We start from the raw sequence: 123,956 nt of genomic DNA, 5'->3' as shown, positions 1-123,956 counted from the left end.
CTCATGATCTGACTAGGAGCAGAAAAGGAGGGGCCAGGCAGTCCAGAGGCTAAGGGCAGGAAGTCTCCGTGAGGTGCAGGCCCAGGGGAGGAGGAGGCAGCAGTGCAGTGGGCTGCAGCCTTAACAAACCGCCAGGGAGAGACTGGTGTCCCCCTGTCCCCTGCTCCCAGGAGACCCCTCCCCTTAGCTTTCTACCAGGGCCCTGCTCTGTGGGTACCACAACTAAGCAAACCCCCTCCCTGCTGTGCGATAGGCCCTGGAAAGAACAGCTCATAGGGTCTAACCCAGCAGCTCAGTGGGACCCCAGCGCAGCCCTCTCCCATCTCGTCCCCCTCCTACGCTGCCCACCTCAGCAAGTGAAAAGGGAGGTGCTGCACCCAAGAAACGGAAGCCCAGATGCTCACTGCCACAGCACCTCCACCACAGTGGACCGGGGACAGAGGAGATAAGGTTCTGACCGGGACAATGAGGACCACCGGTAGGTCGTGAAGGGGGGAGGGGGAGCAAAAATTCAACCAGCAACAGCCAAGCGGATCCTGGGCCACAGCCAGGGAACGACAGGCCCTTCCCATCAACTTCCGCCATCCAGCTCTCTTTGTTCCCACGCCTCCGAGAAGCCCTGACTCTTGGAGGCCACCGGGGGCTGATCTTTACAAGCCCATGTATCCAACTCACAAGGCAAGTCTGGTAGAAACCATGTCCAGTTCTGTGTCTTAACTGCATGTACTATCAGTTCCTCAGCTGGACTGTAAGCCTCTCCAAGCCAGGGGCTACCTCCCCGGGGCCGGGAGTGTCACCGACCCAAAGGAGGTATTCCATGAATGTGGCTGATGATATTTCTAGTACAGGAAGCATCTCTCCGGAAGGCCAAAGGTGAGGGTAAAGAAAAATTCTCTAGGAAAAATGGCCCTTGAGACTGAACCATCTTGGGTTCTCAAGCGTTCTTACTCAGGCTGGAGAGAGAAGCCAGCCCGCAGGCTGGGTCACAGAACTGCGTTTCCCCAACTCACTACAAACCTGGTGTTTCAGCAACAGGCTGGAACCAGAGGACAACACCGTCCTCTGCCTCAGCCTCACTCAGGCAAGCCACCACATCCACAGTAACAAAGCTTCTAGGGGGTGCTTCCCTGGAATTGAGCGGTACACAGCTCTTGCAACTGTACACAGCAGCCTTCCACCTAGGCTAGGAGAGAAGCAAATGTACCTTTCCCTCTGTGCCAATCCTACTAGGATAGACCCCTGTAGAATAGCCAGAGGCATCTGTGAACAGGACGCTGAACATACGGGCTTCAAGTTCAGGCCCACAAGCCTGTTCCACAGCTGGCCCAGAGGCATGTGAAGCCTGGATGAGTCAGCAGTCAGCCAGGCTCCACCGGGGACCCACCGTGTGGACCCACAGCTCCCTTTCTAGACCTTCCAAGATCTCTCTGGCAGGAAAATCACTATCCATAAGTTCAAGTTGATAAACATTTCCTAAGCCCTGGCTGCATGCCAGGATCTGTGCTAGGAGCCAGGGACACCGCAGTCAAGAGGGACAGACAGATCGTTTCAATGCCACATGACAGGCAGTGGCAGAGGGACTGTGACCGCTGGAAAGAGGGTCTTCTGGAGGGGAGGGAGGACTTAGCAGGAGAAGGTGATGGCTCTTGAAGAAAGAAGGGCACGAGTTTGTCAGGAAAAAAGTAGAAGCCTAAATGTGGACGGTGTGCCCAAGCATTACTAGTGCTAAAGGCCAAGGCGGGGGAGTCTGGGGACACCAGGCCAGCAGGCAGCAGTGGATTACGGACGGCTGTGCCCACCACACTGAAGGATTCAGCAGGGGGCGTGGAGTCACTGGTGACTTTTAAGCAGAAGGGACAAAAGGCCATCTCTGTGTTTGGATACCTTTCTCTGACGGCAAGTGGAGGAAGGCGATCAGGGACAGAGGGACCCGTGGGAAGCTGACGCAGAAGTCCAGGCGAGAGACGGAAGGACCTCTGCTGGGGCGGTCCTCGTCACGGGAGAGGGATATCTGACTGATGGCAAACCGATGCCGGGAGAAGGCAGTGTACCTGGAGGCTGGGGGGTGTACCTGCATCAGGCTAGGAGGAGGAACGGGGGCCGACCCCGCGGATGCCTGGGCCTCCTGGCTGCTCACCTCCAGCTGGTTACGCAGCTGTGTTTGGAGTCTGAGTGGGGAGCTCTTCCCTGACCACAGACAGGGTGCCTGACAGTACTCGACATGGCTCAGCAGGTTGGGGCAGAGCCCCGGCAAAGAGCAAACAAACGAAATTACACACCCCTGGGCAAGAAGTGGAAGGCTGGCTTGGAGCCAACCCAAATCAGAAACCTGCTCCCATGACGCTGCGCTAACCGGTCTACACCTTGTCCTCTGCTCCCAGCTCCTAGCTCCCGGAGCTCTCCCCAGCCCAGGAACAGCACCCTCTCAGAGTGGGGGTGGGGGGTCATCAGCCCATACCCCAATCCTCAGAGCCACACACACCTCTCACTTTTGGTTTAAAGCCCCCCAGTGAGGATCCCCCCAGGCAAACACAGGTAGGGAGAGTCCAATGGAGACACAGACAATACCCATACGAGGATCGAGCATGGCCTACCGCATGCTTCTCCTTCAGATCCATGGGCCCAGGCTACTGCAGGCATGCCCAGATGAGTGTGGTCACCCCCAAAAGGAAGGCTCCTCCCCAGCATGTACAAGGTCTAGTGACTCTGTCACGGTCACGGCATCTGGGGAGAAAGACAGAAGAGATCCCATGAATCCAGGTTATTGAACGATGGTGTCGTTTATACAACAGAGCGCCACGTGGGAAAGACTTGACCCCTGGGCATCAGAGTTCGGCCAGTCCTGCCCGGGGCACTCTGCAGGGCTGAAATTTCCTCTCCCTGTGCCCTCATTTTCAAAGGCATATTATGTTTTGCTCCGCATGTACTCTTACTCGCAGATTTCCGGCAAACAGGAAAAACCTTGGTTTCTCAGCTTTTTAAAAAGTGAAGATTAGGGGCGCCCAGCTGGCTCAGTTGTGAGTTCGAGCCGCACGCCTGGTATAGAGATTACTTAAATAAATAAAAACTTAAAAAAAAAAAGATTAGGGAAATTCATTCATTCATTCATTTTAAGAATAAATAGGGGCGCCTGGGTGGCTCAGTCGGTTAAGTGTCCGACTTCAGCTCAGGTCATGATCTCATGGTTCGTGGGTTTGAGCCCCGCCCGCGTCAGGCTCTGTGCGGACAGCTAGCTTGGAGCCTGGAACCTATCTTCGGATTCTGTGTCTCCCTCTCTCTCTGATTCTCCCCTGCTCACGCTGTCTCTCTCTCTCTCTCAGAAATAAATAGGGGCGCCTGGGTGGCTTAGTCGGTTGAGCGTCCGACTTTCGCTTAGGTCATGATCTCGCGGTTTGTGGATTCGAGCCCCACGTCGGGCTCTGTGCTGACTGCCAGCTCAGAGCCTGGAGCCTGTTTCAGTCTGTGACTCCCTCTCTCTCTGACCCTCCCCTGCTCACGCTGTCTCTCTCTCTCTCTCTCTCCTAGAAATAAATAAAAATATTTAAAAAAAAAATTTTTTTTACAAAGTTCTGGTCCCATCACATTAGGACTCCATCCTTATAACCTCATTGTATCTTAATTACCTCCTAAAAACCTTATCTCCAATTACAGTCACATGGGGGTTTGAGGCTTCTACATATGAATTGGGGAGGGGAATGGCCCATTGCAATCCATAGCAGTCAGTCATTCCCCGGATTGGGCAGCTTGCTTTTAACTGCTCATGGTTTCCTTTGAGAAATAGGAAATGACCTCTGCCCACACCCTGCCACCTCCGGTCCCCAGGGACCAGAGAGGAGAGAATGTGAGCGCACGAGGGAGGCTGAAGCTTCTGGCTTGTCTGCCCTGGCTTCTGATTCAGATCCCTCCACCACGAAGCACAGCTCTCAGCTTCTCAGCNATAAATAAAACACTGGGGCACCTGGGTGGCTCAGTCAGTTAAGCATCCGACTTTGGCTCAGGTCATGATCTCACAGTTCGTGGGTTTGAGCCCCGCGTCAGGCTCTGTGCTGACAGCTAGCTCAGAGCTTAGACAGAAGCCTGTTTTAGTTCAGATTCTGTGTCTTCCTCTCTCTCTGACCCTCCCCTGCTCACGCTGTCTCTCTCATCTCAGAAATAAATAAAACATTAATAAATAAATAAATAAAACATTTTTTTTAAAAAAGAATAAATAAAAGTTAGAGGGTGCCTGGCTGGTTCAGTCAGTAGAACATGCAACTCTTGAGATCAGGGTCGTGAGTTCAAGCCCCACATTGGGCATGGAGCCTACTTAAANTCTCCTAGAAATAAATAAAACATTTAAAAAAAAAAAAAAAAATTTTTTTAAACAAATAAATAAATAAAAGTGAGCATTAAGGTAAACCAGAACCCCCCCCACATGCACACAAACATGCCCACACACATACACACATGCCCACACATACATGCCCACACACGTGTCTACACACATATGCCCACGTGTCATGTAGCCCAACCTCTCGTGTGCTTTGCTGACAGAGCAGCGTTCAACAGGCACTTGGGCACACACCCACCAGGATGGGTGATCCAGTCTCGACGACAATCTGGGAAATGAAGACTGGCCCTACCTCCCCACACAACCCCTGACTGTCACCCATCCGTGCTGGCAGCCGGCAGCCTGCAATGGTTTCAGACCAGGGAGTGTTTGGGTAGCGTGCCACTGAGTAATCTGGTTTGGTGCCCAGCGACTACTTGTGGAGAAAGCACCAACCTGCTGACTAGGGTGGTTCTTTCTGGGGCCTGTAGCCAAGCTTTGTCAGAGCCCAGGAGAAATGATCCATAAAAGAGCTGTCTAGAAACAATAAAAAAGCTGTGTCCAGAGGACCCCGGCAGGGAGGCCTAGGCTCTGCAGCCACCATCTCCACCCCAAGATCCCGTATGATTCCTTGCAACGTGGCACCAGGGCTGATCTCACGTGCCTGTGCGTGCGCCCCTCTCCCTACACCTGCCTTTGCACCTGGGGGCTGTCAGAGCTGAGTGAGCCAGCCCCAGAGGGTCAGAGACAGACAGTGGAAGCGGCCTCGCAGTGCAGTGACATTTGGTCCTTAGCAGCCAACTGAAATGGGATCCTGAGAGGCTGATTCCACGTCTCCCCAAGGTCGCTCTGACTCACGGAGCACAGGCCCTGTTTACCAGTGCGGCGCAAGCTCCCCATGCGCCCCGTCCCAGCAGGGGCTGGATGAGGTAGTCGCCACACAGAGCAAGGCACCAGAAGCCAGATGGGGATTGTGCTTAACTCCTTCTGCCAACACGATGAGAGTGAAATGACTCTGCGGCCAGCTGGAACCACAGTTCGGAGAGGGCAGCCAGGAGCAGGACATTTTTCTAAGAGTCTCTGTTTTCCCATCACTCCATATGTGGGATTCTGGGAAAGAGAGGTCCTCAACTGCCTGATCTGAAACCAGAGCTAGATCCTTAAAGGGCCAGTTCTACCCCCTCGTCCAATGTGAGAGAAAGCACGGACTTCAAAGCCAAATACCCCTGTTCAAATCCTGGCTCCAACATATATCAAATGCCAAATGACCGTGGCAAATTACTAGTCTCTCTGAGCCCCAGGGTCCTTGTTCATAGAATGATGGCTATTTCACAAAGAAGCAACAAAAATTACATAAAATATTATATGCAAAGGGTTTAGTACAGTATTTAGCATATGGTAGGTCTTAATAAATACTTCCACTGCTATCACCAGGAAACAAGAAATATGAACAAGATGCTACCTAGATGAAGAATAAAGACTCAAAAGTAAGGAGAAGAGGTGTACCTGGCTGGCTCAGTCAGCAGAGCAACAACTCTTGATTTCTGAGTCATGAGTTCAAGCCCCACACTGGGCCTAGAGCTTACTTTTTTTTAAAAAGCAGGAAAAAAAAATAAATGAAAGGCATAAAGATTGTAAAGAAATATGTAAAACTGTCTTTATTTGCAGAAGACTAGATCATATATGAAAAAATTCTAAGGAATAGAACATATAAGCATGCAAGGTTACAAGATACAGGTCAAAATACAAAATACAAATATAAATTAAATTTCCATATCCTATAAATAAATATAGGAAAATGGAACATTTTAAATATCACTTACAACAGCACCAAAAAAAAAAAAAAAGAAAGAAAACCCATAAAATACATTTTATGTTTAAATTTAAAAGGTTATCCCTTTTAAAATATATATGTAAGGGGCCCCTGGTTGGCTCAGTCAGTTAAGCATCTGACTTCACTTCAGGTCATGATCTAAGAGTCTGTGGGTTCGAGCCCCACATTGGGCTCTGTGCAGACAGCTTGGAGCCTGAAGCCTCCTTCAGATTCTGTGTCTCCCACTCCCTCTGCCCCTCCCTTGCTTGTTCTCTCTTTCTCTCTCAAAAATAAATAAATAAACATTTAAAATTATTATATATATGTATACACACACACACACATACACACACAAAGTTCTGTTCTGTTGAGAGAAATTCAAGACCTAAATAAATGGAGAGATATACCATGTTCATGGATTGGAAGACTCAATACTAACATTTAATGTTTAAATAATTAAAATTAAAATGTATATTAATATATTCGTGTTTATCAATATTAATATCCATACACATCTTATTGGAATACCTAAAATGAAAAAGACTGACAACATTTAGTGTTGGTGAGGATATGAACCCATAAATTGCTGATGGGAATGTAACATGGTACAGTCACTTTGGAAAACATTTTGGCAGTTTCTAATAAAGTATACACTCACTATATATCCCAGTAATGAAAACATAGTTCCTCAAAAAGAACTGTATACAAATGTTCATAGCATCTTTATTCAAAAGAGCCAAAAACTGGAAACAACTCAAATGTCTGTTCACCCACGAATGAACTGTGGTATATCCATACAATGGAATCCTGCCCAGCAATGAAACAGAAGGAGGGACTGATACATACTACAATGTGGCTGAGTCTCAAAAACATTTGCCGAGTGAAAGGAGCACAAAAGAGCACATAGCATATGATCCTATTAATATAAAATTTAGAACAGGTGAAAAAAATCTATAGTGACAATAAGCAGGGGAGGAGGTACATAGAGTCATGGGGAGGGAAAGACTGCAAAGGCACAGGGGTCTTTTGTTCAATATCTTGACTGTGGGTGGCAGTTACAAGGGTGTATATTTTTGTCAAAACTCTTTGAACTACATACTTAAATAGGTGCACCCTATCTTGTAGAAATATTGCACCAGTAGAGGTGAATTCTAAAAAGTAAGATGGGATCTGAGATCCAACTAAACCAGCTCTACCAACCTGTAAGATGCCTTGTACACGCAAGATTTGGTGGATGTAAGAGGGAAAAACATTTATCAAGTGCCTACTGTATGTAATAACTGTATACATTTACTAAGTGTAAGGAATGGTCCTGCTTTGACAAAAGTATAAGATATGGTCGCTTCCCTAGAGGGATTTATACTATAGCCAGGTTTCAAATATTATGAGAAAATATAACTAAATATTCACATTGGCATTGAAATACTAAATGAGAATTGCAAATGGGGGCTGGGGAGGCCAGGGATCCCTTCCTGTGAGAAGCCAAAGGCCTAAACAACGCACTAAGGAAAGCTTAAGGGAGAGAAGAGGGAGAACAACAAGAAATCTCAACAAAGGTACCAAGGAAGAAATGCACAGAGCCTTTTTGGAAGATGGCAATCTGAGCTGTTCAATTAGAGCAGAAGACCTGAGTAAGAGAGAAGAAATGAAGGGCCACATAGAGAGGGGAATCAGGGGCCGAAATGCACAGGTGCTTCAAGGCCAAAACAAAGTGACCCTGGGAAGTTACTGAAGGTTTCTGAGCAGGTCCCAGTATTTTAAGAGGGTAGAGAACGGATCAGAGGGGGAAGGGAAAGAAATTACAGGCAGAAGAGGTAGAAGAAAATTACAGTAATTTTGGTTTGTTATGACAAATATCTAGACAAAGGCAGCATGGTAGCCATGGAAACAAAGGGATAGTTGCTTCCCGCTGCCAAGTTCAGATCCAGCACCAAAAAGAGCTAAGTGTGTGCCCAAGGTTCAGGTTGAGGGCGAGCTGAGGAGTTGGCTGTCCTTCTAATCCCTTCCAGTACTATCTTCATTATACTCTAGCCATACCCAACACCCAGAAAACACAATGTGGGAGACTTGTATTCAGCTGAATAGCTGCGCCCGAAGGCACTAACTGATGATGTTCAGCTGGAAGGAGGTTTTTAATAACAAGCCTCAGAGTTCTATCCTTGGTGGCGTCCTAATCAATATTTTTATCAATGACTTGGGTGAGGAAATGGATGGTGCACTAATCAAATTCTCAGATGGCATAAACCTAGAAAGGAGATCAAAGTCAAGATTCAAGAAGCCCTGAACAGGCTGCTCCTAACAGATTCAATTTAACTGTAATAGATTCAGTATTATGTCCTATGCTTAGGTTCAAAACCTATTGTATAGGGGCGCACGGGTGGCTCAGTCGATTAAGCGGCTGACTATTCATTTCGGCTCAGGTCATGATCTCACCATGCATGAGTTCGAGCCCTGCGTCAGGTTCTGTGCTCATAGCCATGGAGCCTGCTTCGAATCCTCTGTCTCCCCTCCCTCCCCGCCCCCTCTCTCTCAAAAATAAATAAAGGTCAAAACCTAGTGTGTAAAACTACTCTAAATGGCTTAAGTGCAATTTCAATACAGGTGACATGGCCACCCCAAGTTCATTCACAGTTAGGTTGCATTAACAGACATGCCACATCCCCCGAAACAGAGAGGTGAATCTGATTTTTATACCTATCAGAGCACACTTGAAATATTTTGTTCATTTGTGCTACACACACACTGACAAAAGTGGGGAGCTTTCTGACAGAGCAGACAGGTTGAGGGAATTCTGATATGAGAATACTGTAAAGAACCAAAGACAGTTAGCTGCTTGGCCAGAAGCACACCTGGTAAGAATCGGTCTAGAAGGGCATGATGGCTGCCATATGAAAGAAGGGCCAGGGTTCCTTACTCCATGGGGGGACAGACTGGGACTCAACATGGGTGATATCTTTTACATAATTAGAACTGTATAAAAAATGGAACAGGGTGCCCTGAAAGGCAATGAGCTCCCCAGCACTAGAAGGCTCCAAGCAGAGGCTGGGAAATTATAGAGATAATAAATACATCAGGGAGCAAATAAGAAAGGGATAACCTTTTATAATGTCTTCTAACCCTGAGAGATCAAGAAATCCAGCAGCTTCTGCATATGAAATGATGCCCAGTTCCACTTGTAATAAGAGACATATAAATTAGACTACCCCAAGAGAACAAAGTTTGGAAGGCTTTCACCACTCAACTTCAAGGTGTATAAAGCCACAGCAATCAAGGCAGTGTGGTATTGGCCTGGTAACAGAGAATCCAGAAATAGATCCAGATATATTCGGTCAATTGATTTTTGAGAAGGCTGCAAAGGCAATTCAGTGGAGAAAAGACAGTCTTTTCAACAGACTGTACTAGAAAAATTGAACATTGAGATGAAAAAAAAAAGGACTTGGAAATACAGCTTGCACTATATACAAAAATTAACTAAAAATGGGTCTTACACCTAAGTGTAAAATTATAAAATTTCTAGAAGAAAACAGAGGAGAAACTCTTTGTGACTTTAGATTTCTTCCCTCTTTTTTAAAATTATTAATGCTTATTTATTTTTGAGACAGAGACAGAGCATGAGCAGGGGAGGGGCAGAGAGGGAGACACAGACTTCGAAGCAGGCTCCAGGCTCTGAGCTGTCAGCACAGAGCCCAACACAGGGCTGGAACCCACAAACCATGAGATGAAGTCAGACCCTTAACTGACTGAGCCACCCAGGTGTCCCTGGTTTAGATTTCTTAGGCTCAATACCAAAAGCAGAACCCCCAAAAGAAAAAACTGGAAATGAGTGACCGAGGAGAAGAGTGGGAGGGGAGAAATTTTACTATATACATTTTTGCACCTTTTGATTTTCAAACCATGTGAATGTATCAAATGCATCTTTAGAAAACTGGCAACCTCCCCCTTTTGGATATATGCCCAAAAGAAGTAAAAACAGGGGCTCAAAAAGCTATTTGTACACTCATGTTCACAGCAGCAGTATTCACAATAGCCAAAAAGTAAAGCAACCCCAGTGTCCATCAACAGATGAATGGATACATAAAATGTGGTCTATACATGTAATGGAATATTATCAGCCTTTAAAAGAAAATCCTAGGGGCGCCTGGGTGGCGCAGTCGGTTAAGCGTCCAACTTTGGCTCGGGTCATGATCTCACAGTCCATGGGTTCGAGCCCCGCATCGGGCTCTGTGCTGACAGCCTGGAGCCTACTTCAGATTCTGTGTCTGCCCCTCCCCCCGCTCGCTCTCTGTCTCTCAAAATAAAATAAAGACATTTTAAAAGGTTTTTTTTAAAGAAAATCCTGGGGGCATCTGGGTAGCTCAGTTAACTAAGCATCCAACTCTGTTTTTTTTTTTTTTTTTTTTTGGTGAGCNTGAGACGGAGATAGAGTGCAAGTAGGGAAGGGGCAGAGAGAGGGAGATGCAGAATCTGAAGCAGGCTCCAGGCCCCAGTCTCCAAGCTGTCAGCGCAGAGCCCAGTGTGGGGCTTGAATTCACAAACCGTGAGATCACGACCTGAGCTGAAGTCAGACGCCTAACCAACTGAGCCACCCAGGCACCCCAAGCATCCAATTGTTGATTTCAGCTCAGGTTCAAGATCCATATCAGCACAGAGCCTGCTTGGGATTCTCTCTCTCCTTGTCTGCCTCTCCCCTGATCACGTGTGTGTGCGCGCGTCTGTGCATGCACTCTCTCAAAAATAGACATTTTTAGGGGCACCTGGGTGGCTCAGTCAGCTGAAGTTCCGACTTTGGCCCAGGTCATGATTTAGCCGTTCGTGGGTTTGAGCCCTGTTTTGGGCTTTGCACTGACAGCACAGAGCCTGTTTGGGATTCTGTTTCCCTCTCTCTCTGCTCCTCCTCCTCCTCTCTCCCTCTCCCTCCCTCTCTCCCTCTCTCTCCCTCCCTACCTCTCTCTCTCTCTCTCAAAAATAAGCAACAACAACAACAACAACAAAAACCCAGACATTTAAAAAAATCACAAAAACAAGGGCGCCTGGATGGCTCAGTCGGTTGAGCATCCGACTTTGGCTCAGGTCATGATCTCATAGTTCATGGGTTCCAGCCCCTCCTGGGGCTCTGTGTTGACAGCTCGGAGCCTGGAGCCGGCTTCAGGGAGTCTGTGTCTCCCTCTCTGCCCCTCCCCTGCCCATGCTCATGCTCTGTCTCTGCCTCTCTCTCAAAATTAAATAAACATTAAAAATTTTTTCAAAAAGAAGAAAGAAATCTAAACCAAAGTCTCAAAGAGTTTCTCCTATGTTTTCTTCCAGAAATTGTATAATTCTACATTTAGGTGTAGAATCCATTTTTGTTAATTTTTGAATATAGTGCAAGCTGTATTTCCAAGTCCTTTTTTTTTTATCTCAATGTTCAATTTTTCCAGTATAGTCTGTTGAAAAGACTGTCTTTTCTCCACCGAATTGCCTTTGCAGTCTTCAAAAATCAATTGACCAAATATATCTGGATCTATTTCTGGATTCTCTGTTACCAGGCCAATACCACACTGCCTTGATTGCTGTGGCTTTATAAACCTTGAGGCTGGGTTCATGGGTTCAAGCCCCGTGTAGGGCTCTGTGCTCACAGCTCGGAGCCTGGAGCCTGCTTCGGATTCTGTGTCTCCCTCTCTCTCTACCCCTCCCCGCTCACACACTGTCTCTCTCTCTCTCAAAAATAAAAACATTAAAAAACTTTTCTAATTTAAAAAATATAATAAAATGATTGATTTTATCACAATGATAAAAAAAACACCAACCTCTGATTCTGATTTTGCAATTAGATCCGGCTTATGTTACTAAGCAATATTCCCCCATTTGAGTTCCATGTCACCTTCAGGCATATTTACACTCTTTTAAACACACCTTTGATTTTCTCTCCAGTATATATCTTTTCCAAGTACTTCCCAATATTTTTCTGTTCACCTCCCTACTAAGGAATATTGTTATCATGAATTTCTTTTTCAAAAGGATCCTGAAATTAAGAAAACTGGGTTCAGAGGCACCTGGGTGGCTCAGTTGGTTAAGCGTCAGCCTTCAGCTCAAATCGCAATCACACAATTCATGAGTTCAAGCCCCACATCAGGCTCTCTGGCTCTCTGTCAGCTCAGAGCCCACTTTGGATCCTCTGTCTCCCTCTTTCTCTGCTCCTCCCCCACTCTCTTGCTCACTCTCTCTTAAAAATAAACATTAAAGGGGCGCCTGGGTGACTCAGTCAGTTGAGCTGCAACTTCAGCTCAGGTCATGATCTCAGAGCTAGTGGGTTCGAGCCCCACATAGGGCTCTGTGCTGATAGCTTGGAGTCTGGAACTTGCCACGGATTCTGTGTCTCCCTCTCTCTTTCTGTTCCTCACCCACTAATACTCTACCTCTCTCTCTCTCTCTCTCTCAAAAATAAATAAACATTAAAAAAATTTTTAAATAGGGGTGCCTAGGTGGCTTAGTCGGTTAAGCATCCTACTTTCACTTGGGTCATGATCTCGCGGTTCGTAGGTTCGAGCCCCTCATCGGGCTCTGTGCTGACTGCCAGCTCGGAGCCTGGAGCCTGTTTCAGAGTCTGTGTCTCCCTCTCTCTCTGACCCTCCCCTGCTCACGCTGTCTCTCTCTCTCCTAGAAATAAATAAAAAAAAATATTAAAAAAAATTTTTAAAATAAAATAAACATTAAAAACTGGGTTTATATAATTACACTGAGATTTCTGGCTTCCCAAAGGCTGGTGAAAGCCCTGGAAGGGTCTCCTTCCCTTGGGCACCCCTAAGTCCCCTACCACTTTGGCCTTCGGAGCTAGGGAAACCCAAAGCGATCAGTGTGAGATATGCCGAGCCTGAGGCAGGCATCGTGCAGGGTTTAAATCTGGCCCTTACCCTACTTGCCTCGCCACGTGACCAATACTGTTTACTACAGTCTCAGCAGCCACAGGCAAAGCTTATAATTATACAAACCCCTGATCACCAAACCACGCATTCTGGCTGGCGGGTCAGTTCCGGAAGAAAAACATTCCTGTTACGGCTTTGGCCTGCCCTTTGGTTCACCTGTGCTACTGGAAACAAAACCAGGCTTGGAAACCAGGGTTCAACCAATATTTCTAAAGGAGCCTAGCGTTCAGGTAAAGAAAGACACTCTCCAGGAAACAACACTGACCCGATGACAAGGTAAAAAATATTGACACACATTTACCAGTGGAGACGTGCCAACAGTGATCTGGAACTTTCTTACTTGGAACACCAGGGTAGGGCTTAGAGGCTTTGTATCTTTCTAACTCACTACTGTAAGAGCTCCTACTTAACTCACCAGATACGGTTCAATAAAGCCTTGGGTTTAGGTAGTATTTGCGTTAGTTTCTATAAGGAGGGGGAAGGGCGCTATTTCCCAAGCCCAACATTAGGCAAAGGGCAGTGGGACAGAACCAAAGCATTGTGACCTTCACTTCTCATTAGTTCGGCAGGAGTTAAGCTTTCCGAAACGCTGATTCTCAACACTTGGAGCTGGCACCCCTAGCAACTTCTCAAAATAGAAATGTGAAGGGCTTTCTGTTTTCTTCCATCTCCGCTGCCCAGCCCCGGCTCTCCCCCGGTCTAATCTTCTGATGTCGGGTCACCACAAACAAGGGGCAGGGTAGGGGTAGGGGGGTGGGCGAACTTCAAGGGCAGTTAACTCTCAATTATTTGGCAGCTGATTCACGAGAGGATGGTTTGAACTTCACCTCCCTGGTCAAGGAACTGGCTCCACGGTATCCACCAGTTTAGTTTCTCTATTTGAAGTGCTAACAAAAAGAACCAGTGAGCAAGGATGTTAAAGCTAACAGGGCAGCTAAAATAAGACTTGCAGAGAATCTGTGGATTTTATTTGAACACACCGCCCCTGTTCCAGGGTTAATAACAGGCTACATTCTGATGTGTTCTGATCTTTAGAGTGATTTTCAAACTTTTTTTTTTTATCCCGTGGACCATTTTTATTTGACTCTTTAGATGATGAACCTTATCTGTGCCATTGCTTAAAAAAAAAAAATTAAAACTACCTGTTGGAATTCTAAGATCAGCCTTTCTTTTACCAAGATTACCATAAAGACAGACCACTGGAGAATTTTTTTCTGCAGTGGTTCTCAACCTTTTCCTGCCTCTACACCATTCTTATACAAGAGTTATCCCTATCAGTAACACAATAGTTCCCCCCAAATGGAGGAAGAGGTTACCTTGCTCTGACTCTGTCCCTTCCTGCCCTCTCAACTGAGAATCATTGAAATCATTTGGCCCCATATAGAAAGACCACACAAATTTTAATCCAGGAAACCAGCCGGTGAACTACCTGCTGGTTACTTACAAATAGCGAAGGCCACAATGCATTAACCCAGTAACTGCTAGTACCTATGCTATATACACCTATAGCTAAAAGTCCTCCACAGGCTTTCTCCTTTAACGCACTCAGTCGCCATGCAAGAAGCTCAGAGAAGTCAAGGAGCTTGATTTCTCAATCACACCTAGGAAACAATTGGTCTAGTGGATAAACAACTTAAGAATCTGGACCTCAGGGTTCCAGTCCTGGCTCTAGCTGACCCCGGCCCCGCCCCTTTGCCTCTCCCAAAAGTTACTCTCCACGTTTGTAAAATGAAAACATTACAACTCCTCCCTCCCCACTTCCGCCGTCTAAGAGGGCCCGGGGAATAACTGAAGTATGTCACTAAAGCTGAGTGTGTGAACAAAGCAGGAGAAAACTATCATCTCCAAATGCAAAAATTACATGCCCAAAGGAAAACAGATTGGGTGCAAAGCTCCCTCCTCTTTTTTTTTTTTTTTTTTTTTCCTAGAGCCACACAAAACCTCGGAAGAGAGGGTGGGATGTAGCAGCACGTGACCAAATCAACGAACACGCCAAAGTGCAGCCTGTGGTTCCACACCAATGAAAGAAGGGCAAGGTTTCCCTGGCATCTGGCACCGGGCACCCGGGAGGGGCTCACGCCGCGGCACGCGATGGGCTGCGAGATTGGACTTCAAGAGTGTGCGGCCGGGGAAGGAGGGCACAGCACAGCGGTCGGTTTGCAGGATGGCAAGTACTGTGTTCCTATAGTTGCTTCTAAGGAGTCTTTAAATGTTTCTGGAAAGACGGAAAGAAAAAAAGAAAAAAGGCAGGGCACGCTCCCACTGCACAGTAGCCGCTCAGGGTTAAGCCTCTCGGTTCCGTCCACCTGGACCCGGGACGCGGTCAGCACGAGGGGCCGGGCAGCAGCAGAGCGCGCGCAGCGGGGACAACGGTTTGAACTGGGGCGGGGGGTGCTGACCCCCAGAGGCCTATAAATACACTGGGCGTCGGCGCTGGAAGCCGCCCCCCTGCGCCAGGGCCCAGCCACCCCACAAACCTGGGGCAGGGATTCTTTGTTGGCAGGAGGCTTCGATCTGACGCGGGACCCCCAAGGGGCCAGGCCAGGACTAAGGACAAGTGTGAGCACCTGGGGAAAGGAAACGGCCAGGAGCTGGAGGCAAGAGCCCGTCCCTTGACTCCCCTTCGAAGAGATCCCCTGAGGCCATTTCCTGGGTGCAGACCCCAGACTCCTCTCTCCTTGGCCAAGAATCCAGAGGACGTGGAAGGCCGAGCCCCACGCCCCCTTGCTTCCCCGCTCCCCTTGCTTCGGGCCACTGGCCTTCTCGTACTTACCGGGGCCCAGGGGCCTGTCTTCCTTGCTAGCGTCCTCTTCCCTCCCAGCCCCCTCCTCACTTCACGTCCCCTCCTCCAGGGGCCGCGGCCATGTCCGTTGCTGGCAACTCTAAGGGGGCTTGCCTCCTTTCTCGGACAACAGAGACGCCGCTAGCAAGCCAACGTTCTGGGCGCTGATTGGTTGAAATCTGAGACGGGTGGAGATTTCTGGCTTCTTATTGGCTGCGATGCGTGCTAGACTGTAGCTGAAACTGTCCCTCTGGGAGCCTGGCGGAATTAAACGCCGAGGGATGCGAGAGGGAGAGTAAGGAACCGCTGTCCATCCTTGGACATGTTGCTCTGGCGCTTTCAGGTCCAGAGGTCCTGACTAGAGGCGAGGGCACGGCTTCCACCTCAATTACTTTTCCTACAAAATTATCCAAAAAAGATGGACAGAGTCCCGTCCCCGACGCCTTCTTTCTTTTAAAAATCAGCCCTTTTGCAGAGCGCCCGCATCTACTTCTTCTAAGTTCCCTTCTTGTTGCTGTGAACAAATGCCTGGAGACATCTAGCTCGGAGTCTCTGGAGGGACCCCCTCAGAGACTAATACCGCAACCAAACCAAAGCTGGAGAATCTAAGGCAATACTTGAGTTTTCCCTTCAACTCAGCTGTACTCTAAAGGGAAAAACAAGTTAAAAAAATTTTTTCCCTAGATAGAGAAATCGTCTAGGAGAGCTCCCTTGGGAAAACAAAGCAAGCCTGTGTCAGTATTTACGTCTGCTTTCCCAGAGATGGAAGTCTGGAGGCTTGGTTTTTGTGTTTTGTTTTTCAATCTGTTTATAAAATCAGAAGAGGGTCATAGCTGGCCCTGGGAAGTAAGAGCCCCTTTCCCCTGTTAATGAATTTAATTATGTAATTAAAATCTCTCTTCTGAAGAAGGTATCCTTTTGGTGCCTAATCATGTGTGTTTCAACGGTTTTAGCCGTTGCTTAAAACAGTGATAGAATCATGTTACCTTTCTGCACCCAAAAATCTTCTGCAATTTATCCTTGCATATAAAGTCTGTATCTCTCTGCTGGACATACAAAGCCCATCATAAATCAATTCAGACATAGGTTTCCAGGCTAATTCCCCACAGGCCAAACTAATCCTGCAGCCACATAGATTCACCATCCCTTTTTAGGATTCCCAGTGTGAGGCTTGATGCATGACTCTGGGATGAAGACCTCAGCTGATATCAAGAGTTGGAGGCTCGGGGCACTGGGTGGCTCAGTTGATTGAGTGTCTGACTCTCGATTTCCACTCAGGTCATGATCCCAGGGTTGTGGGATCGAGCCCTGGGTTGGGCTCCATGCTGAGCGTGGGGACTGCTTGAGGTTCTCTCTCCCTCTGCCCCTCTCCTCAACTCTGTCTCCAAAATTAAAAAATAAAAATAAAAAGAGTTGGATGTTTAACTGTCTGAGCCACTCAGGCACCCCAGATTCTCCATCCTTAATATGCATCCAGGACCATCCTCCCTCTCTGCTCTTTAACCCAAGAGCTTCCCTACCTTTGAAGATTCATTTTTACCAATAAAGCCAACCTTCAAATACACGCACATCCAGAAAGTTCACCTCCGATGCTCTCTGCCTCAAAGCCTTCCCTGACTTTTAGTCATTGAAATTCTCTGTCTAGTGCTATGCCTCTCTGTGTCTCCATTGACACCTTTACAAAAACAATGCTTTGTACAGCATTATTTTTGTAAGGCCTGAAGCTCCCTGAAGACACTGGCTTACCCTGGCAGTCTCCACAGCGCCTTACTCAGAGCCTTGTACCCAGTAAATGTTTCCTGAATTGAACTAGCCAGTTGCCTATACCTTATGTCTTTCCACCTCATCCCAGAAGGTTTATGTGGCTACATTTGGAAGGTTAACAAATGTAACATAGTCATCCTGCCTTGCTCCACCTTGTACCCCGTCTCCTCTAGTCACACTTGTTTCTCTGCTCCACTGTGTCTTATGAATATCATTCAGCAAACTTGAACTGTGCACTTCCCAGTTTCAGGGATTATGCTACACTCCTTTACTCCCTGACCATTCCCTCCCTCAGTACCCCTAGCCATAAAACTTTCGTGAATAAGTAAATCGAATCACTCAAGCCAAAGGGTCCCAGGGAACCCAATCTAAGTTCACCTTTGCAAGACTTTCTACAGCTCTGAGGTCCCTGTGGTCATGTCTTGATGACTGTCTAGCAATACCAGGCACTGTTGCAGTCCTTCATTGTTCTGGAGGCTTCTCTGTCTCCCTTCCAAAATAACCTAGATAGGGGCGCCTAGGTGGCTCAGTTGGTTAAGTGTCCAATTTCAGCTCAGGTCCTGATCTCACGATCTGTGGATTCGAGCCCACATCAGGCTCTGTGCTGACAGCTCTGAGCCTGGAGCCTGCTTCAGAGTCTGTGTCTCCCTCTCTCTCTGCCCCTCCCCTGCTCATGCCTCTCTCTGTCTCTCTCTGTCTCTGTCTCTGTCTCTCTCAAAAGTAAATAAACATTAAAATAATTTTTTTTTTACAAATAGTTTATTGTCAGGTTGGTTTCCATATAACACCCAGTGCTCATCCCCACAAGTGCCCTCCTCCATGCCCATCTCCCCCCTCCCCCCACACCCATCAGTAAAATAATTTTTTAAAAAGATTTCTTGTAAATCATTTGTGTAATTCCCCCTTTGGCATTTTTCTCAAGAGAATGCAATAATATCTGATGTTGCTTTGTGATTATTTTTGGATGCCAACTAACATTTCTTTGTCTATAATTCTGTATAAAGAATGGATATAGCCATTGCTAGGCTTCCTATAGTTAATAGCATTACCTATGTGTCATTTCTCTTCCTGTGATCCCCTTGATTCCAAGGACTCTGTCTTATTCATCTTTGTGTCCCTACTTATTAACAAAGTGCCTGGCATACCACAAACATCTGATGCTTGTTGAATAAATGAACTGGTGCCCAATTACCCTCTTCTCTAGCATTTTTAGTTGCTTCCTTTCTATCAGTTCTTTTCCCCTAGCTGTATAAACACGCATAGGCCTCTCCTTAAAACAAAAGGGGAGGGGCGGTAGAGGGAAAAAAGAAGAAGAGGAGAGGGCCTTCCACACTCAAAGGTCTGGCCTGTGTAACACTCCTCTGCCATACAGCTAATAGATCTGCCAGCAAGAAGTTCCCTCTCCTTTGTTAAAAAAAGTTTAAATCTTTTATTTTATTTTTGAGACACAGAGCGCAAGTGGGGAAAGAGCAGAGATAGAGGGAGACACAGAATCTGAGGCAGGCTCCAGGCTCTGAGCTGTCAGCACAGAGACCCGAGGCAGGGCTCGAACCCACAAACCATGAGATCACGACCTGAGCTGAAGTCGAATGCTTAAAGACTGAATCATCCAGGTGCTCCTCTCCTTTTTTTTTTTTTTTAATGTTTATTTACTTATTGGGAGGGGGGTGGAGAGAGAGAGGGAGGGAGAGAGAGAATCCCAAGCAAGCTCTGCACCTTCAGCACAGAGCCTGACACAGAGCTCAGTCTCACAAACCGTGAGATCATGACCTGAGCCAAAATCAAGAGTTGGTTGCTTCACCAACGGAGCCACCCAGGTGCCCCAGCTCCTTCTCCTTCTGCAATGTAATGTCTCTGGTGTAGTAGCTAGTAGTAGCACCTAGTGACTTCACCTTAGGTATTACAGCTAACAGAGAATCATTGCTTCATTCATTTTGTGACCCTGTGGGATATTTGAGAGATCTAGATGAACATTTCAGTGTAATTTGACTTTAAGAAACATGTTTTGGGGTGCATGGGTGGCTCAGTCGGTTAAGCATCCGACTTCGGCTCAGATCATGATCTCGCGGTTTGTGACTTCAAGCCCCGCATTGGGCTCTGTGCTGACAGCTCAGAGCCTGGAACCTGCTTCAGATTCTGTGTCTCCCTCCATTCTCATGCTCTGTCTCTCTCTGTCTCTCAATAATAAATTTTTTGATGTTGTTTTAAAAAAATTTTAAAAAGAAACATGTCTCAAATGTTATTAAATCAGCCTGAAATAAACCCCTTTGAAACTGACCAACAACATCAAACTATGTTGACCTACCAGTCAATTGGTCAACATATGTTTACTGAATTCCTTGTATGTACCAGCTCAGAACTGGACGCTGGGCATATGGTGGTGAAGAAAACTGACAGGATGCCTGCCCTTGAGCCACTAATATTCTAGTGGAGGAGCTAAGGTGTTAAACAAATAATTACTTCATCACAAGTTTGCAAAGTGCTGCAAACAAGCATCTCTACTGGGATCTTAGCATCTTGGTTGCCTCTGGCAGGCCTTCCTGAAGAAGTAAGCTTTACCCTGAAATCTGAAGGATGACCAGTTAGCCAGACAAGGGGAATGAAAACAAGCATTGCAGAGGGACAGGTGGCATGTGCAAAGGCCTTGAGGAAGGAAGATATGAGACCAAGGAACCGAAGGGGATTCCTGCATGTCTGGATCAGAGAAGAGGGAGAGCAGAATGGTGGAGACAAAGCCAGAGGTGTCAGGGGGCAGCTCATTCAGGGTCTTCTGCACCACATTGCAGGTTTTGAACTTTATTCTGGGGGCTTTGGAAAACTCTTGGAAGGGGTTGGTAAGTAATCTCTACAGTTGGTGTGGGGCTCGAACTCAGATCCTGGGATCAAGAATTGCCTCTGCTACTGACTGAGCCAGGCAGGCACCCGGAGGGTTTTCAACAAGAGAGTTGAACAACAAGTTGTACCGTGGTTCGATTGACATTTACAAAAATACTCATTTTGGGGGCACCTGGGTGGCTCGGTTGGTTAAGTGTCAGACTTCAGCTCAGGTCATGATCTCACAGTTCGTGAGTTCAAGCCCCCACGTCAGGCTGCACGCTGACAGTTTGGACCCTACTTGGTATTCTCTCCCTCTCCCTCTTTCTCTGCCCCTTTCCTCCGATCCCGGCTCATGTGCACACATCTCTCTCTCTCTAAAAATAATAAATAAACATTAAAAACTAACACACAAGTGCCATTTCTCACCTATTCTATTAGATAAAATAATAAAATTTAATAATGCCAGGAGTATAGTGAAACTTGTATGTTTATGCATTATTATTTTTTTTTTTGTATTGCAACATACATGGTTATGATAGCTTTGCTGGCCAATCTGACTATGAAATAATCAACTCTTTTTTTTAATATTTATTTTGGGGGGAGCCTGGGTGGCTCAGTCGGCTAAGCGTCTGACTTCTGCTCAGGTCATGATCTCACGGTTCATGAGTTCGAGCCCTGCTTTGGGCTTTGTGCTGACTGCCAGCTCAGAGCCTGGATCCTGTTTCAGTCTGTGACTCCCTCTTTCTCTGACCCTCCCCTGCTCATGCTGTCTATCCCTCTCCTAGAAATAAATAAAACATTAAAAAAAAAAAGAAAATAACTAAACAGCAGCCCACTGACATCCAGGTCTTCTGCATGCTCCAAAACAGCCATTTTTAATCTTCCAGAAGAGAAGCCATATTTCACTGTTCATCGATAGGAATTGCACCTAGCCTAGCTTGCCGTTGTGGTCAGAGAGCTTGGGGCATTTCGTGGGGGAACTGTGTCAGAAAGTCCTGCCAGAGGAGTTCAGAGCCATTTTCTGAAGAGCCAGCATTAATTATCTGAAGATAAAGGAGAATGCCCCTTCCCCTGTCACTTTTATATTTTTTAAAGTACACTTTTTTAAAATATTTATTTTTAGAGAGAGAGAGAGAGTGCATGCATCACGGAGTGAAGAGGGAAAGAGAGAACCCCAGGCAGGCTCCACGCTGTCAGTAAAAAGCCCAACGTGGGGCTTGATCTCAAGAACTGTGAGATCATGACCTGAGCTGAAATCAAGAGACAGAGACAACTGACTGATCCACCTAGGCACTCCTCCCCAACACTTTTGGAAAAAGAAGTTGATGCAGAAAAAGCATTTGACAAAATACAGCATTCTTTCTCAATAAAAACCCTCAAGAAAGTCGGGATAGTAGGAACATACCTCAACATCATAAAAACCATATACAAAAGGCCCATAACTAATATCATCCTCATTGGGAAGCTCATTGAGAGCTTTCCCCCTGAGATCAGGAACACGACAGGGATGTCCACTCTCACCACCGTTGTTTAACATAGTGTTGGAAGTCCCAGCATCAGCCATCAGGCAACAAAATGAAATAAAAGGCATCCATACCGGGAAAAAAGAAGTCAAACTTTCACCTTTCACAGATGACATGATACTTTACATGGAAAACCCAAAAGACTATACCAAAACACTGCTAGAACTGATACATGAATTCAGCAAAGTCTCAGGATATAAAATCAATGTACAGAAATCAGTTGCATTTCTATACACCAATAATGAACCAACTGAGATATCAAAGAACCTATCCATATACAATTGCACCAAGAACCATAAAATACCTAGGAATAAACCTAACCAAAGAGGGAAAAGATCTGTATGCTGAAAACTATATAAAGCTTATGAAAGAAATTGAAGAAGACACAAAGAAATGGAAAAACATTCTATGCTCATGGATACTACCCAAAGCAATCTACACATTCAATGCAATCCCAATCAAAGTAGCACCAGCATTCTTCTCAGAGCTACAATCCTAAAATTTGTATGGAACCACAAAAGACCCTGAGTAGCCAAAGTAATGTTGAAAAAGAAAACCAAAGCTGGAGGCATCCCAATCTGGACTTTAGCCTCAGCTACAAAGCTGTAATCATTAAGACGGTATGGCACTGGCACAAAAACAGACACATAGACCAATGGAATAGAATAGAGAGCCCAGAGTTGGACCACAAATGTGTGGCCAACTGATCTTCGACAAAGCAGGAAAGAGTATCCAATGGAAAAAAGATCGTCTCTTCAGCAAATGGTGCTGGGAGAGCTGGACAGCAACATGCAGAAGAATGAAACTGGACCACTTTCTGACACCAGACACAAAAATAAATTCAAAGTGGATGAAAGATCTAAATGTGAGACAAGAAACCATCAAAATCCTAGAGGAGAGAACAGGCAATGACCTCTTTGACCTCACCTACAGCAACTTCTTACTTGACATGTCTCCAAAGAAAAGGGAAATAAAAGCAAACATGAACTACTGGGACCTCATCAAGATAAAAACCTTCTGCACAGCAAAGGAAACAATAAAATAAAAAACTAAAGGTAACTGACAGAATGGGAGAAGATATTTGCAAATGACATATCACATAAAGGGTTAGTATCAAAAAACCTGTAAAGAACTTACCAAACTCAACACCCAAAAAACAAATAATCCAGTGAAGAAACAGGCAGAATACAAAATAGACACTTTTCCAAAGAAGACATCCAGATGGCTAACAGACATACGAAAAGATGCTGAACATTGCTCGTCATCAGGGAAATACAAATCAAAACCACATTGAGATACCACCTCACACAGGTCAGAGTGGCTAAAATTAACAACTCAGGAAACAACATGCTGGTGAGGAGGTGGAGAAAGGGGAATCCTCTTGCACTGTTGGTGGGAATGCAAACTGGTTCAGCCACTCTGGAAAACAGTGTGGAGTTCCTCAAAAAAAAAGTAGAATAGAATTACCCTATGACCCAGCAATAGCACTACTAGGAATTTATCCAAAGGATACAGGAGTGGTGATTCATGGGGACACATGTACCCCAATGTTTATAGTAGTGCTATCAAAAATAGCCAAATTATGGAAAGAGCCCAAATGCCAATCAACTGATGAATGGATAAAGAAGATATGGTATATACACACAAAGGAATACTACTCAGCAATGAAAAAGAATGAAATCTTGCCATTTGCAACAACATGGATGGAACTGGAGGGTATTATGCTAAGTGAAATAAGTTAGAGAAAGACAGATATCATATGATTTCACTCATATGTGGAACCTGGAAGGTTAGGGTTAGGGTTAGGTGAAGTTGGCTTTTCTGCCCTGAGTGCGTAGCGTTGATGAATTCGGTCACTTAGGAGTTTAATTGGTGGGGTGCCTGGGTGGCTTAGTCGGTTGAGCGTCCGACTTTCGCTTAGGTCATGATCTCGCGGTTCGTGGGTTTGAGCCCCGCGTCAGGCTCTGTGCTGACTGCCAGCTCAGAGCCTGGAGCCTGTTTCAGTCTGTGACTCCCTCTCTCTCTGACCCTCCCCTGCTCACGCTGTCTCTCTCTCTCTCTCCTAGAAATAAATAAAAACATTTTTTTAAAAAAAAAAAGGAGTTTAATTGGGTCAGAAAAAGCCAGGTGTTACATGTCTTCACTCATCTGTGGAATTTGAGAAACTTAACAGAAGACCATAGGGGAAGGGAAGGGAAAATAAGTTACAAACAGAGAGGGAGACAAATCATAAGAGACTCTTAAATACAGAGAACAAACTGAGGGTTGATGGGGATGGGGTTTGGGGGGGCAGTGAAAATGGGAGATGGACATTGAGGAGGGCAGTTGTTGGGATGAGCACTGGGAGTTGTATGTAAATGATGTATCACAGGAATCTACTCCCGAAGCTAACTATATGTTAGCTAACTTGACAATAAATTATTAAAAATAAAATAAATAGAAGTAGAATCAACAGTCAGGTTTGAGGGGCACCTTCCTGGCTTAGTCGTTAGAGCATGTGACTCTTGAACTCAGGGTCAAGAGTTCAAGCTCCATGTTGGATGTAGAGATTACTTAAATAAAACTTAAAAGAAAAAAAAAGATAGGTTTGGGAAGAAGAAAGATATATTAGTGGAAAGGGATGGTGCACCTGGATGGCTCAGTCGGTTGAACGTCCAGCTCTTGATTTTGGTCCAGGTCGTGATCCCAGGGTTGTGAGATCGAGCCCCTCGTCACGTTCCACAATGAGCCATGGATCCTGCCCCTTCTCTCTCTCTCTCCCTCTGCCCCTTCCCTGCTCACACTCATGCACACTCTCTATCTCTCAGAGAAAAAAAAAAATACTAGGAGGAGCCCGTGGAGACAGGAAGCCAGCTGACCAGAGAGCCAGCCATCCTCACCTCCCTCCCCAACTTCAGGAACCTTCTTCGGCACTTTATTTCCCAAACACCAACTCCAGATTCCTCTGCCCGGCATTCAGGACTCATTTTTGCATTGCTTCTTAGCACTTTGGGGCATAAATACCATTTCATTAACTACATTTACGCCCTCCGTGAGCACAGACAGTGCCCTTCTGCTTTTAGTTCCTCGCAGATTATCAGAGTGGTTGTTTATATTATCATTTGTGTCCTAACAGTGACACAAAAACATGATAGTGAGGACATTGTCTTTGCTTAGGAAAAGACTTGATATACGTTTTAAGGAAAGATGAGGCCCCAGATGCCTAGGTCTGCAAGCGCCAAAGCGGTAAGAGAACGCACCGAAATGCTCTACACTGAAGATTGAACCAAAAATTTGGAGTTGGACAAGAAAGAGAGGAAAGAGCAGAGAGGAAGGCTGAGCAATGCGGAATGGAGGGGTTGGAGCCTGAACTGTGGAAACGGCAGGGGACTTTCAGGAAAAAAAATGTNCGTGAGACCATGACCTGAGCCGAAGTCGGATGCTTAACCGACTGAGCCACCCAGGCGCCCCTCCCTCTCTCAAATTAAAAAAATAAAGAAATACAGGGGCGCCTGGGTGGCTCAGTGGGCTGAACATCTGACTTTGGCTCAGGTCATGGTCTCACGGTTCGTGGGTTTGAGCCCCGCGTCGGCCTCTGTGCTGACAGCTCGGAGCCTGGAGCCTGCTTCAGATTTTGTGTCTCCCTCGCTCTCTGACCCTCCCCTGCACACACTCTGTCTCTCTCTCTCTCAAAAATAAACATTAAAAATAATTCTTTTTACTGAATAAAGTGTATCGTTCAACGGCTTCTAGTATATTCACGGATATGTGCAGCCATCACAACAAGCGACTATAGAACATTTTTGGAACTCATAAAAGAAACCCTATCCTCCCAAGCAGTCTTGTCCATTTCCCCCCACCTCCTCCTCCAGCCTCAGGCAACCACTAATCTACTATCTTTATGGACGATCTATTCTGGACATTCATATAAATGGAATCGTACAATACTTGATCCTTAGTGACTGGCTTATTTCAGTAAGCACAGTGTTTCCAAGATTGATGCACGTTGTAACATGTATCAGTACTTCATTCCTTTTATTTATTTATTTATTTATTTTAAAATGTGTATTTATTTTTGAGAGAGAGATAGTGGGGGGGGGCAGGGAAGGGCACAGAGAGAGGAAGAGATTGAGAATCCCAAGCAGGTTCTGCACCCCCAGTGCGGGACTCCAACCCATGAACCATGAGATCCTGACCTGAACCAAAACCAAGAGTCAGAAGCTTAACCGACTAAGCCACTCAGATGCCCCAGTACTTCATTCCTTTTCATTACCAGTAATACTCTGGGGCGCCTGGGTGGCTCTGTCGGTTAAGCATCTGACTTCCGCTCAGGTCATGATCTCATGGTTCATTAGTTTGAACCCCGCACCAGGCTCTGGGCTGACAGCTCAGAGCCTGGAGCCTGCTTCAGATTCTGTGTCTCCCTCTCTCTCTGCCTCATGAGTGCTTTTCCCAGCCCTTCCGCTCATGCTGGCACCCCCTTTCCAGCACCTAGACCCACTCAGAAAGATGGGTTTTTCTCCCCCAGGGAACTTGTCTCGGCTTCCAGGATCAGGGCATGCAGACAAATGGAAATTACCTGGGGAATCCGGATGGCCAACAAGCCCCAAACAAAGAGCATGAAGGATTGAGGGGGGATTGCTTCTCGGGACCTTCCCGAAGGCAGCACCTGAGACTTCAAGTTTCTCTGCGGAAGTCCCTTGCCAGCCTGGTGCTATCCAATGACTCATCTGTCCCCTCTCCTTGACACTGCTGTCTTCCCCGCCTCAGGGGAACAGCCTTGGGGACTGTGGGTGCAGTAACGGCTGTGTGATCAAGGTCAGCTAATAAACCCAGGAGGCCTCGCTGGGGAAACACTGCAGGTGCTCAGAACACAGCGCTGCTGAGTGGTTCATCTTGAGTGTAAAGGCCAACCAGCCCCCATTGTTACCTTGGTTGTGTTTAGATTTTATCCTGGGTGTGGTTAGTGTGCTGCTCGGCGCCAAACGAACTTGAGTGTTCCCTGACCCCCTCCTGACCGTCTTTATTGGACTGACGTTCAGAGGTGTTTGTCGNCTGGGTGTGGTTAGTGTGCTGCTCGGCGCCAAACGAACTTGAGTGTTCCCTGACCGTCTTTATTGGACTGACGTTCGGAGCTGTTTGTCATTCTCGTACTAAAGCCTTGAATTCACTCACTGCCTTTCTTTTGGGCCCTCTCAGAGCTTTGTCCCGATGACCCACCTCCCTTCTGCCTAGAATATCCCCTTGAGAGGGGCCGCAGTCTGTAAAATCGTATCCATATTCTCCAAGGCAAAAAAGTAGGACAACCACACTAAGTGATTTTGCTCAGGATCGTTCAATAAATGGGCTGTGGGCTGAAGCTGAAAATAAGCCCTAAGCTTGTCATTCATCACACTCTTCCCTCAGCAGGAGAGCTTAAACCGCCTCTCCACTGGCTGAGTTTTCCAGGGGAGAGGGCATGTTCTGCAGGGAGCAGATGCCTGTGGCACCCGGCTGGGGTCCCAGCCGCTTGGAACGTGCCCTTCCAGCCTCTGGACTAGAAGGGAAAGTGCAAGCTTAACTTGAAGGTACAGTCTGTCGTCTTTAACCTTGATAAACGGCCAGGCTATACGCCAGGGTTGCAGAGTTACAATTTGGCCAAAGCTGCTGATATGTAAGCCATAGATTTGGAAACTGAAAAACTGACTGAAGACCAAATTTACCTGATGGGGTGGGGGGAGGCGGGGAAAGAAGAAAAGAAAAATTCTAACCAGAAAAAATGTACAACAAACTTCTTTTCCATTCGGCATTATGATACTAGTTGCTTGGTAGAGCCCATAATTTTCTAGATAAGAATAATGCATTGTGGGGCACCTGAGTGACTCAGTTAAGCACCCAACGTCGGCTCTGGTCATGATCTCACGGTCCGTGAGTTCGAGCCCTGTCTCGGGCTCTGTGCTGTCAGCTCAGAGCCTGGAGCCTGCTTCAGATTCTATGTCTCCCTCTCTCCCTACCCTTCCCCTGCTCACACTCTGTGTCTGTCTCTCAAAAAAAAATTTTTTTTAATTAAAAAAAATAATGCATTGTGATGAGCACTGGGTGTTCTGTGTAAGTGATGAATCACTGAACTCTACTCCTGAAACGAATACTGCACTGCATGTTAACTAAAATTAAAATTAAGGGGCGCCTCAGTGGCTCAGTCTGTTAAATGTCCAGCTTTGGCTCAGGTTATGATATCGTGGTTCGTGTCGAGCCCCACGTCAGGCTCTGTGCTGACAGCCAGCTCAGAGCCTGGAGCCTGTTTCAGATTCTGTGTCTCCCTCTCTCTCTGACCCTCCCCTGCTCACGTTGTCTCTCTCTCTCTCAGAAATGAATAAAAACATTTAAAAATTGTTTTAAATAAAATTAAATTAAAGTTAATAAAAACAACAAAAAAAGAAGAATGAGGACATGGCCATCCAGGAAAAAAATATGTTCCTAAAATATAAACATTTGAATTTCCTCTGTGAAATGCATTCTCCCCACCAGAGTAATATTGCTCCTAAAGGGGAATAAAGAAAATTGGTTTTTGGAAGATGAAAAAAACTGTAGATGTTCTGATTGTTGGTGAGCCTCCAAAGTTCATTTCTGCCCAACAAAATCTTATTTCTTGGTATTTAATTTCCCTCATTAAGGATTATTTGAATTCAATTTACTTTCTCTCTTTGGAGGGAAATAATGAAATCCTAAAAAGTTTTAAAACACCACTTTATGGAAAGGTTTGCTCTCTCTTACAAAGTCTCTGTTGGTCATAGCCTACTTCAGTTCTTACCTTTTCTATAAGTCTTAACTATCTTTTTTTTAAGTCTAGTACATTTTCTCTTTTTTCTTTCTTTCTTTCTTTCTTTCTTTCTTTCTTTCTTTTTCTTTCTTTCTTTCCTTCCTTCTTTCTTTCTTTCTTTCCTTCTTTCTTCTTTCTTTCTTTTTTAGAGAGAGAGAGCGAGAGAGAGACTCCTAAGCCAACTCCAAGCTCAGCATAGAGCCCAACTTGGGGCTCAATCCCACGACCCTGGGATCATGACCCGAGCCAAAATCAAGAGTCAGACCTTCAACTGATTGACCAGTCAGGTGCCCCAAGAAATCTTAACTATTCATTGGGAGTCAGACTCCCAGGGTCAGGTCATTGGAATTATGACAGTCAGCCCTGCATCATCTGGAGGTCGGCATCCTGTTGGGACTTGTTGGGCAGAGATGCGTGAGCACTGGAAAAGGACATATCTCGTGGCTCAGCCTTGCCTCTGTCCCCTGTGCTTCTCAGCCGCATGGCTCACCTGGGTGGTTGCTTATACTTGGAAGTGATTAATTACAAGAACGTCATCAATGCAAACTTTGAAAAGGAAGATGGGAGAAACCTCTCTTAAATTTTGCTCCAGTGCCAATGTGGAGTCACCTCAAGCCACATTGTTTAAGCTCAAGTATACGGCCCCGAGGGGCGCCTGGGTGGCTCAGTCAGTTAAGCATCTGACTCCCGATCTCAGCTCAGGTCTTGATCTCAAGGTCATGAGTTCATGCCCAGCATAGAGCATGCTTGAGATTCTCCCTCTCCCTCTCTCGTGTGCTCTTTGTCTTTAAAAAAAAAAAAAAAGTTAAAGTCAAGGATAAGGCCCCAAATACTCTACCTTATAATCTACACACCAGGAGCCTTGGCTGCTGCTGCTTCCCAGGGTCTGCTCTTCAAACGCAGTATGCCTAACGTGGTTGCTTGTTGGGGGCAGGTGTGGAGATAGAGGCTAGTAGACCCCAGGACCCTTGCTTGATCACATGAGACACTGTACTGCAAAGTACAAAGTATATCATAAATCCTCCTTCTAACTCTGTGAATAAGCTGCTTGAAGGAAGGCAGGTTTATTTCAGGACGATGACCAGATCCTTGCCTTGATTTTTACCACATCAACTTGGGCTGTTTATAAAACCCCTTTTCTATCTTTGGGCGATGGGGCTTTCATGAGAGTGTGTGATATCTTATCAGCTGTCTTCCCACCTGGCCTTCTGCAGCCATGTCTGGAATTGCTGGCTGTGTACTTATTTTTCATCGCAATCCTGTCCTTTCTTCTGTGTGCCTAGAAACTGCCAGTAATGCAGAGGCTTGTCCTTTCAAGGGGCCTCTGAGATTCTCACAGCTTTGCTCTGAACCCCAGAGCTTTCCCCGCCTCAACCAGAAATAGAGCCGGCATATCTAGTGGTAGTGTCTCTTAATTCAGGCCCAAAGTGTCCCCTTTCCCATCTGAACGCTGCTTACGATGTGTCCTGCTGAGAGGGCCCTTGCTCAGGGTTTAGCTGTGGGCAATCAGACGCCTCCTACTTCAATAATCGGGCTTGTCAGTTATCGTGCAGGATGATCTATGGCCCCAACATGAAAAGGCACAGGTACTGAAAAGCCCAGCTTTGTTATCGGGCAAAAATGTGCATTAAATGTTTTTCATCACGTTTGTGCCTTTTAAGGGTTTGGCTGATGAAGGGATTTGTGAGAAAGTTCATAATATTTTTGTAATGTTTATTTATTTATTTTGAGTGAGAGAGAGAGAGCACGTGTATGCGTGCGTGAGTAGCGGACAGGGCGAGAGAGAGGGGGAGAGAGAATCACGAGCAGGCTCTGCGCTGTCAGCACAGAGCCTGTTGCCGGGCTCGATCCTAAGAACCGTGGACGCTTAACCAACTGAGCCACCCAGGGGGCCCCCTAATATATTTGATGCACTTAATGTTTCACTGTTCTAATTGCTACTGAGGCAGAATGTTTGGGGGTTACATTGAGCCTACAGATAAGCCCAGATCTGATATTTACGGGTACGAGACCTCTCTAAGCCCTAGTTTCTTCACCTATAGAAGCTGGAAAACCAGGGAACGTTCTCATTAGCTTGCTAAGTGAGATCACGACGCAAAAACAGGAGACGCTGAGCACCGCACCTAGTACGTAGTAAGCGGTCAGTACACGGGGGATGTGGCTGTGGTGACTGTCAGTGAAATGGGGAGCCAAATAAGAAAGGGGAAAAAGAAAAAACCTGCTTTGTTTTTTTTTAATATATTTTTATTTATTTCTAGGAGAGAGAGAGAGACAGTGTGAGCAGGGGAGGGTCAGAGAGAGAGGGAGTCACAGACTGAAACAGGCTCCAGGCTCTGAGCTGGCAGTCAGCACAGAGCCCGACGCGGGGCTCGAACCCACGAACCGCGAGATCATGACCTAAGCGAAAGTCAGACGCTTAACCGACTAAGCCACCCAGGTGCCCCGAAAAAACCTGCTTTGGAAGAGAAAGAGCCACATTAAATTCCACACAAAATTTTACAAACTTTGTGTTTAAAAAAAGTATCGTCTTCATAAGTGATTCAAAGGAAACAAAGAGGTAGACAAAGAGAAATAGGTCCTTCCTAGGCCTGTTCCCTACCTTCCACGTCCCTTCTCTAGAGGCAGCTCATATACAAGTTTCCTGAGTATCCTCCCAGAAATTGTCATTATTGAAAAAATTTCTCGTGAGGGACATTATTTTTTTATTTTTTTAAGCTTTATTATTTTTATTTGAGAGACAGATAGGGAGCAAGCAGGGCAGGCACAGAGAGAGGAAAATAGGCCCAAGAGGCTCCTGCATGACCAGGATGGAGCCTGATGTGGGACTCGAACCCACAAACCACGAGATCATGACCTGAAGTGAAGTCAAGAATGGGATGCTTAACAGACTGAGCCACCCAGGCGCCCCTAGATTTTATCTTTTAAGATGTTTATTTTTAAAAAATTTTTAATGTTTATTTATTTTTGAGAGACAGAGAAAGGCAGAAGATGAGCAAAGGAGGAACAGACAGAGGGAGACACAGAATCCATAGCAGGTTCCAGGTTTTGAGCTGTCAGCACAGAGCCTGATGCGGGGTTCGAATTCATGAACCCTGAGATCATGACCTGAGCTGAAGTTGGTCACCCAACTGACTGAGCCACCCAGGCACCCCTTGCCTTTATTTTTTTAAGCTTATTTCTTTTGAGAGAGAGAGAGAGAGAGAGTCCCCAGCAAGCTCTGTGCTGTTAGCAAAGAGCCCATTGTGGGGTTCAATCCCACAAACTGAGATCATCACCTGAGCCAAAACCAAGAGTCGGATGCTTAACTGACTGAGCCACCCAAGGGCCCTGGATTTTTTTCTTAAGATTTTAATTTTTTTAAAGTAACCTCTACACTCAATGTGGGGCTTGAAGTCACAAACCCGAGATCAAAAGTGTTGCTGGCTCCACCAACTGAATCGGCCATGCAGCCCATGTGAGCAAAATTCGTTTTGATGAGCCCTGCAATGGGATGACTTGCTAAACATCAGGCAGAAAAGTGTGATAATAAAGACAGCTGCCTGTGTGGTCTCGTTGTATCCCAAGCTTAGGGAGTATTTTGACAGTATAGCTAGTTCTTTGCAGCCTTAGCCAGACAGGATAAAATTTTTCTAACTATAATAAGACACATGGGCTCAGAAAAGCAATATGATTCAGAAGCAGGATTCATAACTCCCAGAGCAGAGAGCCCCTCATCTGTGGTGGAAGATGTCAGGGCAGGGCAAAGCCACCCCGTACAACCTGAACTCTGCACAGTGGACTCATTCCCGACATTCCCCATTTGCCCAGCCCACATTCCCAACATTCCCCCAGGGCTTAGGTTCTCTGCCTTCCTCTTGGGCAGAGCAGAGGCCGGGGTGAAATGAGCAGGGATCCCTTCCTGCATTCTCTCCCTTGCCTGCGGGAGTCCAGTGTCTCTTTCGTAAAATCCAAAGATCTTATATTTATCCATGATCGACTTGGTGAATGTAAACCTGCTCTAGTCCTAAGTAAGATGCACCTGTTTACTGGATAAACAGGGCTATTTGTTGCCACACTGTTAGTAGGGTAAGTGTGTGTATATATATAGAGCTGAAAGGGCTCACTCACATGCCTTCAATCTTCTGCCAAACAAATGAGTATTTAATCACCCCAATTGAAAGAGATTCTGTGACCTCGGTAACACATTCCAGTACTTAGCTCTGTGTCAGGAAGTTCCCAATTGGATCTAACCCCAATTCACTAAAGCTGGAATTCATCTGGTATCCAGTATTTAAGGAAAATAGTGGTGATCATCTTGAAGACACTAGCTTCAGTCCCTTTAATTCAGTTTTTTAAATGTTTATTTATTATTTTTGAGAGAGAGAGAGAGAGAGAGAGAGAGAGAATGGGAGCAGGGGAGGCGCAGAGACAGAAGGAGACACAGAATCTGAAGCAGGCTCCGGGCTCTGAGCTGTCAGCACAGAGCCCGACGTGGGGCTCGAACCCACCAACCACAAGATCCTGAGCTGAGTCAAAGATGCTTACCCGACTGAGCCACCCAGGTGCCCCTGTCCCTTTAATTCCAAATGAAAGCCCATCCAAGTTCTTTCATTTTCCATTTCCATTCAGTTTCTAACCTCCCAGTTACTCTTCTGGTTCAGGTCTCCGTGTTCTCTTTTTCAGGGCCCCCGAAACAGGCCAGGGACTCCTGAAGACCATCAGAACTCCCTACACAGAACATCAGGAAGGACCCTTGACGTTGCATCTATTTCTCACTTCCTACAAGCATCCTTTTTCTCTGCATCCTACAAGCCTTTGGAGCCACTTGTCTGAATTCATCTTTGGCCTGGGTGTATATAAGCACAGCTTTATAAAGCAAAAGATTTTCTGACTTTCCTAAGTATCAGAGTGAGTGCACAAAGATGCTCCCCTTCTGGCCCCCAGGCAGTTCTGGTCTTAGCTCATGATGATGATTACAAGAGATTTCATGTTCCGAAAGCCCAAATATTCATGTTAACTTGGGAGAGGATGGAAATGTGTTTTCTCGAGCAGAGCCAAAGACTCAGGAACTCAGGAGCTGACTCCTAGCCCCAGAAAGGCTGCCAGTAAGATTTTGAAATGAGTTGCTTTATTTCTTTGGGGTTCAGAGCAGGAGAAAAGGGGCGGCATCAGTAAACTTCCCCGGGGTAAAGTCTCAGAAAACCCTCAGCTAGACAGAGTTGAAGGAGGAGGAAGAGAAAATGGAAAAAACAAAAAGCATTAGAATTAATGTTCAAGTAGGGGCGCCTGGGTGGCTCAGTTGGTTAAGCGTCCGACTTCGGCTCAGGGCATGATCCCACAGCTCATGAGTTCGAGCCCCGCATCAGGTTCTGTGCTGAGAGCTCAGAGCCTGGAGCCTGCTTCAGATTCCATGTCTCCCTTCTCTCTGCCCCTTCCCTGCGCTCTCTCTCTCTCTCAAAAATAAGTAAACATTAAAATTTTAAAAAAAGAATTAATGTACAAGCAATCCTCTTATTTCCCAAATGAAATGAGCCTAAAGAAAGCATGAAAATGCACTTTATCAACTAGTTCTCATAACCCCACCGTTATTAAGCCTAGCGGCTGTAAAGCCGTCATAGATGAAATATCTCTGCCATAGGAGATAGCTTATCTCATAGATAAAATGAGCCAAGCTCCAAGCACAGGGTCCTAAAACACAGTTGGCACTCCGTTCAAGTTGTGTCTCTTCCTGACTGTATTACTGATAACGAGAAAGGTTAAAGGAGCAATGGACTTGATATTATTCTAGTTGCAAATTCAAACCCTTAGCTGTGTCGCCATACAAAACACAGCCAGTAAACGACATCTGTGGTTGAACTGCTCAGGGAGAGTGGCTCCCGGTGACAGTCTGGGTTTGGCTGTCTGGCCATCTTTAAATTTTTATTTTTTTTAAATATTTTTATTTATTTCTAGGAGAGAGAGAGACAGCGTGAGCAGGGGAGAGTCAGAGAGAGAGGGAGACACAGACTCTGAAACAGGCTCCAGGCTCTGAGCTGGCAGTCAGCACAGAGCCCGACGCGGGGCTCGAACCCACGAACCGCGAGATCATGACCTAAGCGAAAGCCGGACGCTTAACCGACTAAGCCACCCAGGCGCCCCAACTGTCTGGCCATCTTGGGAGGGGCTTTGGGTGACAATGAATCCTTGCAACGGGTCGGTCTTGCTCCTCTCCGTCCTGACTGACAATTTTCTTAATGTCATGGTCCAGATGCCACGATAAGAGTAATAATAATAACAGTGAACATTTCTGAAGAGCTTACTGAGGGCCAGGCTCTCCCTTAAACACGCTACGTGCATTATTGCGTTTCGGCTCCCGAGACAAAATGTTCAGACACCGAGCATCCTTGCCAGAAGGGAGGACACCACAAACCTTGCAGCGGAACCATAGCAATCTGACAGTTTGAGAAGAGAGAATAAGTTCCATAACGTTCTGCCCTCAGGCCATAAAACCAAAAGAATCATCAAGCAGAGACAGAAGGCATGTTTTACATGAGAAGGGAGGGGAATGCAGCTTTGGGGTTTATTAAATAAATGGGAAAATCTTACTTCTATCTTTGGTAACCACAAGGGATTGAAACTTGTGGTTAAAGATTTGGGGGTTAGGAAGAGTGAGAGGGGGAGGGGAGTCTTGTTCATTCCTGATTTCTGTTTTGGCTCCAGGGAAATAGGGTTTCCATTGCATAGGGTGCAACTGGATATTTCCTCCACGCTCCATCGCTGGGACCTGGCAAGCGACATTTCCTGGCACTCAAGAGCAGCCAGTCCCAGCAGTGAGGTCAAATCCATTTTTGGAGCCAAACACCAACATTCCTTTACAGTTAGCGCGGCAACCTCTGAGGAAGCTCTCCCTGCCTAGATGGACCTCTACTGGCAACCAGAGGGAGCTGCCCAATTTTCCAGCCCATGCAAGACATCAGCCTAGAAATGCTGGACTCCTTGTCACAACAGAAGCCTCTTGTTTATTTCCCTTGCTAATTGCCCTGTGGTTGACGATGACAGGTAGGGTTGACAACATGAGCAAGTTGAAGTTATTCCACTTGCTAATTAGAGCTGTGAAGTATGCTTTCCTGTAAAACACGAAACCACTGAATGTTTGGATATGCCCAGCCCCCTGGCCTTGGCAGTGATTGTCCTGAATTGGAACGAGACATTTGGCTCTCAGGGGTATCACTTGCCCAGCTACAGGGTGGTCGTGAGATGTTTCCTCTCTAGAAAAGCCTTAAGGCTTTTGTAGGAGAGGGGCGCTTGGGTGGCTCAGTTGGTTAAGCGTCCAACTTCGGCTCAGGTCATGATCTCGCGGTTCGTGGGTTCGAGCCCCGCGTCGGGCTCTGTGCTGACTGCCAGCTCAGAGCCTGGAGCCTGTTTCAGTCTGTGACTCCCTCTCTCTCTGACCCTCCCCTGCTCACGCTCTCTCTCTCTCTCTCTCTCTCTCTCCCTCTCTCTCTCCTAGAAATAAATAAAACATTTTAAAAAATTAAAAAAAAATAAAAGGACATCCTGGGGGTGCCTGGGGAGCTCAGTCAGCTGAGCGTCCCACTCTTGGTTTCGGCTCAGGTCATGATCTCACAGTTCATGTGTTCTGGCCCTGCACTGGGCTCTCTACCATAAGTGCAGAGCCTGCTTTAGATCCTCTGTCCCCCTCTCTCTGCCCCTCCCCTGCTCTCTCTCAAAAAAAAAAATTAAAAAATTAAATAGAATAAAAGGTTATGATTAAGGAACATTTTGCAGCACGTTTACAACAAATTATCTGATTCTGCTTCATTTCCATGACAGCTCTGTTTTGGAGACCAAAAATGGTCATTACCCCCATTTTTCCAGATAAGACAATTAAGTCCCGAACAGCTCCTAACCCCCATCAGAGCTCACACAGTCACTTAGCAGAAAAGCGAGCACTAGGACCACTTCTCCTGCCCCAAATCCTGCTTGTACTTCACTGTGTCTCCTGGGTCAGTTCTCCTGTCCTCAAGCTGGAAGTCCCGAAGTCACGCTTCTTTCCCGCTGTCACTCACCTCTCCCTCCCAACGTGCCAACGTGCAAGCACACGTCTCCATGCTCCATCACTGCAAACTGTGGTTTCTCTCAGCAGTAAAGATCCCAAGCCTGCCCATCACACAGCCCCTCTGGCCATCTCTGACTCATCAATCAACCTAGTCCAAACTCACTTAAGCGGTTGCAACAAGCTTCTGAAATTGTGGTTTAAATATTTATTTGTTGACTGATGTGTCGTCCACCTTTCCTCACCGGATTCTAAGCTCCACAAGAAGAGGAACGCTGTCCTTTTAAATTCACCAGAGCCTAGGTTATAATATACCTTCAGTATGTGTTCGTGGGGTGAATGAGTGAAAACGTGCTAATCCAGGAATTCCATGATATAGTAAAATACTCATGTCTAGGCCCCACAACTCCCGGGATTCTACTTTACCTGGGACAGCACCAGGTGTCAATTTGTTTTTTAATATTCGATATATTTTAAAAACATCTTAATGGGGTAACATATAGATAATACCATTTTAACTATTAAATGTGTACAGTTCAGGGGGCGCCTGGGTGACTCGGTCAGTTAAGCATCTGACTTCGGCTCATGATCTCACAGTTCCTTGGCTTGAACCCAACGTCGGGCTCTGTGCTGACAGCTCAGAGCCTGGAGCCTGCTTCGCATTCTGTGTCTCCCTCTCTCTCTGCCCCTCTCCCACTTGCTCTCTCTTCTCTCTCTCAAAAATAATTAAACATTTAAAAACATTTTTTTTTAAAAAGCGTACAGTTCAGGGGCGCGTGGGTGGCTCAGTCGGTTACATGTCTGTCTCTTGATTTTGGCTCAGATCATGATCTCATGGGTTGGTGAGTCTGAGCCCTGGGTCTGGCTCTGTGCTGACAGCAGGGAGCCTATTTGGGGTTCTCTCTGTCCCTCTCTGTCTGCCTCTCTCCCACTCACGTGCACACATGTGCACTCTCTCTCAAAACAAACATTAAAAAAAAAAGTGTACAGTTCAGTGACACTAAGTACATTTATATTATTACGCAACCACCACTACCACCCACCTGCAGAACTTTCCATCTTTCCTACCAGAAACTCTGTGTCCATCACACACACACACACACACACACACACACCACAGCACCTTTCTCTTCTGCTTGGCTTAGATTTCATGCCCACTGGGACACCTGATGCCTCACATGCACCCTCCACGACCTGGCCCTTCGCCTTTGGTGGTATCAGCTTCACAAAATCCCAACCTGGCTAACCCAGGCCCTTTGCCTGCACTGCATCTACAATCAGGCAGCCAAGTTTAACGGGTTAAAAGCACGCAGCCAGGCTGAGTGGCCTCTTTTGAATTTAAAATCACAAATCCAAAAATCAATCAATCAATCAAATCAAATCACAAATCCAAGTGGAATCTCAGCACCACCTGTATTATTTCCTGAATTGGTTTCATGCCCCATAGTCCAAAAGTTCAGTGTCATGCCTTCTGACCAAAACAAACTTCCTGCACTCTTCCCCTGTCCCCCACTCAGGGGTTGACTCCACTCATTTACTTTTTATTATTATTTTTTTAGTGTTTATTTATTTTTGAGAGAGAGACAGAGACAGAGCATGAGCAGGGGAGGGGCAGAGAGAGAGGGAGACACAGAATCTGAAGCAGGCTCCAAGCTGTCAGCACAGAGCCCAACACTGGGCTCGAACCCACAGACTGTGAGTTCATGACCTGAGCCTAAAGTCAGATGCTTAGCTGACTGAGCCACCCAGATGCCTCAACCCTGGGGCTAGAAGTTTCCAGTGCAGAGAGACTGAATCTTCCTACGACCACTGCCACACAGCGACCTGCATCTGTTCTCACCTGTGCTGCTTATTGTCAGTGAAAATGAGTGAGCCACAGGGACTTTGCTCGCCAATCCCTTTTCTCTCCTGCACCCCAAAGTTTCCCTGTCTACTAGATAATTCCCTAGAGCATACAAAGCATGCCCTAACAGGTCCCGTATTTAAAATCCCTTCATTGGCTCTTCCCTGTTCTTTGATCCGCTTTGTAGAAAAACTCTTTTTTTAAGATCTTATTTTACTTTTTAATGTTTATTCATTTTTTGAGAGACAGAGAGAAACACAGTATGAGCAGGGGAGGGGCAGAGAGAGAGGGAGACACAGAATCTGGAGCAGGCTCCAGGCTCCAAGCCGTCAGCACAGAGCCTGATGTGGGGCTCGAACCCACAGGCTGCGAGATCATGACCTGAGCCGAAGTTAGATGCTTAACAGACTGAGCCACCCAGGCGCCCCTAATATTTTATTTTTTAAGTAATCTCTACAACCAACGAAGGGCTTGAAACCGCAATCCTGAGATCAAGAGCCCCAAGCTTCACCAACTGACTGAGCCAGGCTCCCCTATCCCCAAACTCTTATATAACAACTGCTTTCACTAGCTGCCTGCACTTCCCTACTTACATTGTCTCTTTCCCTCAGTCTTTATCCCCTCCAATTAGACTCCATTTCACAAACAATCTCCAAATTCAATGATTACCTGCCTTCCTCTTGCCCATCCTCTTTGGTAACTTTGGACATGGCTGACCACCCCCTCCATATGGAACCACTTAATTTCCCTATCAATAAAACGGGCATAGTCATACTGTCTACTGCATGTGGTTATTGTGGAGACCAATGAGATAATGTGCATAAAGCCCTCAGACGTTCCCTGGTTTCAAATTAGTGCTCAATACCTGTGGGCTAGTCTTTAATATTTTCATCTTTCATGAGATAAGGGGTTCATGTAATATCTGTCTAATTAATACTCAGTTTGTAAAAAAAAAATTAAGGGCATCTGGGTGGCTCAGTTGGTTATGCATCAACTTCAGCTCAGGTCATGATCTCATGGTTCCTGAGTTTGAACCCGACATCCGGCTCTGTGCTGCTGTGCTGAAAGCCCAGAGCCTGCTTTAGATCCTCTGTCTCCCTCTCTATTTTGCTTCTCCCTCCCTCACACTCTCCTTCTCTCTCTCAAAAATAGGTAAATATTAAAAAAAATAAAAAGCAAAAGGACATCAGAGGCTCTAATAAATTTTTAAAAATGAAAAACATTAAGGGAGAAGAAAAGGGAGGGTCTCATATATAGAATGTTTTATTATTTAAGAGGATATAATAAAACCAATATCAGAGAAACTTCCTAGTATTAAAATTGCTAATGCTTCTTTCTTGTAGGCGTAAGAACAGCGGGGAAATTTCCACCCTTTGGATACATCACTTGTATTTTAGCTCACAGCCAAAATGGAATTGACTTCATCTCCTGTGTTCTTTTTTTTTAAGTTTATTTATTTATTTTGAGAGAGAGGGAGAGAGAGGAAAGAGAAAGAGAAGAGAATGTGCACGATGTGGGAAAGGGGTAGGGAGAGAGAAAGAATCCTAAGCAGGCTCCATGCTGTCAGCACAGAGCCCAATGTGGGGCTCAATCTCATGAACCATGAGATCATGACCTGAGGCGAAATCAAGAGTGAGACACTTAACCAACTGAGCCACTCAGGTGCCCCTATCTTCTGTGTTCTAATGAGAGAGGGATGCGGAAACTAAAACAGAAAGAATAGAGGAGCTAGCCTGCTCTGAACTTGATTCTGCCATTGCTGCAGAGAGCAGTCAAGACAGAGTCCATTTGTTTATCTGTGCTTTTATTTTTTTATTTATTTACATTGTGGTGCCAAGTGCCACCCAACCAGATAATGGCCACACCAATGGCTGTTACTGGAATTTCTCAGCAGCGGGCAGCTTAAGATGCCAAGGGAGTGCACAGGGGAATGAGTTCCCAATTTCTCTTGGCCCATAGCAATTTGCATTTTCTGATTCCTGTAATCCAGGACACATTGGGAAGATCCCAGAATCCCCATGACTCAGTTATTCAGTAAGCATTGTCTCCTAAAGTCCCGCCCAAAGAACAGCCTAAGAATTACCCGCAGCAGGACACCTGGGTGGCTCAGCTGGTTAAGCATCTGACTCTCAGTTTCAGCTCAGGTCATGATCTCATAGTTTTGTGAGTTCCAGCCTCTCATTGGGCTCTGTGCTGACAGCACGGAGCCCACTTGGGATTCTCTCTCTCCTACTCTCTCTGCCCCTCCCCTGCTCATGGTATCTGTGTCTCTCTCAAAATAAATAAATACACTTAAAAAATTATTTAAAAAAAAGAATTGCCTGCAGCTGCTTATTTAAAATGTATATTTCTAGGGTGCCCAGTTAGCTCAGTTGGCAAAGCATGAGACTCCAAAATACATATTTCTGGGCCCTTCCCCGACCTAATGAGCAGACTATTTCTAGGATACATTTTTTTAAGTTTATTTATTTTGAGAGAGAATGGAGGAGGGGCAAAGAAAGGGGGAGAGGGAGAGATTCCCAAGCAGGCTCTGCACCAGCAGTGCGGAGCCCGGAGCCCGATGTGGGGCTCAAATTCTCCAAACATGAGATCATGACCTGAGCAGAATCCAAGAAGAAGCTTAACTGACTGAGCCACCCAGGCGCTCCTGGAGTTTGCATTTTAAACAGATCCCCAGGGATTCTCTTATGTATTAAAATGTAATAACATTAGAAAAGAATTGCTGGCCCTTTTTTCCACTTTAGAAACTTGCTCTTTTTTAAAAAAAAATGTTTATTTATTTTTGAGAGAGAGAGAGAGGGCGTGAGTAAGGGGTAAAGGGCAGAATGAGAGGGGACACAGAATCCAAAGCAGGCTCCAGGCTCTGAGCTGTCAGTACAGAGCCTGATGCAAGGCTTGCATCCATGAACCACGAGATCATGACCTGAGCCAAAGTCAGATGCTTAACTGACTGAGCCACCCAGATGCCCCATAAACTTGCTCTTTGGTCTAGAGGGGCCTTCACTGGTTCCACCTAATAGAAAACTAGCTATTCTTCAAGACAACTGTTATCACCTCCTCCATGAAGGCTTCTTGGACTCTATCCACAACTTCTCTCTCTCTCCTGGACTCCCTTACCACTGAGGCTGCTTGCTCCAAGAGCACTTGCATGCTGGATTACATTATTTATTTATTTAAAAAAATCTTTAAGTGTTTTATATATTTCTGAAAGAGAGAGACAGCGTGAGCAGGGGAAGGTCAGAGAGAGGGAGACACAGAATTTGAAACAGGCTCCACGCTCTGAGCTGGCTGTCAGCACAGAGCCCGACGCGGGGCTTGAACCCATGAACTGTGAGATCATGACCTGAGCCAAAGTTGGACGCTCAACCGACTGAGCCACCCAGGCACCCTTGGATCACATAATTTAGAATCAGGCTTTATGTGAGGAGCCAAGAAAAACAAGACATGTTACCTATTCTTGAGACTGATAGTCTAAAGGAGAGGACAAGTAAGTTGATGGCCAACATATGGTTTTAAGAAAATGGTGGCAATACAGTATGCTGAGTGCTATGAGAACGCACTGGTGGGACCGGAGCATCATGGGAGGCTTTCTGGTGGAGGTGGCCCCTAGGTAGAGTATTAAATGACAAATCAGATGATTCTAAGGAAGGCAGGGAGAGGAGGCACTCCGGTCCAAGAGAGCAGTATGGACAAAAACATGGAGGTAAGAGAATTATATAGAGTTATTAGGGAAACTGCAGACTTTGAACCTTATCTATGACCTCGATTCAATTTGTAGTTAGAGAGCCCACTGTGGCTGCAATGGAGGTAATGATTTTAAAGGAGGGCAGGATGATCAGTAAGCAACCTGGGGCAGCCGGGCAGAAACGACGATGATGTGGACCAGGATAGGGGATAGAAATGGAGTCAGGTGTAGAGGAAAGGAAGTCACAGGATCAAGTGTTGCACTGGCGGGCTCAGCATCAGAGGCCACGCTCAAAGCTTGAGAAGCTTACCAAGCCTTGGCTCACAACTTGACCAAAGGAATTTCTAAGATGAGAACTTCCAAGATCATTGAACAAGTGGGAGTAGTATTTCAATAACCAAGGTTAGGTTGTCATTGGTTGCCTGGCTTTTTCCCACTAAAGAGAAGCTCAGAAATGCGGGCTCAGAGGACCAGCCTGATGCAGGCTGGAGGCTGCTCCCTAGGAAGGGGGTCAACTGCCGGGCCAGTTTCTTTGGGGCTTTGAAAGCTCAGTAAATGTCAGGGTAATGTCCAATTCTTACCGGCAGGGGGCAGCATCACAATTCACAGAAAGCAAAGCGAGAAACCGGTTCCGACGACTAAAAATAATTGCAAACTCCAACCCAACCAAAACGAGAGATTTTTTGGTGATTAATGTATGCATTCTGAAGTGACTGATGTGGCCAGTTTGTAATCAGCAAGTTTTGCTACAGTCACAACAGGTTTTCATACCAGGATGTGACTTTGACCTCACAACTTGCCTCTTAACTCCAAGTACCTTTTTGCTATTTAACATTAGCCACATGCATTCAAAATGCTATTTGCCTCTAATGGGGTTTATTTTTTCTACATGGAATGATCTTGGGCAATGTTCTCTCAAGTTTCTGAGTCTGTGTCTGTCGAAAAGAATTTTTGTGACAAAGACCATGTAACAAATGTTGAAGGTTTTGGTGGGGGGTTCTTTGTGGGTTTGTGTGTGTGTGTGGTGTTTCTTAATAAGTCACCCGCCATTGCTTCATTTCAAGACAGTTGTTTTTACTTTTAAACGTTCCCTTCCAAATCTGATCTGTATGCATATTTTTGTATAGATATACTCAGAGTCTGTTTTAAAAGGAAGTGCATACTTTTTTTCCCTGTTCTCTTAGAAATTTATACTCCTCTGAGATCTCACCCACTTCCTTAGCTTCGAATATCACATTGCACAGAAAAGCAGCCACATCTTTATCTCTAGTCAACTTCTGTTAGTCTCCATCCATCCATTATTCCCTCTATACGCTGTGCTCGAGCTGGGAATACAGATGTGAAAAGGTTTGGTCCCGTTCCTCTGGAAGCTTGTAGAGTATTAGAAGGGAGGCGGAGGGGGGAAGGTTTTGAACAAATCATGCTGCAGTGAGATTGGAGGTACATTGGGAATTTTGAGGAAGAAACCCTAAAATTGACTTGGGGGCCTAAAAGGGTGGGGTGGCTCCAACTAAGCAGAGGAAACTGCATGTGCCGAGATAGGGACGCACAAAAGAGTAGGGCACCTTCCGGAGACCACCATGGTTTAGTTTGGGTGGAGTGTGTGCGTTGGCTGGAGACAGAGTGGGGGGCAGGCAGGAGCCAGATCCATAAAGGTCTTGCAAAGAACTTGAGATATTGTCTCGTGGATGATAAATATCTTAGTTCTCATTGATTTCCACTCTGCAGGCAGAGTGATAAAGTAGTTTGAAGATGAGAATCTGACCGTGGCCCCACCTTTGCTTCAGTATCCTACGGTGTCAAGTGGCTAGTTTTTAGCAGCACTGAAAAGACCCTCCATGAGCCTCTCCAAATGCTTTATCCACATCACAGATCCTTCTTCATCTCAGTTAAATGGCTTCCATGCCATCTTCTCTCCTAGAATGCTTTTTTCATCTCAGGCTAATCAGAGTCTCAAACCTTCCTCCTTAGCCTTCCCTGGACCAAGTCAGGTCCCCTGCTGTATGTTCCCAAAGGTGCTAAGGACTTTGGGCCAAAGAGTATTGGACTGCACGTGTCATACTCTCAATGGTATGCTCCCATTTAGGCTGCAAGCTCTGTGACAGGTCAGCCTACTCTCTAGAAAGTAGATGCTCAGTTAACGTTGCGGGGAGAACAAATGAATGCACTGAGTTTTTCAACGGCATACTGGACATTTCCACCTGCATGTCTCCTAGAATGATGAACTCTCCATTTCCAAAACTGGACATCCTCCTCCCCTTACCTGTCCCTTGCCTACATGATTGCACCCCTGCCCAGTTAGCTAGTCCCCCTGACTGGCAAAGTTCTCTGTTGTTCTCCCTACTCAAAACAAAGAAATGCACTTCCTTCTCGTCTCTGCTCAGCAGCTAAATCCTTCCCTTTCGTTCCCCCTCCTCCCCTTTTCCTGGCCACCATGCATATGGTATATGAATACCATAGTATTCATATAGGAATACTATGATTCCTACAAAGTATCGTACTAGGAAATATATGGATTTTTGACACAAGACAGGCCTAAGTTCAAGTCTTGGGCCTGCTAAAATTGAGTTTCCTTGGGTAAGTTAGTCAGTTCCCTAAGCCTCAGTTCCTGAGTCTGTCAGTGGGGATATTTTTATCCACCCTGTAGAGATGCTATGACTTTAGTGTGCTTCAGGTGGTAAATAAATAGTTCTCTTGTTATTTTCACTACATATCAGACATATCCAGCTCAAAAACCTTCAGAGGTTGCTAACGACTTGACAATGAACCCTAAGCCATACATCTTGGCCTTGCCTATTATTACTCCCCCCCGCCCCCACCTCAAATACTAAACTCTGGGCAATCTGAAATATTGGCTAATTCCGTCACTCTTTCCTCCCCGCTCCCAGGTTGCAGTTCAAACACCAAGCCCTCTCTGATTACCTGAGCGCCAAGGGACTGGCTCCCTCCTCTGAAGTCCTACACGCAGTTCAGTGGGAATTGAGCAAGGCCACCTGTTTTGCTTGCAGACTAGGCAACTCTCCTTTGGCTTGCAAACTGCTGAAAGCAGAGGCTTTGATGGGTTCATCTATTCCCTCCCATAGAGCCTTGCACGGAGTTGATGCTCAATAAACACTTGGTTTTGAAAGAATCATTCATTTTCCTTATTCCAATGGGTTGTTTCCTCTATAGAATCGCATGTTTAGTTATTCTCATCTCAGCACTATTTTGTTGGCTTCCAGGGAGAACATTGCCATTAGATACGTTCTGTTCTCTTAATTGGAAAGAGCTTTTGGAACTGAAAAATATGAGTTACTTCTTCAAGCCTCATCTACAGCTCCCCGTACTTACCCACCCCGTACAGGAATCAAATTACTTAGCATTGAACAGAACACGACTCTATCACGCTTCCGTTCCTTGTACATACGTCCCTGGAAGGCGCTTACCTTGACCTCTCTGTCTGGTGAGCTCGTGGTCCTCCAAGATTCAACTCAAACATCACCTCTTCAGGGAAGGCTAATCTGAGATGGAGTAGCGGTCCTTCCTCCCATCTTTTTAGCTTACTCAGCATTCCCCCCAATAATTCTGACATGACATATGACATTTTTTTGTTTACTTTTCTTCCCCTCCAGACCTTGAATTCCTTGAGGGCTAGGATTTCTGTTTATCGTTGTACCTTCTATATCTAGCACCTATGCCTATACCTACGCTTGGCATATATCAAACACTTGATTAGATCAACGAGCAAAGAATATATTCGTCTAACACTGCAGTTTGGGCCAGATTCTCAAATATTTCAAAACCTGGTCCTCTATTTGGAGTGCTTCATGCTAGAGGGAGATTTCCGCGTCCCACTTACCACCTCCCCCAACTGCCTCGGTTTGTGGCAAGAAAAGAGAAGTGATTAAGGTGTGGCGAAGAGTTATTCCTTCAGGGCTGAGCTGTAATTTACCCTCCCTCGGAACCGAAAGGGTTACAGCGACCCGGAGGCGGAGCCACGCCGGTGCCACCTGCTGCGGGGCGGTCCTGCGCACGCGCCTGGGCTGTTAGATGGTGGCTACCTGCGGAGCCCGGGCGGCGGAGGAGGAGCGCTTGCGCTCTGCGCCTTTTCCGCCGGGGGAAGTCTCGCGGGGGCGGGGCGGGGCGGGGCCGCGNCGAGGGCTGCCAGGGCTCGGGTTCCGGGCGGCGAGGCCTGGGGCGGGGGACGGAGTCCCCGGGGCTCCCGAGACCGCGTTTCCCCTTTTGGAGCACTTCCTTCCTGGGGACCGTCCTCCCCCGGCCCTTGGCTCGGGGCAGAGCACCGGACCCTGGGGTAGGAGCCCGGGGTCTTCTAATTAAATTCCATGCTTTCTTCGGGAGGGTTTGCGCAGAAGGGGCCGGGGAGCAGCCCCAGAGCCCTGGGTACTCATTCTGTGAGTCAGTCTGACTTGGCCCGGGAGGCGGGGGATTCGCAGCAGCTGCAAGTGTGGTGATTGATGCTCCTTCGACCTGCACGGCCACCACGTCACCATCTCCTGGTGTCTTTTGGCCGAACTTGGGGAGGGAACCCACCCACCCTCCGAAAACCGTGAGAACCTTTTGCTCCTGGAGCCTGTTGAGATGCGTTTACGTCTGTCGCTTTTCTATTTTTTTTTATCTGTCTTTTCTGTCCCTTTTTTTTTTTTTTGAAACTACTCCCTGAAAAATTCTTGTAAAGAACAACAAGCAGCAGTTGGTTCACATGCTCCGAGGAAAGATGTCAATGCGAGAGGCTAGAAAAGCGCTGGTACTTTCCATTTGCCACGCTCCTTTAAGCATAAACCGTAGGAGCTGTAGCTTGTTTAGGGAGTTATTCTAAAACTCCGATTTGCAGAGGAGCCCAAGTGCACGCGGGGTCTATCTCTTGGCTCTGTTGACTCAGAAACGAGTCTAAAAGACACATGAAAGAAATTAGCATAGTCTCTTTGGCTTTCCTGTCTCGCTCTTTCACTTCGCACTTGTCTAGTACTTGCCTTTCCCTTCTCTCTATTCCACTGCCTGCACTAACTAAATGCTTACTTGTGTAATGCAAGTCATTTGCTCCCTTCCTCCCCCCACCCCCGTCCCCGTTTTTTTTTCCCCTAATCTACTTCCCCTTCCTCCTTTTTGTCCCCCTCTTGGGCATAATTTTTTCGAGGTTTCTGACCTTTGGTGCAATTCGTATTCTCCCTCACTTAAGGAGTCCGTTTTCTCTCTGGGGAAGATACCCTCTTTCTTCCTTTATGGGTTCCTTCAGTCAGCCAGGAGAGTTGCCAGAGAACCTTGCTTAGACTTTTAAGTTCTCCCCCTGGGAACTGGGAGGCTCAGAGGATTGAATTCATCCGTAAGTAATCAATACCGCCTCTAGGTTGCAAGCGTAGCTTGCTTGTGTTATTTGCGTTTTAGTTGTTTTCTTCATTTTAACATTGGGCTGTTGTGACTGCTGGCTTTTTTCTTCTTAGGTCTCTTTTATGTTAGTAAAGAAGATTGGGTCAATTTGGGGCTCGTTTGACTTTAAAAAAATTTTTTTTTCTTTAATGTTTATTTTTGAGACAGAGCAGGAGCAGGGATGGGGCAGAGACAGACAGAGACACAGAATCCAAAGCAGAGTCCAGACTCTGAGCTGTCAGCACAGAGCCTGATTTGGGGCTCGAACTCATGAACCGAGAGATCATGCCCTGAGCTGAAGTCAGAGGCTTGACCCACTGAGCCACCCAGGTGCCCCTCATATGACTTCTTTTTGGCTCTTAGTGGCAAGTGGTTAATGTTAAAAAACAAAACCCCAATCATAGACCTATATATTACAATAGAATTGAGATAACGTGAAATATTTAAGGGAATGGAATTTATCTAGATCACTGATGAATTAAAACTTGCCCATCATGATAGTATGAATTCTTTACCAAGGTTCTTTTAATTAGCCATCTTTGTTATTGTTGTTGCTGGGCTTTTTCTGACAGAATGGGATAATTTGTGTTCCATTGCTCCTTCCCTTGTTCAAAATTTTCTGAATTCCCAAGATGAAAAACGAAGTTAATTCTTATAATCGGCTTTCTTTGATACTAAGAGCAAGCATTTAAATGCTTGAGGGAGTTCACTTCCTTAGCAAGTGTATTGAGATTTGAGGGATTGCTAAGTTTTATTTATTTTTTTTGAAATTTTTTTTAATGTTTTATTTATTTCTAGGAGAGAGAGAGAGAGAGACAGCGTGAGCAGGGGAGGGTCAGAGAGAGAGGGAGTCACAGACTGAAACAGGCTCCAGGCTCTGAGCTGGCAGTCAGCACAGAGCCCGACGCAGGGCTCGAACCCACGAACCACAAGATCATGACCTAAGCGAAAGTTGGACGCTTAACCGACTAAGCCACCCAGGCGCCCCAAGGGATTGCTAAGTTTTAAATACCACCAGTTGATGGGACTTAGCAATTTTTCTGAGAAAAATCTCTGTTGCCTGTTGGGCTGCAGCAGTTCTGGTTATTACCTAGAACAGAAGAGTAATAGATTTTGGAGAAATTAAATAATACAGAATAGAGACCCACCGTGCTCTGCTGAGAGAAATTGATAGTTACTTCAGAAGAACTTTCCGGCACTCCTGAATGGCTATTGGGAGTCTTTGGTTTTATTTGTCAAAGTTGGTGTTTTCCTAGTTGAGCCAAGTGAACACGCATTATTTTCATTTTATGCAAAGACCTTGTAGTGCATTATCTGGAATGCAAAGTGTAAAATCTGGTTAAGGCACCTTTCTAGTATAGCAGTGATTCTTAAAATTTAGCGTGCGTAAGAATTACCTGTGAGTCTTACTTTACTTTAAATCAGGCCCCGGGCCTAAGGCCCTTACATTTTGCAGAACTCCAGAAGGCACCCCACAGTCCATCAGTCTCTGAATAGGGCGGTTTTGAAGCTCCTGGTCCAAGGACCAAAACTGTTGCTACAGAACGCAGCTGGAAAATAATGAGGATGGAATGCGGCTTTCAATTAGTCCATTTAAATCACACATTCTGTATATACAAAGAGAACATTTAAAAGCCAAACAGAATAACTGATGATAGATTTGATTAGTCTTTATGCACATACGTATGCGAGCATTATTAGGACTGTGATGTGGAGCAATTTAATTTTAAAGTTTATACTTAATAGGGCCGTTAATTTGCCTACCAGAATGCTCTTCTAAGTGTACGTAGATGGAAGAAGATGGACGACCTAAGAATAAAATGGACTGGTATTTCAAAAGGTACTGGTGATACTAGCCAGTTAACACTTCCTAGCACTTGTGCCAGAGACTCTATGAAGTCCTTTACACATACGATCTTTTTTTTTAAGATTTAAAAATTTTTTTTAAGTTTCTTTTTTAAATGTTTTTTATTTCTGAGAGAGAGAGTGTGTGTGAGCAGGGGAGGGTCAGAGAGAGAGGGAGACACAGAATCTGAAACAGGCTCCAGGCTCTGAGCTGTCAGCACAGAGCTCGACGTGGGGCTCAAACCCACAAACCGCTAGATCATGACCAGAGCTGAAGTCGGTCGCTTAACCGACTGAGCCAACCAGGTGCCCCTTTAAGTGTTTTTTATACCCATCGTCAGGGTCAAACTCAACCCCGAGATCGAGAGTAGCACGCTCTACGCTCTACTGACTGAACCAGCCAGGCACCCCATGGGCTATTTCTTTTATTCATAAAAATGCCCTTATAAGGTAGATGCTGTTAGTCCCATTTTCCAGCTGAGGGAAACAAGGAATTAGAGAATATAAGTAATTTCTCTAGCGTTCCCCATCTACTCCAGTGGTAAAGCGACAGTTGAATCCAGGTCTGACTCCAGAGCACCAGTAAGATTTTGGTATTTTCTCTTTTTTCTTTTTTCTGTTTAGTTTATTTGGGGGGGGGGCGGAGTGTACGCGTGCTTGCGTGTGCACGCACACAAATGGGAGGGGCAGGAAGACAGAGGACAGTTGATCTGAAGTGGGCTCTATGCTGACAGCAGAGAGCTCAATGCAGGGCTCGAACTCATGAACCCAGGTGCCCCACTGTTTGTTTTTTCTAACTACGAAAGTAGTGATGAAAATACAATTGAGGCATATAGTGCAGAAAGTGAAAATATTTTGTGATCTTCCTCCTAGACATTATTATTCTTAACCCTTTGATTTTTTTCTTTAGCACATGCTGATAAGTAATGTTTTGCTTTACAAAAATGGGGTAAACAAATTTTTCTTCATTTTTGTTTTTAACTTGATAGTATCTTTTAGTATTTATATAGAAAGGTATTTCATAGATATTCTCATGGTTATTGATAGGTATATGTATTTTGCACATGGTATTTGTCACTATTTCAGGGAGATAAATCTAGGAAATGGAATTGCTTGTTCAAGGGTAATGTATTTTTAAATTGTCAGTAGATACTATAAAATTACTTTCCGAAAAGATTGAACTGATTAATTTCTTGCTACAGTGTGTGCTCTGTGATGGTTTTATTATTATAATCCAATACCAAGCACATTGTCAGGCATATAGTAGCCGCTCAAATTGTTAAATGGATGAACATTGGATAAAGAGTCTGAGAGTCTGTTCACCCAGAGTATTGCAGAGCCTAAATATTATAAACCTTTAAAAAATTGGCCAACTAGTGGGTGAAAGAAATCTCATTGTTGTAATTTGCAGTTTCTAATAGTGAAGTTGAACATCTTCTATGTTTTAGGTGGAATTACATTTTAACTTGTTTTGAGTGACTTAATGTCGGGCCCTGTCCAAAGCACTTCACGTATATTATCTATATTACCTAATTTAATGATGGATGAATCTTATAAAGTAGGTGATACTATCCCCATTTTACAAATGAGGATAGTATCATTAACAACTGAACCAAATGGGACTTGTTTAAAAGGCTGGCCCCTGCCCCCCCCCCCGCCAAAGGGCTTGACCGTAATTATAGCTGGTAAGTACCAAGGTCATTAGTTGAACCCAAGTCCGCCTGCTTTTAGAGACCATGCAGCCTTAACGCTAAGCGATACTGCCCACTGAGTGTTGTGTATTTTTATTTTTTGTAAATTTGGGGAAGAAAAGATTTAAATGGAAGGAAAACTAAAATCCTACAAATACCTTTAAGAGACTGCATTTTAGAATTCAGTGACATTGCTTGAAATGAATGATTCAAGCTGCACTTGTGTCCTTAGAATTTGCTGCGTGTGTGATGGACTGAAGGGTGTATGCTGGAACAGTTTTCTCATCAGGGTTCAGTGTACTCTCCACCCATCTTCTCTGTTGAAATCATTATACATTGTGTCCACTTTCAGCTTTCTTCCTTTCAGTCATTAGTGTTGTGTATGAGATAGTTTTCTTTGTCTTTAATGAAACACACCCCGTTGAATAGCCTGTGTGCCCTTTTCTGTGGCTAGCCTGATATGCTGACCCCTTCAGGTCTTCTCCGTGAGCTGCTAATTTTTATTTGGCACAGCCACAGAAGTCTTGATTGTGCCTGGTTTTCAGTTCTCTCAAACTGTATCTCACAAAGTAGTAGTTACTTGAAACATGATTTTCAAGAGTGTTAGTCTGTTTATGCTTTCTCTAGGAAACCTGTGGTAGATGAGTTGGGTAACAGGAAAACCAGTTTTGAAAGCTGTCTTGGTTTTGCTGCTGCTGTTCGGTTACACTGCAGTTGTCTGAAATCCCTAATGACATAGAAGTTTGCACCCTGTTACAGCATAGTACCTTGACATTGATAATGCTTTGAGTTTCTGATTTTCTGATTTCTCTTTTTCAAAAATGTAGCTCCTTATTGTTAGATCTGCTCAGTTACTCTTCAGCTTCCCATCATTGATACATGGTTCCAACAGACAGCCTTGGAGACCAATGAAAATAAATGATCAGGTCTGGTATAGAAAACTTTGGGGCACCTGGGTGGCTCAGTTGGTTAAGTGTCTGACTTCAGGTCAGGTCATGATCTCACGGTTCACAAGTTTGAGCCCCGCATGAGGCTCAGTGCTGACAGCTCAGAGGCTGGAGCCTGCATCGGAATCTGTGTCTCTCACTCTCTCTCTGCCCCTTCCCCTCTCATGCTCTCTCTCTTAAAAATAAATCAAAACATTAAAAAAAAAAAAACATTGACAGGCATGAGGCAGAGATTTTGAAGCCTTTGTAAAAAAATAAAAATAGGTACATACATTGGAAAGCAGTCAAAAAAGGAAAAGCAGTTGTTTTGCCTAGAAAAAGTAAAGGATTATACTAGAAAGGAAGTTTGGTTGTAATATATTTAAATCAGCAGTGAAGACTATTTTGTAATGTGAAACTCTGCTTAAACCGGAATATGTGGTATTACTGGGATGGGGCAAGGGGAAACTGTCAGGGTGAACGTCTTGCAAGCAATAGGTCATGGCTGGAATAAATTTAAAAACACAGTAGAAGCGCATTATTTAGAAATATTGTAAGTAAGTGCAAAAAGAAAGCTAAAAAAATTGAGAATGATTGCTTGTAGGTGTTGGGGTGGGGAACTCCCCTTTTTTTTATAAGCCTTTTAAAAGCTGTGACTTTCAAAATTATATACATGGATTAGTTTGATTTAAAAAAAAAAGTTAGAATACATAAAGGGTGTTAAAGGACACAAAAGTAAATACTCTGAGGGGCGCCTGGCTGGCTCAGTCAGTAGATCATGTGACTCTTCATCTTCGGGTCTTGAGTTCAAGCCCCATGTTGGATATAGAGATTACTTAAGAAAATGTTAAATATTGAGACCAATATTTGTATTTTTTTATATATGCTAGAACTCTCCCTTTACGTTCTTCTCTTAGAGCCATGGGATATCATGGCCTGATAGAATAAACATTGGTTTGGTTGATTAGTTTACCTGCAGTAGAATGTTTGTTTGGCTTTCAGAATTTGACTAAAGGACTTTTTATTCCCAGGTGATTTCTTTCTTCTTTGGTAATACTCATTTCCTTCTAATCTTAATATTCCCAGCTGGCTTACTGCTTAGTCCTTTTGCAGCTATGCCTGATTAATGCCCCAATTGTTAACTTTAGAACAAAAGAATGATAATCACCCGTGCCCCTCAGATGAGCTCTCTGCTAGGTGGTAATTATCCAAGAAGGGTGTCACTATAAATAATCTGTCCCCATTCTGCCAGTGTCCCTGTTGTTTTCTCCTTTTATTTAGCCTGTATGAAAACAGTAACTGAAAACAGGAATGGGGCTTTGTTTTCCTTTAGTTACGCAAAGGTCTAGATCGTGTCCCTATTCGTGACTGGGGATTTTCTTACAGCAGTGATTGTACTGCCCACAGTTCACCATCGCCTAGTACACTACCTGAGGGTTATTACAGAATCTTTACCTGCAGAAATGCAGTTTGGTTCATTTTAGTACTCCTCTGGCGCTGACAAAAGCAGCTGTTCTGTTAAATGGAGAGACTCCTGTTAGATTTCCTGGCACCATCTCCCTGCACTTTTCTTTCCCCAGATGAGACATCTGGCAGCTCAGATTCGGAAAAAGGGATTCCTTTCAAGTGTAGTTAGGACTTAAGCTTTGCTCCTTAGGGGACTTAGAAGTGATGTGGAAGCTACTTCTGGAAATGCTGAACTTTCGACCTCTGTTTCAGGGGCTCTTTGGACTCCAAGCCTTGGGGGTCTTCAGGGGAGAGCGAGCCTTAGGCAAGAGCAGGTCTTCAACAAAAGGCTCTGACGCTGGACTTCTGTGTCTGCTTACCCAAGCTTGCCGATCAGTTTGGAAGTGATGGGAGAGCTGGCTTGCTCAGAATAGCAAATTGAATGTTAAAAAGTAGTTCCTAGGTTCACTTTGACCTGCTTTCCTAGGAGCCGACCAAGGTTAGTTTCTGAGAACAGTTAAAACAGCTGAGAACCGAAGCCGGAATTGCTTGCTTTTGACTGGGTAGGGGACCGAACGTTTTCGGAAGACCAGAAAGGTCGGCAGAGAGAAAGGAAGGAGATAGGCCTGTGTACCCGGGAAAACCTGGGTGCCGTCCCCAGGGCGAGGCCTTTCTTTGGGTGGACTGCATTTCGGGCCGGAGGAGCAGAGAGTGCAAACTGCGAGGGAGGAAAGGCGGAGACCGAAAGGGTCCTCAGCCGGTTCCTGCACACCGCGCNTTCTCTCAACCATCCCTCTTGTGATTCAGGGCGGCATTGTGTGTCCCGGAGTGCACGAGCCAGTCCCGAGAGAGCGGCGAGGCCGAGCCCAGGGCGCTGGGTGGCTTCAGCAGGGAAGACTCCCTTCCCCCGGCTTCAGGCTGCTGAGCACTGAGCGGCGCTCAGAATGGAAGCCATCGCCAAATATGACTTCAAAGCTACTGCTGACGACGAGCTGAGCTTCAAAAGGGGGGACATCCTCAAGGTAAGTGTGATGCCACGCAGATGCTGAGATGGCCTCCCCTTGTACTCCCCTACCTCTGTTTACCCTGATAACACACAAAGAAGCCGAGCTCGTCCTTTCTGGTTGCCCACTTTTGACCATTTACCATCGGGGCGCGCTCTGGATAGCGGAGATGGATGCTGAGTGGAATATTAAATATGACTTAAGACGGTTGATGTGATGTATGGTGTTTAACTGCCTTTGTGTGAATGCCTCCAGTGTTTCTGTTTGTTGTTGTCTGCAAGTAAAATCAAAGCAGCATGATTGTAGCAAGGAAGTATAGGAGTAGACCGATTTATCTTGCACAGTTTTAGTATTAGGGGATTTTATTTTTTTTAAGACTCAAACTTGAAATATTTATGTAAAAGCACTCAATTAGTCTTACATAGTCAAGGTTTCTGCATTCTGGAGCATGATGCTAGTGGGTTAGAAATTAATTTCCTCTAGTTTTGAGAAGTGGTTAGAAGTATATGCCAGAACTCATTAAAGAACCTCAGTGTATTTTTATCTTTGTGAGATAACTAGTGGAGTTCTAAATCCTAAGGTTCGTTTCGTTGTTGTACGAGTCAGATGGAGATTTTCTGAAGAGAAACTTGAGCAATTACCCTGTATTAAACTCTAATTGCACAAAAGAAACCTGCTGACAGTTTAAAAATCAGCTTCTTTACAGTTTGCAGCTCATTCTGAGCCCAAACTATTTACACGAGGATTCACTTTCCACCTGGCACATGGTAATTATGTTGTTTACCCAATTGACGGCAGCAGCTTGCCCTTTTGGGTATGTAATTTATTTTTACAAGGGTGGGTGTTATCGAATAATGTGTCAGCTCTGCAGGAGGAGAACCTGAACTAGAGCGTTTGCATATTCACAGATGCATATTCGGTGCATATTCACTTTCCACATTTTTTCCTCTGAGCCTACTCTCATGGGGGGGGGGGGTTGCCACCTATTTGTTTACTACCCCTGAATGAAAATTACGAGAATTTCACAAAGAGGAAGACAGTGGAAATGTAGAAATATGATCCCCTATAAAAGGACTGTGTGGGGGGGAAACTAAAAACAAGGGGGAGGCTCCTGGGTGGCTCAGTCTGTTAAGTGTCCAACTTCAGCTCAAGTCATGATCTCACAGTTAGTGGGTTTGAGCCCCACATGGGGCTCTGTGCTGACAGCTAGCTCAGAGCCTGGAGCTTGTTTCAGATTCTGTCTCTCTCTCTCTCTCTCTCTCTCTCTCTCTCTCTCTCTCTCTCTCACCTTTCCCTGCTTGCGCTGTCTCTCTGAAATAAATAAAAACAAAACAAAACAAAAAGACTGGGGTTTTTTGTTTTGAGTCCTGCGGACCTGTGGGTAGTTCTGTTTTAGTCTCCTTGCCAGAGGCACAGAATTCACCTCTGAAGGTGAATTTAATGTTTTTATTTATTTTTTGAAAGATAGAGTGTGAGCAGCGAGGGGCAGAGAGAGAGAGTCTCTCTCTCTCCCCCTTTTCTCCCCCTGTCTCCAGACCCTCTCTCCCCCGAAGCAGGCTCCAGGCTCTGTCTGCGCTGTCAGCACAGAGCCTGACATAGGGCTCGAACTCACAAGCCGCAAGATCATGACCTGAGCCAAAGTTGGACACTTAACCAACTGAGTTAACCACACGCCCCAGTAGTTTCTTGATCTTAGGTTGTGCTTACTTCATAGAAGGTGATATTGAAGACCCCTTGAAAGAGAAGGAAAGTGTGTTCTTTTCAGAGCCGATTTTGTGATGCCAAGCTTTCTCAGGGTATTCTCCAAGTCAGCACTGAATTGTCAGCAGACAGATCCAGCTAGGTTTTAGGGTAACCTACATGTTCTGTTTCTGTTTTCTTGGCTAGAAGTCAGAGCAAAGGAGTAGACATAATTTGAGCTATTAACTTACTCTTTCATTGGTGTACAGAGGAGTAATTCGATGTTTTCATGGGTGATTACAGTTTTCTACAGATAACCAGCTTATGGTATCATCAGAAGATTGGCTACTCAAATATTGTACTCCCGAAACCAATGTAACAGTGAACGTTAGCTATAATGGAATTTTAAAAAAGATTAGTTGTTCAAGTACCCACATCTGTTGTCCGTATGAAACCCTGTGGGGCCATTCCCCCCGCCCCCCCCATGCAAACTTAGATTTCTCCATTAAGCTTACCCAAGAAGCTTGAACCTAGAAGCCTGGTAGTTCGTATTTTCCTCTGTGTTTACCCCATTACATATTTAGCACTGAAGCAACAAAAGTAAGGATTTGAGGTCTGTTTTTAAGAGTTTTTAGGCAAGAACTTTTCCCTGATTATTAACACTGAAGTTTATCCTAGACCTAGACTATGAGAATTATGTAAGTTCTCCAGCTTCAACTGGTAAGGTCATGAACAAGTGTGAAACCCTTCTCTCCCATCCTATAATTAGAGAAGAGGGTACTGTTTAACATTCCCCCAGAAATTGTTCTGTTGGAAGAGAAAGTGAGTCAGAGTGCTCACATTTACTTTCAGATTTTCTTTGGGAAGAGAAAAATACATATATTTGGTTCTTTCCAATTTGGTAGATAACTGGCATATGAAGTCATAATGTCATTATTACTTTTGAATGGTGACCGTTAGCTGTTTGTCTGTTTGTTAGTAATCTTGTGGCTTTACTCCAAAAAGAAAAAAAAAAAAAGAGTGCCCATACAGTAGTTGCCCTTTGTCTCATGATTCTGTGGAACAGCTGAGTGAAGAGGAGGGACATTGCTTTGTCTTAAGAGCTGTTATTTTAAAAAGCAGTGTTTTCATCATTTGATTATTCAGGGAGTAACTGGTTTCATTTGAGTGGCTTTGATTTGATTTGATGGCTCTTAAGGATGTTAGTTATGAGCCAAAGCATGTTTATAAGTTGGCTGGAATAGCATTGACCAATTGGACTTGATTGAAATAGGGCTATATTTATCCTCTTTTGCTAAGGAGTGTGTGTGTGTGTGTGTGTGTGTGTGTGTGTGTGTGTACACATGTGGGTATTGAATACATTTTATTTGAAGATGATGCAGTAGAAAGAGGCTTAGCCCTTTGCCCCTGACTAGAGTTCAGAAGGGTTACGCCCTCCCGCTGTCTTGGAATGCCTTGTTAACCTTGGTTCACGTGGACCCCGCCCTCCAGCAGACCACTTTACTTTATTTAGGTCTACACGTTGACTCCTGCTGCTCTGAGAAGAGAGAGAAAAATGAAAGCATTTCACCGGAAGCCTAAAATAGAACTGAATGCTTTAGTATATCTCCTTTGTTACTGTCCCTCTTCTGCTTTTTTTTTTGGAGGGGAGGAGAAGAAGGGCACTGGGGCATAGAAATGGAAGGGATTGCCCTTCTGTTGCAGGTTTCAGCCTTGTATGGCTGAAATGAACCTAAATTTCCCTACCGTTGTAGTGCAGGCTTCAGACAGTCCCAGGGGTTCTCCACCAGACAAGGGTGCCTGAATCCTCCCCGCTACGGCACATAACACATCCGAGCTTACCTCCGCTGTACATCTGCGGGCCTTACGTGTCTGTTCTTCAGGCAGTGCTGCGTACAGATTCAGACCATTTTGAGCTCTCAAACCTGTGCTCATTCCGTTCTAGAGTTGGTGGCTTTTCTTTGCTATAAAGGCAGACCTTTGATTCTAGAAAAGAATCAACAGTGGATCATCTAGGTGTCTTCTACTTGTCTGGCACTAACTACCTTTATCAGTTTTCAAGACTTTTTTACAAATTGCTCTTGAGGGGTACCTGGCTGGCTCAGTATTAGAGCATGTGACTCTTGATCTCTGGGTTGTGAGTTCAAGCCCCACATTGCGTGTAGAGATTACTTAAAAAATCTTTTTTTTATGTCTTATTTATTTCTGAGAGAGAGCGCGAGCGTGAGCAGGGCAGGGTCAGAGAGAGACAGAGACACAGAATCTGAAGCGGGCTCCAGCTAGCTGTCAGCACAGAGCCCGACGCGGGGCTCAAACCCACGAACCGTGAGATCATGACCTGAGCTGAAGTCAGCACTTAACCAACTGAGCCATCTAGGCGCCCCTAAAAATAAAAAATCTTAAAAAAAAAGAAGTAGGTCTTGGCTTCATACTCGGCTCTTTGAAGCGTTCTGTTTTCAGAACATGCAGGTGACCATGTTGTGATGTCACATCTACTGAGCATCTTGAGCCACTCCCTGGGATAAGTTGCTTTGAGAGTTGAGGAAGAAAATACAGGTTATACTTTCCTCCCTTCAGGACCTCTAAAATCACATAAGAGAAGTGAATTTATTGTGTGAAACAGGATATGGCAGTATACAAAATTAGAGGATTTTTAGAACAGGTGAGGACCTTTAAAAATAAAAGATTTTATTTTTTAGATGAGGAAGTAGCCCGCAGAGGTTCAATGATCCATCCAAGATCACAACTTAGCACTTAGTAAGGAACTGTTTTTTGTTTGTTTTTAAGTTTATTTACTTATTGGGTGGGGGGAGGGCAGAAGAGAGAATCCTAAGCAGGCTCCATGCTCTCAGTGGGGCTCAAATTCCCAAATCATGAGATCATGACCTGACCCGAAATCAAGAGTCTGGCTCCACCGACTGAACCATCTAGGAGTCCCAGTAAGGAACTGGTATTTAATGGAATGCTGAGTTGTGTCACACACTGTGACTGCCAGAGTAATAGTGTAGGAAGGGCAGAGATTGCTAAGAGCTGAAGTCTGAGAATCCTCTGTGGACGGAGTGTGACTTGAACCTGACCTCGTGAGATGGTGAGGGGGCATGGGTGCTTGTGTTGGAGGTAGGAATGCTAGAATGGGGTTGTGGATTGTGCCATAGTAGAAAAGGTGGAATTGGAGCAAGATAAGAAAAAAACAGTAAGAATTTGATCTTGTCCTTAAGCCTTTAGAGGCCTTTTAGCTGATGAGGGAGGTGTTCTGTGATAGGAGGGAAGCCTGGAGCCCCAGCCTGGAAAGTTGCATTTAACCGCCTGTGAGGCAGGTACCACCGTAGGTGTCAGAGGCCAGGAACGAAGGTCAGGGGTGGATGGCGTTGAAAGATGCTGGGGGGAAAATGATGGGATTTCTGCCTGTCTGCTGGGGTCGTTCGGAATAAATCCTTGTAGCTCAGAAAAGAATGGCTACTGAGCTGTTCCTGAGAGGCAGGAATCTGACCTGGGCTTGGGTCGGTAATAGTTTTCACCACAGCTTGAAGTCCTGAGTTTGGGTACAGGAGTTTCATTTCGCGTGTTTGAGTGATTGAATTTAGACATAGGGTGGGGTTTCAAAGTACTTAGTAAGTACTTAGTAAGGAATTGTTTCAGATTCCTAGTATCAGTCTGCTTGGTAGAATCGTTTCTCTGCCTGTTGATAAGAATTCTTACTGATCTTGTTGACTAAAACCAGAATTTTGCATTTATGAATGGGGATGATTTGAATTCTCTTAGAACAAATAATTTGTTTGCCTTTGACTATACTCCTTTTTCCCCCTGGCATCCGATGTTTCCAAATAGGGGCAAAGAAGGAGATTTCAGTTCCTATACAGGACTCCTTTTGGGGGCCTGGCTGAAGACCAGTCATCCCTGTTTAGAGAAAGAAATGAGTAAGGAACTACAGTGTTCCTTTGGGGGTTTTTCGGTTTTCACCTTTGTAAGCCATTATGGTTGAAGTCACACTTGAATACTACCATTTATGGAACATTTACTATGCCACAAAGTCATGCATTATTTCTAGTTTGGGTAGAAGGTTGGCCCTCGTTAGCTTCATCTTACACCTGTAGAAACCGGCTCACAAGTGAAGTAACTTGCCCAGGTTCACACATGTGTTAAGTGACAGAGCTGGGGCTTGATCTCGGGTCTGGCTGCAGTGCTCCCTCCGCAGTGCATTACTGCTCCTTTTAACTGTCCAGTGTGAGGAAACCAGAAGTGTGAGGCATCAGCAGGCCTGCTCTGCTCACCTGCCCGGCCTGGGCAGCCGGCTTGTGGCACTGCTTCTGCTGAGTGACTTATTGGACATCCTGTCTAAAGTAAATTGACTTCAGTAGTGAAAGAAGTGGAGAAAATGAGGTCATTTTGCCTGTCAGATTAGCAAGATGATAAAAACTGACCACACCCTATGTTGGCCAGGGTGTGGAGAAATGGGCTCTGTCACCTTCGGCCAATGGAGGTTTGTACCGATAATACAGTTTTTCTTAAAAACAATTTTTTTAAATGTTTACTTATTTTGAGAGAGAGACAGAGTGCAAGCACGGAGTAGAGAGAGAAAGAGGGAGACACCGAATCCAAAGCAGGCTCCAAGCTCTGGCTGTCAGCACAGAGCCCAACATGGGGCTTGAACTCATGACCTGAGCCAAAGTCAGACTCTCAACCAACTGAGCCGCCCAGGCACCCCAGTAATACAGTTTTTCTGAATGGTGGCTTGGTGACATCCATCAGAACATGAAATGACCCAACAATTCTACTTCTAAAAATTTATTCTAAGAAAATTCTCAGACAAGTTTTTTTAGATGTAGACATAGGATATTTACTTCAGTTAATATAGGTACCACCTGGAAAATAAGTTTTTTGTAGTTAAATTATGAAATATGCATTTCAGGGATGTTAAAATATGTAAAAAGAGACATCTTTGAATTGATGGAATTAAGCATATTCCCAAAAAAACAAACAACCCCAACCAAAAAACCCAAAACCTAAGTAGCCCATGAGTGGGACACTACATAAGTGGGTTATGATGCCTGTGAGATGGAATGCTGTGAAAGTGTTCGTGTTGGTGTAAATCTATGTCAACACACAGTGTCTACACTTGGCACAGAGAAGTGTTTAAATGGATTCTCTTTTAAAAAGTAGTAATGTAACTAGTACATTGAGTGCCCAGGATGTCCTTGCACGAAGGTAAGTATTTTACTTCCATTCCCTTCTAGTCCTCCAAAGAAATCTTCACAAAGATGCTGTTGTTCCCATTTTACTGATGAGGAATGTGAGCGTTAGGTTACTTAACTGGCGCAAGTTCACCAGTTAGCATTCAAATTCAGACTGATTTGAATCCAGATTCTGTGTTCTTAACTGCCACCCTGTAGGGCCTTTTCATACCCAAATGAGATCAAATAGAGAGGGAGCTCCCATTAAGGCTATTTCTATTTGCTTATTAAATACACGGATATCGGGGCGCCTGGGTGGCTTAGTCTGTTAAGCGTCCGACTTTCGCTTAGGTCATGATCTCGCGGTTCGTGGGTTCGAGCCCCGCGTCGGGCTCTGTGCTGACTGCCAGCTCGGAGCCTGGAGCCTGTTTCAGTCTGTGACACCCTCTCTCTCTGGCCCTCCCCTGCTCACGCTGTCTCTCTCTCTCTCCTAGAAATAAATAAAACATTAAAAAAAATTTAAAAAAAAATAAATACACGGATATCTTTCTGAATGGTCCTCTAAAAGGTAACAGTTACAACTTGCAAGGGGCTTGATTTCAGGTGATTTTTTTCCTCCGTTTTGGTACTCTTTTGTCTTTAACCAATTTACGGTTCTATGAAAACAATAAAGTTATGGGGCTCCTGTGTGGCTCAGTTAGTTAAGTTTCCAACTTTGGCTCAGATCATGATCTCGCAGTTCATGAGTTCAAGCCCCGCATCAGGCTCTTTGCTGACAGCTCAGAGCATGGAGCCTGCTTTGGATTCTGTGCCTCTCTCGCTCTCTCTGCCCCTCCCCTGCTCATGCTCTGTCTCTCTCAAAAATGGATAAACGATTAAAAACAAAGTTATATTGAAACAGTTAACATTTTGCATCTGTTTTACTTGATGAATATTGCAGGAAGTTAAAGTGCTCTGATTGGGGGTTTGTTTGTTCTTTAATGTTTATTTATGTATTTATTTATTGAGAGAGCAAACCCGCACTTGTACGAGCAGGGGAGGGCCAGAGAGAGAGAATCTCAAGGAGGCTTTGCGCTCTCAGTGCACAGCCAGACTTGGGGCTCAGTCTCACCAATTGGTTTGTTTTTTAATAGCTGAGGCCTGACCTGCTTTTAAATCTTTCGGCTGAAATTCACTGTGGGTCAGTGTCCTAAAACTTAGAGACATTTTCAAAAGTGATTCAAAATGACTTTAAGGAAAACGTCGTTCCTTTTGGCAAGATGCTCCATCAGTTTCACCTCCTTGTGGGTGTGGAATGAGAGACAGTGTTGTGGTAAAGAACACGTGCTCCAACACTCCAGGCTAGGCCCACCTGCTTTGAATCTCAGCTCTGCCGGTGGGAGATCTGGCATTTTGATCCTGGGCGATTTACTTTGTGCTCTGGTTCAACTGTGTGTAAAATGGAACCATTTTATACCTACCTTCCTAGAGTCACAATGAGGGTTAGAAAAGCTAATATATTAGTGTACTTAACGCAGTGACTGGACTAAAGTAGACAATAAGTCTAGCTGCCATTAGTTTTATTTTTTTTAATCAGTTTTTAAAAAGATTTATTTAAGTAATCTCTACCCTGAAGGAGGGGCTTGAACTCCGTGACCCCAAGATCAAGAGTCTGCACCCTCCTACTGACTGAGCCAGCCAGGCGCCTCTCGCATTAGTTTTATTAACGTTATTCAGGTACACAGCTTTGATAAGAAGATGTCAGTCCAACCCCTGGCTCAGGTAACTGTTCAAAGTCACACGACTCTACTGATAAAACCAGCCAGCTTCTTGTCTTGATACTACCTCAGACTCAGAACTGTTTAAACCTTGTTGCAGAGCTCAGCTCAAAGCATGGCATTGGTGGCGGGTTGTGTGGAAGACACCTGGTTTCCCCATCCTTAAAGTCTTTGGTTTCCTTTCGGATTGAACCGAAAAGCAAGAAGATGGGCACCGGCACAGCCTTCTGCCAGGGCCTCCCTGTGTAGGCTTCCCTGGCTGAATGGAGCTTAGCGCTGTGCTTTGGCCAACACTGACACGGATTAGAAGAAAGAGCCTTGGGAAAGCTTGTTGTTTCATTCACTGTAAGGATATGAAGGAGCCTTCACTGTCTGCAAGTGTCCTCAGTGAGAGAAGATTCTCTCTGGTCTCCATGCCAGGAATAGGCGGATTTCCCCCCAAACAAGTTTCTAAAATCTTAGGAATTTGAAAGCTTAGAGCCTACTTGTATCCCATTTCCAGCAGCAGTTCTTGTGTTTTCTCTCCTGATATTTTTACCCAAACAGGTGCTAATGGTTGTCAGTAAAATACTGAAAGTATTTCCTTCAACAATGGCTTGCTTTCTTTTTTCTTTTTTTTAAAATCTCTCTTTAATGTCTTTTTTTGCTGTTAATTTTTAATTTGCTCTTTCCGATGGACTTTTAAAATCTAGGTTTACAAAATGACAAAAGCCTTCTGAGAAACTTTGCTTTTGAAAAATTCCAAAAAGCATCAATCTAGTTATAAAGTGAGGGGAAATTTTGAACCTTGGAACTGTAGGCTTTGCAGGAGCTAGAAGGGAGGGTGTGTTATTAGTGAGAAAATAGATCATCCCTTGTCGTCTTCGTGTTATTCTCGCACAGACCTTTGTTTTCATAGAGAAGTGTGGTTTCAGATGGATTGCTGGGGGAAAATAGATTTGTAGCATCTTATTAACAATATTTCCATTTTACTTTACCATTTAAAATTACTTGAATATACATTCATAGAAAAAATAGGACACTCAAAATCCTGTATGTTCCCCCCCAACCCCCCATAATTTTACAGTTTAGATCTCTTCTAAACTTTATCATCATATATACATTTTCATAATGCTGTAATTGTAGTGGACTTAAATACCACATAATTTACCATTTTCCCATACTGGTTTTACTGATTATTTTTTGTTTGTCTATTGATTCTGAGAGTGAACATGAGCAGGGAGGGGCAGAGGGGGAGACAGAGAATCCTAAGCAGGCTCTGAGCCGTCAGCAACTGAGGCCTTGATCCCCCGAACCATGAGATCGTGGCCAGAGCTGAAATCAAGAGTCAGATGTTTAACCGACTGAGCTACGCAGGCGTCCGGGTTTTACTGATTATTTGTAATAGTTTGATATTATTAAGTTCTTCTGAAGTTAACAATCTAAGAATAAAAAAATAAAGTTAATGATCTGTAATATAATAGACTTAACCATTTCCCTATTGCTGAAAATTAGCTTGTTTCTAATAATAATTTTGTTCATAATCTCAAAGAAGGCTCTTGGCGTATGTGTTGTTCTACTTTCCAAAAGAGCTGAGCATATTACCTGCTTGAGGTCTGGTTAAGTGAGAATGGCCTGTAATCCATAGCCAGAATACATAATAATAGCACAGCTAATGTCTGCTTCATGCTTCAGTCTCTTGTAGCACAGAACATTATTTCACAATTTGACAGTGTTTTATAGGACTGTGAACCAGATATGTGAAATGAGAAAACCTCCACTCAGCATCTCAAATACTTGACAACAGCACATAGTTTTTCTGAGGCATGTTCTGTTTTGTGCTATTCATTCTGCTGATTAATTTATTTATTTTTAAGTTTATTTATTTTGAGATAGAGAGCCGAACGTGTGGGGAGGGGCAGAGAGAGAGGGAGGTGGGGCGAGAGAATTCCAAGCAGGCTCTGCTCCATCATCGTGGAGCCCAGTGCGGGGCTTGAACTCCTAAACCATTAGATCATGACCTGAGCCAAAATCAAGAGTCGGACACTTTTTTTTTTTTTTTTAATGTTTTATTTCTGCGAGAGAGACAGAGTGAGCAGGGAAGGGTCAGAGAGAGAGGGAGATACAGAATCTGAAGCAGGCTCCAGGCTCTGAGCTAGCTGTCAGCACAGAGCCTGATGTGGGGCTCAAACCCATGAACCGTGAGATCATGACCTGAGCTGACGTCAGATGCTCCTAATTTGCTTTTATAACTGTCAGGTTAATAAGTAATTATGATAGCTGAGAAGTTTGATATGTATTCATAGACGTAGTTTTTTTTTTTTAAGTGTATTTATTAAGTAATCTCTATACCCAACATGGGACTCAAACTCACCACCCTGAGATCAAGAGTTGCAGCCAGGTGCCTCTTGTAGGTATAGTTTTAATTCCATTTGACTTAGGGTTGCCTAAATGAAACCCTTCTAGAGGGAAATCATCCATGCTAACTTACGTTTAGAAAAACAAACCAGGCTTTGTTAGTTGATGCTGCAAATGTTGAACTCTTTAGAACCAGGACCCTTGCCGAGAGCTTTTAACAAAAAGGTAGAGTGACTTACTGAAGCATCCTCACTTCCATGTACTGCAGTATAAAGAAAAAATCTGTTGGTAACGGTTGTTTTCTCTGGATATTTGAGATGATGGTGAATTTTCACTTTCTGTAACGTATTTCTATAATTGATGTTCTTGTAAACATATGTTTCATAACCAGAAAAACATAAAATACAAAAGCACTACGATAGTTTCTCAGATGTCCGTTTACAAATCAACAAACATTGGAAAGCCTGTTTTGCTTTCTTAACAAGGGGGAAGAAAATACTGTGTACAGCCTCATGGTGCAGATTGTTTTATATTAAGACTCCTCTTGGTTCGGAAGCACAAGCATCGTCCACATCATCTAGGACTGTTGCACAGGCTTTGTGTAAAATGTGTGGTCATAAAGTAGAAGCATGCTCAGCCCTCTTCCTTATGAATGGATTGGCCCTAAAATTGGTCTTGCTGCCCAGAGCTAGTTATTTCTCCCTCATCTTTTCCATACACCTGATACAAAAGTAATGTGTGCTTTCCTACATATTTAATGTTGACTTAAGTCAGTTTTCAAACTGGATTAAAATTACTAATACAGCCACATTGCACTTTTCAGAGGTTTAATTATTCATTTCTCCTTTTGTCCATATTTAGGTGTAGTCAGGCTGACGTTCTGTTATTTATCAACTTTGATAGAATGTGTAGCTTAGAAAAGTAAAACTTAGACAAAAAGATTTGAAGTTATTAATGGTTTCTAGTTACCTATTCATTAAAAATCTGGTGTCTTCATCTTATTCTTTTAAAACGCTTATTAGAATTACTTAATAGAGGGGCGCCTGGGTGGCTTAGTCGGTTAAGCGTCCGACTTTCGCTTAGGTCATGATCTCGCGGTTCGTGGGTTCGAGCCCCGCGTCAGGCTCTGTGCTGACTGCCAGCTCAGAGCCTGGAGCCTGTTTCAGTCTGTGACTCCCTCTCTCTCTGACCCTCCCCTGCTCAAACTGTCTCTCTTTCTCTCTCCTAGAAATAAATAAAACATTAAAAAACATTAAAAAAAAAAAAAAAAGAATTACTTAATAGAAAAGTCTAAAAGAAAGGTAGGCCATACTTGTCACCCAGGCAACTTGTTTTGAAATTAAATAAATAAATGTCTCACTTAACTGTTAGAAAATGTAAAAAAGGAAATTCATTGGTCAGGTTTTCTGTAACCTTTCAGGAAAAAAAATATTAATGAATATAGCCACAGTTACTTTTTTAATGCTTTCCGGATACAGTGAGAAACACATTGAAACCATTCTGAAAATTTTAGTAATGAAAGTAAGCAGGTACTTCAGCTTACTGAAGAAAGGACAGGGTTTCTGTTGAAGTATACAGTACCTCTTTAGAAAATAGTAGTAGCTCAAAGGATTCTATGCCAGGCTGCTAGAGAAGATAATAATGATTACTGCTTTCACCAAGTGACATGTTAAAGCTGAATCTGAGTAGATCTTGAACCTGAAATTGGTGTCAGTTTTCTCAAACTGTGTTACTATTGTCCATATGAGATATCCAGGTGAATTTGTGACTGATGGCCACTTAGTGCTAGAAGTGGAAACTAGTATTCCTGCAGGTCTTTTCTTGAGATTAATTACATTATTGGTTTCCAAAATTTAGGTTACTGGTGTGGCAGAAAGAAATATTTTATTTCCATTAACTTGGAAAGTCATACTCTATATGTTCAGAAGCCCTTTATCTGCCTTCTTAGAGCACTTTGTATTAACTACCCCCCCTGAACAGCTGTTGTCTTTAAAGACTGTAGCATATTTAAATTGAGCTATTTGTTGGTATTGTGGATTGAAGTCTAACATTTCTGCATGTTCCTTCTTTCGCTTCTCTCCTTTCCAATTAAATAGTAAAGGCCTAGCAAAAAGGGCATGCTTCTCCTCTCCATATTCTCAAGTAACCTGATGAGAAATTATTCTTGTATTACCTGCTTTGAGGTTTAGGTTTGGGGTTTTATATATAAAATAATAGCAACCTCCTTTTGGAGTGAACTATGGCATTTACAGCTATAAATTTCCCTCTAAATTTTGCTTTAGCTGCATCCCATAAATTTGGGTATGCAGTTATTTTTTTCATTCATCTCAAAGTATTTTCTAATATCCCTTGTTATTTTTTCTTTGACCCACTGGCTATTTAGAATTGTGTTGTTTAATTTCCACATATTTGTGAATTTCCTAGAATTCTGTCTGGTGTTGAATTCTGTTATTATTTCATTGTGCATGTAGAACACACTTTGAATTATTTCAGTCTTTTTAAGTTTATTGATGCTTGTTTTATTGCGTCACAGATGATCCTGAAAACTGTCCTGCTGCACACTGGAGATGAATGTTTATTCTGCTATTGTTGGGCGGAGTTCCATAGATGTCTGGTAGGCGAGGCCTGCCTGGCTCAGATGGTACATCATGTAACTCTAGATCTCATAGTCATGAGTTCAAGCCCCATGTAAGGCATAGAGATTAGGAAAGAAGAAAGGAAAGTTAAGGAAAGGAAAGGGATGTCTGTTAGGTCTAGTTGGTTAATACTTTTTTCCCCTCAACTGTGTCATGATAGTTGTAGAATTTTGGTGAATTCTTAAAACTACCTATCCAGTATCTTGGTAAATCACAACAAATTACTTAGTATCTCCTACCTGAAGGGTACTGTGCTTAGTGCAGAAGGTTCAAAATATGCATAATACTTAGTAATACGCTGTTTTAAGAGCTGTGCAAGAGGTGTGCACTGGATGTTCTGAGTGAAACAAAACTTAATGAGACATGAGTATTGAAAATGTTTTCAAGATAATTTAGAAATGCTCAGGACCACTTTGTCCTTCCAGACATGCTTGATTTCCTGAGGACTTCTGTGTCTAACATTAGTAGACTTGTTACCAGCTCTGAAGAGATGTTGGAGTTGTCCTAGAACACTTAAACTTGGAAGGTTAATAGCCTTTCATAGTTTCTGGCAGTTACAAAAGTAGATACGAGCCCTATTGTAATAGAACGGCACATGCAGGAGCTTCAAAGTTAATTATGACCCTTCTTTAGTTAAGTGCCTTTAAACTCAAATTTTGTGTCCCTGACACCACAACCCCTTTGAAGGAAGTATTTGTTTATTTTGAGAGAGAGCATGAGGAGGGGAGGAGCAGAGAGAGGTAGACATAGAATCCAAAGCAGGCTCCAGGCTCTGAGCTGTCAGCACAAAGCCCAGTGTGGGGCTTGAACCCACGAACCTCAAGATCATCACCTGAGCCAAAGTCGGATGCTTAACCAACTGAGCCACCCGGGTGCCCTGATATTTCAAAAATTTAAAAAGCCAGTTGTTGGGGGGGCCTGGATGACCCAGTTGGTTAAGCATCCGACTCTTGATTTCAGCTGAGGTCATGATCTCACAGTTGTGAGATCAAGCCCCTCATCAGGCTCCACAGTAGTTATGGAGCCTGCTTAAGATTCTCTCCCCTCCCTCTGCCCATCTCCTGCTAGCATGTGCTTTCTTTCCCTCTAGGAAAAAATCTTAAAAAGGCACTGGTCAAAGAAGGAGAAGATGGAGTCCTTTTTCATGAAGCCTTTGTAAAGAAAATTTCTCAAGTAAATAACCTTTAGATTTCCCTTCATAGACCTGAAAACATTTACCTAATTGATATTATTTTTTCAAAGCTGCTCATTTCTATTTTTTAAGTTTAAAAAAATAAAAATTTTAATGTTTATTTTAGAGAGAGAGAGAGAGACTGTGAGCGGGCAAGGGGCAGAGAGAGAGGGAGACAAAGCAGGCTGTGAGGTGTCAGCACAGAGTCTGACACATCAGGGCTGGAACTCACAAACTGCAAGATCATGACCTGAGCCAAAGTCAGATGCTTAACTGAGCTGCCCTGGCGCCCCTATTTAAGAGTTTTTAAATGTTTGTTTATTTTTGAAAGAGACAGAGATAGTCAAATGGAGGAGGGGCAGAAGGAGAGGGAGACAGAGAATCCAAAGCAAGCTCCAGGCTCTGGGCTGTCAGCACAGAACCTGATGCGGGGCTCAAACTCATGAACTGTGAGATGACCTGAGCCAAAGTCAGACGCTTAACCGATTGAGCCACCCACATACCCCAATTTTATTTTTTAAGTTGTTTTTACTTAAGTAATCTCTACACCCACCATGGGGCTTGAACTCATAACCCCAAGATCAGAAGTTGTACATGTTCTTTCAACTGAGCCAGCCAGGAGCCCCCGTGCACATAGATTCTAAAAAGTACATATACATACATACACTGGAAGTTTAATATTCTCTTGGCTCTTTTTTTTCTTTATGTTAAAGTTTTGATTCTTTTTTTTTTTTTACAATAGTTTATTGTCAAATTAGTTTCCACATAACACCCAGTGCTCATCCCCACGAGTGCCCTCCTCCATGCCCATCCCCTACATCCATCAGTCCTCAGTTTTTGTCAGCATTCAAGAGTCTCTCATGGTTTGTTCTCTTGGCTCTTTGATGGTTCCCTACTTAATGACAGTTTTCTAAAGCTTATAAATACTTGTTTCTCTAGAAGGTGTTACTTCTCATGTAATACATGTTAATGACACTGGAGCACAAAGTGTTGGGTCCCTGTATGCCTGATCTTTACTGCTGTACTGTTCAGTACTGTGGCCACCAGCTATACATGACTATTAAAATTTATTAATTTAAGTTAGGGGTGCCTGGGTGGCTCAGTTGATTAAGCATCTGACTCTTGGTTTTGGTCCAGGTCATGGTCTCATGGTTCTTGTGTTTGAGCCCCACATCGGGCTCTGTGGGTTTAGGCTCAAAATAAGTAAACTTAAAAAAAAATTTATATTATGTCAAATAAAAAATTGTCTTCACTTGCATTGGCTGTATTTCAGCATCTCAGCAGTTACATGTGGCTGGTGACTGCTGTATTAGCGCAGACATAGGACATTTGCATCCTTGCAGGACGTGTTTTTGGACAGCTCTGCTATACATTGCCATTACCCAGATAACATGGTTAGTGGTCAGAGTATTTTGGGTTTCACCTTGAAATGCCAGGAATCCTCTCTTCTCCCTTTGCAAAAGCATCCAGGATTACTCTGGTCCTTGGAGTGAGGTCCTTGGAGTGAGGCCCTTGGGGTGGGAGAGGGAAGGCAGAATAGAATACTGCTGTAGGCTGGGGTAGAACTGGGGTGGGCTCTCTCTCAAGAGTTTTTTCCCCATCTGTACTCCTCCCTTTCCTTGTAAGCCTTTGATTTCTCAACCCCCCTTCTTCATGGCCCCTCTGCACTTCCAGCCTGTGCAGAAGCAGATACTGGGTACCTGTTACCACCTGGTATTGTCTTTTCTTTTGAAAATTGAAGGACCAGAAGAAGCGTGCTAGTAGACTAGCTCTACTGGTATGACCTATGAGGTTGTCCAGTCTAGGGCTCCCTCTTCTAATTTGGGTTCCTTGTGTCACTGGATGTGTAATGTGGTCTGGAGCTAAATGTGCAGACAGCAGCATCTGAGGTACATCGAGAGAGCAGAGGCAGCACTTTGAATTCAGCAAAACCATAATTATTGTGTTGTGTTTTTTTTTCAGAACTGTGTTACGTAAATAATCTTAGAGAAAGTCTTATTCTTCTTGTAGTGCCACTTTGATTCTTTGTGTTAACTTGCACTAAAATTTTGCACAGTATCCTCACCGACAAAGCTCTACAGTGTTTTGTTGATGAATATTGTTGCCACTAATGTCAAATAATGGGTCAGTTCATCTTCACGCTGTCTTTAAGCAAAATTTGGTCAGTTTTCAGTTGGTTGCATAATTTCTCTGAACAACGAGCTATTTTACATCGTGTGGTGTTTGGTCACGTTGTTCTTTTCGTCCAGTGTAATCTTGGCTACCTCTCCTCTTTCCCTATGTACCTAGAGCAAGCCCTGAGCTCCAGAAGTCTTTTCTGAGCCTTTTCTCTTCCTCAAGTGCCTCTCCACTGCTCCTTAGTTCCACTGTATACATCTGATCACAGCGTATTTCTATTTCCCTGTATCTCAGTAGGATCCTGTGTCTCAGGGTCTTGCACAGTGCCCAGCAACATGGTATGGTTGTGGGTTGGAGTGGAGGAAGCATTGAAACCCACATCAGATGTGTCCTATTCGTACGGATTAAGTACAAGGTTGATACTGTCTTTGCTATTGCCAGCATTGCACTGTCAGAGGTTAGGCTTGGTTCTTAAGTTGCCTCAGCTGTTTTGAGATTAATTTAGGTGACATAGACCAGAAATTGGAATCCTTGAATTTCTGTTGTATTTTCTATTATGTTTTGCTATTGCCTTAGGTTTCTTAGCTACTTTTCCATGGAGTCTTTGTATAGTTACATTTTTTTCTGTATATTATCTAAAGAATACTGAATTGGTTAAAAAAAATTTTTTTTAATGTTTTATTTTTGAGACAGTGTGAGCAGGGGAGGGGCAGAGAGAGAGGGATACATAGAATCTGAAACAGGCACCAGGCTCTGAGCTGTCAGCACAGAGCCCAACGCGGGGCTCGAACCCTCAACTGCGAGATCATGACCTGAGCCAAAGTCAGACGCTCAACTGACTGAGCCACCCAGCTGCCCCAGTCAGTTTTGTTTTTGAGCTGCTGTCCAGAAAACATTTCCAGTTTCTCCAGTTTTTGTTTGGGGTCATTTATTCCATCCATAGTCATGGTGGCATTTATTTTAGAAGAGAGTCCATTAGGAGATTCAGAATACTTAGGCTTTCTCTCCAGAGTTCTTTTTTTTTTTTAATTAAAAAATATGTTTTAGTTATTTTTGAGAGGGAGCAAGCATGAGCAGGGGAGGGGCAGAGGAGAGGAGGACAGAGGATTGGAAGCAGGCTCCATGGTGACAGCAGCAAACCCAATTTGGGGCTCAAATTCATGAACCATGAGACTATGACCAGAGCCGAAGTTGGTCTCTCAACCAACTAAGCCACCCAAGTGCCCCTGTTCTTTATTCTTTAAGTGTATACGCAGAAAGAGGAGGAGCCCCTGGGTGACTAAGTTGGTTAAACATCTGACTCTTGATTTTTGCTCAGGTTATGATCTCGTGGTTCCTTAGATTGAGCCTCGTTTTGGGCTCTGTGCTGACAGCACAAAGCCTGCTTGGGATATTCTCTCTCTCTCTCTCTCTCTCTCCCTCTCCCTCCCTCCCTCTTCTCGTGTGTGTGCCAAGGGGGCTCTGACACCATGACGCAGGGTAGTGGGGACACAGAAGGGAAGGAAGAAATGGGGCATGACCCCAGAGGAGGGAGCCAAATACGGAACAGAATTCAACCTGCACTGCCAGACCCTCTAGGGTGCTGTTAGATAGGCAGCAAATGACACATGCTCGCGTGCTCGCTCACTCTCTCTCTCAAATAAACTTAAGAAAAAACAGGAAAAAAAATTCCAAGAAATCGTTTGAAGTAACCCTGACGATTTTTTCTAATTTACATAATTTACACAAGTCATAGCCTTGAGGAAAGTGCCAGAGAACAGCTTCACAAAGCACTGGATTTAGGGAAGAGGAGTCTTCTTTTTTTTTTTCTTTTTTTAGAAGATTTTTTTTATTAAAAAAATTTTTTTCTAATGTTTTATTTATTTCTGAGAGAGAGAGAGAGAGACAGCGTGAGCAGGGGAGGGTCAGAGAGAGAGGGAGACACAGAATCCGAAGCAGGCTTCAGCCTCTGCACTGTCAGCACAGAGCCCAATGCGGGGCTCAAACCCACGAACCGCGAGATCATGCCCTGAGCTGAAGTCGGAGGCTTAACTGACTGAGCCACGCTTAACTGACTNTATTTATTTGTTTATTTATTTATTTATTTATTTATTTATTTATTTAGAAACTTTACCAGAACACTTTGCTTCCAAACAATTGTTTGAACTCTTACCTGTGTCCCTATATGTCCAGGGATGCTTTCCGACCTCTTATTAGCAAAACACCCAGGAGTGGGTAGGAGTGGGGACATGCTTTGCGATGCCAGGCATAGCTGTAGCCAACCTGGAACAGACCCAAACCGAAGGCGATCCTGAAGTCAGAATGCACAAGTGGTGTACATACTATACTTCTCTTAGTCGGACTCTGAAAAGTATTCATGGGAGAGTGATCCAGGCAGATCTGACAAACTTCCAATTTGTTCATACACCGACATTTCAGTTCTTCTAGGCCCTGAGGAGTGGGTTTCCACCAACAAGGCACTAATATCTCCTTTTCAGTTTACCGATAGAAGCGAGCTCTTGGAAATGTGCATATATTGGTGATAAACTTGGAGCTGGAACAGTGGCAGACCTATGTCAACATTGTATCCTTGTGATATTCACAAAATAATGAATTTGCATCTGTAGTGTGGCCTGGCTTCAGCCATTGAATCTGTGAGTCAATCTAAGCTTCAACTTTGAGCATTAATTTTAAGGGGGCACCTGGCTGGTTTAGTCTGTAGACCACGTGACTCTTAATCTCAGGATCTGGAGTTCAAGCCCCTTGTTGGGCATGAAGCCTGCTTAAAACAAACAAAATTTTTTTTAATTCCAGGGGTGCCTGGGTGGCTCGGTCAGTTAAGCATCCAACTTTGGCTTGGGTCATGATCTCACAGTTTGTGAGTTCGAGCCCCATGTTGTCTCTCAGCTGTCGGCACAGAGCCCGCTTTGGATCTTCTGTCCTGCTCTCTCTGCCACCCCACCCCCTCAAAATTAACTAAACATGAAAAAAAAAAGTGTTAGGTGTCTGTGCCTCTTCATTAGTAATAGGATGGTTACGTATCAATGGTATCCTTAAAGCAAATGGATGACCTATATTTTGAGTTTTTACAGTAGTGGTAGGTGCATCAGAGAGTCCTTAAGTTCTTAAGCAGCATCTCTGTTATGACTGGTGTCGTTCTTCAGTAGGCTGGTTGGCTGGAGTCAGAAAGTCCATTTTTTACCAACCCAGCCCTTGTCTCAGGAACCTTGTGAGGTGACTAAGCAGCTGAGCTCAGAAGCAGCAAAAATTGGAGTTTTTTTCAGTACGAGGTTGACCAGTCTTAAACTTGAGTAAAGCAATATAAGATTTATCTTTGCCTTCTTAAATAATTTATCTTTGGGTCCTGGCATTGTAGTGTAAGAAACCTCCAGTTTTGCTACACCTTTAAGCTGCTACTCCCTGTCTTTGCGTAAAATCATTGAAATAACTTAGTTTTGATACATCCCCTTTTGAACTCAGGACTATCTGGTGGTAAGTTGATGTAAAATGAAGGAACTCATAATACATTTCTGAGATTTTCTCTTCACGCACTGTGTTTAGGTCAGTCAGCAAGCTTTTGTGTGTGCGCCAGCCGTTGCAGTGTGCTTGGGACTTCGAGTTGGGCTGGTTGAGGCTCTTTGTTCCTGCAAATCAGCGTATAGGAGACTGTTCTTTGAAATGCATCTTCTGATAAAATGCCAATTCAGAGGATTTATAGTAAGATAGACTCAGATGTAGTGATTGTGGACTGTAAGTAAATCATTTCGGACTCAGGATACTAAGAAGTACTGCATGAAATGGTAGCTACCATCCGAGTAATCAGAACCTTCTAGGTAGAAGAAAACAGGAGTCCAGAGATGATGTGAACATGGAGATGCCTTACTAAAGCAAAGCTTTGCTAGGGCAAGAAAATTAGTTCTTACTGAGCTCATAGTTTTGGAAGCCAGGCAGGCTTTGTACCAGGTCCTTTGTCTGCTCCTTAGCAGCTCAATGAGAGAGCCTTTTCAAATGCCTTAATAGCGACTCAGAGAGGTTGAGTAACTTGTGCGAAATTGCATAGCTAATGAGTGGGAGGGTAGATAGACATTTGCACATACTTTGGTCAGATTTAGATTTTCAACTGTGGGCTGATTAGAAGGCAGGCATTTATGTTGATGTAACAGCAGCATTTTCTAATAGGTCCTGGAACAGTGAGATTACCAAAGCTGTGTTTTGGAAAGATGACTTTGACTAGGGAAAGGTTAAAGGCAAGATAAGGCATAGGGATGAAGAGCCAGGGCTGGAGCCAGAGAGTCTGGGTTTAGACTTCAGCCTTGCTATTTGCCATGAGTGTGATGTTGGGCAAGTATTTTATTTAACTCCTTTATGCCAAATTTCCTCATTGGAAAAATGGGACTACTAATAGTACTTACCTGATTTTTGAGAGGATGAGGTGAATTGAATATGTAAGCAGGGGCTCCTGGGTGGCTCAGTTGGTTAAGCATCCGACTTCGGCTCAGGTCACAATATCTTGTTTCATGAGTTCGAGCCCCATGTCAGGCTCTGTACACTGACAGCTCAGAGCCTGGAGCCTGCTTTGGATTCTGTGTCTCCCTCCCTCTCTGCCCCTCCCCTGCTTGTGCGCGCGCACTCTCTCTCTCTCAAAAATAGACAACAAAAAATAAATAAATACGTAAGTATTTAAAATTACAACTATGTAGTTGTATCCCATCAGGCTGCCGTTGGATAAGTCCTCGGGAGCCGAGAAGAGTCACAGTCTAGAGGGCATTACAAAGGGAGAAATGCCTGCTCAGGGCAAGAGATGCAGGCAGGCAGGCAGGCAGGCAGGCTGGGAGGCTTGAGGCTGGCACACGCTGGTACTACTGCTAACCAAGGTGGGAAAGTTAAGGATTAGCTAATTGAGGAAAATAGGAGCTTGAATGCTAAACCATAGGAAGAGGTTGACTAAAAATATTGCAGACGGTTTAGAATATACCCACGGATGAATAAAGTAAACCGTAACAGGAACCACCTCGGTGCTCACAAGGTAACTTCCTTCTGTATCCTCCACGGCAAGAAGCAGTCTTAACCTGGAGGAGCATGAATCACCCCTGTGACTTAAGTGCTTTAGGCAATTCCTGTTTCACTGTCTGTCTTAAAATAGAGTGACGTATGGGATTGTCACCCTTTGCTGCAGATGCTAGAATCCATTGGAGTAGACTTTCTAAATTGGTTACAGTAGAATGTAATTTTTATTGACATAGCAAATAGCATAGCCCTATAAATGAAAGGTTCAGATGAGAATTCCCATGTAAGACAGTCAAATACTAAAGTCTTGTGTTAATTTTATACTTCTCATTAGCCCTATTATGCTCATTAAGGTAGGCCTAGGTAGGTAAAGCTTCCTGGCTTAGCTAAAATGATTTCTGCTTAAACAGAGCTAATTCGTATGAACGGAAGGTTGAAAACACAGGTACTTCTCCCCAAGTCCAGTGGAGAGGGACCATTAACAGTGCTGTCAGTTGTCAAGGGGAAGTTGGGTTTGCCTCCATTTCATCAGAGTGCTATCTCTGTGAGATTCCTAAAGCCTTGTAATATACCAAAGCGGGGCTTCTGCTAACTGGTGTATATCATGGGGTATTTTCCCTGGGAATCTTTGGCTTCCTGTTGGTCTATTTAATTATTGATGTAAGAACTGTTTGTTGAATCTCTGTTGCAGCAGTTCTTAACCTGTTTTTGGATGTCTCACTTTTGAAAATCTGTTAAAAACTATTTCCTGCCTTCCAAATGTATATAAAAAGACTATGTATTAAGAACCTCTGCTTTATTTTAGAATATGCTAGGTGTTGAAGCAGTTCAACATAAGTGTAAAACAATTCCTGTCCTCCAGGAATTTAGTATTTAGTTGAAAAGAAGTGACTAATGCAGAAACAGTTATGTTTACATGTAATAACATAAAGTGCCCAGGATGTAGCTGGTGTTATAGCAGACATTCAGTAAATGAGGTAGTTATAATAGTTGGCTGCTGTTAACTGTTGAAGGCATTGAACATTCAGAGAAAGTAGCTATTGGAGATTAAAGGTAAGAAGAGAAATGCTGATCCTGAGTGGCTAAGATCTGGATAGGTAGAAAAAGGTAGTGTTCACAGAGGGTTGGAGTGTACATGGAATATGAGTTTCAAAGTGATCAGTATGGCAGTCTCTTTTTTGCAATGAAATTTGTGATGGTTCCTGATCACTGCCCAAATCTAGCCCAGTCTGCCCAGAAATAATCACTGTTTATATTTTATTTTCTAATGATCATTTATCTAGACATTTTTAAAGTAGAGATCACACCATATGTGAAAGTGCCTTTTTAAAAAAATCAGTATTTTTCCATTGAATTAAGCTGCTGCTGTTTGCGTACCACAAAATATGCTACTCGTCTAAATATAGGCTTATGTTATCAGAAAGATCAGAGCTTGGGTAGAGATCAGATACGGTTTGATCAGGGCTTCAGCTTAGTGTCTCCGTTAGTTTTTGGTAGCTATGCCTTGTTACACGTATTAGCTTTGTTCTGAGGCTGGTTTTCAGTGTGCTTGTCACCCGGGAACTTGACCAAAAGACCTATTAATATCAGGAGGGAGAGAAGTGTGCCCTTTCATCTCCAGCAAAAGTCTTGAAATTTGGGTTGGTTGGTTTAAGTAACCAAGGACTAAGCCAGTCACTGGAGAGTTAGGGGAGAGTTGATTGGGGGTCCAGTCCCACCCAAGCCTCGTGGGTACTACATAGAGGCAGACTAGAGTTGAGGAGACCACTCAGTGACCCCTCCACCCATGCTATAATAAACTCTTAGAAGCAACATTTGTAACAGCTGCAGACTGTCTCATTATATATATTTAACCATTCCACTACTGTTGGACATTTTAGAATGTTTCCTCTCCCTGGCCCACTGTTTTAAATAATGCTGAGGTGAACATCCTTATTATATTTAGAAGTGTTTTAAAGGAAAAACAAGACTTGGTACCTGAGTAGATGTGCATATGAAAGAAAGGGAAAAGAAGTCATGGTGAAAGTGGTATTACCACAGACAGAGTTGCCAGTGGGATAGCAGGGAGGTCTGGAGGTCGGACGATTGGTTTTGGTGCTCACAGATTGAATGAGAGCCATTCCTCCAGTGGTTCTGGTCACTTTCTGGTGTTCCTGAGCAGCCCTGGGGTCCCTACCTGTTGGGTTATTAATTGTTCCCAGTTACTTACATCTATTCAATTTTTAAAGACGCTAATTGTACTGATGGTACTTTTTTCTTTTACTCATTATTTTCTTTCTGTCCCCCACAGCCCCATTGTCCTTCGATTTGAACCTTTCACCTTGATGGAAATGGTACCAGATGTTCCTTTTCAAGCCGTACAGTCCGTCATTACTACCATGGTTGTAAAGGCAGCTTCTGTCCAGGATTGCCTGTCCCTGCTGTCCCCTTCAGTTTTACTGTTTCACTTCTATTAAAAATGCATAACTGATTTATTCTGAGTAAAAGGACAGCTTAATTTTCTGTACCATTATGTACAACAAAAGTAGAATTCATTAAAGTAGGATTGAGAATTTCTTTGATAAAAGGTTTTAACTGGAAAGATTAAATAATTCTTAGAGGGTTTTTGGTTTGGTTTGGTTTTGAGACCGCAAAAAGTAGGAGATCTGGTTTAAGATGAGCCATTAGCTCCTACTCCCTTCATGGACTTTTTCCCAGTTTACATGTAAGCATCTGGGTGAGCAGCAGATGGTAGGATTGGTATTAGACACCTGCCAGCTTACATATTCTCAGTGTAGCAGTCGTTGGATACTAGAACTGCCAGAGAATGTCCTAAAAATAAAGATGGCCGGCAGCAGAGGAGAGGCTCACCAGAGACGTTTGCTCTTTGTCTTCATGATCTGCCATCAGAAGTTTGGTTATGAAGTTCAAAACTGCCAAATAAAAGGCTCTTTTATATTTTCAGACTGCCCTGCCTTCCAGAAATTCAGAGGAGTTATTCTTTTTGAAGACTGACCTAAGTAAATAAGTGGTTAGATTTCTTCCTCCTCCTCCTCCTCCTCTTCTCCTCCTCCTCCTCCTATATGGATCTCAAATAGCTACCTTCTCAGGGTGGCTGGATTTTTCCGTTTGGTTAAAATGGAAAGATTAGGTTGGGTACCAGATACGTGCATGCAAGACAGTTTATAGTAATCCTATTATTCTGAGCTCATTGTCCATAGCATTCTTAATCTGCAGTAACTCCATAGCTTCCGTATCCATAGCATTCTTAATCTGAAATAAATCTATTCCCTCAGATACAGAAAGTATAAAACCCAAATAGAAACCTAACTAGCTATTTTGTGAAGTACTGGTCAAAAATAGCACGGATAGGGGACATGCCTGGGTGGCTCAGTCAGTTGAGAGCCCGACTTCGGCTTGGGTCATGATCTCACAGTTTGTGAGATCCAGCCCCGCGTCGGGCTCTGTGCTGACAGCTCAGAGCCTGGAGCCTGCTACAGATTCTGTGTCTCCCTGTCTCTCTGCTCACGCTCTGTCTCTCTCAAAAATAAACATTTATTAATAGCATAGATTTGACTCTTAGGGAGGTCTGTTAAGGAAAGTGGAAAACAACACATGATGGGAAGTATACATAATGGTTACAAGCATAGACTCTGGAATTGGTCAGACCTAAGTTCCAGTCCTCCTTTTTCCATTTAAAAGCTATGTCTCCTTGGGCAAGTTATCTTGGCTCTTTGAATGGACCTTAGCTTCCTCACTTTTAAAATAAAATAATACCGGGGCGCCTGGGTGGCTTAGTCGGGTAAGCGTCCGACTTTCGCTTAGGTCATGATCTCGCGGTTCGTGGGTTCGGGCCCCGCGTCGGGCTCTGTGCTGACTGCCAGCTCAGAGCCTGGAGCCTGTTTCAGAGTCTGTGTCTCCCTCTCTCTCTGACCCTCCCCTGTTCATGCTGTCTCTCTCTCTCTCTCCTAGAAATAAATAAAAATTTAAAAAAAAATAAAATAAAATAAAATAATACCTATCCATCTTACAGAGTTTTGTTATGAGGATGAAATGGTCCAGTATGTCTTGAATTCTGGCACATAACAAATGCTTAATAACGGTAAGTTGTGTTATTTCAGTTATTCATTAGAGGAGGGATTAACTCCTTCCTCTAACAGGTGTTGAGTGTCTCCTATATATAGGAATGTGATGAAACTGAAGACTGGACTTTGCAGGACATGAGAGGCTATGCTCTGTGGTAGTGTAGTGTAGTTAGCTTCATTTCATTAGTGTAAATGTGTACAAGGCACACACCTGGAAAGGAGAGTGGGTTGATAGATTTCACAGATGGGCCATTCAGCTACATTTTAAAGAGTAAGATTAGACTAGGTAAATAAATACGGAGGTGAGGCATTGCAGGCAGAGAGAAGAGACGTGAAAAACCACGGAAGGTCGGGGAGCTGTAGGTGATTCTGCTCTTGTCAAAAAGCATCAGGTCAGGGCCCCTGGGTGGCTCAGTCGGTTAAGCATCTGACTCTTGGTTTTGCTCAGGTCTTGATTTCATGGTTTGTGAGTTTGAGCCCCACATCAGGCTCTGTGCTGATAGCATGGAGCCTGTTTGGGATTCTCTCCCTCCACCCTCCTCTGCTCGCTCCCTCTCTCTCTCTCTGAAAATACATAAATAAACTTAAAAAAAATGCACCAGGGTCTTTGTAGGGAAATGGCAGAGGTAGTTGGAGAAGTGGGCAGAAACTATATAATTAGGGAGTTCATGTTGAACTTGATTCTTTAAGAGTAGGAAGTAATTGGAGGATGTTAAGCATGGAAATAACGTCAGAGTTGCATTTTAAGAAAGACATTGTTGTAGCAGAGTGGTTAAAAAAAAGGAAATCAGTGAGGACATTCCACTGTGTAGAGATGGTGGGTGTTTTTGCTGAAGGGGATGCCTATTTAGATGATAGAAGTAGACTGAGGGGCGGGTCAGGAAGAAGTCTGATTAAGGCAGCTTGTTGCCTGGGTGCTATTCATTGGGAAAGGTAATATGGGAGACAAAATATTTTTTGGAACATCCTGAGCTCCATTTGGTTATGATTAAGGTGTTTTAGAGACATCTAAGAAAAGAGATTATTGAACAGTTAAATAGGTTGGTGTAGACTAAAGAGATTTGTGGATATCCGCATAGAATGGAGACACTAATGGGATTTTGTGCAGAGGTGAGCTGTTTCTAAGGTGAAACTGTAAGGTTAGAACAGTACGAAGAAGAGAAGCTGGAGGAGTGTCAGACGTCTGAAGGGGAGCTGGCACGAGCGTGGGGGAAGCACCCCTGCTGCCTGAAACCAAAAGAGGCCATTGTAAAACTACCAGCAGTATCTGGTAGATGGTAGACTTTTGGTGTGTGGTCAGTATGTTGACTGGTACATACTGAGTCATCTCGGCTCTCTGTTCTTTAGCTGATTTGCTCTTAGGACAAGCTTAACAAATTCAGAGTTAGAATTTCTTTCTTTCTTTTTTTTTTTTTTAATATTAATTTGGGGAGAATGCAAGTGGGGGCGGGTGCAGAGGATCCGAAGGCGGCTCTGCTCTGACAGGCTGACCACATCAAGCCTGATGTGGGGCTCAAACTCCACGAACCGTGAGATCATGACCTGAGCCGAAGTTGGACACTTAACTAACTGCGCCACCCAAGCACCCCCAGAGTTGTCATTTCTTAAGAATGAGACTCCGTGTGGAGCATTTTGCGGGTATAGTGTTCTTTGTGTTCATTGTGCTTTTGGATTCTGGGGATAAATGATCAAACAAAATATCACTGCCTTCTTCTGCACAAGCCACATAGTTTTCCAAAGTGGAAAAGATACTCCATAGAGAAAGCTTCGAAGCAGAAGGTGCTACTCTGAGCAGAAGTGATAGTAGCCCCCAGAGCTGATTTTAGAGATCTCCAAGTGGAAGATCTGGCAGTTACTCAGTAATAGGTAGGTGTTGGGACATAGGTAGGTGTTGACCAGGAAGGTAATTTAGATATTCAAACCCTTTAAGAGAGGATGTCTTGATTCTTGATGTTAGAAACCAGGAGATCTTTGTGATGGAAAATAATATTTCCTCCCCAAACAAATAGGACATACATACTTTGTGACAGGAGTAGATTACAAAGTATGGTGTCCAGAACAAATCCTCAGTTGGGCACCTGTGTTTTCATTTGTTTCTTCCTTCTTCAAATGACCCAGCTCGAACAATTGTCAATTTTTTTTTCTGTCGTTCTTCCTTCTTATACTCCAAAGATGAGGGAGCCTTTAGCTTTTAACTGTAGTGCTTTATTTGGCTGTCTGTATCTGTCAATGTTAGTAATTGGTGATCTTGGCTGGAGGTGGGGGGCTGTTCTGCCCTTTTTAAGATTGGCCCACACACCATTGTACTCAGGTGCCCACACAGGAGCAGAGGCAGGCTGGCTGGATTTTTAATGCAAATGCATGATACTGTGAGTGGGGGCATGTATAGTTTTAGAATTTTTAAAGGCAAGACAAAGCCCCATGCACCTAATGGGGCCAAAGGATAAACTTTACAACAAACAGAACTTCTATTTCTGTTTTTCTTATCCTACATCCAGCAGTTTAAAATACTAAGGACAGGAATAAAGTGAAAATTATTCAGTACTTGTATGTAGTGCTTATTGCTTAAAAAAAAAATCAAGACATTAAAAAATATCTACTGGCAGGGCCCCTCGGTGGCTCAGTCAGTTGAGCGTCTGACTTCGGCTCAGGTCATGATCTCACGGTTCATGGGTTCGAGCCCTGCGTCAGGCTCTGCGCTGACGGCCAGCTCAGAGCCTGGAGCCTGTTTCAGATTCTGTATCTCCCTCTCTCTCTGACCCTTCCCTGCTCATGCTGTCTCTCGCTCGCTCTCAGGAAAAAAAAAAAAAACCATTAAAAATTTCTTTTAAAAAAGATTTATAAATATATATATATCTACTGGCTCCAAAATTGTTAATACTTGCTGACGTGTATGTATTCTGACTAATTTAGTGGAGGAAATGAGCTGGATCTTGCATTCTCATCAGAGATGCCTTATCCCCTAAGGGAGTGAAATTTAGTGGTTGGAGGATGAAAAAAATGGTACTCTTTTTTATGCATATATCACATAAATAGATACATAGTATATTTTGGGTATCAAAAGTTTCATGGGAGGGTTTTTTTTTTTTCCCCTTAAAGGCTGTGGGTCACTGGGCTACCTCATTTGAGTGTGTATGGTGCTCTGAGTCCATGTGTCTGTCTGAGGGCGTTAGTGCACCTTCTTTATTTTTCTCATCTCTAAAACTGGTCTGAGGAACTCTCAGTAATCTGAAGTGTTTCCAGAATGCCTATGGGTACTTGAGGATTTATGTGATTCTAACACTATAAAAATAATGTATGTATATCAGAAAAATGTATTTGTATAGTTCTCCTACATCAAGGAACTTTGAGGTTGGTTTAAACATGAGAAAACCAGAAAAAAATACCAGGGGTGGGAAGACATGAGTCCTAAAATATTTCCAACCTCCTAATTTACGATATTAATGATCTGTAGGAATAGAATTGCTCAGTTAGCAACAGACATTTAATAGGCATCATACGTTTTGCTCATGAAGTCATAATGTTGTGTTCAGGGATGTTAAAAACTACTAAACTGGGAATTTTTCGTGTTCTTATTTGGAGAGGAGTCTGTCGTCCTGCACTCGCGCCCTGCCTTCTCCCGCTGGGGTGTTAGGATGGCTCTCCACCGTGTCTGAGGTGTTAGCCTCATACCTTTATTCAGGAGGCAGTCTTTTGCAGGTATATCTGTGAGGTTAGTATGATGGTATTTCCTGGTAAATTAAGCAATTGGTAAAGAAATAATAGAATTTATAATGACATTTTAAAAAAGCCAAGTGTTTTGGCCTATTTTTCTTAGAATTTCCCTATCCCTTCCCATGGCATAGTATACCGCCTTGACCTATTTTTCTGTCCTTATACTGCCTGAAGGAAAACACTTATTTGTATCTTTGCCCCTGTGTAGTTTTGGGCTTTCCCCCCTTTTCCAGGACGCAGATGAGCAAATGTGTTGTAGAACAAGAGAGACGTAAATTTGAACAGCAGTTTCATCGTTTATTAACTGTGTTTGTGGTCAAGATGCTTAATGAACCTCTTTGAGCCCTGCTTTGTTCATCTATAAAATAAAAATACCCTCTCTGGGAAGAGTTGTTTTTAATATACATATAAAGGTTATATAACAGACGCACAGTACACTTAAAAAGTTAAAAAAAAAAAAAAAGGCAGCAGTGACAGCTAGCATTGTGCAGCTCCAGTCCCATACTCTTAATCATACTCTTAATGAGAGATTTGTGTGCGGCCCCGAAAAGCCAAGGGACTGGAGCTGGGTCAGAGGGAGGGCCGGATGGGTGCCACGCGCTCCGCTTCTTGCTCAGCTGCACCTTTGTTTTGTGTCACGCCGTTCCTCACCGGGCAGATGCACATGGGAATGGTGGGGGCTGTGTGTGAGCTAATGCCGAATGAGACCTGCATTGCATTGGCAGTGATTACATTTGTGTGGATTCCTAAGGATAATTCTGTGGCAGCCTCTTAAAATAGGATAATTACTTTGTCCATATTTGTGACTTCATTTACTAGGCTTTATAATAGGAAAATGGATTGGAAAATCTCCTAAAAGCCCATCTGGCCCTTTGATTTTTATGTGTGAAGGGCTTACAATTACCAGGAATTATTCCAAACACATATAAAACCAGTCCCTGTTGTCCAGAATTGTCTTTTTAAGATGTGGGTGGGTGGGGGTGGGGGAAGAGTGTGTGTGAGTGAGGTGGGGGAGAGAGACAGAGACACATGCACACTCTAAATGCCTGCAATCTGTTGAAACCATATTTTTGAGACTTCAGCTATTGAAGCATTTGCTTATTATGAGTGAAAAGAAAACCAGCCATAAAAATTCGTTATGCAATAATCACATTTTCTCATTTACATTTGGGAGATAGTTTATCATTTCTTTTAAGAGAGAACTAGAATATTTCTTTAACACACTGTTTCTCCAACAAAGGTTTTTCTTTGTAAGACAAACCATCAAACTGTTACTAAATGCCCTTGAGGGGTACCAAGATGAATGAATAGATGAGGCACCTGCCCACAAGTAGCACAGACAAATAGTAGAGAAGACAAATCATTAAAATATATTGAGACTCGTGTGATGGTAGAGCTGAGATAATAATGCAAAGGTCAGCAGTAGCAAACAGCGAAGAGGAAGTGATTCTGAGTTTGAATCTTGAGTTTGCCATTTTATGTAGAGGAAATGGCATATACCAAGTCTGAAAATCATAAAACATCTTGGCAGTTGGGAAGCACTTGCAGTAGCTTTAGTATTGTTGGAACTTTGAGCTGAAGGCAGGAAGTAACAGCCGCTGAGACTGGAGAGCCAGGCGGGGGCCTGATAAGGAGGAGCTATGCCCTTGACAGCAGTCTGGGAGCACTGGGAGCTTGTACCAAATGATCGGTAGTGTTTTCTATGCCAGTAAAAGGTGAGCTTCCTGGAATTGATCTTATCCAGCTTTTCACTTTGAGTTATCGGATTCCCTGCCCGTGCAGATAAGTATACAGGGACAGTAAATAGCTTTTTAAAGTAAGTAAATATTTAAACTAAGAATGTGGTCATAGGCCTGTTAAGGTGAATGATTCCAAAGGAAATTTTACCTGCATTGTTAGAGGAAAAGTCCTTACACTTAACATTTTGATGAGAATTTTAAAGCTCTGATATATTTGGCCAAGTATCTCCTACATTAGGGGTGGTATGTTGCTGGTTTTTAATCCCAATTTAAGCTGCATGGTAGCCCTTCTTCCTTGTTCATCTGTGGACACACTCATTCCCCGTTCCCTTTCATTGCTTGTTGAGTGTTCAGTATAAAATACAAAGAACAGTGGACAGGGTCTGTAATTTAAAGGGAGGTCACAATGTGATGAGAGGATTTATCAACAAAGGTAGAACTGTCGTGGAGAATAATAGACAATACCACTTTTGCTGAATTGTCTCAAAAGACTCTCGTGGCTTGGAAATGGTACTCAGTCACTCTTCCTAACGAAGAGTCCTAGCTAAACCCCTGCCCGCTCACTCTGGAGCAGTCTTCTGTTGTCCAGCTTCACCTACTTCCAGAGGAGGCTTTTGTATTGCCTCAGCTTAAAATGTGAGCACACAATTAGGGAGCACTGGACCTTGGAGGAATTGGAAACCATTGAAAGATTTTAAACAGAATGACAGTCTAGCTTAGAAATAGATCTATATGTTTTTTCAGAACAGTTTAGATTTACTGAAAAGCTATACAAAAGCTCAAGTACATCTTATACTAAATCTCCTCTAGAATTAGTATCTTATGTTAGTATGGTGTTTTTTTAATAACAATTAGTGAAGCGATATTGTCACATTATTAACTAAAATCCACACTTGATTCAGATTTCCTTAGTTTTTCCCCTAATGTTCTTTTTGTGTCCCAGAGCCCCTTGCAGGATACCGTATTACCCTTAGTTGTCATGTTTGCTTGGATTCCTCCATTGTGACTCAGCTGGTTTGCATTTTACCGATGTTACTGCAGAATTGAAAACATTCTGAAAGGGGGGCAGAACAAAAGGCAAAGGATCAGTTAAGTCACTGTAATAACCAAGCAGAGGTAATGCCACCTTGGATGATAGAGTGACAGCAGCAGAGGTAAAGAAAATGTCCTGCTTTGGGATACGTAAAAGCCATGAGACAGGATGAGAAAATTAAGGCAGTGAGAACAGACAGAGCAGAAAGTAGGTTAGGGATGGAGCCCTTGGGGAGCTTTAACATTTAAAAGTTAATGGGGAAAAAAAAAAAAGCTAGCAAAAGAGATTGAACGAGAGTGGCCAGTTGGGTAGAAGGAGAACCTACCTAACAAGTGTCATGTTCTGGAGGCCAAGGAAGTATCTCAAGGTGAAGGAAATAGTCACCCTGGTTATGTGCTGCTCGTAAGCCAGGTCAGATAGGGATAGGGAACTGACCTCTGGATTCAGCAATAGGAGATCATTAGTGACCTCTCTGGATAGTTTGAGTGGAGTAGTGAGAGCAAATGTAGGCTTGGAGTGGCTTAAGAGAGAAGGGTGGGCCCATGGAAAGGGGCATGAGGAAACTTGCTAGGGAGTGGCAGTGATTATATAAACTTTACACCACGAGAAAACAGTGCAAACGGGTACTTAAATGTAGTCAGTAATTGTGTGCTGACGTATTTAGGAGAAAGTGTACTGATGTCTGTCTGCAACTCTGAAATGCGTTAGAAAACAAGATAGATAATGGAAGGATGTATTGATGGATCAGTATGTGATAAAGCACATATTGTTTTTAATTTTTTTAACGTTTATTCATTTTTGAGAGACAGAGATGCAGTACAAGTGGGGGAGGGGCAGAGAGAGCGCGAGACAGTATGAAGCAAGCTCCAGGCTCTGAGCTGTCAGTACAGAACCCGACACACGGCTCGAACCCACAAGCTGTGAGATCATGACCTTGGATGAAGTTGAATGCTTAACTGACTGAACCACCCAGGTGCCCCGTAAAACACCTATTGTTAATGGTATAAATTAGGTGGGTAGGTAAAATGTGTGTTCTTTGTAAAATTATTTTGACTTTGTTCTGTGTTGGAAAACTTTCATAGGGGTGCCTGGGTGGCTCAGTCAGTTAAGTGTAGACTCTTGGTCTCAGCTCAGGTCATGATCTCACAGTTTGTGGGATCAAGCCCCATGTCCCACGAATGGAGACCCACATCTGGCTCTGCACTGATAGCGTGTGGCAGAGCCTGCTTGGGATTTTTGTTCTCCCTCTTTGTCTCTGCCTCTCCTCTGCAGAAATAATAATAAATAAAATAAATAAAAATGTTTTTTAAGGGTGGGGTGAGGATAGGGGAAATGGGTGATGAACTTTAAGGAGGGCACTTGATGGGATGAGCACTGGGTGCTATATGTAAATGATTAATCACTGGATTCTGCCCTGAAGCCAAGACTAAACTGTATGCTAGCTAATTTGAGAATTAAGGGGGGGTGGGGGTGGGAAAGCCTTGAAATCTAACGTTGGGGATAGGGGAGGGAACAGGAAAAAAAGTTGGGAATAGAGACACCTTTTCCAAGGAGTTTTGATGTAAAGGGAAGGAAGATAGGAGGTAGTAGAATCAAAAGAAATCTGTTTTTGCCCCAGTCCCAAAGAGGGGAGAAATAACAGCATTTTTATTTACTGATAGCAAAGATCCAGTAGAGACAGAAACCAATCAGTGGTACAGAAAGAAAGGAATTTTGCTGGCTGAGCGTCCCGGAGCAGGGCTAGAAGAGACGAGATGTGGTACAGAAGTACCAGCATGGGCAAGAGGAATAGGAGGCAGAGGGTAAGACTGTAGATACAGAAAATGACATAGGTGTGGCAGGAGCTTATAAGGTGTCTTCTGTGTGCCTCTGTTTTGTCAGTGAGGTGGGAAGGAAGGTCATCTGCTGGGAAGGACGGTGGGCGAGCTGTTGAGACTTAGAGAGGATGTGAGAGTCCTCTGGGAAAGGGTGAATGTGGTGAGAGCCCGCTTGTGGGTTTTCATAAGGTCTCATAACTGACACACAGTTAAAGTTTCCGAAGGAGAATGGTGCAAACAGAAGGAAAGACACGATCAAATTTTTAAAAAAGAAGGAGCTTCTCATAGCTGATAGATGTGAATTTTCAGATTGGAAGGGCCTACCCACCAAGTACCCAGCACAATGAAAAATACCAGATCCACACTTGGATACATTGTTGTGAAATTTCAAAGTGGCAGGAAAAAAGAAAAGGTTCCAAAAGCATCTAGAAAAAAGAAAACAAGTCTCAATAAAGAACTGATAATCAGATTGCCAGTAAACTTCGCATGAACAGCTCCAAATGCCAAAACAGTGTCCTCCACGTTCTGAGTGGAAGTGCTGTTCAGGGGCGCCTGGGTGGCTTAGTCGGTTAAGCGTCTGACTTTCGCTTAGGTCATGGTCTCGCGGTTCGTGCGTTCGAGCCCCGCGTCAGGCTCTGTGCTGACTGCCAGCTCGGAGCCTGGAGCCTGTTTCAGAGTCTGTGTCTCCCTCTCTCTCTGACCCTCCCCTGTTCACACTGTCTCTCTCTATCCTAGAAATAAAAAAAAAAAAAAAAAAGGAAGTGCTGTTCAGCCGAGAATTCTGTGGAGTTCTGTGCCTAGTCAGACTAGCATTCATGTAGAAGCATAGAATCGAGGCATTTTCAGACATGCCAGGTCTCAAAACATTTGCTTCCCAAGCACCCTTTCTTGTAAGAGTACTTAAGAGCTCACTACAGTAAAAACCAAGAATGAGGAAGACCCGAAATCTAGAAATCAATACATCCAGCTGGAAAGGGTGTTGGAGGAAAACCCCAGAATGATAGACCTATTGAAGAGGGGAGTGGGTATTCCAGATATTTTATATTATCCTTGAAAAGTTGTAGTAACTTCAAAGTGAAATGAAGCCAGAAAAAAATTGGTTTCAAGGCCACTTGAACTCTAGGAAAAGCAGAAGGCCATCCAGTAAAGGAACTGTAATTTTTTTTTTTTTTAACTAGCTTAACTTTCTCTCCCAGAGGTGCAAACTATGACCTTGACAATGAAAATTCAACTGTAGAACTTAGCATTTTAGTTCTAGTCCATTCAGATTTGACAGGTCTGTTGTGCACAACCAGTCGTGACATTAAAAGCCTTGTACTGCTGCATGGAATGGGGTTTACAAAGGCCTCCCAGGAGCATCCCACTGCTGCAAACAGCAGTCATACCTGAGTCGATGGCAATATGTCTGGTCATTTGGGGGAGACTACTTGTTACACAGGCAAGGGAGGGAATCCCGTATGGCTGCTCCCCTCTTGCATTTCCAGACAGCACCGATTAGTTCTGCACTGTTGGTTCTGCAGCAAGACCAGAGTCAGGGGTGGGGTGGGGTGGGGGTGGCACACAAGCTTCCCACTTTAAATGCCGCGTGCAAGCAGGAAGTTGTTCTTGTAGTCTGGAATTGAGGGCCTGACAGAGCCATCGTTCGCACTAATACATCCTATTATTTAGTCCTCAGTCCCTCTCTTCTCTGCAGGTTGTGACATTTCCGTGGGATGAAAATGATGATTTTCCACACAGAACAGTGTGTAGGTGCTTAGAGAAAGAAAACTAACAGGAGAGCAAGGCTGGGCTTGTCATCTCTGATGGTCCCCAGCAGCAGCTTTGGTCGTACCCCAGTGGCATCATGCCCCAGCCCACCCTGTGAGTCTGCTCTTTCCAGCGGTGCAGCTGCCCTGAAGAAGGCCACAGAGCCAGTTAATTACTAGAGAGGGAGCCCTACGCCCCACCAGCAGCAGGAGGGTAGTCAGTGTAGCCCATTGTTAAATGCGGCTGTGTTTGTCTCCAGCTCCACTAGAGGTGCTTAGAAATGGTTGTCTTATCCTGGGCTCTCGTGTCCATTTTCTTGATGGAAGTGTGTACCATCGAGCGCTTTTAAGACTCGTAACGTCACTTCTGGAAGTAGAGAAAGTTGAGTAAGTGACTAAGCATGTGTCAGGGTGTACTCATTAAAATGGAGTATTTTCATAGATTCTACGGTTTGTCTTCACATTATATCTGTTTGAATTGGTTGTCTGAAAAAGTAATGTCAGTTTTGTCTAGCTATTTTTAATTGTATAGCAATTAAAATATGACCTATGTTCTCAAAGAACTGAGGGATTATCCCTTTTACCATTTTATAGATTTTCTTTTCTTTCTTTTTTTTTAATTTATGGTGGAAAATACTTAATCTAGCTTTTACATTAGGTCACCCTGAGAAGCCCGTGATAACGACGCCAGGTTTTCTATCTCACCTTGTAATGTACCGTGTTCCCTGTTCCTGCAAACGGGGGGATTTTGCAGGGTGGAGGAGTAGATTCTTAAAATAATGTGTATGGGTTTTTAAATGTTTATTTTAGAGCTTTTCAAAAACACCAAAATCCCCCTCCCCTAGTCTACATTTCCGTCTCCTGCCTGGCTTGCTGCAGTAGCTTCTTCCTGCTGCCACTTTCATCCCCACAGAAGCCAGAGTCATTCTGTCCGAAGGCCTGCCCAGTTCTCTCTCCCTGACCTCCTGCACCTCTGCTTGGGACATCCTCCCTGGGATTCTCCCTCTGAATTCTAGGCTCTGCTAAACCCGTTTCCACTGGGAACCTCCACTCATACTCTTCCTCTGCGTAGAAGATCCCTTCCTCACACTTACTTGTGTTTAAGACCTACTCTTAGGTTTTGGTTGAAATGTTACTGCCCAGGCAAGCTGTCCTCGCCACTCGTCTCTGTGCAGGATTAGAGCAAGCCTCCCTGAGATGTGCTCTCCTACACAGTGCCCTGAACTTGTCGTCACACACTTTATCCTGCCTGAAGCTAAGATTCCCTTGCCTTCTCCACTGTCGTCCCTTGCAAGGAAGGATCAGTTTTTTGTTGTATCCCTAGCACAGTGTCTGACTCAAGGTGGGCACTCACTGCATACTTGCCTGCTCCCTGATTACTTTTTTAGGATAGGGCCCTAAGAATGGTATTACTGGGTTACTAGGTATGAAAATTCAGATCTTTAATACATATGGCCACATTCCTTTTCATAAAACCATAACACCTTTTCTTCCTACTCCAACTGGTAACTGTTTTCCATCTTTGCCAATATCATCCAGAAGGAGGGGAGGTGAAGGGTGGTCTGTCAAATGAGGGACAGAAGACTTGGAATGAGCCACTTGATCTAGTTACTCCAGGCATGCCTACATGAAATCCTGTCCTTGAAGATTTCTGGGCTTTAGGACTCTTCGGCCTTCTAGTGGCCCTTGGCGCCGCCCGGAGGAGGCAGTGGAGAAGGGTAGTAGTTTCCCTGCTGCTGAGTGCCACCGCCAGGTGGTCTCCTATAAGAGGGAATTGCTTGATGGAGCCACACCAGCTGTCCGGTGTCTATAATTACCATTTGTCATTTAAACACGTGACCCCTTTGTCACAGGACGACAACCTGTAACCTGTCAGAGGGTCACAGACAAAATGCGATAAAACAACAATGGCTCCTTCTTCCAAATATACGAGGGGAGATTCGTTTGTTTATCATATCCGCTGACATACCGAGTTGCTCTACCTTTAGGTTCTTGCTCTATTCCTGGACTCTTTGAAGTTGTCCTTTGTATAGTTCCCAGACAGGCACTGAATTTTATATACATCAGCTATGCAGCTGATTTGGAAACCGATAGCTCTGGGTTCCATATTCAAGTGAAAATCAGCAATTTCCCTTGTCCTACATTTTACTTATTCCCTCATTATTTACATGTACAGCTCCCTTCGTTCATAAATGCTTCTGAAGGCATGGACCATGTCTTTTTTTTTTAATTCCCATTTTAGTTTCCTAGCGTAATGCTTCAGTGTAATGGACACGTAAATGTTCACTAAAGTGCCAGTCAAAGAGGACAGCTACTGTCAGTTATTCTGACCATCTAGTAATGACCAGGTAACAGGCTCTAGATTTTCGTTCCTTCACCCCCTTTCTCAGTTCCCCAGAACTATTTGAATAGTAAATAGGACAGTCATTTGGCTGCGTAAGAATGGTGGACCTCATAAAGCAAGGCTCTTTTATAATTTTCTACTCCCAGGTAGTTGGTAGGTTTGGATATTTGTATTCTCATTGCCACACGACAAATATCACTCTGTATAATGAAATATCTTTCTAATGAGTTCCGAAGGATAGATACTACTGATCTTGAGAGTAATTTCAATCACAGTCCTGGTAGGAAACACGTGACACGCTTAAAAACCAGCTAATTGGAGACTTTATTATTTATTTATTTATTTTATTTTAGAGAGTTCACAAGCAGGGAAGAGAGGCAGAGTAGGAAAGAGAATCCCAAGCAGGCTCCACGCTCAGCACAGAGTCGGAAGTGGGTGCTCAATCCCACGACCCTGGGATCATGACCTGAGCCAAAATCAGGAGCTGGACACTCAACCAGCTGAGCCACCCAGGTGCCTCTTGAGGAGACTTTAATAATGAGACTGTTTACAAGGTATAGGCAGGGCTTCTGGAAACCACAGGGGATGGTGCAGTGCCCAGAGCTAGGAGTCGGGCTACCATGAGAGGCCTGCAGAAGAGCGGGGCAGAGGGAGCGGGGGAAGGTACCTGACCTGGGGGAGAAAATTACTGTGTCAGGGGGGCTGAGGTCACAGTTGAGGGTCCAAGATTGTCCACAGAAACCCCCCAAATTGCAAGAGACCACTGAGATCCTTAGAGCCTGTAGAGGGGCCTGTTGATGGGTCCACACAGGTCCGGGGCATGAAAAGACAGAGACAGGTGTCAGCTGGATCTGGAGAGGCAGATGGAAGGTACAGGGGTACCGTCTACCTTTTAAAATTATTCTTGGGCACGTGGGTGGCTCAGTCAGTTAAGCGTCCAGCTCTTGATTTTGGCTCAGGTCATGATCTCACAGTTAATGAGTTCAAGCCCTGCGTCGGGCTCTGTGCAGACAGTACTGAGCCTTCTTGGGATTCTCCCTCTCTCTGTGTCCCTCCCCCACTTGCACTTTCTCTGTCTCTCTCAAAATAAATAAAAACCTAAAAAGAAAATAATTATTCTTTTTACTCATGGTGGCTTTAAAAGAAATTTGCCCGTCAGTTCTACATAGGTGTTTTTCTAAAACGGTTTTCAGGAAAAAAATCAGTGGCCAAGAGAGACCCCACTGAACCACATCTAAATATACCACTTTTGGGACGCCTGAGTGGTTCAGTCGGTTAAGTGTCCGACTTCAGCTCAGGTCATGATCTTGCTGTTGGTGGGTTCGAGCCCTGTGTCGGGCTCTGTGCTGATGGCTCAGGGCCTGGAGCTGCTTCGGATTCTGTGTCTTCCTTTCTCTCTGCCCCTCCCCCACTCATGCCTCTCCCTGTACAAACACTGTCATGGGTCCCCACAGCTGTAGTGTCGCCACCTGTCTGCCCTGCATTCGCACAGTACAGCCAGCAAAGTGTGTGAATGTCACTTTTCAGTGCCTTACTGTCATCCCTAGCTACCACTTCTCATTCGCAAATTTGCACACAGTAGCCCTCTGCCCACAGCATCCGCAGGAAGTTCCTTTGGCTCTCCCCTCAAATGTTCACTCTAAACACCTCCCCTAATGGCAGACTAGATAGGTCGTGTGTTTTCTCCCTCAGACTATACTTAGCAGTAGTCCACATTTTCACCTTAGTATTCTAATTACCTGCCCGAGTGCCTACACTCACCTCCACCGTGGGAGTAGGGACTCCCCACTCTATCCTGGACCTCTGTGTCTATCTTGTGATCACACACACCCAGAGCCAGATTCACTGCTTTGGAAGTGGAAATGCGTTTGCAGGTTGCTTGTTTAGCTCAGAATGTTAACATTCTAGGTGTAAGGACCCCTGGTCATTTACAGGGGTCCCCTAGTCATTTACAGAATGACTGTAAATCAGTAGACTTTAGTTTACATCTTGAATCAATAAGGCCTTAAGTAGAATTTAATAAACTGTTGTCATTAATCTTTTGGAGGCAGGGGAATTTGTTGGTAGCTCCTGTCTCCTGTTGTATTTACTGTGCTAAAGCAGTGAGGAGTGAGGAGCTCTTAGACACTGGGCTTGGTGAATGGGAGCAGACTTGCTCATCCTCAGAAAACAGGACTCCTGTTGCTCTGCCTTGGGTGGCCTTGTTTGTTATTTTGTTTGGTTCTTTGAGGAGAGGGTTGTAGACATTGACCTAAGATTGAAAACCTTCAGTTGTTAGTAAACACTATGGAAAGACAGTGTTGTTGTTGTTGTTGTTGTTGTTGTTGTTACTTCGGGGGGGGCATGTGCACTGGAGAGGGGTGGAGAGAGAGGGCTCTGCTCTCAGCACAGCTCATTGCATGAGATCATGACCTGAGCTGAAATCAAGAGCCAGGTGCTTAACCGACCGAGCCACTCAGGTGCCCCAAGACAGTATCTTTTACAAATATATTCTTGTTAAAACGTTAGCTATAGTTAGAGATTATTTTGGTTATTTCCCGTTGGGAAGTTCTGGTACCGCTAGTAAAGGTTTTACTTTTCAACTTAAGGAAGCTTAACCTGCTGTCATTTTTAGTTAATGCCAGGCAATTATCTTCGTTTGACAGCAAATTGGGACGTGTGCCTCTTCCACTCACAGTTCACGTGGGCTGAGCAGAACTAAAGATGCAGACAGAGTGTAACCTAGTTCACATTTGATCCAGGAAGTTTTCCTGTGTCCTCTAAACTGGGCTTAGGTCTTTCTCTTCAGTGTTGGGAACTCAGATATTTTCTGTGGAGTTGGTACTTACTGTAGGTAGTATCCATCACTACCTCCTCTCCCGGCATCTGTCTCCTTATGTTGCACTGAGCAGTTAACCAAACTGTGAGCTCCTGGGGAGGGGTATGTACTGTACCCTTAGCTCACCCAGCTCGTGGCCTGGCACTCCTGTGGCAGTGTACTTGCCTAGTGCAGACCGTTGCTGAATTTTTCAAATGTACCAAATTTTCTCTCTTGAAGCTCCCTCATATCTGTCGCTGTCCCTCTCCCTCCCCCATCTCTCCCAACACCCTGCAGTTGAAATTGTGACATTCTGAGAGCATTTTACCCTTCTGTTGAGCAGTCAGCTACACCAGTGTAATAGGTCTTTCATGAATCACAAAACACAAAAGACAGTTATTTTGAGTGGAAACTCTTGGTACCTCTTTGGTAGAAAGAGTTTATTTTCGGGTATTGCCTGTGCACTTAGGTTTCACTGCCTTCAGATTTATCTGGGTGGAGTAATATCACCTAAGTGTGAACTACCTTCCTGTTTTGTTGAAATGTCACAAGAAGCTTTTAATGACAACTGAACCTTAAGAGGTTGAGGAAAGGATCTGATTTGTTTTCTGAGAATTAAACTGTTTCTCAGAGAACAGTATCTTCTAATGTGCTTAGTCTTCTTGATTGTTCATTTTCTTATAAATGTAAAGGAGGTCTTACATTTTAAAAAATGCATGAACTCTTAATATAATCTGTGTGTGTGTGTGTGTGTGTGTATCTAATCATTTTTCTCTCTTCATCAACCTAGCTGCCATTCAATAGTTAAATCCAAGGTCTTCCAGACTGTCTTGTGTGAAAATTTGGCTGGAAGAATTGTAGCTATAAAATAATACCCTGCAAAAGCTGTCACAAGTCAGACATGCAGACTGAAGCAGGCATGTCAGCATTCCAGGAAGCGCTCCCTTGCTGAGAGGTATTAGTCTGGACAGTGAAGGAGCTACGCTCCCTCTCTCCGTGTTCCATCCAAGTCATTGCCTCCTTTTCTCCCATTCCATACTGAAATTTCTCTTCCCTACCTACCCATTCCCATATACCCACCTTCTATCTTTATATCTCGGAGAAAGTAAAAGCAGGTAGTCCTGTGAAAGGTTTTAGCGTACTCCCCCTCCCCCGCCCCTTTGAGATCTTCACATGGAAGTCTTTGGGCGGTGGTGCTCAAGGAAGACGGCAAGACTGACTGCCTGATCCTATTACTTGCTTTACTTTGCCTCTCCCTCTTTGGGGAAACAAACTTGTGACGATCTGTCTTCTTGTGACAGACCTCAGCAAGGAAGCTGTTGTTTTTCATCAAGGAATTTGATGGTAGTGTGTCATCTGTGCTGCTCCTTTGACCAGCTCGCTCTGGGTTATGGTATGCATTACTTCTAACACAGCCCCCGTATACAAGTCAGTTCCTCAAAATATGCGAGATACCATTCTAAGAACTATGAGGACCACAGATGGAGAACTAGGCATGGAGCCAGCTTCAGGGTATTTGCAGTTTATTTTAGGAGAGGGCTAAAGCACACCCGTACACAGCACAAAGTATAGTGGTAGAATAAAATGTTATATATAAGTGATTATGTTACTGTTGACCATGATCCTCCATTAACTACTATAAAAGTAAAACAGAAAAGTTGACCAAGGTGGTTGTAAGCTCTGAACTGAATCTTCACCGCTTATCAAATAGATAAGGAAGAGGACAGTCTAACCAAAGGGAAGTACAGTGTGTTTAGAGGTTGGTGAGTTGACTTGCTTGAACAAACTGAAGGGTTCATTTAGAGAACTAAGTGGGTAAGAAGGCAGTTAAGTAGGTGATGGCCAAGTTATGAAAACTGGAATGCCAAACTAAGGATAATTTAGATCTGTGGAAGGCTACTCAGTACTTTTTAAAGAAAAACAGTCATGTTTCAACTGATTTGGAGTATTCAGTATATTGAGGTCAAACCAGTTCAGCCTTATTGCTTGGGCACTGGGTACGCCTCGGCCTCCTGGCTCACCGCTGCTCCCCTTTCACACGGATCCCCGTTGATAGCAGCTGTTTAAAGAGGGCACAGAAATCGAGCTTGAGTGACAGAGAAGATACTATTTCTGGGGTACAACTGGTTCATATCCAAATGGCAGTATAAAGGCGATAAATGGTTTTTGCCAGTGGAAAATTTGGGAGTTTGAGAGATTTTTCCTCCCTGCCTCCCTCTCTCTTTTAATGTTTAGAGGGCAAAATGGAGCCCCTTTCAACATGTGTCCCTAGTGGTCAGATGGTAGACTTGACTAACAAATGCCTGTTGGGTTTCTTTACTTTGATAAATTCCATTTTCTCTAAAAGAAAGTAACATTAAAAAGTCAAAGATTTCAGACTCCTGGATCCCCAAAGAACTGAATCTTCTGGAAATATCTTTCTTTAAGGGAACTAAAAAGAGCTTTTCTCGGCACAAATACTATATTTTTGCTGTGAGAGATCCTCACCATAAGTAAAATACCTCTTCTCTTGGTATCTTTACATGAATACTTAATGAATAGGCATTGTTGTGTTTTGTTTTGTTTTAATGTTTATTTTTGAAAGAGAGTCATGGAGGAGGGCAAAGAGAAAAGGGGATAGAGGATTCAAAGCAGGCTCTGCACTGATAGCAGTGAGCTCAATGCCGGGCTCAAACTCACAGACTGTGAGATCATGATCTGAAACAGAGTTGGATGCTTAACTGAGCCACCCATGCGCCCCTGAATAGGCTTTCTTTAAGCCATATGTTTGTTTATTTTTAAGTAAGCTCTGCGCCCCATGTAGGGCTTGAACTCACGACCCTGAGATCCAGAGTTGCATGCTCTGCCGGCTGAGGCAGACACGGACCCCCTTTTAAACCATTTAATAAATAAAACAGTATAATTTGATGTTTACACACAAAACTTCATAAATGCATTTCATTTCTTCTCAGCTTTCTGGTCTCTAAGGGCTGACTGACTGTCAAGTGTCTTGACTGGGCCGCTGGTACCTGACAAAGGTTGACGGAGCTGTAGTCCTTCAGCCCAGAGACTGGCCTGGCAGCGTGAACTTTGAGAACTGTTGCTCTCTGTGTGCATGGGCAAACAACTGAAGGTTTCCGTGGGACCAGGAATCTTGATTATTAAACTGCCTTTCAGGGGCGCCTGGGTGGCTTAGTCGGTTAAGCGTCCGACTTTCGCTTAGGTCATGATCTCACGGTTCGTGGGTTCGAGCCCCGCGTCGGGCTCTGTGCTGACTGCCAGCTCAGAGCCTGGAGCCTGTTTCAGTCTGTGACTCCCTCTCTCTCTGACCCTCCCCTGCTCACGCTGTCTCTCTCTCTCTCTCCTAGAAATAAATAAAAAATATTATTAAAAAAAAAATAAACTGCCTTTCAGTTGGTCATCTCATCATTAGAAGCAGAATAGCTTATGTACAGTGTGGGTGTTTTGCGTGATTTGGCGCACAGTACAGCAGGCAGCCTGAGATGTTTTTCACATTGACAAAACATGTAACAGACGGAGTGGTGGTTGTAAGGCACTTATCTGCAGTGTTAGCAGTGAATCAGTGCAGTCTGAGACCGAATCTGTAATCCATGCAAAGGGAGTCTAAAGTTGAAGAGCATTCTAAGAGTTTCTAATAAAACACGTAACAGACAGCTGAAGACAACTGATTTTTAAGTGACTCTCCCAATGCAAGTTACCCTGGCCAGGGCCCTGTCAAATCTTTTAGGGGCTCATTTCTTTAGAAAGCATGTATGTGCATCCATGTGTGTGCGTGCATGTCTGTGTGTGTTCTCCCTTTTCTAAGAACTACAGATTAATGGGATGACCAGATTCTTGAAATTTGTCTTCAGGTCATGGCAGTATTTGAGTATAGTTCCGGTAGCACTGATTGACCTTTGAAGAGCAGAGGAAACTCACTGGCTTTTGTTGAATTTCTATAATGCGAGGATCATATAGATGTAGTATTTGGGGAGCTTATGTGTAAGAGACTGAATATGTAATTGTTCTTATTTTTCATGCACAAATGCTCTTACACAAGTTGATTTGTGAATTGATAAATCTCTGGATTGGCCTACTGTTCCATAACTGTACTACATACTTTTTTTTTAAAATCATGTTTGTTGTTATTTACAAAAAAACTGAATATGTTCATGCAGGAGAATAGCCCCATATTTCAAATTACAGTCTAAACAAACCAGCAGTCTGTAAACAAAATATTTATCGTTTTTCTAAAAGATACCTTTTTCAATAATTTGTGTAGAGAGTTGAGTACAGTTCTTGTCTTCCTTTTAAAAAATTTTTCTTTTAATGTTTTATTTATTTCTGAGAGAGAGAGGCACCGCGAGCAGGGGAGGATCAGAAAGAGAGGGAGACACAGAATCCCAAAGCAGGCTCCAGGTTCTGAGCTGTCAGCACAGAGTCCAACGCGGGGCTCGAATTCACAAACCGTGAGATCATGACCTGAGCCAAAGTCGGACGCTTAACTGACTGAGGCACCCAGGCGTCCCAGTTCTTGTCTTCCAATATTGGTATAGAAGAGACAGGGAGGGGCGCCTGGGTGGCTTAGTCGGTTAAGCATCCGACTTTCGCTTGGGTCATGATCTCACGGTTCGTGGGTTCGAGCCCCGCGTCGGGCTCTGTGCTGACTGCCAGCTCAGAGCCTGGAGCCTGTTTCAGTCTGTGACTCCCTCTCTCTCTGACCCTCCCCTGCTCACGCTGTCTCTCTCTCTCTCTCTCCTAAAAATAAATACAAAATAAAAAAAATATAAAAAAAAATTTAAAAAAAGAGACAGGGAAAAAGAATTAGCTATTGTAACCCTTGAACTCTGCATTTAAAATCTTTTTTGAAGTAAGCCCAGAGTCTTGTATTTGTGTGTTTTATTCTGAAAAAGAACCCCAGCCCTCTGTTAATATGTGTGCTGCTGGTGCCCTTGAACAGCATTACATCAAATTTGGTGAAGTTCACTCCCCCCAGGATTGCCACATTTTGTGTGATCTAATACTGCTCGTGTGTAAAGCAGAGAGTTAACTGTTGTAAATTTGTCCACTGAAACAGCTGAAATGTAGCTCTGTACTGATTGTTACCTGGCTTATCACACTGTCTCATGTAGGTAGTACCACCACTTTATAGGTGGGGAAACCAAAATTTAGAGAACTGGTCATTTGCCCAAGATCACATAGTTCCTGGTGAGACTGGAATTTGAACTCATGTGTTCAGCCCCTTGAATCCAGATCAGGTGGATCCTAAGGGGCCTGAGACTTCAGTCTCTCNTGTTATAAATGGAAATTTGCATTGCTTTAAGAATGTTCTCAGATTGGGGGTGAGGGCAGCAATGAATAGTATCAAAATCACATAATAGAGAAAAGTAGAACCAACCACATGGTGAAGAAAGCTGTATTTCGGGAAAAAATTTTTTTTCATAGAGTAGTGATAGTAAGCTATGATTGTGGGAGTTTCTGGAGTGTCGCTGTGTTGTTTTCTGCTTCCCTGTGTATTTTTGGGGTGAGAAGCTTGTGCCCAAAGTGTATGAGGCGGCCCTGGTGTGATTTTCTGATGTGTGAATTAGACCGGAATATGACTGTGTTCTCCTGACTGAAAGATTTCTTACTTTTTTTTTTCTTAATTAAGTGAACTCTGTCCCTAACATGGGGCTCAGTCTGACGACCCCAGTATCAAGAGTCGCATGCTGTGCTGAGTGAACCAGCCAGGCACCCTCAGTATTTCTTTTAGTTGAAGTATGATATGCATATAGAAAAGTTCACATATTCTGAGTACTCAGTTGAGTGAATTCTCACAAACTGAACACACCCAGGTGGCCAGCATGCAGTCAAGAAATAGAACATTAATGACACCTAGAAAGCCCGTTATGTCCCCTTCCATTGAAAGGAATAGTTTTAGGTGTCCTGTATAAACCTCACATCATTCTTCATCTTCTAGATGTCTTCCTGATTTGGTTCTGACATTATTTTCAGTCATTTTGCAAAAAAAGAAGAAGAAAAGTACTGAAACTTGTCACTTCCTCCTTTTGTAATCTCCTCTCTTGATCAGTTTGCTTCCGTTAACCTAGAGTGTTTTGTGTGGCTACAAAGTCATAATTCGAGGGAATATATGAGGGTTGGAATAGAACCTGCAGCTGTGAGGTAAAAGCTAGAAATATTCCTTGGAATTTTCAAGACTGATTGAAGACTTGGTTGTTGAACTCCCATCTATTTTTGTTAAGAGGGAATGAGTGAGTGACCTTGCCTTCCATTGTGGCGAATGGTGAGAGGAGCACTTCCTCATTCTCAGAACTCTGATCAGGCTTTTTAAGTTACTAGCGAAGGATATGAGTGTTCATGTAAATCTGTAGGAAGTTAAACCCAGTCTGTACAGGTGCAGACTCCTCCCCATATGGGTCTGGTCCCCTTCTCTGCTGGTCCCCTTCTCTGCTCCACCGTGGACTCATTTCGGTTATTTTGTATCCTTTGCTGTTTGAAGCATTTAGATGTTTGAATAAAACTTAATTTGTAAATCTCTGTTACATCATTCGAGCTGCAGAGCTGCAGGGCTGGTGTGTGGTGCTGTGGTACCAGTGAAGCCGCTGGGTGGGAAGACCTGGTCCCTGACTCCCAGGGTGGCCCAGGCTGGCAGGTACACTCTTTTTTCTCCTGAGCTTTGCCTCCAGCAGAACCGGTCTTGTAAGTTCTAGAGAAGTTTAGAGGCGTGCATGGCAACATTTTGACTTTCCAGTAAAACGTTTTGGTTGGCAGAAAAAAAACATAGTTCTAAGTTGATACCAAGCCTCAGAGTTGTCCCATAAGTTCTTTTTGTTAGGGGGGAGCACTTTTTAGTAGGGGGGTAGGGTTGCCTTTATCTTAGTAAAGGTGATAAGAATGTGCAGCTATATGAACTGGTGTGTAATAACATAGTTATCCTTTTGTGCAAGGTTATTGGTCACAAGTTAAAATTTGTCTTTTCTGGGTGTCACCTTACTCTGTTTTGACGCCAAAATGGGCCACGCCCCCTCGTCAGCCTGACTCTCCTCTTTTTCCAGGAAATCTTTAAGGTACAGAAGGCACCATTTCAGGAATTTTAGTAAAAGGCGAAAGATTTATGCGATCTGAAGAGAAACCAGAGTATCACCATTTCAGGAATTTTAAAAGACATTTTGAAAAACTCTTATTCACAGGCCTGCAGGTTTATTACTGACATTTTTATAGGATAATGCATTAGCAGGTAATCACTGGGCCACATTTTTCTATAAGCTCTTTTTTTTGGTCCTTTTGTTTTTGTAATGTTTATTTATTTTGAGCGAGAGTGCACATACGAGCTGGGTAAGGGCAGAGAGAGGGAGAGAGAACCCCAGGCAGGCTCCATGTTGTCAGTGCAGAGCCCCATGTGGGGCTCAGTCCCATGAACTGTGAGATCATGACCTGAGCTGAAATCAAGAGTCAGACATTTAACCCACTGAGGCACCCAGGCTCCCCCTTAAGCAACTTCTAAAATTGCTCCTTCACCCTCATGCTGTTGCATCTTCTGTGACACCGGCACGGTGATGGGCTTCCACCTGAGGCCACTGCATCTTGGGTGACGCTGGTGGAGTGACCTCCCTGCTCAGGGATGCCAGTGCCATCGTGGCAGGGAGCACCTTTGGAGCGCTCGTCCTCAGTGTGGGCTCTCTGACTGTCTAGCTACAGCCACAATTCATTGTCTTTAAAATGCATAATTTAGAATTATGAATGTATTTTACATGTATTGGTTTTTATAATGTAGTATATAATAAAACGTAATGATTAATTTAAAAGGGGAAAACAGTAATGAAAAAAGTTTTTTCATCACTGAAGCTGCTGGGATTTACCAGTAGCTGGTTTTTTAGAGCCCTCTTTCCACATTCATTAACTCTTTGCCGGATTTGTCCTCTCAGCCTCCATGCCGAAACTGTCTGACAGCTAAGGCCAGAGGCTGGCGAGTGTCACAGATCGGCACCAGCACAGTAGACCACCCCAGGTTGTAACCTCTCTGTTCATGAGTGAATTTGCTTAGAACTGTTCCTGATGCAGCTTGGCTATTTGTTGGGTAGCTGACCTGTCTAAAGTTGTCTCTAACTTTGGAATGTCAGTCCCCATCTTCCTCAACTTGCAACTATTACAAATCAAAAATACCTTTTTTTTTTAAATGTCTTTTATTTTTTTGAGAGAGAGAGAGAGAAAGAGTGTGAGTGGGGAAGGGGCAGAGAGAGAGGGAGACACAGAATCTGAAGCAGGCTCCCAGCTGTCAGCATANGGTGCCCAAAAATGCCTTTAATATATTTTTCACCTAAAAAAAAAAAAAAATATATATATATATTCTTCACCTATGAAAACATCATAGCTTGTTCTAGACTATAGGCAGTGTGCAAAGAACATTTAGGCAAAATCATCTAACACAAAGCCTATTTCATAGTATAATGTAGATCGTTTCACATAATTTATTGCATACTGTACTGAAAGTGAAAAACAGAATGGGCTGGGTGTGTCTGGCTGGCTCATTCAGAAGAACATGCTCCCCTTGATCTCAGGGTTGTGGGGTTCGAGTCACATGTGGGGTGTAGAGATTACTTACATAAAAACAAAAACAAAACTTGGAAACCAGAGTGGCTGAATGGGCACAGAATAGCACTCAGTGTGTTAATTATTGACCCAGGATTGCATGGCTGGGTGGGAGCTTCAGCTGTGGCACATCACGAAAGAGAGTGGAACCATGTATTGCTAGCTCAGGAAGCTATCAAAATTCAAAATTTAAAGTACAGTTTTCTTCTGAATGTGTGTCACTTTCACACCATGCTAATGCCAAAAATTCGTAAGTCGAACCATTATAGATCAGGGACCATCTGTACCTACACATGATGCACTGTGAACAGTGTAAATTCTGATTTAATGATGAGTACAGCATCGTTCAGCGTCTTGAATAAATCACTTGGTGTTTTTTGTTTGTGTTTTTCTTTTTATTTTTTAGAGCATACACGAGTGGGGAGAGGGGCAGAGAGAGAATCTTTTTGTTGCTGTTGTTGTTGTTAAGATTTATTTTTAGAGAAAGAGTGTGAGAGTGGGGCAGAGGGAGTGAGAGAGAGAGAGAATAAGAGTGAGAATATCTTAAGCAGGCTCCGTGCTCAGCGTAGAGCCTGGCATGGGGCTCAGTCCCACAACCCTGGGATCATGACGTGAGCTGAAATCAAGAGTTGGACGTTTAACCAACTGAGCCACCCAGGGACCCCTTGAATAAATCATTTTGTAAAGAATTTTGCCAGCTTTCTTGGGGCGCCTGACTGGCTCAGTCAAAAGAACGTGCGACTCTTGATCTTGCAGTTAAGAGTTAAAGCCACACATTGGGTATAGAGATTACTTTAAAAAAAAAAAATAAACTTAAAAAAATTTTTGTAGTTTAAAAAGCTCTTTACAGAACTTTGTTGTAGAGTGTAGACTGACTACCACTCTGCTGGCCCATCTATGTTTTCTTGTGTTTAGCATTTTGGAATTGGGTTCATGTTTCTGTTTTCTTTTTTAAGTCATCAGCTTTTTAAAAATGCCTTCTGCTCTTTGCCTTTCGTTAGAAATCTAGAATTCAGAGGTGGCTTTTTTACTATATCTAGTCTCTTCTGCTCCTTATACTGTACGCAGTGTCATGGCCCAGCCTATCCATGTAACTCACAAGGAACAGTTTTGGATCTGAAAATCTGTGATTCACTAGTTTGTAACCTTGGATAGTCCTGTCACATTTGTAGAGGATGCTAAGTCTAGAGAATGCAGTGTTTGAGTTTTATGGGCTCTGGATCTTCCCCCTGAACTGGGCCAGGTGGTGTGCTTCCAGCATTTTCTAACTCAAATGCATTGTGGCCTTGAAGGTGAGTGAAGTAGGCTTTGCTGTGCTTTTTCATTAGAATACGATTTGTTTGTGAGGACACAAGGATGTGCATGCACAACGCACCTGTTTGGTGGCTGACCCAGCATTGGATCTGTGATTCTAGAGATGGGTTCTAGAAAAGTCTTGAAGTTCTTTTCTGCTGCTGCTCCCTTCTTCCGTTCTGCCTATTCTCCCACAGAGCAGCCCTGGGGGGCTCCCTTCATTCGCTGGCATCAGTGCTTGCTGTTCCCCAGAATGTCCTTTCCCAAACATTCCCTAAGGGAATGTACTTCCCCCTGTCATTTGCCCATCTGCTTTCCTGCTGAGGGGTTTAATGCTAGATGTTTGGGGGCCCCAGACTCTCATTTTCAGAGACAATTTCTTTTTCTTTTTAACTATAAGAGGTGATGTAATTTTGGTTTTCTGAATTTACATGAAGTCTTAACATCCATGTAACTGGTCATATTTCAATTAACACCTTATGCAAACAAACCTGAATGGCAACAGTCATTGTCTTAGTGGCTACCTTTTTAAGACTGAAAAGAAAATGATTGATTCCACCCCCCCCTTATTTTATTTCTTTTCAGGTTTTAAATGAAGAATGTGATCAGAATTGGTACAAGGCAGAGCTCAATGGGAAAGATGGCTTCATTCCCAAGAATTACATAGAAATGAAACCACATCCGTAAGTTGGGCTCAACTGGTCTTCCAAGGGTCAGACCCATCTGCTTATTTCAAAGAGTGTTTTTAAAATTGAGATCCTAGGGATAATAGTACATTTTACTTTATCTTACCAGAAAATTAACAAAACATGTTGATTTTGCATGTTAATAGTAGTATATAATGATAACACTCAATAGTAGTATGTTTTAGATTGGTAATAGTTGCTGGTGATCTTTAACGAAGCAATTGTTTCATTTTAAAACAATAGTTTATATACTATTACATAATAATGGTACATGTTTTGGATTGATACTTAGCTGTTCTTTGATCTTCAAATAATAAAACAACAGTAATGCCATTCCAGGATTCTTTTTCACAAAACCCCTGGGGCCAGAAGTGTTTCATAATTCTACATGTTTTGAGTTTTAGAAAGGGCACTTACCACATGGCCTTGTGATATATTTGGTTACCCTACCTATAGAACCATATCTTAATAATCTTTGTATCCCCAGAGCACAATGCTTGGCAGTATAATAGGTTCTCAGTAAATGCTTATTATAATCACTACTCTTGCCCACCAGTTAGTGTTTCCGCTTTAGAGAAAACAAAATAATCTCCCTTCTCCAGGCTGTTGAGGGCAGTGAATTTTTTTTCTCTTTTTCTCCCTAGAAACATCCCCTCCCCCACTCAGTTTATACTGGTAGGTGATGTGGTAGGACCCTGGGAGCCCTTATAGACTCTTCCCACCCTCAGCCTCCCATCTCCTTCACTGGCCCTGCTCCTCCTTCAGACGGAGTCTCTTCCTTCCCTTGTACATCGGTGGGAATTGAGGCTTAGTGCTCAGGCCGGCATGGCATTGAAACATGCGGGAGGAACGATTCTGTCTACATCGGGTAACACAAAATGATAATAAGCCCTTTAGATGACTTGACCCACCTTGAGTCGCAGCCCATCTGTCCCTCTCCTTCACTGTCCCTGCTCTGATGTGTGCCTGTCGTTTCTCTCCCCGCTCCGTCCCCCAAGCACTGGAGCAAAGATCTTAACCCCATCTAATCTCACACATAGCTCAGTGTCACAGAGCCGGAAGGGGCCCTCAAGATCATCTAGTTCATTTCTATCCTACAAATTCGGAAAGCTATTTTTATTTCAGTGCTATTATTTCAGTAATTTATGGATTTAGTTCTCATTATTACAAAACAATGTAGGAAGCTATAGAGCAGTATATGAGTTTCTCTCCACACACACACCCCTTTCGGAGGTGACCACCCCTGGAAATTAAATATAAGCCATATGCGGGGTGCCTGGGGGCCTCAGTCATGATCTCACAGTTAGTGAGTTCAGGTCCCACATCAGGTGAGCTTGTGCCCCGCTCTGGGTAAAAACACAAGCCCCAGATGAACCCTACTTCTCTCCCCCCCGCCCCTCCACCCTTCCCCACCGTGTCTCCTCCCTCTGGCCCTTCCTCACTTGCTCTTTCTCTCTCTGTTTCAAATAAATAAGTAAATAAATAAGAGCCAAATGCCTTTTTTTTTTTTTCTTTTAAGTAGGCATTATAAAAACCTACATCCAAAGGTACCTGGAAGAGATTCCTGGATCCCTGTCAGTAGATTGCTAATGCCCCTTAGTTGAAGTCCCCGTAATATTAGATTAGGGGTTTATAAGCAGCCATGCCCAGGTGACTAAAATATAGGCACAGGGGCACCTGGGTGGCTCAGTCGGTTGAGCGTCTGACTTCAGCTCATGTCATATCTCCCAGTTTGTGGGTTCGAGCCCCATGTTGGGCTCTGTGCTGACAGCTAGCTCAGAGCCTGGAGCCTGCTTCAGAGTCTTTGTCTCCCTTTCTCTCTCTGACCCTCCCCTGCCCACGCTGCCTCTTTCTCTCTCTCTCTCAAAAATAAATAAAACATTAAAAAAAAAAAAAAAACCTAAAATACATAGGCACAAATGGTAACAACTGAGAAACTCCAGAAGAGGACCACAATACTATGACAGATGTCCTGGGAGGTATACTAAGCACAGCTTGGCGTCCTTGTTAGCCATTTAGTGTCAGTATTTGCTCTGGGGGCTGTGTGGACTTTCCGTGGACAGCATCATGGATGCGCTCCATGGGGAAAAGCAGTTGGGTAGTGGTTACGGGGAATGGGCGGGACTCATTGGATCACCTCGTGAGGCCTCCCTCGGTCCATATAAGCCAGATATTCTGTACACATTGGGTCTTTCAGTCTGTCCTCAAAATAGATCAGAGGTTGGCTAAACTTTATGTAAAGGACCAGATAATAAATATTGTAGACTTTAAGAATCATATGCGATCTCTGCCATGTCACATATATTGAATTTTTAAAATCTAACCCTTTAAAACTTTGTCAGAGTCTTCTATGCTGGGCCCTACAAAAGCTGGGCATATTTGGGCTGAGGGCCATCATTTTAGTTTGCCGGCTCCTGCATTCAATCCAGTGATAACAAAATAAACTTTATTTCCATATTCCATGCTGAAAGGGAATTCAGCAGAATATCATACTGTAATTTTTATATTAGATAAAATGCCAGTGTATCTAAACCCTTGTTTTTCTTCGAATTGTTTGAGGTGACATAGGCATTTCAAATCCGACTATTGAGAAAACACAGGAAAGGCCTCCTTCCTCAGAAATACAAGTTACTGCCCCATTGGCCAGTTGATGGGTTAGCCCTTGTGGAAGAGTCCCTCTCCTGCCTCGGCCTCTTTCAAGGACCCTAGTGAACTCTGGAACAGTCGGTCGGGAAGGATCCAGGACCACCTCCGTGGTGGTGGTGGTCTGCAGTCTCTCGCTGAAGTGCGGGCAGAGCTCCTCCCCTGCAGGCTCGGGACAAGGAAACCACGTTGCTGCAGAGACAGCGGCTGTGGGCCCTTGCACAGTTGACCACATGGATGTGCGTCCTGTTCCAGACCTGCCCTGTGTCTGGTCTTCCATAAGTACAGGGTCCATGTCGCTCCCGTAGCTGTGGGAGGGTACAGGGCATTAAGTCCCCCTGCCCTCTCCCCTCCCTCCTTCCTTTCCCCCTACCTTTAGTTTTCGTTAGGAAGAGGGAAGTTTCAAATGGAGTACGGCCTAACACAGCATTCGGGTTAACAAATTAAACATACTCCCACGTGAGGGTAGGTGCAAGTGTTGCACCACGGCTTGTACGTACCGGGGGTGGATCCAGATCTGTGCTCTTCACGGCCAGTGCCTATGGATGGGAGCCTGCGGGGTATAGGAAAGAATTAAATTGGACACGAGCCACCTCCTCTCATTAGCTTTCTCCTTTGCTATTTGTGTTATAGTAGAAACCCAACTTTTTAAAGATTTAAAAAATTTTGACCATAGCCATGTAGTTACACGTACATACCGCTATTTAAATGTCGTAACTGGGAGCGATCGCTTATGTTGTACGATACCCCTTGTGTTGTGGGACATCCGTGAGAGAGGAGGAGAGAAGGGCAGAGTTTAGTACAAATGGAAGCAGATACAGAAGTGGTGTTTATTTAATAAAATGGTCTCCAGCTTATTTTCTGTTTTTCCGTCTGAGTGCTTCTAACGAGTGTGTTTACTTTGTAAAAACCCCAATATAGAGAACTTTATTTCACTACAGTTTTATCTTTTTTAACTGAAAACAAAAATTGAGTTAGTTTTAAGCTGGGACAGGAAAACACTGCGGCCATATCTCTGTATTTGTGCGTCACGGGTGAGGGTCCAGAATCGCCCCCCCCACAACTGCCGCCATTTGCTGCTCTGGGGAGTTTGAGCAAATTCTTGCTTTTTATTTTTACTTCAGGAGCATCTGGACTATTTTTAAATTCACAATCATTATTTATACTGTAAAACGGGAGGAGGAGAAGGGACAGTACCTGGTTGGTGGGAAGATGTTGGGGGGCTGGGAGGAAGAGAGCGCGGCTGTGGAGTAACTTTCCCCCGCCCCAGTCGGGTGCTTACTGCCTGCGAGTACGTCCCACATGTGAAAGCACTAGAGATGAAGATGGAAAATGTTGGAATGGTCTCCGTACAGTCAGCTGCCCTTTCATGGTTGGAGATCGTTCTGTTGTATTGATGCGTAATGTCTCTCGCGCGGCCTGACTTCCAGGCCCTGGAGGACTGACCCTGGAGTCACCGTAGGAGCTAGAGGCTGGCGCGTAGCGGCTCCTAGCAGCCCCGTGTTAGCGCACTCCGCGTGAGGAGGGCACAGAAGGTAGGCCTAGGAATGTTGAGAGGTTAATCCAGCCAGTAGCAGCTTCTGAACATTCCTTCCCCAGCAGCTCACTCCATTTGAACGTCAGTATAGTATGTTACTTTAGAGATTCCGTACGACGCAGTCTCTCGTGAGGTACAAGTTGATTTGTTATTTTAACGGACTATTTGGTAGCTTTGTTATTATTACAGCTTGCATATATAAACAGACTACCCACGTACCATGTAAAGAGTCTGATGAAGCAGATCTTTGTTAGCTCTAACTATTACCATTGCTTTTTATTTTTTATTTTTTCCATGTGTGTTTATGTAAGAGAGAAAGTGAGCCGGGGAGAGGCAGATAGAGGGGGAGAGAGAATCCCAAGCAGGCTCCACGCCGTCAGCACGGTGTTCGATCTGCCAAACCGTGAGATCACGACCTGAGCTGCAATCGAGAGTTGGAGGCTTAACTGATTGAACCACCCAGGCGCCCCGTCATTGCTTTTTAAAATAATAACACATTAAAGACAAATTTGAAAAGAAGAGTATTGTTTTCACAGTTCATTCATCCTAATTAGTAATGGTTTTTGTGTGAAAAGGGAGCTACGACTTGAAGCGCTTTTCATCCGGTCTCCTCCTCCTCCACAGTCCAGTTGCTCCCATAGCTTTGCATGAATCCACCCACCTTTTTCTTGTGGTCAAGGTGAATTAGCATTGAGAGCAGAAGAATCTGTAACTTCCAAATGAAAAGCCAAATTTTGCCTAGGATAAATTATAATGTTCCTGATGCTTCCTGGAAGCTGACTCCGAGCAGGGATGGCAGCGAGGCCTCGAGAGGAGTGACAGCGGAGGCTGCTCTCTCACAGCCCAAACGGCACTCTTTGTCTTGGGCTATTACCAGAAGTAGCCTTGTCTCCCAGTTTCTGGGCCTTCTGATTTCCTACCTCCATTTCCTTTAATCCCACTGTAGCAAAACCGGGACCTTGGCAAATGGCTGCAAGTAGAGGCCTGTCTCTCCTTATGTGGTTCTTCCGGTGCTTCATATTGACGAGCTGGGCTTTCCCCAGTGCCCTGCTGATGAGTCCGTTTGGAGCCCAGTGGGCTTTGCTTCGGGAGGCCTGTCTTTAAGTGTCTTCCTCTATAGGAAGAGTGGCCCACGATCATGCCTTATGAGTCACTTTTGGAGAGTCGGGTAGGGTACAGTCATCTGAAGGGAGATGGCCCATCTCTCAGGGGAGAAGCAGACTTGAATGGCTTCGTGGGGCATGTTGACACTAGAGGGTAAAGAGGGAGGCCCCTTCCTTTGGCAAGGAGTGTTCTGTTACTCACATTTCGGAGGCTGGATATCCCGTTTCTTTGTGGGGAAGCAGATGTTGACTGGCTTGTCTTCCTTCCTTAGGTGGTTTTTTGGCAAAATCCCCAGAGCCAAAGCAGAAGAAATGCTTAGCAAACAGCGGCACGACGGGGCCTTTCTTATCCGAGAGAGTGAGAGTGCCCCTGGGGACTTCTCCCTCTCGGTCAAGTAAGTACTTCCCGCTCTGTCTCCTCGAGTCCTCTGTCTCATGATCTGAATCATGAAGCCACAGGTCAGGTGTCTGGCTACATACACCAAAGGTTGGCAACTGGTAAAGGTTTAGCCTAAACTGTGTTTTACCAAATCAGAAACTTTTACGATATTATAGTAATTTCTGGCTCCTCTTAAAAATTAATTCTACCAGCACTGAGTTTAGAGCCCCATGATTGCAGTGTTCAGTTGGTGATGCTTAGCTTAAGTCCACACCATCCTGGGCCTCATACTTTACCTTCTAGAGGTTATCGCAAGGGTTTGGGGGTGTTTTGCTTTCCCTGGTGGTACATGTAAAGGGGAAAGGGAACTGGAAAGCAGGGAACGAATGGGGAAGATGGGGAGTTTTACCGCCCTAGGAATCGTGGATAGAAGTTGGAACTTTGAGGATTCCGAGCAAATCGCTTCTCATCTGTGAAATAAGGATTTTGAATCACACTGTCATTTCCATATGTGTTTTTACTCCCATCTTTTTCTGTTTAATATATTGTCACAGGAGCCCCTGCCCTGGGAACCTTACAAATCATTTACACATCATTTATATGACTGGGTCATTAGGTTACATACAGACCCAGATCGCTGGGTGTTGTATGTAAGTGATGANTTTTTTTTTTTTTTTACTTTTTTAATGTGTATTTATTTTTGAGAGAGAGATTGAGCATGAACAGGGGAAGGGCAGAGAGAGACACACACACACACACAATCCCAGGCAGGCTCTAGGCTCTGAGCTGTCAGCACGGAGCCCAACATGGGGCTTGAACTCACAAACCATGAGATCATGACCTGAGTCGAAGTCGGACACTTAACCTACTGAGCCACCCGGACGCCCCTAGGTGTTTGTGTTGTTAAAGGCAGTAGTAACATCTGTTTCAAATTTTATTTCTGAAACAGTAAATGCATGGACTCTTTAAAGTTTCTATTTGATAAAACAGAATGTTTCGAGAGATTTCCGGCGACCGCGTGAACACGTGCAGCACTTAGTGTAATCAAGGCTTCTGGCCACACACTGCCGGCCCTGGTGGTGGCCATCACTCAGAACTAACCCATGAATAACTGCTTGTACTCCTCCTTTGATACTGTTCTATCTCTACTACAATCAGCATAAAACATAAGGAAACGGATGATGAAACATAGGATAACAAGAAGCATCAAGATAGTAATTTCACCTCAAAGTGCCCAGGGTCATGATCTCTTGGTTCATAGGATCAAGCCCCATGCCCAGCTCTGTGCTGACAGCGCAGAGCCTGCTTGGGATTCTCTCTCTCCCTCTCTCTGCCCCTCCCTCGTTCCCTCCCTGTCTCTTTCTCAAAATAAATAAGTAAACATTAAAAAGAAAAAAAAAAAACACCTTCTCAGAGGAGATTGAAGAATCCAGTCTCTGAGATGTTTCTCTGTTGTGAAGATGTCAGTCAGTGATGGAAAACCCTGTGGTAGTTAACAGCTCACTGTCTGGGACGCTGTACACCTTTTAGAAACTGCCTGCATCACACAGGCAGGGGCCAGGGAAGGCTTCTGTGGAATCAGAAATCTCTCGAATGTGGTCTCCTTCCTCCCCTTCCTCACTGCACACAGGGATTCTCATGAAATAGCAACACGGTCTCTCAACTCTTAGTATCTCCTACTTGAAACCCAGTGCTGCCACCTGCTGGGTGGTTTTTAAGAGACTTTTCATTTCTTTCCCCCTTGAAGACCTGAAGGAGAGAAGAGACTCTATCCTTCATTTAGAGATCTTCATAGAGTGCCCTGTGAGGGCTGGGCACTGGTGCCCATGCTGCGGACCCAGCAGCGAGCAGGACGGGCAGAGCCTCACTGGGCTGCTGTTCCAGCCACATAGCACTGGCCAGGGTGGTCAGCGCCCAGTGCGCTCCCACTCCCATGGGCAACGTAAGAGGGTGAGAGAGAAGCCTCTTGGATCTATTGTCGCACCACATTCTTGTGTCCTGATAGTTTTCTCCCGTGAGTAGAACTAAAATCCCTACATGGACAACGTGAACTCTAATCTGTTCCAGTTCCAGGAAAGTTGTTGAAAGTATGTCCAGTCCCTCCTCTCTCACCTTCCTGTCCCACCTCTTGTCATCTTGAAATATCACACACAGTTTAAAATTTTTTTTTTTTTTGCTTGGAAAGTGAACGAAGGCACATTCTGTGCCTTGAATAAGGTTCTGTTTGATTTGGTACCGTGCAGGGCACGCCGGTTGGGCCGTTCTCTTTTTATTTTACAAACATCTTCAGAATTGACCTGATGGTCGGGGTTTCCCTGTCCGGCAAGGACTCTTCCTGTTGTCACTGGTAATCGTCAGTCCACTAGAGGCATCTCCGGAGCACCTGGTGTCTTAACTCTCCAGCGAGGGAGTCCTGTGCTGCCTCCACCCGTGGGGAGGGTCGCTAGGATGTTAGTTCTCACGAGCCCCCTCCTTGGTCTGATGCACAGTTGGCATCCAGGTCCTCTGACCTGTCCTCTGCCCTCCCCAGGTTTGGGAATGACGTGCAGCACTTCAAAGTGCTCCGAGATGGAGCTGGGAAGTACTTCCTCTGGGTGGTGAAATTCAACTCTTTGAATGAGCTGGTAGATTATCACAGATCAACATCCGTGTCCAGAAACCAGCAGATATTCCTCCGGGACATAGAACAGGTGCCACAGGTAAGCCGCGTAAGAGAGATTGGGATCGTCTTTAGCAATTAAGAGTAGCTCCTCAGGGAGCCCAGTCCCTTCGCAAAGGATTGCTTCTGGGGCTTCTGTGCTCATTATTCAAAATACTGCCTTTAGCTCGTGTTAAAGATTTGTAGTTGAAAACAAAATGGTTTTGCCGTTTCCAGAGGCCGCCTTGCTGAGGTGGTGTGTTGCTGGTATCCCCTATGTCTCTAGGAAAACGATCTTTAACATTCTCCAACATTCTGTCCCTGGAAGCAAGTTCAGAGGAAAACCTTGCTTGTTGAGGAAGTGGAGTCCACGCTTGTTCCTGTATTCCTGTGTTATGGGGAGCTCCACTTTGTTTTATTTAAAGTTTTTATTTTGAGAGAGCGTGAGTAGGGGGAAAGGCGGAGAGAGAGAACTCCAAGCAGGCTCTGCTTGGACAGCACTGAGCCCAATGTGGAGCTCAAACTGACCTAAACAGAAATTAAGAGTTGGATACTTAATTGACTGAGCCGCCCAGGTGGCCCTCCACCTTACTTTATTCGGGCTTTTGACTCTGTAAAACCTTGAGGACTTTATGAGCAATAAAGTGATGGGAAGTAAAGCCTTTTCAAAGCCTGATTGCTATTTCCCAAGTCCCTTCCCTGTGAGAAGGCAGCACTTGCTTCGATGGCATGGTGTACTGGCCGCCCTGGCAGGATAGGTTCGAGCGTGTTCTAGCATGTTGTAGTGTGTTGTGGGCCTTGGTGAAAGTACTCTTTACCCACGAGAGTAGCCGTAGACCCTGTAAGGATAAATGGAGGGGGAGGAGAAATGGGAGGTCATCTCAGGAGACCTAAAGAGCCGCACACATCTGTTGCGCCCTTGTGACCAGTCCCAGCTAGCAGGGGGCTGGCCGTGAGCAGAGACCCAGCATGTGTTCTTTCCCTGCCCCTCTTCTGCAGCAACCGACATACGTCCAGGCCCTCTTTGACTTTGATCCCCAGGAGGATGGCGAGCTGGGATTCCGTCGGGGAGACTTTATCCACGTCATGGATAACTCAGACCCCAACTGGTGGAAAGGGGCCTGCCACGGGCAGACCGGCATGTTTCCCCGCAATTACGTCACCCCTGTGAACCGGAACGTCTAAGAATCAACAAGAGATTATTTAAAGAAAGTGAAAAATTTTAAATACATACAAAAGAATTAACCCCACGAGCTGCCTTAACAGCAGCCCATGAGGGAGCTCAGAACACCTGGCTGGGTCACCTGGTGACCCTCTCACTTTGGTTGGAACTTTGGGGGGGGTTGTGGGAGGGGGTGTTGGATATAAAAATGCCAAAACTTACCTATAAATTAAGAAGAGTTTTTATTACAAATTTTCACCGCTGCTCCTGTTTCTCCCTTCTCCTCTTTTTCATCCTTTTCCTCTTCTGTCCATCAGTGCATGACGTCTAATACCACATATAGTCCTAGCTGATGCCAATAATAAAAGAAAAGAAACCAAGCGGGCTGGTATTTTCTCTATGCAAACTGTCTGTCGTGGTCGGAGTGACAGAAGAAAGAACAGCCGTCACTGTGCTCCTCATTCACGCGCAGAGGAGAGGTCGGTGGGTGGCAGCCCCTGCTGGTCACCTTCTGCCAGAGGGGCAGCCCTCGGCCCCGGCGTGTCTTGTGACAGAGCTGGAATGGAGCAGGGGTAAAAGGAAGGACTGTTGCCCCCCGTGGCTTCCCGAGAAAAGTCAACCTGAAAACCTTTGTCTCTTTTCTACATTGTTTTCCCTTCCACGTGGTATCATTAAGCACGTTGAGTTTTCATAGTGCCTTTTTCCTGATTTCAAGAGTTGCTTACGAGTGGTGGGTGTTTTTTTTTGTTGTTGTTGTTGTTTTGTTTTAAAGTAAGTTAAAGACAGTCCAGAGCTTTTCAGCCAATTTGTCTCTTATTCTTTGTACATCGTCCTCCCTGGTGGGGGGTGGGGGGGTGAGGTAGAGGAGAGGAGGCCAGCGCAGGTGGAGGGTGTGGGCTCTCTGCCTGTCTGCAGCTGTGAGCCTGGAAGGTTCAGCTTTAATATTTGTCAGCCCTCTGGGCTCTGCAGTGTCACCTGCTGCGGGGGAATAGGAGAGGCTACAGCTCCTCCCACATTGGACTGGATCTGACCCTGGGTGGGGGTGGTGTCAGAGTCCTTGACCTTGTGATCTAGGCCNGCCCCCCCCCCCCCCCCCACCCCCCACACACCAACACAAAACCCTGGAGCCAGCAAGTTCCAAACACAGGAAAGCCTAGGGAATTTAAAACGTCCCTCTGTGACTATCAGATTGTACTGTCTTCCAGCGCTGGGATGGGAAACGAGAGCTTCCGTTTTTCTTGCTCTGAAAATCCTAGGTGTCTGTTCGTGGCTTTCATCGTTTGTGCCTCCTCCCTGACCTGCGCAGGGCAGCGTTCACAGAGTGGCTGGGTTTTCGTGTCTCTCTTCCCAGTGGGCTGTTTATAGCTGCTCCACCCTTCCCCCCCAAGGAAGTGTCTCTGAGGCAGAGACAGTTTGGGGAAGAACACGTGGGAAGTGTAGAAGGCCGTGTCCGTGGCAGAGCTCTCTGCCCGCCTTGTCAGCTGCTTGCCCCTCATAGTGATGTGCCTGTGAACTCTCTCCACCTGATCCCATTCCTGCGACAAAAACGGGGCTGCCCGGAGTTGGTGACGGCCTTTGGATCCTGAAGTGGTCGGTTGGCATCTCCCCTGGACTTCGGTTACGGAGCCTGTGTCGGCCCAGAGTGCTCAGAAGCCCTGGAGGCCGCTGCTTTTCTGGACGGAGCATCTGCTACTGCGCACCCTTTCTGGTAGCTTCTCCTTTCCTTGGTGACCGTAAGAGGAATCTGTGGCATTTTACACCTGGACCATTTGATTGTTTTATTTTGGAATTGGTGTATATCATGAAGCTTTGCTAAACTAAGTTTTGTGTGTATATATTTAAAAAAAAAATCAGTGTTTAAATAAAAAGACTTATGTACTTAATCCTTTAACTCTGCGGATGGCATTTGGTAGATAGTGATTAACTGTGAATAATAAACATACAATGAATTCTTCACTCTGTATCTTTTCTCCCCCCCCGCCCCTCGTCTTAAAGTAAAGACCTAAACGCTATGTCAGGTGTCAGACTCCTGTGTCCTGTTTTCTGTCTCCCCCAGCTCCTTGGGGAGCACGTGGATCTTGCTGGGCCCCTGGAGTAGTGATGCCCACACTCAGCTGTTCATCAGGGTCCCCAGAGGCCTTGTTCGCAAGTGTGGATGCCCAGACCCCACCCTCAGGTGCTCCCAAGATGGTTGAGGGCACAGTCGGGCATGCCTGGTGTGGTTTTGGTTGTTTTATTTTTGAGAGCGAGCCAGCAGGGGAAGGGGCAGAGAGATTAGGGGGAACAGAGGATCCACAGCAGGCTCCTGGCTGACAGCAGAGTGCCCGATGCAGGGCTCGGTACTCCAAGCTATGAGATCATGATCTGAGCCCAAGTCGGATACGTAACTGAAAGAGCATGGCTTGCTTGGTTCCCGTCCCTTATCCCCCTGCCCGCCTCCATTAAATAAAGGACAGGCACAGAACGCTGCGTGTTGAAGCAGTCTCCTTGTGCTAAGTGGCTAAAATGTACTTGTCCGCTCAGCTGGCTGTTTTAGGGTGAGGCCTGGACTGCCTGACCACATCGTGCTGGCTGTCACAGACCAAACAGGTGTTGTTTGGGGAGAGCCTGATAGAAACTGAACGCAAGGGATTTCTGCTTCGTGTGTGTGTGTGTGTGTGTGTGTGTGTGTGTGTGTGTGATGTTTTTTGTTTTTGAGAAAGATTGAGAGACTGCCAGCAGAGGAGTGGAAGGAGGAGGGAGAGAGAGAGAATTTTTTTAAGTTATTTATTCTGAGAGTGAGAGAGTGCAGGAAGGGCAGAGAGAGAAAGAGAATCCCAAGCAGGCTCCACACTGTCCGTGCCCCATGCAGGGTTCCAGCTCATGTACCATGAGATCATGACCTAAGCCGAAACCAAGAGTAACTGACTCAGCCACCCAGGGGCCCCATATTCTTGGTCTAGTTCTTAAATAGAGTTCAGCATACTACCTCATTTGCAGCTATGCTGCTTGTGTGGTAGTTTTCAATTCGCATTTCTTCAGTGACCTCAGGGGGAGGCAGCTCAACCCGGGAAGTACTGCCCTGCTGGACTCCGCTGGTCTCACTGACCACCGACGCTGGCTACTCTCAGCAGATGTTTCCAAAGTGGGGCCATTCAAGTGAAAACTTAAGGCTGTGTCTGTCAGCCTCATTGAAGCTTTTTGTTCTGTTTGACCCGACTGTGTCAGAACAGCATTGGCATTAATGCTTTTGCAGTTTGGTCACAGGTTTCTTGGTGATTGGCACCCCTTCCACTAAGGATCTGTAATTCCTGGGGAGGTCTCTGGGCAGGGTCATCTTTGGGAAGGCACCCACCATGGGCAGCTCAGCTGGGATTGATGACTGAAAGTTAGGTGGGCAGGAGGCCTGGAGACTTGCTCTTTTTTTTTTTTTTTTTTTTTTTTTAAATTTCTAGGAGAGAGAGAGACAGCGCGAGCAGGGGAGGGCCAGAAAGAGAGGGAGACACAGACTCTGAAATAGGCTCCAGGCTCTGAGCTGGCAGTCAGCACAGAGCCCGACGCGGGGCTCGAACCCACGAACCGCGAGATCATGACCTAAGTGAAAGTCAGATGCTTAACCGACTAAGCCACCCAGGCGCCCCGAGACTTGCTCTTCTGCACTCACGGGTAACAGGTTCATTTTCAAACACGATTGTAGAGGGAACAGTGGGGATTGCTCCTGCCAAGGGCTTCAAGGCAGTCTCTGCAGCACCAGAGCCCACGTTCAGGTACCCCAAGATGGCGGTTGAGGGCACAGACACAGACACGTCTTGGAAAGAGATAAGGGGCACCGGAAGTCTGCCTTTCCCCGACTTGCCCCCTTCACCTGCTTACTTATGGTTGGTGATGTGCAGATGGAACTCTGCTTTCTCGAAGTGCCCGGATAACGGGCAAAATGAACGTGGAGCCGTATCTGGCACCTTAGAAATACATTCATTCCCCAAGTCACTGTTTCCGTGAAATGCCGATTCCCCAGGTCTGAGCCCTGTTTCACACTAAGGAACAAGGAGATGCTGTATATGCTCTTGGAGCATGTGTTCATTTGGTTTGTGTTTGTTTGGTTGTTGGTTTTTGTTTTTTTTTTTTTTTTTTGAGAGACAGTGCGAGCATGAGCAGGGGAGGGGCAGAGAGATAGCCCTGTCAGTGCAGAGCCCAACTCAGGGCTTGAACCCACAAACTGTGAGATCATGACCTGCGCCCAAACCAAGAGTCAGATGCTTAACCGACTGACCCATCCAGGTGCCATCATTTGGGGGTTCTTAAGCTGAGGCCTAGGGGCTATCGGTCCCTCATCCCAGGTGGATCCCTGAGACAAAGGAGCCCTGTGCTCATTGCCAGGAGGGCGGGCATCCAGATCCTGAGTGACCACTCACGGATGTGGTCGTGCTGGTGATTAACCCACTGGCTACTCGGAGCATTCCAAACACTACTTTTAAAACATTCAAAACTGATGTCATTAGTTTTTGTCGTTGTTGTTTTAATAATGAGATGTGGAGTGGGGCGCCTGGGTGGCTTGGTTGGTTAAGCATCCGACTTTCACTTAGGTCATGATCTCGCAGTTCGTGGGTTCGAGCCCCACGTCGGGGTCTGTGCTGACTGCCAGCTCAGAGCTTGGAGCCTGTTTCAGAGTCTGTGACTCCTTCTCTCTCTGACCCTCCCCTGCTCATGCTGTCTCTCTCTCTCTCCTAGAAATAAATAAAACATTTAAAAAAAAAAATGAGATGTGGAGAGATTTTGTAAAGATTTTATTTGATTTTTTTTTTATTAGAGTGCAAGCAAAGAGGGACAGAGGGAGAGAGAATCATAAGTAGTCTCCACGCTCAGTACGGGGTGGGGCTCAACATGGGGCTCAATCCCACGACCCTGGGATCATGACCTGAGCCCAAACCAAGAATCCGATGTTTAACCAGTTGAGTTAGCCACGCACCCTTAGACATGTGGGGAATTTTATTAAAATTAGGCAAGGGTACTTATTGTAACGCGATATTCCCCCTGTGGTCAGATTTTCCATATCTCTCTTTTTGCTCCATTGTAGTTCTTCAGTTAATTTTTTCCTATCATCAAACAGTATTATTTTCTATCAATTACTCTTTTTTTTTTTAATGTTTTATTTATTTCTAGGAGAGAGACAGAGAGACCGCGTGAGCAGGGGAGGGTCAGAGAGAGAGGGAGTCACAGACTGAAACAGGCTCCAGGCTCTGAGCTGGCAGTCAGCACAGAGCCCGACGTGGGGCCCAAACCCACGAACCGCGAGATCATGACCTAAGCGAAAGTCGGACGCTTAACCGACTGAGCCACCCAGGCGCCCCAGTAATTATCAATTACTCTTGACATCACTAGTTCAAAAGGCGTATTGTATCCCATCCAAAAAGGTATTACCTGAAACTAATATAATCTGTATGTTAACCAACTAAAGTAAAAACTTACAGAAAAGTAAAAACTTACTTTAAAAAAAAAACGGGGGAGGGGGGCTGAGGGGTGCAGAGGACAGAGGATCTGAAGTGGGCTCCATGCTGACAGCATCAAGCCCAATGAGGGGTTTGAACTCCTGAACTGTGAGATCATGACTTGAGCTGAAGTCAGACTTTCAACTAACTGAGCCACCCCATTCTCCCCCCCCGCAAATCTATTAAGACAGCCTTTCAAAACTTGATTCTGGGGCACCTGGTTGGCTCAGTCAGTCAAGTTTCTGACTTCAGCTTAGGTCATGATCTCTCGGTTTGTGGGTTCTAAAGAGATTCTCTCTCTGCTCTCCCCTGCTTGGACTGACTCTCTCTCTCTCTCTCTCAAAATAAATAAACTTAAAAAAAACCTCCGGCTCAGTTGTTTAAGCGTCTGACTTTGGCTCAGGTCACGATCTCATGGTCCGTGGGTTCAAGCCCCATGTCAGACAGAGCCTGGAGCCTGTTTCAGATTCTATGTCTCCCTCTCTCTGACCCTCCCCTGCTCGCTTGCTCTCTCTCTCAGAAATAAATTTTTTAAAAATCTCCAAGGACAGTTATTTTTCTTTTTATTATATATGTATCTTTTTAGAGAGAGGATGCAAGTGAGTGAGGGGCAGAGAGAGAGAGAAGCAGCCTCCCTAAAGCAGGGCTCGAGCTCACTCGAAGCGGGCTCAAACCATGAGATCATAACCTGAGCTGAATCAGATGCTTAATGACTGAGCCACCCAGGCTCCCCACGGACAGTCTTATTTTCTTACTTTTAAATATTCCACCCCCTTGTCAGATGTACCCAGCACTCAGGTTTGGAAAGCAGGTCACCGTAGCTCTCCTGAGTCTGGTAGGCCTCCCGAATGACAACTGGTATGTTCGGTCTGAGCTCGTGTAAGTGCCCTGAAGCGTAATGGGTGCAAGCCTGGCCCTTGCGCTCGCTCCTCCCCGGGCCCTGTCCTGTGCTTGGGAATCCAAGGGCACCAGGCGCCCCCTCTTCTGTCCACTCCCTTTCGAGCCTGTTGAGCACTCCTGGAAGCGATTTCCATGGCTGACTTGGTTACTGGGGGGGTGTGGCCTTCTGACTGTGGAACTGGCGTCACCTGTCCCTCTAGCTGGAGGCTGAGGGGAGCCCATTTGCACCTTCCCCTTTCCACCCCTGCTCTCAGCCCAAAACTGGGAACTACCCCACTTCGGGCGTCTGCGTCTTATCAGTGCAGTCCCCGCAGGGGCTCCCCGTTGGTACGCCAGCCAGTGCATGAGAGGATTTCACAGTGTGTGCGTGGTGGGCGGTGGGGGGCAGATGGGACGCGGGCCAGCTCCTGCAGGAGGCTGTGTCAGGTCCCCACTCGGGACAAGCGGGCCCTCCCCGAAGCATCAGGAGGTGCAGTGTTAGAAGTGTGTGCACTGGTGTCTGGACGCTGGGAAATAGGAACCTGGACAGCCTCCTGCGAGGAGGAGCGACTCCCGGGGGGGTCTAACCAGCTTCCAACACAGACCGAGCCACGGCCGTCTCGCAGCGGACGCAAAGGTTCCATCGGGCTTGGAGAGGAGTGGCACGGGGAAGCATGAGTTTGAGGAAGACATGCACCGGTGCCCGGAGCAAATCAGGATCACCCGGAAGGGGCTGGTGTGGCCAGCGTAGTTCAAGGGCCTAGAAGGTTACGCCCAGCGGGTTCTCCTGCCTGCCGGTCAGTCAGCTGGTTCCGTGTGGCCATGCCACATTGCCCTGGAATGTGCTCTGTGCCACTTCTAGGCTTGACTGGCCCCCGGGGCCCCCCACGTTCTCTCCTCCCCGCCGCTGGCTGGACGCACCTGCTGCACTTGACGTGCTGTACCGCTGAGGTCGGGGACGACGATCCAAATAAGCAGCAAGACCGCGACACCGGCGCTGCCGCCGCCCCCAGACCAGCACCACACAGCCCTCCAGCCACTCTGCCCGCTCCCTGGGGCCACGCTCCCCTCCCCGGGCTCGCAGCTCCGGAGGGCACGGCCTGCCCAGTTCTCTCGATTATTCTGACCCTCCCTCTTGTGTCCTTGTCCAGCCACTGGGCACGTGTCTATGGAGATTGTCCTGTGGTTCGTTCAGGCCTCTGCTCAAATAGGAGTCCTCGCTCAGAGAAGCCCTCCCGAGGGACAATTAGTAAGCCCCTCGCCTCCAGCACTTTCTGTTCCTGACGGCGCTGCTTTTCTGTAGAGCTCCCGGGTTTCTTAACAGAGAGCGGACTCTCTCTGCCCATCTCCGCCAGCGGACTGTAAGCTCGTGCGGGCAGGAGCTCAGGCACTGCCATCCCTCACCTTTAGAAGAGCGCCGAAAACATCCTGAGTGTCCATGGTGTTCGTTACCTGGCTTAAAGATACCGTGTCCCAGACGCTGCTTATGAACAAGGCCAATGAGATCAGCGAGCCCAACCTTCCCATCTGTAGGAGGAGGCAGCCAAATAGCGACTCCGTGGGAGGAGCGGTGTTATTAAGGGGAGTAGGAGTTTGGGGGACATTCAGCGGTGGCTCCCACATGTCCAGAGGTCGGGGAAGACCAGACGGTTAGGCAGAAGCAGCTCAAAGCTGAACAGGATGACAGCTCTGTGGAGAGGAAGGGAGGAAGCCTCGGACCAAGGACAAGTTCCAGAAAAAGCTGAGTGGAGGGAGGGAGGGAGGGAGGCCAGGGGCCCCGAATACTGGCTCAGGGGCAGAGCCACAGGCCAGAGCTTGGAGAGGGGAGCCTGGGGTGCTTGGGGGATTGGGGGGTTTTCTAAGGATATTGAGATATTATTGAGATACAATTCGTTTGTTACCCATTTACAAGTAGACCATTCAGCAGTGTTGAGTGTTATTTACAGAATTACGCAATTAGAACATTGTCACCATCCCGAGAAGAAGCC

The 123,956-nt window shown here is 44.8% G+C and overlaps 2 protein-coding genes and 3 long non-coding RNA genes across 5 annotated transcripts in view; 3 read left to right on the top strand and 2 right to left on the bottom strand.

The window, feature by feature from the left end:
- TMEM94 (transmembrane protein 94) overlaps positions 1-15,874 on the bottom strand; it is a 37,015-nt gene extending 21,141 nt beyond the window's left edge. The window contains 3 exon segments of the mRNA XM_077754508.1: positions 2,138-2,250; positions 2,598-2,724; positions 15,798-15,874. Coding sequence (XP_077610634.1) covers positions 2,138-2,250; positions 2,598-2,688 — 204 coding nt within the window. The 5' untranslated portion in view covers positions 2,689-2,724; positions 15,798-15,874.
- LOC144223676 (uncharacterized) lies at positions 13,112-34,115 on the top strand. Its single transcript, XR_013332775.1, has 3 exons — positions 13,112-13,254; positions 14,953-15,191; positions 33,351-34,115. It is a non-coding gene; the product is annotated as an uncharacterized LOC144223676 (long non-coding RNA).
- Positions 34,116-48,437: 14,322 nt separating this feature from the next.
- LOC144223646 (uncharacterized) lies at positions 48,438-54,170 on the bottom strand. Its single transcript, XR_013332771.1, has 4 exons — positions 53,512-54,170; positions 48,992-49,144; positions 48,773-48,908; positions 48,438-48,684 (listed from the first exon to the last, which is right to left on the bottom strand). It is a non-coding gene; the product is annotated as an uncharacterized LOC144223646 (long non-coding RNA).
- Positions 54,171-54,309: 139 nt separating this feature from the next.
- On the top strand, positions 54,310-116,004 carry GRB2 (growth factor receptor bound protein 2). Its single transcript, XM_077754477.1, has 5 exons — positions 54,310-54,524; positions 106,062-106,159; positions 111,718-111,840; positions 114,355-114,523; positions 115,462-116,004. Exons 1-5 carry the CDS (start codon positions 54,447-54,449, stop codon positions 115,645-115,647), a joined length of 654 nt encoding a protein of 217 aa, XP_077610603.1. The 5' UTR covers positions 54,310-54,446; the 3' UTR covers positions 115,648-116,004.
- Positions 58,696-78,836, top strand: LOC144223641 (uncharacterized). The gene is made up of 2 exons (XR_013332768.1): positions 58,696-58,848; positions 78,653-78,836. It is a non-coding gene; the product is annotated as an uncharacterized LOC144223641 (long non-coding RNA).
- Positions 116,005-123,956: the final 7,952 nt, after the last annotated feature.

This window comes from Crocuta crocuta, unplaced genomic scaffold (assembly GCF_008692635.1).
Source record: "Crocuta crocuta isolate KB4526 unplaced genomic scaffold, BGI_CrCroc_1.0 scaffold50, whole genome shotgun sequence".
NCBI classification, from domain to species: Eukaryota; Metazoa; Chordata; class Mammalia; order Carnivora; family Hyaenidae; genus Crocuta; species Crocuta crocuta.
This window is presented reverse-complemented; position numbering and strand designations above follow the sequence as displayed.

Excerpts from the sequence above, each read along its gene's own strand:
- GRB2 (XM_077754477.1), top strand. The coding sequence starts at position 54,447 with ATGGAAGCCATCGCCAAATATGACTTCAAAGCTACTGCTGACGACGAG. Across the intron at positions 106,160-111,717 it reads ATAGAAATGAAACCACATCC|GTGGTTTTTTGGCAAAATCC; the intron begins GTAAGTTGGGCT and ends TTCCTTCCTTAG. Across the intron at positions 111,841-114,354 it reads GACTTCTCCCTCTCGGTCAA|GTTTGGGAATGACGTGCAGC; the intron begins GTAAGTACTTCC and ends TGCCCTCCCCAG.